Genomic DNA, 144,179 nt, shown 5'->3' with positions numbered 1-144,179 from the left:
ACAAGCGGCGTTGTAGCGGAAACAGCAAACTCCTTGTAAAACAATAGTACAGAAAAATACAGACAATAACTATTGATTGCCTATCCTCGTAATAGCGCAGTGGATAGCGTGTTTGTATGCTAAACTTAGCGGCACGTGCTACTCCAGGCTAGGGCATAAACACACTTCGTGCTACACCGGGGGCCAGCCTTTTGAAGTAACGTTTAACACTTCAGTACCAGACGTAAAACACGAAGAAACAACCGATGACCGATTGTATTCTAGTTCTTAGATTGTACACATTTTTACATAGGTATGTATTCGGAGCTTTAGGCCATTCTTACGAGTTATAGGGAAAGCTTTATTCCTTTAGAGCGCATATGATTATATTCGCTAGAATGATAAATGGATATATTTTAAATAAGCAAGATCGTATGGTGTTGGAAACAATTCGAAGGACTATCAGAAGTGGTATGGTTTCAATCACAATTCCCATGTCAGCATTATCCTTCTCAAAGATGCCCTATCCTATATAGCAAACACCATTAGAAGAAATACTAGTTTAAAGAACGGAATATATAAATTGCAATAATTTTCGGTCTAGTCCATAGTTTGACGTTTAGACTTTATGCTGAAGAGTAGAGGTTTCTTCCACTGGAATATCACTAAATAGATTTATAGATTTGATCTATGACGATTGACAACATTTCACAGCTTTTATATACTTCTGATTCAAACCGCTTGTCTTTAAGTTCAGCTGACTTGAGTCATTTTATATATATATATATATATATAACAAGGCTAAAGGGATTAAAGCTTTCTGTATAGCGCCCTGGCACTTGAAAGCGAACGACAAATCATTTTGCTAGAGCACCAAGCACAACGCTAACAGGAATGATTATAAGTACCTCTTAAAGTACCTCTTAAGCATAGTCAAATGTTAGTTTGTGCCCAGTATGCTTTCCTGTCGGGGGGCCAGTCTCATTTGCCACTAATATTAAACTGTTTTGACAAACCCGGCGACATCCAATGTCGCTTTCTAGCGCCAATACAGCGAATCAGCCGAGTGGTAAAAGCTTAAAACAGACACATCAATCGACCAAGTGGAATAAAACAAGTTCCGTACATAATAATGGAATAACACAAAAAAAATCGGCTAGACGCACATAGGCTCTATCCAGTATCCGGGCGACGCACTCTATCGACCGATGCGTCAGATTGTCAGAGCTGCCAGATTCGTTTGTGGCTACATAAATGTTGCTGCTATGCTCAGACCGATCCGGCATTAACCATCTCTATTCATTTCGTGAGAGAGGGAAGCAATGGTAGCTATGTCGTTGCTCTTTTCGTTGCTATTCATGTTTATTGTCGTTCAGAGTTCTCACTGGGAAGATTGGCAGGCACGATGCTCGCAGACTCGTTTTACTTTTCGGTTTCCATCCGTTCACCCCGACCGGCAATAGTAGGACTTTTCTATATGTTCCGTCTCCTTTTTGTAGTCGTGTTTCGTTGGTCTCGTTCGCGTTCGGAGCTTCCATCATGGCAGTACGTCTCGGCGGCCAAGCAGCCGTATGCTGGTAGCGGCGCCGATGTTATGCCACAACCACGGTTCGTTCTTGGCTGTGTCAAACACAGAAGGGACTAGTAATGGAAGAAAAATCCCTGTTCTAAGACAAGGTAATTTATACTGTTTCGTCACATTCAACTTTAGAGAAGACAACGCCACCAGCTAGTTAAAAAAGAAAAAAAAAAAAAAAGCAGTGAAACTATATTTAGTGAGATCCAGACAGAGCCATTCGTTGTTTATGCTCAGAAGCTCTGGTTCTACTTGCTTTTTATGTGGTAGCATACGTAATTCTGTCTAGAAAAAGACACAAAATCTTCACCATATACGCTGCCAACTTTTTCTCTTCGGAGTCAGATGTTGTGGGACTAAAACAATGCCAAAGTTAGCTGGTTACCAAGAAAAGGAAGTGTGAATTTCAGAGTTGACTTATCTCGTTAGATCTCGTCCTGTTAAAATATATTCTGTACCCTCTTTGTCTACCGATTTTGTCGGAGCCACTCAGTAACAAAATAATCTGCTACTCATTCCTTAAGGCTGAGTTGTTCGTATCTGCAGAATTGGTTTACGTGAATGAACTCCGTAGGGCCAAAAGTATCGTTCGCTTGTATAGCTAAAATCCAACATTTTAAAGTTGCAGGCGTTCATAAAAGAAAACAAGTATGTAATATGGTTTTTGTCCTCATGAAATGAACGTTCTAAGGTTTCGTTCGGAATTTCCTGTTGAGTCTGTTCTTCGATTCGTTTTTAATTGATATTGAGCGTGAAACTTCTGAACGACTTCTGAAGAACAACGCTTTTGTCGTCTACCTCGCTGACAAAGAACACATATACCAAATGTAACATTTTAATATAATATAACAATGTATGCTGCGGTGCAGAATATAGAAATCATTAAATCACTTCTTCACGTGTTGGAAGTATTCTTCTTCTGTCATTAAATTATTCCGGCAAAAGTCATACTAATAAACGTCAGGGTGGCTATAAGCCTTAGCATTAGTTTTAGTAGAGGAGAAAGGCCCGAGCCTATTCCTTGAAATGGAAATCGCTTGTCACTAAGAACATAGGAGACAAGACCAAGCTTTTTTTATAACGCTCTACGTAGAACTCCCGAAGTGCTTTCTAGCACCAGATATCAGTGCACGAGGCAGTGCCGAAGATTAAGCCAGTGGAGTACGGACGTGTAACTCTATCAGCTAGGCTTAGGGAAGACGGATCTTTCGTCAGCTTCCATCCGAACCTTCGTAGACCTCTTTACCAGTTTCTTAGCTCAAGACATAAACGAACCTTTTTGTTAGTACAGGATTTTACAGTATACGGCTTATAATCAACAAAGAGCCAGGAGTCTTTCAGAATTTACCTTACTTCGATTTCAATCATTTATGAACAGATTCTCGTATATGAGAACATGTTCATGATTTCAAGTAATTAACGTTTTTTGTTTATCACGAATAGACGTAAATCCAAACAAATATTTCAACTTTTTGGTTAATCAATAAAGAAGTGATGCGCTTCTTCTAGCAATCCCATCTTGACTAAAACTAAAGGAATACAGTGGAGAGACATGGAATAGTTGAAGTTTAATTACAAAAAACTCATCGTAATAATAGTTCTTTTCCTTGCTCAGGTGCCAACACTGTCCAGTTAGCTTCAGAGATACAAGCATGTTGTCATCGGTGCAGGACCATGCTACACGTGACTTCTTAAATTATGTGACAAGAATATAGCTACGTTATTGTTATTAATCTATCTTATCGTTTACAGGCTTTCAATTATGCAGTGATTAATTTCGCCAACCATCTTGCAGTAAAAATTCTTGTCATGAATAGGTAGCATTTGTATAAACTGCGATAATACCCGTTGATGAACAGAGTATTTTATACAGATGTGCAAAAACGTGAGCGGAATATCGAGTCTATTGGTAGAAATCGACGTGAGGCTTTAAGCGGACATGAAACCCACATCGAACAGCGATACGAATTGTTTCAGACCGTTTGCGGCCAACGACGATCTGACACGAACGGTCAAATGATGCTTCAGTGGTTCCCGAAACGTACGAGGGCGAAGCTATAGCGGACAACTAGTATTCCCAGACTAGAAACGTATTAACGCCCCAATTACCCTCAAACCGGAAAATTAGTGCCCGTCTAATTAAGAGCAAAACAGAACTTTCGCTACCTTGATCAAGAAAAATTGACCCACCTACCTACGTGTCCATATAGGTCCAGCAACGTGTAAGGATTCATGTGTAGCCCAACACGGAGTTGAGATTTAGTCAAGGTAGTTATAATGCAGCGAAGAAGTTGAACTAATCATCTGGGATCTGATCTAATTTGGTATCGTCAATGTAAAAAAACATTGCTTCGAATTTCAATATCCTTACAGCAAGTCATCGCTAGTTCTTGGGAACTGCTGCGGGCTGTTCTCACCAAAAAATTGTTACTGTCACACTGAAGCCTTTGGATCAGAATCGCAGAGGCCATTGTTCTATCAGCACCATATGGAGGAATAGCAGGGTTTTTCGAGTAAACGCATCAAATCTGGGATTAACAATGCACTTGCGTATCGTAAGGCCTGTTGAGGACAGATTTTATAAAGGCAATAGGAAAAAAAACACCATGACTTGAAGTAGATTCGACTTGGCACATTGAATAGATATGGTACTTCTGAATAAGACCGCTGCTTTTATTTCTCTGCTTTACATCTGTTTCAGATGTCACAATGATGAACAGCCAATATTTTCACTATATTAATAATCAGTACTGCGAGACAATAACAATGCGGCATATTTGTACGACATGTCACAGTTATTCATTGATATTTAATTACTATAACTGGCTGATCGATTGCTATATAAAATTTCCCTATAGAGATTTCCTAAAAATTTCCCTCCTATATAAAGGTTGCTATATAAAACAGTATCAATTCAGGTAAGATGTTATGCACAGCTGCGGATAAACAATAACGGGTAGCATAGCGTCGTTTTAAATACGTCAAATAAGCTATAAGGTAATAAAGGGCGGCACTTTTCAACTCGAAAAAAATCCAAAGCAGCGTTGAACCAACCCTAGAAGTATATATATATATATATATATACTTTACACAAGGAAGACGGCTATCTTTAGTCGAATGAATGATCATAACAGACGATCGACCAACGCGTACTCTAAACGAAATATATGTATACGGAGCGTTATGGGAACCTCCTACGTGTCTAACCAACTGATACGCTACCATTGTCGCAATGTGTCCATAGAACCAGAATGTGAGGTTCGCTAACGTGCAAGGGATTATATGTAAAAATAAAAAAAAAAGCTACTAAAAGCATGGCAGCTTTCCGTCCACTTGCAATTGGTGGCCACGCTATGACCGTGTGGTCGCAGACTTGGGTCCACCAGACCCAGCTGTTCCGGAACTATAAAAGCAAACCGATTCCATAATACGATCGTCCATTAACAAGTAAGTCGGGTCCCACGTCGGGTCCCAACCCCACGTAGGGATGACGAAAATTTACCTGCAATTTTTCCATTGCTGTGATGCCTTTATGGAAAAGAATAAAGTCGATCGATTGCGATGCACCGCAGACGACGTACGCCTAATTCCAAGCAAGATAAAGCTCGTATGGTACATCCAAGTACATTACTATGTACATTGCAAACAGTGTCATTCGGCGTCTACCTAATCGATGACTATCATAAGAATGAAAAAGGAGTATCGAGCCACGGGCTGCTTAATGATGGCTTTGGGCTATGTAGCAGACGAGTGAAAAGTAACTTATGTAATACCATCGGTTAGAGAATTTTTATATAGAATTCTTAATAATAATAATATCAAGATTCTGGCTCGCAACGTCGTTTTACTGCACTGATCAAATTATTTAATATAAGAAATTCTTAAAGCATACATTTTCCAGAAAACTAAACCTTCATTTGGATACGTAAGTTTAACCTAACCATTTTACGTTCCAGTCGTTGCCTTCTACCGTCTATTATTGAAAGCATCGACGTCCGATTTAGCGCAGAACGCTTTGTATAGGCCCCGTTTATGCCAGCGTCCGTCAACACCGCCAGTTACTTCCACCGTTTTCGCCCCCGATGACGGCCCCCTCTCTTTGTGCCCCTCCTTCAAAATAATATTCACAGTCATCGAATCTCTCTACCATACACCTTTGGCCAGTGGCTCTGCCGTCTTAATGATCCGCCAACCATCGGATCGAAGTGCAAAACAGTTTATAGATAGAAGTCGCTAATACAAAAAGTGTGTCCGCACAATTTTTACCTGTCACAAGCTTGTCACAACAAAACACAGAACGATCGAAAAGTTGGTGGGATAGCTGCGGAAAGGCAAAAATAAAGGACAAGTATATGTCCTAGCATCGCTGTTGCTTGTCCTCGGCAATGGTTCAAGCTAATATTAGCCACATACCTTAAACGATGGTCAGTCGGAGGCCATTTGTCCAACATGGTCATATACATTGGCCGCCAGCATTATCGCAACGCGTACGGTTTAGGAAACCCCTGCCAAAAAAGTGACAACTTCCAAGTTACTTGGTAAGATTTTATTGTTACTATGAAATTTGGTAAGTCAGAATATAACACAATGTATAAATAAAAGAGAAAGAGAGAGAGAGACATATGTATTGCAGATAGGCTCACACACCCAGAATAGGCAATTCTTCGAGAGACACGCGACATGTGGGGCTCCGTATAAAGCTCTAATGTTTACTGATGCATAGGCCAGCATCTCGCTGGTTCCTCTCCTTTAAGTAAAGAACTATCACAATTTTGTTTCAGTCAGGGCAACATCGTCGAGATGTTTTCCTTTCCACATATACCAGGTCGGTCAATATCGCTGGTCCACCAATTTTCTTGCTAAGCAGTTTTTGTGTTTCCAACTAAGCACGAGACAACCTTTCTCACGCCAGCGGCAGCAGTAAGTGCGCCGGCTTTCGTCTCTCAAGACCAATGAGCTGGGAATCTTCGGGGCGTAGCCTCCCGCGGTCGATGCTGCGTTTAGTGACTCCGAGCGCGCGCGCCCTTAGACTCTTGAGAAACAACATTTGAACCTCTTTGGCCAAAAGGATAGTTCGACAATACTGCCATAAGAAAGGAAGCTTAAATTGCTGTATGTGATTTGCTTGCCAAACGTTCCTCACCGCATTACTGATAAGAATATACTTAGTTTCACGATAGAATTACACAGCCAACGCGCGTTCCTAGAGATTTAGTCGGTGAGCTTTCATAAAACGAGGCGCAAATAGTATAACATAAGGGACCGACGGCCTGACACTCCGGGATTCTAGTATTTTAAACTGATTTACGCTTGAGAAGCACACCGTTCCGGCGATCCGGCAGCAACTGCATCGGATAGATTTTTTCTACTACTAATAGTAGCTTGCTATAAAAAAAAAATAACAAATAGGTACAGAAGCCATAATTAAATATGTAGCTAGTAGAGCAAATAAAGAAGATCATAGATTGTTTATTCATTACAAGTCAAAAAATACTGATGATCAGTATCGACAGAGGTATAGATTTTTCTATAATTGTACTTTCATTAGTCCAGTGCATAGTCACAGAAATAGTCTAGTTCGCTCAGGCAAAGCGAAGACAAGTCAGTGTGTAGAAAATAGGCGTTCTCGGTAAATTGAAGATAGACGCTCATATGTACGGTACGTCGCTATTATTTGTACTAGTCGGATTAACTATATATATATATATATCAAAGGTAACTATAAGTTGGTCTTATTGTCCAGTTTGAAGAATTGTTAACTCGCTTTCTCTGAACATTATTAATGAAACGGGAGCAAGGTAGTTGTTGCGAAAAAAGTCAATGTCTTCGCAGTAATATTATTAGTCAATCGGATCCATGCTGCAATCAGCTGAATCGACTGGCCCTCAAAATCGGCTACCATTGGTAAGTTGAGTGGATTAAGTTGAGTAAATAGAACACCAATATCGAATAGGACAAATCAACCCTGACGAAACATCAATGTATTCTTAAGGCCTGTAAACTCATAATCGTAAATGCAATTGACGTCTTCACTGTAATTCTTCTCTATTGAAGCACATCTGGCAGTCCAAATCAAATCACTGCATGCAGGAATCCTGCTTTCAGTTGTTCTTCGGCTTAGCATCATGGAGAGAAGCAACCATTTTTTTATAGAAGAAATTCTAGGTTCCTGGCCGTGTCCGTTCAGCGTTACGGTTTTCAGGAGTTAGATACAGCGCGGATGGTCATAACGAAGTGCCGGCCGATGCAGAGCGTCTTTAGTCGGATGCGCTCAGATGCTCTGATTCGAATAATTTTTCAGCCCTGAAAAAAGCGCGTTCAAATATAGAGCATCTTTACTAGTGCATGTCGCCCGATTCCTAAGAACTGCCTTTACGGATCCATGTTTTTTTCTACGGAGTGTCTACGCCCCCATTTAGCATTTATTAGTCAATTAGAAGTTACTTGTTTGCCACATTCGAAAGAAGTTAATGCTGCACTGCAGGGAGGAAATCGTTATGGTACGAATACATTGAGACATAAGGATTTGTATTTCATTTCTGTTGTAAAATATCTCACAATAATTTCAGCTGATGGGTAGAGCGATAGAAATAATATTCTCTGTCGTCCTTTTGGGAAACTTTTTCCTAATATACGTGAAATAGTAAAATCATACTAACTTTAAAATTCGGTTATGCAATAGTAAAGTTTCGTCAGATACTTCTACCAAGTTAAAAATGCATGCCATCTTCTCCGGGTAAACAATTGAGTTGAATTTGTTTACTGGTCCGGCAATTCCTAGTATCTGATATTTCTACATAGTTAAGTGTAACATAATAACATGTGTAACATAATAATATTGATCTAATAATTAACATATCTTGAGATTGTAAAACTATTACAATGGTTAAATTTATGTCGGGCTTTGCCCCTGAAGGCTTCTATTTTTTAGCTTAGAGGTAGCCTTCCTTGGCCTGTTTTGAGACATCTGCTGTTTACCCTAAGAACTCATCCAATCATCTGCCGTTCTAGCTAACTGAAATAAAGCGCCAGTTCCTAATGACAGTCTTGACCAAGCCAACTCGATGAACTATGAAAATGTTATATAGCTGATAAGGAGTTTCGGTGGGCGTGTTTGTCTGGGAGATACAAAGCGAATCTTGCCTCCATTCTTCATCATGCTAAAACCACTAGCCGCTAAAGCTGAACGCGCGTCGATGATGGAAGGTTGCGAGATGTACATATTTCTGAGACCCTTTTTAAAATGGGAGCCAGATGAAACGTGGCAGGAACTAGTTGACTTCTTATTGATAGACTAAGTACAACTTCTGAAAAAATCCGGTAAGAAACCCCTGAAATCCTGTAAGACTATCAGTTTAGTGGTCATCGAAGTATCTGTTATAGGCTGATGTACTGTTTTGTTGTATCAAGCATATGTATCTAGCGTAAGTCGAAACATGAGAGATAAAACAGCTTCGGGGAGAAATTATTTAGGCGCCGCTCCGACCGTGCCAGTTTACCTAACTAAAATTAGATAAAATAGACGCAAGCAGTATTCTGAGGCAGCGCCGAAACGAAGAAAATTAAAAAAATTACCTTTTTTTTTTTTTCTGAATTTTAGTGTTTGTCTTTATATATGTAAATTTAGCAAATTTCTCTGAATGAATAGAGAACAACAACTGTTGGGTCGTACAATGCAGGTCGTACGCCAGAACGAGGATTTACTCAATTTAATGACACTTGAAGCAGATAGCGGTAATGGCAATTTTCATCAGTTATATATTACCTTTAAGGGTCTTCTGTGAAAATTTCACTGTATGATTTCATAGGGTTGTTACCACCTACTTAGATGTAATTAGTTGAAAGCCTTCCTTCATTAAGTAGTTGTCTCCTAGAACCTTCCTGATTGGCTTGACTTCATCGGCCTACGCACGGCCCCATATGAGTAGCACGCCGGTACGATGCTCGGGGAGTAATTCAAATGCAAACAATGTATGTGGGTCATTTCCGGGCCAACGTGAGTGTGGCGATGATAATATCTACCGAGTCACGATATGGTTCCCCATTCACCTCAATTTCTCTCCCCTTTCAGCCTGTCAGTCGATGAAAAGCGAAATTTACGTGGTCTGACTGAAGTTTCGGTTACAATTGAACAAGAGATGAGCCATATTAGCTCATCACAGCTGCTACATACATGGTCACTTTTGCGGACGACTGGCTTCTAACAGCGTCATTCAGCAACGAGCATCTAGATACAACAAACTCCACAGAGTTTCCGATAATTGAGTATTGAATCATTTCTCCTAGCCAATTAAATAAGTAACTTAAGAAGAAGTTCTTCGAAATTTCGATTAAATTACGTTACAACGACCCAGACATACGTATGCTTTTAAATAAAATGCGTGTTAAAGTTCATGTATAATACAGTATGTGACAATATGAAACGGGAAAACTACACGATAAAGACGATATACGAAAGGTGTAATTGAGTGTATGTTTTTCTATGGTGTCATACGTTACGGCGTCAAAACAGTCGGGCAGCATTGTGAAGTTAAGAAGAACGTTGGCCCTTGCGGTTCGAACATCCTCTACATAGATTGACTAAAAAATTATACGTCTTCAACTACAATCTCATTAGTCCATACCTACCGTACCTAACTCTGACACGGCTCCGGTGTCTAACTTCCCACCTTATAACTTCTATTCACTGTTTCCTAAAACGTGGTAGCTAATCTAAGTGGTAAGCGATTTCGAGCAAAATTCGTAAATGCATATGACCAAATTGTACTTCATGAAGACCCATGCTTAGCCACTTATCGGCTGACGAATAGCGTCATTACAGCAATACAAAGACAAACAAACAAACAAACCGCTATATTTTAAAGTCTAGCTACATACACACACAGAAGTGCGCGGCGGCACTTTTCAAGCTAAAATTGTCAAAGCCAAAACTCGCTCCGCATTCTCCATTGGGTTTTCGTCATGCTTGCCCTTCTTCAAATTTCTGTCTGCCAATTTATTTTTCTTTGATGCGGTAATATCTTGCGGTTTTTTTCTACTCCAACTCATATTTTGAGTCCAACGTAACGACATCTCCACACACAGACACATACTCATTCAAAAGAAAACAGAAGAAAGCTCAGTTTGAACCATCATCGTCATCCAGCTCATCGAAATTGTTGATGTCGTCGCAGAAAACGCGATCCTGATGACTTTTCTTTTTCTGTATTTTTCCATAACTTCCTTTGATCGCTAATTTTTAGCGACCGCTAAGAAAGAAGAAGTCCAACAGACTATGCACTGACAGACCTTTTTGCGTCGATGGTCGACGACGCGCTTTGTCGATCGCATAGATCGCGTTAGCTCGCGCACACGTACCATGCGTATACCAAGCGAAAACGAAGCGCAGCTCAAAGACGATGGCTCCAACGAAGAGGATCCGCATTGAGTTCAGAAAGCCACGATCTGATCCAATGGCCACGTTGACAACGGGATGCGCATACGGTGTTCACTGGCAATTCAGATGGTTTTTATGGTGACGGTGGTGGTAATTCGCGTGAAGCTTTTGCGTTGCACCGTTTACGTCCTGCTCCCCAGATACTTCCCCCAGGTTGTTTGCTCTCGTTTTCACAACCTGCCCAGTTCCGCGGGTTCGTGACAATAGACTCAGTATATGACGATATCGGTGGATGTGTGCGACAGCCGTGTAGCGACACAGTAAAGGGGGCATAGCCAGCCACCAGCCAGCTGCGCCTTTCTCGGCTACCGCCGCTAGAATAATTTGTCTTTTCCAAAGGCATTAAACTTTAAAATCCGAGCCCCAAGATAAAACTGTACTGGAGTGCAAGCCGATAATGATGATGACAACGACGCGCGGCAACGACCTCTGAGGTCGGGTTAAGAAATCCGCAGACCTGTAGCCATTGGCGCTGCGTTTCGCTACTTGATACTGGCAATATCAGCGATGGCATCCCGAAATATATTGTCATCTCATTTCGAGTAATCATTATGAGTGTTTATTTAAATACTTTGCGGGCCTGGGTCAGATATTTGCCACCTTTAACCCTTGGGAAGGTGCCAATTTCTGGCGCCAGCTGAGCGAAAATTTAAAGGTACATGTTGCAGGAAACGGCTTACTTGACAGCAAGTTCAGAGTGAGGCCTAAAGAAAAACAATGCATCACTTTACGACAGTCGACGAATCAGAGACTATAAGTAAAAAAAAAATCAGTCAAGAACGTTTAAACACTCTACTTAGGTGGTCTTACGCACGGCATCTGACTAATCCGAATTTGTCGACACGTATTGCGCACCTTCCCAAGTTGTGAGCAGGTGCGCTTTCGTCGTACAAACGGTTTTGAATATTTCTCACATCGAATGAAATTCCATATGAAACAAGGTTTTTCGAAATTATTCCCTGAAGCTTTAAGTTATAGCAATGGATCTTACCGGCGATTATCGGGCGACTTGTTTAGGTATAGCACTTGCTCATAACGCTGACTGACTGACTGATTCGAGTTACATTCCGGTTGGTCCTCTCGTCTGTATATCGAAATGAAGTTAGCTGGCCGTGATTTGTACATAGCTAATTCTGAACAAGTCTATTGCCGTTGCTTACAATCATTTGTTGGTATTACATCATAATATACAAATTATTAGACATTTTGAGCAACTTTAGGGCTACAGATTTTTGGTAAGCTGGACAAACCCGGCAATAATGTATTTCAATATTATGGCGTTTAATTTACGCAGCGTCCCAGAAAAATTTGATTTCCAAATGGAAAAGATGCGCAGAGTTTTTTTTCAAAGGATTCGCAGTCAAAATGGACGACCTTCTGTTTGCCATAGCATAGCTAACTAGCTATCTTTGGGTCATGCGAAGATACTCTGGTAACTCACGATTACTTTAACAACAACTCATTAAGATTGGCTATTCATTTCAGTGTTCGTTTTCGTCTGCTATTGTTTTTTTCCGTTAACTTGGGGCCCTTGGACGCGGCCTGAATTAATTGCTTCCATTCTTTGAAATTACCGACTGTCATGGTGAAATGAGACTTCATGTCATAATGATTTAGTCGACGCAATCTGTTGTACAATGCAGCTTCGAAGCCAAACGGCTCTGAAGGAATATTGTGCAAGAAGAATGAAGCATAACGCGGTTTTAAGCTTGCGATACCTAGATAGAAGAAAAGTCAAAACAGCAACATACAAAGTGCAACCGCTGACTACAGATGTTTTATCATAAACTGAGAAGGCCTGTGTAAAATACGTGCAAGGTTATTTTGCGATCGTTGCAAATGCCGACTGCGAAAGAAGTGGCCGAGCGTTTAAGTTCCATTTGCGCCCCTCAAGCCGACCTATAGTATGGTTAAAAACCTGGTCCGGTTTGAGCCCATTTTTTGAAAATCGCTACTGCCGTTGGCAGTTATTACTCGGGCTTCCCTAAAGATTGTCTCGAGCCCCTTGATGACAGATGAATGAACCTCCGTTGTTAACTGTTGAAACATTGATCCCTTTGAAGGACGCTTATCATTGCAATATTAGGCTTAGCAATATGAATACGTCTTCATAGAGTTACCAGCTACAATTCAGCTCCTATTCTTTATAAGGAAAAAAAAAAGAACAAATAATAGCCGCTCAACCTACATCTTGTCAATGTCATAGCTGTAGATTTCTACCCAATTTCAAATGAATTAAACCGTTGATTGATTGATTGATTGATTGATTGAATGATTCAAAGTGAAAGTGCTGGGAATACGGTTAACCCTGCTTGCTTAAGTAACATACACAAGGGGCAAATGGATGGCTTCTCATGACGGTAGATATCGGGATATAGATCTACCATTACTATTAAATGGTAATGAATAACTCTTAGTTTATTATGCGTATACTCTATTGATTTTGATCAACTCATTCGTTCATCAGAGAAGGAGTCACTTCGGATCTAATTTCCCTTTACTCTATCCAAGATATGATTTGTCAATTGAGACGGTGAAGACAATCAATAATATTCATCAATAGAAGATGATCTGTTACATATGGCGAACAGATCAAACGAACTACATTTCAAGAAAACTTGCATCGGCTACTCATGAACAAATATTATAGAACAAATACGTATAGAAAAACGTACGAGGATCACCATCGTTGACATCATATTCAGGTCTGTTTGAAGCACCAAACAGATTCTGTTTGTTCTTACGCCATAGATTTGATTTTTTGGCGCTTAAAATTTGAATGGGCCTAGCCTCTCGGTTGCAATGTAAATGCAACTTTGTAGCGTGGCGAGAAGGCCAAAGCCTGTAACATTCAATACAAACCTGATCGCATTTTCTCACGTTTCTCACATCTGTTCCCTGATAAGGCTAGACGTTTCAATACTCATAGAGAGCTTGGATTGCTTGTCCATATAGCAAAACTTACCTATTTATAATGACCTTGCCCTTACGGGCAGCGATGCGTTTAGGGATTTGAAGACGTTTCGGGAGCACATCCATATTATTGTATTCGCCTTTCGAAACGAAGTACTACCTTATTTTATGTGCGGGGTCCTCGATAAGATTTCTTATGAAACGTTATACAAATTGCTCAAAATACATATGCTTCTAACGACTACTAATTATGAAATTTAGATAATTTTTTGGAATATTTGATTATATACTTGAACATTTGGAGTGTAGCACACTCTGGGGTGAAATTAACCTCGACAGTGGCCTTTTTCTAGTATTTTCTTCGTGCGAAATTTGTACACAAAAGCAAAGGCCTACTATTCAATAGGCTGTACGTGAATTGAGGCCAAAATTTCGATCTAGGCGCGTTTTCCACGAGCTGGCCTAATAATCATCACCCCAGTGTATCGACACATGCGCGATGGTCAAGGCAAGGTTGAATTGTAGCAACATTTCCTGTCACCATATCGATTTTCGCATATAGTGCCGCTGCTGGTGATTTTATCCTTATTGTTTAGGTAACATCTTGCTTTCTGTAAGTTAGCCAGACGATCATCACTACCGCGGTGATCATAATGGTCTGTGCTCATCAGTCAGAAACGCCAGTAAATAGTGGCTAGTTGAACCGCCGCTACGCTCCGTATTGTTTTCATCTGAACTCTAAATCGAGCATGACAGCCGTCGAGGCCTGTTTTCTCCGCGAAAACCTATTAAACAAGAATGCTACTTCGCCTTACAAGCCTTCTGTACAAGCGCCTGTGTATGTAGGCGCTCGTACGAAGCCCCGGTAAAATCACTAGGTGCGAATACATCATATAAGCTGTTCTAAATACTTTCACTTTCTGCGTTGCTATGGGCAATGACATGCCGCATACAAGATTAGAAGCACTGAACATCCGTCTATTTTTTTTTTGTAGTATGTTTTCGCACTTATTATTATTGTTGTTATTACTTGTGTGTGTGTGTGTGTGTGTGTGTGTTTTTTTTCATCGAATTAAATGATTTTGGTGATGGGGCCGCGGGTATCAATATCAGTAACACTTGCGGCTATTAAATAGCTTCGTTGACCATTGTGATATCATCCACTGAGACACACATTGAACTTTTGTTGTGGTAGAGATTTAATGGCTATCGATTTAACGATTTACATATAAACATGCATTGAAACTCCTATGCATTTTGAGGTCGAAAGACATCGCGCAATTGTTCACGATTTCTACCGTCACCTCTTGCGTGCCCCACGTTATTATTCCACGCGTCTAACGACGTTTGCCACAACAAGGAACTTCGTAGGCGTTGACATTCAATTTAACTATATAGAATTAACTTTTAATGTAAATGTGCTGCACTTCCGATTTAGCGCCCGCTAGGGATTCATGACTGAGCGACTAATAAAGACACGATATACCTGAGAAGACTTCAGATTTATGTAACCTCCTGACTTGAAAATCTATCTGCAGGCCAACTAAAACTGCCTTTATCTAGGTTGGCACGTACCTTCTACGCTTTCACCTTAAAAGTTTTAGTCTAATCTATATATAGAAATCGGACAACAACTCCGAAAAAAAAAAAACCCAGAGAGAATCCCAGTCCTTCGAAATACCTGTTTTACAAGCACAGCCACTGCAGTGGACAGATGTGCGCGCATCGCTCCCGTCCCATATAATTCCTACCCAGATGCTCGTTCGTTGATGAGAGTCGCGATAGATGCTTCGATGTCAAGCTGCTTCGGTGATAGTCGAAGCGGACGCTGCAGTCACCCCCTCAGCCGATTCGTTGTTTTGCCACCCTGAGGCTTTCCTATTTTCCCACGAAGCGACTAATATTATCATTATTGGAATAGAGGTGCGCTAAGAGCGGCGTGCCCGCGTTGTATGTGTTGAATCAATCTCCGCTAGAGCAATAGCAGCAGAACCAAATCTGTCGGGCAACAGGGGCCCCACAAGCGGATCGAGACAATTTTTCGATAGCGAAACATAAAGCTACGTCACTTCGAGCGACGCAGAGCAATTGTGAATAGAGAATATTCATTAATTTACGGGTTATAAACTGATAACTCGAAATATACATTTATGGGCGCTCAGTTATCAATGAGAGCGTTCTAACTCGATTGCGGGTGCCACACTAGCACCGGGTTTGAAGACAGGTGAGGCAATAATTACCATTGATGGCTCTGGGATGCCGCTCCTCTGATGCCATCCCATTGTGCTGGGTATAAGCCATAAGTACTTGTAACAGTAGAAAAATACATTCGTTCATATCCTATAGCTGTGGAGTATTAATTTCCCAGTCGAAGGCCTACGTCTCTTTTTTTTTCATACTATATATCGACTGTTGATAATCTTTTGCCTATAACAAAACCGCCTGGGAAACTTAGTAGTGCGCGCGCGATAAATACATTACTTAGGATCTATTAAAGGTAAAGTTCCAAATCACAAGTTTATCTAGGTAGCAAACGTTACAGTCAACATTCAGCATTTTAATAAACCACCTAAAACTGAGAAGCTCCACTGCGTTTATCTGAATATGAACTCTATTATACGCTAATGAGCCTTATAGCGGAAATGTTCTTAACTAAGAAGTTACAATGGACGTAAATACGCTGCATACGACAACGAAAGCACAACAATGATTACTAACAACAGTGCCGCTGCGTATGACTAACTGATCGTGTAATCATAACGTCTGCTAGTGGAAAGTACGTAAATCTACACGTACAGATGTATGGACATACCTGTGCCGTATCGAACGAGAACTCAATAGAGGCGTACACGCATTGTGCAGAATATGTTTTTTTTTTTATCTATGCATATAGCGTTGCCGACTGGTCCCCTAACAACTGATCGCGAAAAGGTACGCTCCGAACACAGCTTCCTTGCAGCATCTGTTACACGTAGCCGGAAACTGACTGCATCTGATGTGGAAAATATTAATAGAAATGAGGAAGCATTCTCTCCTATAACGTGCCTTCAAGACGCGACCGTTAGTGGTTTCGTTGACGGTGTTACTGCGGTCGTGCACCTGCACGACTGGCGTCTTAGCAGAGACACCAATGAATGTTCACTGTGAGAAACAGCTTAAAGCTGCAACAGATCTCAATCTCCCATTCGACCCGATCACCGGTACCAGCCGATGACAGCGTTTCTGATTTGTGTTCCTCAAAGCGGTTCATTTGTATTCGTTCGGCTTGCGGTTAAAAATCGCCTACTTTAACTTGCGCTGCGTGTCCCCCGCCCATCTTGTCGCCTCCTTCTCGTTGTCAGCTACCCGAAACGTATCAATGCCGCTGGCGCCTTTTGTTCGAAGAGACAGGCGGTATGACTCTGGCAGCAGCAGCACTTGGATCTGTCTTCATGGTCTTCATATGTTAGAAATTTAGTTTCATCTAGGCGTTATCAATGTACCCCGTCATCAGGATAGTTGTTACTATTAGCAATATTCTTACTTTCAGCGCTAAAAGTTTTCAACTCATGCGGCAAGCATAAGCTTGCGCAAAGGCAACGTTTTGTAGGAATTGATCGTTGTAACTTCATAGCGACAGCTATAGCTGACTCTATTTTGGGATTTACTTGGCTATACTGGGCGCAAAGTTTCGTGACGTTATATGACGTTTCTGTTCAGAAGGAAAAAATCCAGAGGTGATACATCAAGATTGCATATGATAAGATACCTCGCTACTTGTATACATAAATTACTAAACTGAATAGTAACAATAATAGACGAAAGCTAAATGTAAAGCTTTCCAAAGTTAAGCGGGAGAGACAGAACTGAATATGGCAATGGAAAACATTTGGCTTAGTTTATCCGGCCATCAACGTTTAAGACAATGTTTAGACCCACTGGCACTCGTGAAAAAAGCAACTGTCCTTCTACTGCAAGCACCCCCCGCTGAAAGCAGCCATCGCAATCATAGATAAGCGAAACGAGTAAACTGATATTGGACGCTGTGCCACACCATTTAATCTCTCCGTGACTCGTAAAATGTCGAGCTTCTGACTTTTGTACTCTTTCGTGGCTGTTACCGGTGCTTCTGTTTAGGTAGTTATAGTTGTGATGTAGTCACGAACCAGATAGAAAAAGATATCCCGCAAATATTACCGCGGTCGTTACCGTAGCGGGCGATATTGGCACACAAACGCCCACAACAAGTTTTTTTTTGCATCGCGCAACGATAGCAGTTCGAGAAGGTTTATATCTAGTAGTAAGGATGGCGGGGAATAAACGTAAATTCATCTGTTTCTGGCCCTTGTACAGTGGCTGCTTTAGGTAACTAGCCAATAACAGTGTTCGTATTGGCCGAGACTGTCACTGGCCAATGTTGTTACCGTCGTGGTTATTAACGCTGTTACATGGCAGACATCGTTATTGGTGTCTGGCATCACAGAATGGCTAGAGGCCGTGAACGTAAATAGGAACCCTGAATGAACAGCATAATAACAATCTGACCGACGCGAACGTAATAGCTTCTGACTGAAGCAGAACAGCAGCGACTGCAACGGCGTCGGCAGAAGTGGCAGTAGACACCGAATACGCCATAGGCAGCTATAGTAACATAAAGATCGCTGCGGCTACGGCGAGACGAAAAGGGCGACGAGCGAGAACTGAAGTTAAAGGTGGCTAAAGCACAAAAGACGAAGGGTCGTTGATCCTCCTCATCCATAGTCGGCACAACGAGAATCGCTCAAACTCACAAATCGTCCCTCGCCGCCGGAACTGAATTAAAACAACAGCACAAACAACGCACAATGACAGAAACAAAAGTAGAAATATAGTAAATAGGAGGAAAAAAAAAACCTAAATAATAGGTAACTCATGCTGGGCAGAAACACAGATAGCCAGACCTTATTGTCGGGTCGGATGGGGGCTGCTGAATGAGTTCATTCCACCATAGCAGACGAGGATGGCCGTTACCGTCCTTGCGTAGGTAGATGCATATTTGCAGGGCTTTTGGCTAACTGGAGGATTTCTCCTGACGACACAACGTGAAACTGTTGTGCGTCATAAAAAAGTAAGAATCTCTTCACCTTCAGGGTGGGTGACTAGCAGATCGGAACGTAGCGCTCCGGCATAAATCGGCAGCGTCGGGGCTGTGGTGTTACTTTTGAAAGGACAGTGAATACTCTAGGAAGACCGGTATCGTTCGTTAGTCTGTTAATTACTATTATTTACGTTTAGTTACAGAACTAATCCAGGCAGAAAAATCGTGTCTTGACGACTTTTCATATATCGACACGCCACGTGTATGTCTAGTCAGGTTCAAAAACTACTTTATTCATTTCAGTCTTTTCTATTTCTTTCAGGTGTTCAAATCATATTCGTGGTACTTGGAAGTAATCAAGTATGTTGTTACGAATAAGCTGTAACTTAATTACAGTTAGGAAAAAAACGTAGTCTGATAGAAAACCATTCATAAAACTTACATATACGCCGTTGTTAACTAGATCTATACAGCCTCACCGCTAACGCACCCCACTTTTACCGCTAACCTAATTCAACAATAAAAGGACAGAAAAAGATAATAAGAACCTTTACTTCATATATGAAGTTATTATTATCACTATTGTTTGACTTTTGTGTACATTCGCATTGGTGCATCATGGCAAGCCTGTGGATTTTGGTTACATTTACAGTGATATTTCTCGTTACCTTACAATAGGCCTTTAAAAGACTCACCCCAATGCTGTCGAGTTTCTCAAAGCGCCGGAGCAGACGAAGGGCGAACGGCAACGACAAGGGCAATAGAAGCGATATTCGAATTTCACCTCTAGCGATACCAATCTGACCCATCTAGTTGTTGTGGCTGGTGTGCATACAACTACTAACCCCCGTAAGGCCTGTAAGGACAAAATAGGTATAGTAAGCCTGGGTATAGACACGACAGGCACGGATTCTCCACCGGTTGAACATAGGCCACATCGTTTAAAACGGGAGACATTAATGCGCGAGAGGGTGGATTGAAGAAGAAAAACATCATTACCAAGATGAAGGACAGAAATGAAAAACACAGCATTGATATATAAATAACGTCTTGAATGAACTGGTAATGTTGAACATTCTAAAGAAGGAGAAAGCAAGCTATCAAAATAGCGCCCGAACCATACTTGGAACGCAAATAATTTTTCTAGTGGCGATTTGTCTGTTTTTTTTTTGTATATTTAGAACATAATTACAATGCTATCTGTTTATCCGAGGTATCGTTATTACAAAACCAGGTAGAGAGACGTTGATACATTATTATTAAACGATTTTTGAAAGAGTACTTCGGATTACAGAGACAGGGAGTGCGTCTAGGGAAAAGGAAGCAGATTTTGTCAAAACGAGTTGTGAGTACGACCCGAAAATAATTTGCTATGTTAAAAAATAGCATCTGCCTATTTCTAGCTAGAAATTCGTTACCAAGTACCAAAATTTTAAAGAAAATAGTTAGTAATCATGGCATCTCGATAGTTGCTAAGACAGCGAAGCTGAGGGCGTGATTTACTAGCTAGCTAGGTAATAAGTTCATCTGTATAGAGTAATGCTCTATGCGTTAAGTACTGGAAGTAATTTCCTATGCCTGCCTGGCATACATATACATTGGAGCGCGTAACGTTACCCATGTAGATGCTCTGTGGGAAGGTGGGACTTCCTTTAAGTTTACCGCACTTATAGCAGGCTCTAAAAATAGCGATACTTTCCCAGCGAAAGTGTTACACTCTTCGCATTTATCCTTATGATTTTCACGCTTGACTTAAGAAGCCGACTTGTACGATTTCCGCGGCTAGAAAAACGCTTTTGATTACATAATTTAGTTTTTAATTATGGAAGTTTAGTATGTTGTTTCTAGGAAGGTCCGCTTTATGTGTCTCTCGCTCAAATTAGTGAAATCGCTATAGGATGAATCTATCTGAGGTGAATATTGTGTCTTTATAAGGTCTTCTAACCTATACAAAAGCAAACAAAATAGACGAGAACAAACAGATTCTCTGTCCCCGTTTGTCATTTGTCAGATTTCGCTTGCTCAAATTTTGATTGTTTAAACATATGTTAATATTGTTCATCAAGTTAGGTGACAAGTATCTTAAGTAAATGTCAACTTATAAGGTCCATCGATAAAACCGTTTCCCTTGAGCAAATAAGGCTGGTGGCTTTCACGCTGTTAGTGACAATAAACAGTTTTGCTCTTATTTATTTGAAAATTTTACCTATACTAGTTATTTCGACCAAGTAGGTCTATGAGATGTTCCACGTTACATTCCCCTCCTACGCATTGCTGAGTCGAACTTGTCGACAACATCATTCATTGCAGCCTTCAGACTTTAGATGAAGCTCATAGTGATGGCTTTACTAAAATGCCGGGCATAACCTAATAACAGTGCAGACTATTAACAACTACAAACATGTCATTGACTATCTGCAACAATAACAAAAATAGAAAAACAAGTGAGACAACAAAGCTTTTGGCTGATGTCCTTTAAGCAATGTGATTTAGGACCCAACGATTTGGTGTCACGCACTATAAATTTACTACAGGCAATCTAGCTAGGGCTTTGCCTATAAGGTAATTATAATAGTGACATAATCAAGTACCATTTTGTTTATAGCTATGCTTTGAGGAAAGATGAGAAAAAGCAAATCACTTGTTCACGATGCCATCAATAACGTGACTTTGTTGGCTTTTCGACTTGTGACCAGTCAGATCTGTTCGACTTTTCGCGACCATCGCTTACTTAGTGTTTGTCATCTGTTGACATTTATAGAGAAATAAGCCAAAAATCGGATTAAATTTACTCTCGCCACTGATAAAAACTGCTGCGAATTTTATGTAACATAGGAACGATGTTTAGCCTCAGCGACGCCTTGAGACGCTTAGCAAAATGCTCTGCCGCTACCAGTAGAACATCGCGGTCGCGTCAGAAGATTGCTTATCAAGAAACTTGGCCGTCCTTATGTTGGCATCACCCACCAATTGTCAGATCTGCAGTTCGTATGCAATACGTTAGACATACACGCGTTCGTTTGCTCTAGATACAAAGCATAACTCAGAAACAATAGGTCTAGGTTTTCCGGTGAAATGTACTATATGTGCATTATGGCCATGTTGTAGACTATAGCACCGAAGTGGGTATTGTTGACGCCGACTAGCAACGGCGGTGGTGGCAGGGAACCCACAAACTGCGGCAGAGGCCCAGGAGTTGTCTGGCCTTGATTCGTCTTTAACGTTTCCCGACTTCAGCAGCCGATCTGTATTGTTTCGCGCACTGGTTCTCTTAGTCGCCATATTAGCCGATGTCGGCTTTCTGCTGTTTCCTGTCTCGTGGTGTACATACGTACAACGGGCGACGCCTCTGTAACAAGCAGATTTTCCTTGCTGCTGCTGGCGCTAGCGTCGTTATAATTACTGCAATGTCACTTATGCAACAAAAACGATAACAGAAGCGCCTACTTTTACGCTGTCGCCTGCGATCATCGTACTACATATTTCTGCGTATAATTCGTCCTATACACGGAGATATATAGCACGACACGTACACATACACACACACAAGGACACGCGACAGCAAACAGACAGAAAAACGGACACCGGTATGCCACAGCGATGTGCCGTGCACGCAATGCACGTTCGTGTCAAGTGGCCAAAAATCATTATCATAGTAAAGCATTGCTGGAAGTACTAGATCGTTTCATTTTGCAGATCTCCCTTTTTTTCGCCTGCATTGGACACCAACCGCATCTCAACGACAGTAGCAAAACGAACGGTCAGGGCCAATTTACGTCAGACGCTTTTGGCAGCTTTCGGGAAGTTACGAGAATATGAGACACATCGGATCCTCTTCACTCAGGTTTTTAGTTTGTCCCTTTTGTCGGGCAAAACTTTTTTCGTCATAGTTGCTCGTTTCGAATTTATTTCTCGCGGAAAGGGCTAAGACGCACGCAGGTGGGCTTACGGCGGCTAGCTTTCAGTTGCCCAAAAGAGTGGGGGCCAAAAAAGCTAAATATTTTAAATGATGCACACAGAAAAAAACACGACGTTCCACGTACAAAAAATGTATCCTTGTACGAGCAGAAGAATACGTAACTGAATTTATCTATCGAACGTTTGCTGTTGGAAAATTATCAAAAATTGGCCGGAATCAATTCAGTCAAACCGGACCTCGTTGCTTTGCATTTAAACGTCGCCCACGCTTCAATATACTTCATACGCCAAAGCCAAAACAAACGGGAACAGATCCTAAACAGGGGTAGTTGAAATATTGTTCTTTTTTTTTCTTTTTTTTATCTAATCTTTACGATATAGTAATACGAAGGGCAAATTCTCTATAGATGTCGCAGAAGAGACGTTTTGTACTAATAGGCGGAATGGTCGGCAAGTAGAAACGTACTACACAGCTATTTCGTTGAAGAGATTTGAGACCATGATATAGAAATCAGGTAACAGTCGCCGGGAAAACTGCTCCAACGGATGTTTTGATCGCGCGTAGAGTGGGTATATTAATCTTGCCGGCTAACACGTAGACGAGTGCTCGATACTCTTATTAAATCGAAAATATTGATACAGAGATAACATTATTAAACAAGGGTATCTTTTGAACCGGAGAGTTTTTATCCTTGAGCGTTGATTTTTCACTAAAGTAAATTAATCCTGATGCGAAACGCAATTAATAGATCGATAGGTGCTGCGTTACGAAGACGTTGACACGTTTAGAATATCAGCTACTTTTTTCATTGAGATAAGAAGAATTTTCAATTTTTTGTCAGTGGAAAATTCGACACCTAGCTACGCTCGTTCGCTCGAGAGAATAGAATCTGGCGACACAAGAGAGCGTGACGCCGAGCTCTAGGCGTCTGTTCTGCATAATTTGTAAAGTATACTTATCTAGTCTGAACGTAACAACTGTACATATTGAGCCTAAGGATAACCATCGTTTCCACTCTATCCTTAGTTTACTTCGCATACAGCATCGTTAACAATTGGGTAACTTGCTTAAATACGCAATAGATTTAAAATAACTCCTAGCATCCCTCCTAGCAATCCCTGACTGCCTCAGACGGTTATAAAAGATCTTTTCAGCTACACCGCTACACCTAGTTAACTGAAATTGAACAATATCAACTAGTCCCTTATGATATCCCCTCGCAATTACTATGATCGCCGACCAAGTCTTGCAGGAGAAATCCTGCACCAGATAAAAATACTTGGACGAACCGTAAAAACAGCATGAATGGAATGGTGGGGTGTAACTAAGATCGGCACTTGTCTTCTGCTACTTCACTTTGTTAGCTGCTGCTGCGCCTGGTACTTTCGATGGATTCACAAGTCATCACCTGTAGAGCCGCTCGGTTTTAGTCATTCTATTGCAAACGCAACGGCAAGCTCTAGATAAAAAGATGCCCTTCATGCAGCATATTTAGTTTTTTTTTTAAATATCCATATCACTACGTTTGTTTCCAACTACGTGTCTTTCGAATAGCTAACTATAGTTTATGGCATCTCTACCAGTTGAAAGAAATATATATATATATAGGGCGGGGCAGAAGTGTTTCGACATTTTGAAATAAGCCATTGAACAGTTTGAGAGTCTCTATATTCAATCAGTCAAAATAGTCAGAGCGTTAGGTTTAATGAAAGTAGAAGTAAAAAAAAAAAGCGGCATGGGATACCTTCCGACATCCTGAAAGGTGTATATAGGCGTATATATGCTATTTGTTACTTGTGGTAAATAACGTGCTTCGCGGAGCCAACGAGCGCCTTATTGACTTCGTAAGGGAGTGAGCACTATTGTTTTAAATGGCACGTCTTAGTCGCTAAGATTAACTCTTAGGGTTCTGTGCAATAAACTGAGGTTCCTGAAAAAACCTTTAGTTGTTTTATACTACCTGACTTATATGAGCGATATATGAATTAAAGTAATATAAACGTCTAGAACACGCAGATGAATAATAAAAATGATAATAAATACCGTAATAATGGGGTATGCGTTCATATATTCAATCTGAACATAACTTCAATCAAATACACCTATTAAAATCTCTCAGTTTTGCTCAGAAATGCTATGAACTTATATGTAATTTTCTTAACCTGTCATCTTTTTTAAAAACATAAAAGAATGGGTAGGTTTATGCGATCATCCTGCCATATAACGTTTAATTTAGAAGTTAAAAATAATAGTTCAATATAATTTACTCCTTGCCTAGTCTAAAATGTTGGAAAAAATTGGAATCTAGAAGTATCTCATGGATTCTTTGTTCAATAGAACACTTGATAATTAAAGTTGTGAATGTTAAATTGTAGGGTAGTATACTAGAGAACTAGATAGCGTGCTTTAGACATAGAGGTTCAAGTTTCTTCACGCTATTAGAATTTATCAGTTTCAATCTTCCCTATAACTACCGCACGTCGTGATAGTCGGTGCTCGTATATTATCTCCGTTCTCTTGGCTAGACTGATCCTACAACGATGTAAGTGGCACGACATCCGCTCTCACATTTTCAGGGGTGTAAGACAACTCTGCGACAATGCGGGTTTCTTGGTCGGGTGTCAAGTCGCTACTTAAGAAGCGTCTCTTCTCTAGCAGATCTGCCCCTTCCTTCTTTGCGAGATTTTGGCTTTTGGGTTGACATATCAATGGCTGATTCAGCCTTAATCGTTTCTCGTGTCTGTATGTCTTCCGCAAAGCAACTCGAGGCCGCCGTGTCGCGTGATAACAAGTCTTCCTCATTTCGTAATCTTCATTGGTGACCCGCATATACTTCGCGAAGATCCTCACCCTCACAACAGTTAGGTTCATGAAGGCACATGAAGGGAAAGAAATTCACCAGCTATTACCTTCTGATGTACCGGTCGTTGCACACACAGTGTTATTTCACACCTTAGCTTCTAGTGTAACACAGCCAGCCACGCTGTATCTCATCCGTAGCTCAATCTCCGTAGAAAGCTCTACTAATATTCAATATGGCGAGTAAGGTTCCTTTCATTCCTGTTGCCGCTTACCTCAGTTTCAATATGCCGTATTGCAAGCTGCTCCTGCTGCTGCTTAGGACGTCATACAGAAGATGGAGAAACGGAGAGTTATTGCAAGCAGTTGAGAGTTGACACGGTGCTAGGTCGTGAGGACATATAGTAGAAGGTTGAGTGTGTGTATGCATACGCATTCGTGCTAAAACGAGGCATAATCAATTGAAACCGCTTTGCCTGCTCCTTTCTTGTGTTCGTCTCTTTCTAATAATAATAACAGTAGTAATATCCTTGACTGCTTCCCGCTAGCCTTCCTGACTACTATAACGTGTGCTGTTCCTTCGGTTTCGATAATACTCAGCATATTTCTCTCTTCACTTTTATCGTCTGGTCCGAAGTCTCATTTTTTACATTGGTACAACCGCAGCTTTCTCGCTGACTGCTTCAGTTCTTTTGACTCGTTGTCAAGCTACTAGTAGTAGTAGTAGTAGTAGTAAGGGTTTCAATGAGGGCGGTCTTCGTCGTCGTTGTTGTTGTCTCGCTTCTCTGAGGTCTCTTGCCACGGCACTTCGTTTCTTCATTGTGAAGAGATCCGCGCGCAATTTCCTCTTCACTAGAAAAAGAACTTGCGCTCAAAACCATACGCTGGCTGCCTACGAGGCACAAGTTGGCCTTACACAACCACCTTTCACACTTTCCCTCTACTCATCGGTCGCGTTCCCGGTGGGGCAGCGGTGGCGGCATCAGCTGCACAGCTCAAATCCGTCATGGCATAGTCGTGCCAATCTCGTTGCCCTCAGGTCGTGACAGAGCTCACATGCCCTTGAGTCTCGACTCAATTCTACGTGGCGCTATTTCTAACGCCATGGTGAAATTTGAATTCCTTTGCAGCAAAAGGGCAGTTTAAGTTAAAATCAAGTTGGACTTACATAGAGGGCAAGAATAACTTCGAAATTCGATAGCGAATAAGCAAAAGTAACAAGGGGAACTTAGGTGATAGTTTTGACTGACATATCACAGTGGAAGTCATCGAGATTAACAACGTATTGGCGGTCTATAGCACAAAATCGCAGCATTTAGAACCGTAACCGGTATTGGAAGAAGCTTATAGTGTTTCCTATATCCATGTTTTATATAATTTGAAAATACGGTTAAATAATCTGTATCGTTAGTTGTGTTTTACGATCTGTGGATGCTGTGTTTTTTTGCGAGAACACCCTGTACTGTTAATCATAAATGGAAATATTCCTGTGGTATAGCATGGCAGACTTGAACAGTGAACCTTTATTTTAAAAATGGATCATAACAGATCCTCTTGTATCAGTTAGACCCGATATACAATTGAGGTCGCGAATTCTGGATCCTAAAAGTGTCGTCACACCTTTTTCTATTGCATTGTAATTTTAGGTGTGCCTGATGAAACTGGCCTCGCATCTCTGACGCAACCTTGAATAACGAACAGACTGATCTTGAGTTCGTATGCATACTATGGTACATTTACATCTGAGAGTTCGAGCTCTTGTCGCACGACCCGTGCAGTCTCCTCTAGCTAAGGCCTGAGATCCTCGTCTGCGCTAGGCTGTCCGTTTGGTAAAGCGTCAAAACTCGTTCAAGGAAAGAAGCTTTGGTCTCTTCTAACACGCTGTTTAACGTAATCCGTCTCTAGGCAACACACGAAACAATTAGAGATCATACAGCCCGCATTTACTTTAATTCATAAGCAAATCCGGTAGTTATCGCTTAGATTCAATTCACCAAAGGTTAACAGAACTTGCAATCGATTCCAATCATATACTACGAACAAATCCTGTCTGAGATCATGATTCGTTGCTGCGGTTAGTAATATCTGACATTTCGTTCATTAAAAACATGTTTGCGATGTTACTACCAGCCTAAGAACAAGTCAATTTTCCAACTCACTGCTCAGTAAACTATTGAGCGCTTATAGTATTCGACAGTTCCCGGTATCTAACATGTCCTAGCGACATATAATGGGATTAGCTATAAATTGCTTAGTAGTTGGCCGTTGCGTCACGTTCCCAGAGTACGATTCATACCCCTCTTAAAAATCGTCTGTCATCGACAGACTCCTTCGTTCGCCATTCTAGATGAAAGCTTCATATGCTACTACCGGCCATGCGATTCGATCGCTGGTCTTGCTATGAGTGTGAGGAAATCCCCTCTATTGGGTGGCCGACTGCCTTAGGCCAGAGCGATGTTGGGCTATCTTCCTGACTGGCAAACGATTCCGCTGGTTCCCACGCGGTATGGATCTTATCCACACATGAAAATAACACGATTGTTCCTCCCTGACAGCTAACCGGGCTCGGCCTCTTGATGGGGAGCAACGATTCGTCAAGCCTTGTAGATGGTGGGACCCTAAGAACCTTATTTTGAGCCAGTGGTCCAGCTCTAAATATGAGATAGGTAGAACACTTAATTTCCTAGGACGCTTTATAGCGTAGGTATGATAGAAGTTTTTATAGGTGGACATGCGACTATCGAAGTGTTTATATGGATATGAAATTACGAACAAAATAATTTATCGTAGATTTATAATATGAGTGCTATACTATCTTTTTTGTTCAGTGTGTAAAGGAAAAGGAGTCTAATTTTCACGGGAACGTCTTTTTACCTTAGTTTTTACTAATGTAATAAATTAGATAGGGAAGTCCGATCTGCTTACGGAACAAAGTATGTCGCACAGTGGTTTCTGGGTTCGAATAAATGCCAACACGATAACTTTCTTTAATGGACGAACGACAGAGCGACGTCTCCCTCAACCGTTAAGTATCGAGCAATCCAATAAATGTATCAGAGTGTGAATTGACCTAAAAAATTGCTATTAGTGTGCTATAGTGTATCGGATTTGCATAAATAGATCGTGTATCTGAGTTCTAATCCTTGATGGTATAAGTGCTAACTACTAACTAAATGCAAGATTTGCAAATAACGAACGAAATATAGGGAAGCTATACGTAAAGCCAGAGATTAAACACTAAAATTCAACAGCATATGGTATACCATAACGTAGAAAAACTATTCCATAACGAAGCAAACCTTCATTCTTCACATGGGTTTCCTAAAGGTGCATGTACGTACGTTGATACAGTAACTTTTAATTTATCTAACTTCTCTTCCAAATTACTGTGTCATGTAAGTGCTATTCAAAGATAGCCAGATATCATAGAATTTAGTTGCACTATAGGTATCGTTGATGCTTCCACAGGAAAGTTGTACCGGCCGGTACCTAATGACGCTTGTGTTCATACACCCTCAAACGAATGGCTAAGTGCGTCAACGATGTCCGGCCACGCCCTGGCCTTACTCAATCTAGGCATCGAAAAGTGCGCAGACCAATCAGATCAGACTAGACTAGACCTAAATGCTGCACAAGAGATCAACCATCCAGAGAAAACGTCGCCAATTTTTGACTCAATAAAAGGTAGGTTGTGTTAGAAGACTTGATTCTCTTTCTGACTATTGCCAATATATATACCGCAACATCGCCCTTCAGTACCTCTAATTACTACTGTGTTTGTTTGTTATATATACATGCGTAATTTAGCGTAAAGCTGAATGCACAAATTCACGCAGGACCTTCGTGAGAGTTACATTCTGTGCCATTTCTTCCGCTAAAGTTTGTTTTTGAGCCCTTCCTTCTGCAACAGGCGACCTGGTCAGTTCGCGTAAATATTTGTTGATCCTTTTTTGCCTAGATTACCGATGACGCTAAAGCATTTCCTATCGTTTAGGTTTCTACGCCTCCCGCAGACGGACACACGAATAATCACATAATACATAAAACTCAGTTCGCTGTCTATTTGCTAACGCAGAAGGCCGTCAAGCGGTAATAAATGCAAATGTATTTAGGTAGGTAGTATTAGGTCTCTTATTATCTGTTTATCTACTTATTATCTAGTTATCTGATAAAGTGATTTAGTTACGAATTTAACATGTCGCTCAATGACACACTGCAATTCTGTTCGACACTAACAAATTTTGATTGTTACCTCCTACTGCTTACGCGAGCATACATATAATAAATAATTTCACTGTAGCAGTAATACTTTTTTAATTTTAATGTCTTTATTTAATTACTTTACTCAATTTAATAACTTTTAAATCACCCAACCGATCCATTGTGTCTAAATTACACTCGCTATAGAACCATCCGGAATTGCACTCATTTAAAGTGATAGTAATGATTATACTCATTCATTCCTATTTTGACAAAACAATTATTTCATTTATACTAGATTACAGTGTTAAAACCCAGTTAAAACTTGTAAAAACTTAGCGGCACGCAGTGGAATCATAACTGTAACTAAGGAGCGCGTAAGGCATACAAAGTTGTATGCCATACGCGCTCCTACGATTTTTCGGTAACTACTTAAAATCTGCTCTCCTTTAATTATGTTCAAAATTTAATTCGGCTCTTTCTTTTCCCGCTTACTAAGTTAGCCTCTGTTTCTCATCCGCATTGCTGCTGCTACTACTGACCTCAGCGAGAACGCGTATACTTGCCTTTGTATGTCTATTGCTCGCGTCGCCTATGACACGGCCGGCGAGATTTTGCGCCGGGTTATCTTCTTACGAACCCTATCGCTGCTCTTCTTCCGAGCCCGCCACCTTTTCCTTGTTAGTTTCTGCTAGACGTCTCGGTCCAACCAGAAAGATTCAGCCTACTTACGGTGGCACTTGCGTATATTTGCGCGTTTCTTGTCTTCTTCTATATCGCCGCACAATTTTTTCTCGTCGAGGATGGCGGTGGTGGCGGTAACCGCGGCCATCTTAAAAGGAAAAGCTTTGCGCCCGCCCGTAGCATCTAGTGTTGCGACTGAGAACACCATAATGTTATCTTTTTTCTTTGGAATCGCATCGTTCATTTATCTGCGCCCTGGCCCACGCAAAGCAGATCTTCACAGACGAGGCAGAGCAGATGTCCGCGATATGACCACCTGCCAGCTGCGTTACTCAAACTCCAGATAGAGTGTCTGGCCGTTCAGGCAGCTAGAAAATCGACCAGCGAACTAATATGGCCTTATATTCTAAACTCAGATCTGTCCAGGATCTGCCCTTGAAATGAAAAAGAAAAAAAAAGATCGACCAGAATAAAGTGTTGGTCCTAATTTTTTTGCTGTTCGTTGCAGGAATTATCGAAGTTGCCGCCATCATCGTGTGCGCCGAAAAGCAATAGAGAACGCCTCCGTAATGAGTTTCGATGGAATGAGGCGGAAACTTGCAAGTGGTCCTTAGCACGTAGCTTAAATGGAAAAGGCGAATAAAAAAGATAAGACAACTATTCGTCCTTTCCTTCGCTAAGCCCTGTGCATGAAAATCCTGTGCTGCTTGCTTTTCTTTTGCCTAAAAAAAGCCAGCTAGTTTTCTAGTTCTTTCTAGTCAAGAGTTCAATTCGATTAAAGTGGGATTTGTTTGGTTTTTGCTTTTGGTCCAGCGACTTCAACTTCAGCGTCATTAAGTTGTTGTCGACACAAGTGGCTAAAGGAGAGGCTGGGGCGCTAATGGGCGCTGACAATTGCTTGACTGTCAAAGTAATAAAAATAACAAAAGTGACGGTGGAAGTGCCCGAGATTCGCTATTGAATTGGTTATTAGTGCGTTTATTTATTGATCGTCGCTAAAAAGCGTTTCTTTAAATCGCACATCCTTTTTTTTTGCCCCCAGTGGTTGTTGTGCCTTACTGTTTGGAAGTTTGCCCTTTCGGTTGCGAATACGAATCGCTTCTCCAGAACCACAAAATAACACTAAGCCCTACAGCGCATCGGGCTCTAATACAATGACTCTGGTTTTTGGAGGAACTCTGTCTTGTTACTATTGCAATCGTCGCTGTTATTTGTTTTACTTTTCCCTAATCCAGACACCGTGTACTGTGGCCTCGACCGCGTTTGGGCGAATCTGTCCATACCTCCCGGCAAAGGACGTCCCTCAGCTTGTCGTCATTGAGGCGTCGCCTTTGAATGAAGGTCCTCCTCCTCGATCGAATGAATCGCTCAAGCCTTTTATGATAGGCTAAAAAGAACTTGAGCAACTTATATTGAAGAAGGGACTGTGAAGAGCAGTTAACCGAAACTAATGCCTGGTTTTTTTAATAGGAAGTTCTGCTATTTTTCAAGCCAGTTATTTCATTTATTACAATTAATTTTACCTAAGATATTTAATAGAAGCACTTCGAACGGAAGAGCGCAGATTTATAAGAATAATCACAGGTTATAAGAAGGGAGTCAAGTGCCAGGTATTTGATACGTTATTTCATCGGCACGCACTGCATATATAGTCATAGTATACTATGGCTTACTGGACATAGTTTAAATCAAGCACTGCTACGTTTTGTATGGATTCTAGGTACGCTCACCGTTAAGAAGCTAGGCACATAAACCAATGATACAAATATCTTCTTTCCGATTAGGCTAAAGTTCATCAGTTAGCCTATTCAATAGATCTATTTGATAGTGGAGAGACTCTCTTTACTTATATTATAGAAACAGTAATGCATTGGAGAGTGTATGCAGTCCTGAGCTGCAAAGGCTTTTTGAGCAGAATCGATTATCTGTAACTTTAATCATAAAATGTGCTCCGTGTCCGCCTACCCGTCATGCAATGATCAGTGATGACAAGACAAAGTGACGACACCTTTAAATTGATTCCAATGATAAATATAATATATTGATATTCGTGTTCGTCTTCTGACAAGTGACGTCAATCATTTTTCTAACTTCTAACGAACTTTATAATATTGACTCGAGTGATTACTGGTAAGTTCGTTGGGGTTAGCGTATTTGAGGCAAAGATGCGGCGATCCACATCGATGCTTCATCTTATTGCTTCTTCAATAGGTTGTGTCACCTAATTGTCATCTTAGTAAAGGAACCTAGAAAATCTAAAAGAAATAGTAACCAGCGACTTGGTCTAGGTCAATCACCTTCGGCGGTGTCCTTGGTTGCATCTTGCTTCTCCCTTCAGCGACGTCTCATGTGAGCTCCGAAGTCTAGAGGAAACTCTATAGTGATAACTCTTCTTTGCTGTGTCTAATTAATTGCCTACATGTTTATCGTTGTTAGTACTGTTACCATTGTTCGCCGTTATCGTCGTGATTTTGTGCCGCGTTTTTAGCTTGCGGTCGACATCCAAACAAAAACTGAACCAAACGAACTTCAGCTGCTGCTGCTGCTGCTGCTGCTGCTGCTGTTTGATCGTATCGAGGTCCAAGCTGCTTCTCCGTCGCTACCTTCGCTGTTCGCGGCTGCTGTCGATCGAATGGCTGCTGTTCGGCCCTCTCCCATCTGAGTGGTGAAGTGGCGAGGGCTGTGTTCGTCATCGTCGTACGACAGCAGCAACGTTGTCTGTAGGAGGAGCGCAGAAGCAGCCGACAGCGCACAGCCACGGCACTCTCTGGACTCTCCGGGTGCTGCTGCTGCTGCTGTTGCTGTTGCTGCTGCTGCAACGGCAAAATACTACATCTACATCTATTACAAGTACGGTTGTTCACCGCAATAGATAAGAGAAATGCTAGTACAACAGCACGGCCGCATCGTCAGCGGTGCTACATGACTGTTAGTCGACGGAGCATAAGCCTTCGTCTCTTCAACGCGGCTGCAAAGCGACAATCAACAAGCCACCATTGGCCGGTCCAGAATCACTGTTTTAAACAGCAGCCACCGTGTTCCACAGCCACTGGCTGATAACAACGACTGTCGCCACCATCGCAGCAGTTTAATGCGGCCGACACGAATTGGAGACCAGTAGCCGTAATAGCCGTACTAATAACAGCGAACAGCATCGAGTGCAGCAACGGCTGCGATACGAGGATGCTGCTGCGGCAGCAGCAGCAGCAGTACAGTTCTAACCGCTAAATGCTTTTTCGTGTCACTTATTGAGCGAGTGAATCACGTCAGTGGCGCCACGGTGCCGGTGAGAGTGACGCTGCTCGTTCGTTCCCTTCGCAGTGCTCGCGTTGTCATCAGCTGGGTGGTGGCCATTAGTTACCGCGACGCGGCAGCGATAGCAATCCACATTCGATCGCAGAAGTTTATGAGAGGAGATTTGTTCAAACGCTCGGCCCGCTCGGTCGTTTCAACAGGAAGACTTGATAAATTTCGCTAGATGTGAAACAATGCAGGCATTCGAATGCAGTCCGGGTCCACGACAGTAGAGTCGTGTGGCTTGGTTGTAACAGTGTGAGTGCAAAAGGCAACGACGCGCGGGGCGTTATACGGATCAACGTGAGAGTGACAGCAAGCTAGTCAAAAGTCAACTTTCAAGTTAGCTTGGATTAACCTAGAATCATCGTTGAGCACACGCCAGTTCTTTCTACAAGTGCAAATTGAGGTCGAATTTCTCTCCGTGGTGCGTACGTGCCTGTGTGTGTGTGTGTGTGTGTGTGTGTGTGTGTGTGTGTGTGCGTGTGTATATGTGCCTGCGTGCGTGCGTGCGTGCGTACGTGCGCGCGCGCGCGCCCACGCGTCTATGCTTAACGTGTATGTACAGCAAACGAAACATATAAAATACGATAGAGGCCAACAACGCGAGTCGATGGAAACGACCGAATAGACTGGGTCTGACCCAGTGAGATTCAGCGCTATTTTTTAGCTTACGAAGAAGGAACCGGCACAGACAGACAAACAAATCGTCTGCCAGTGCCATTTCACCTATAAATTCTTTCGCTTCGAGTCGATTGCCTATTGGTTGCCGTAAGACGTCTACCACAAGCAATCATCAATCGTACAAATGGTCCGGAGATGTACTCTTTGCGCGAACGAATGCATCTGAACTTCGAAGAGGTGACCATCGTCAAGGTGCTAGTAGTGATTTTTCTACGGGCGCAAGTCTTAACGGTGTTTACTTATTAATGAAGTCTAGAAATGTGTTTGTTCAAAGGCAGTTCGGATTAATGTTACATTGAAAACTAAGCGAGTCACCGAAGATTCCATGAATTGTAAAACAGATATTTTTATGTTCGTTCTCTGACTGGCCACCGTAATCACCGACGACCAGTGCGTACACACAAGTTACACCTTAAGGTGTAGCAAGTTATCCTAAGTTGAGCAAGTCGGATACAGTCGAATAGCTGATGTTGTGTTACGTTTTGCTAGTTGGTTCGGTAGCTGTATTTAAAATGGATTTAGTCGGGTAGCTACTACAGCTTTGAGATATCAAGGATACAACTAAGGTAGGTGTATATGTAGTGCCGCTCCTCGATGTTGTTGTAACAAAAGTTCTAGCACGAATACCCTTTACGCAATTTCGTGGTAAGCGATAATGTTTACCGGTTTGTAAAGTGTGACAGGAAACGTAACGGTTCCTTACTGCCATCACATATATACAGAAGTAATACAGTTTAATTAGAGTCTATATTGATATTTATGCAAATATAGGCAATAGCTGGAATAAGCAACAATTGAAGTTTCTATGAGGAAATGCCCAACCCTTCATTATTTTTGCTATAAACTTCGTCGTAATTTTCGTATGTAAAGCAGGGTAGGAGGTTGAACGTTTCGGCTAGTTCCACACGTACATGCGTAGCAGGGAAAAACCTGACTGGGAATTCTCGAGCACAAAAATAATACTCGATAGCGTGAAGTATTTTCTCTGTCTCATTTCTAATTTAGCGCTCTATGTAATTCTTGCTTACAACGTTTGTAACGCTCTCGGCTGCTCTGGCCAGCCTCGTCCTCTGTTCGGTCGCAGACGACCGTCATCGCCCTCATAGGTGGCTGTTGTTATACTCTGTCTATGCTTGCGTTTCGAACGAAGACCTATTTCTGTTTTCGCGTCGACCTTCTATCACGCAGAAACGCCAGCCGCTTCATGGCGATGGCGCACATGGATTCAAATTTTGTCCTCGTTCGTGTTCGAAGTGGACCGACTAGTAGTGCTCGATTCTTTTGGCTCTGGTCACAATGATGTGTTGTCTCACCGCCTGGCTATGCCTGTGTGTTGTATACATACATATATCTATTTGTGTGTGCGTGCGTGTGTGTATGTATGTATAAGTATTTTGTACACACCCGTTCAGTTCATACAGGAGCCACGTCATCACTCATTGAAGTTAGTCGGTAGTCGACGACTAGCGGCAGCTCTGAACATCTGCTTGGCCAAAGGACCGAAGAAGAGTCGGACACGATGAAGTATGGCTGGGTCGCAGCAGGCCCCGAACACAAGGGTAGGAACCAAAACTGGTTCGACATGATCCTCTGTAGGACAATAGTCAGTAGCATAGTACTTGCCTCTGCAGCAGCATTTATGAACACTACGAGACGACAGAGGATAGATCGCAGTTGGGAAACGAGACAGAGCCGTAGCTACCATAACATCATTATACGCTCGCCGAACATGCTACGCTAATCCATGATTTTACGTGCACGTATGTCCTTCTTTTTTCGTACGTAGCTTGAACTACACTGGCCTACCTCATATTCCTTCTATCTACTAGTCCACTTCCTCTGCGCGCGTGCTCTTTTTCCTGTTGTGCAGCGACTTTTGTCCCGTTGAAGCTAAGTCTGTAGACTGTTTTTGCTAGAGTTCGACTACGGAAATGAAAGACTACGGGAACATGCGATGGACAATGGGTAATCGATGTAATCATGTAAGTTTTGTGAGGAAGACGGGATTAAAATACAGGCAAAGTATGCTCGTCCAGCTGTGTATTCTCTTTCTCCATTCCCCTGTTACGCGCGTTCGCCCATTAGTTTTAAGTAAAAGACGAATTGGAAAACGATCTTCTCACCTGTACGTGCAACACGTGATGTATGGCGTCGATTACCTATTTCGGCCCTGAAGTATCTGTCCAAGTGGTCGCTTCATGAATGACGGGTAGAGTTCGATAGAAAAGTAGTAACAACGACAGCTCACACCGCCGTTGAATAAATAGACCACACGGTTTCAGTAAATATAATTTATTTCCATTCGTGAGTTTCGTAACGATGATCCCTAAATACCAAAACTGCGGACTCCAGTATGCGTAGGGAAATTTTATAGACACTATGATTGACGTCTCTTTTCAGGCAACGTATTTATGAGTACACAGGATTGTTCGTCGGGGATCCAATTGTATGGGAATGAATTCAGACTTGGCCTATTAAACCCTTAAAAGTACTGGACGTGATGTTGTAACTAAAATTACCAGGGATGATCTGATAAGTTTATTGGATATCGCTGCTAGGTCAAATTCGGCCCTGTCCTATTTGACAGAAGCTGAAGACGTGATTGTGACAAACGACTTTTTTTTTTGCTGCCATTTTTGCACCACTGGGAATCTTCTATGATCCAGCAATGCAAGGGAAATCCCGTCGGTACTACGAATCACTGACGTGTTCATTCAATTCATCGAAACCAATACGACAGGCAGCGTAATAATGATGATACCAAACAATATTTTTTTGTAATAAGAAAACGTTAGAGGATACGTGATTTTTATATACTTCTTTATAAGATAGGATGTGATAAGCAATTCGAGTTGATGAAAGTGATTAGGTCAGTTTTGTGCAAGTTGATTAAAATCTTATTTTTTTTAAACCGCTTCCCTTTATTCCCACCTCATGGCGCTTCACTTGTCAGCTAATAACCGATATTAACAACGGGCCTTGTTTTTCTCGCCCCTTTCGCTCTCCTTTCGCGCCGCGGTATGACCCCTCGCTGAATGGTCTCCGATATAACATGTATACAAAGTTACCTATAATATACCTCGAACAATAAGACATATAATCGGAAACTGGGCTTTAAAACCAGCAGGCCTGTCCTTCTCCAGGCCACAACGTGGAAATCAAAAACAACCTGTTCGACTAGAGCCACATTTTCTATCTTTCTATGTTGTGGTGGTATTCTACAGGGAGACATTACTGCGTCTGCACTAAGGGGCCTCTTAACGGTTCCGCGGCTGGGTTTGACTTAGCCTTGGCTGTTAGCGGCGGCAGGCAACTTGGCAGCAGTCGTCGAGCTGTCGGTGGTTGGTTATTACCGGTAGTTTTATCACCTTCACTCAACACCGCAAAAAGCCAAAAGAGCGACGTATGTGCGTCTACTAGCTACAGTGTCGATGCCTCTCCGTGCATCGTTCGTTTGTCTGTTGGAGTGTATGTACTTGGACTTGCCGGTCTGTGTAGGTCTAAGTGAGTCAATCACCAGCCGGTGGTATTCTAGCCATATCAGTGGCTTAACTATCAACATCATCAGAAATAGCAAAAAACAAGCGAACGCACGACACAAGCAAAATAGAGTCAAGCAGATGGCCAGACCGGCAGGTAACTCAGTACGAGCTGGGTGGCGTCGGCAGTGATGCCAGGTGTCATCGCGTAACGTTTCATCGTCAAAAAGAAATCCAACCGTGCTTATTGCATTCAAGGCAAAGTATTGTTGTTTCACATCCTGGAGCTAATAATAAATCGAGGGAGTTTCTCCTAGTGTTTTTCCTGTACGCAGCTTTCCGTTCAGGTTATCTTGCGAACGGGAAAAAATGGAAAGTCTAACCGACGTTAACCACTGATTGTTCGAACGCCCCTAACGAGATATTGAACTTAGCGAGTTATCAAGGAATAAATATCGCTCTTCAGTCTAACGTTAAGTCCTACTCCATGTAGTACATGTAGCTTCGTTGACCATACGGAATGTGTAAACGTTTCAGTTTTTGCTTAGATATGGGAACAAAGCTGTAGAGGAAAAGGGACCTGCCCGGCAGCAATGTCACCAAATCATACATCTTTAATACTGCTTTCTATGGTAATCCACACCCACATTGCTGAATGGCGTGATGAGATGCTGGTGATTATTATGCGATAGGTTAGTATCTCTAAACCGGGAATGCATTGATAAATTGCAATGTTTATATAACAATAATCGTTTCAAAGAAAAGCTCTCGTTAGTTATTACTAGCCCCAGCTGAACTTTGTTTAGGTTTCCTGACGGGAGAGACCTATGCTAGCAGGAGATCACCTAACTGTATAAGCAAGCAGTGTAAACAATCGTAGTATTAATTCAGTAAAATGTAATAATCATAAAAATAATAGTCGAAGTGATCCAAGAACCTTTATTTGGGTGTCTGTCAATGGCCTTATTATTCTTATTTTCTTTTGCACCATACAAATGCAATATTCAACCATCGCGCTATGTGAAGACCTAGCTGTAAAAGAAGTAAAAGTAATTGAGGATCTTACTACACCTATAGAACGTGTTATGAGCTTTTTAGACGTGCTTGATCACGCTTTGTCAAGGAATACGCTATTGTGCGCTTGCATCACGCGTGTCGAAGTCTCCCAGAGGCAAGAATCATTATGGTATATATGCTCTGTATTTTGCGTGCACCACGTGTGATGATAACGTCCGCTTCACTATTTCTGGCAGTCGCTCTTAAACTGATAGGGGCAATCAGTTGCCCGTTCGTTAACCCGGGCCTACTGGTTGCTTTGCTAAACCGTTATGAAGCGAGGACGGGCGAAAGACACACGCAGGAGTATGACGACGTTAAAAACGGCCAAAGTATACAATATTTTGTATCGTTGGAACATCTCTGATGGTATGATGTATATGAACTTTAGACCATTATTGTTATCAGCATTATTATCAGAGGAGGTTGCCTTGCTCTGTGGACTTTTTAGGACAAATAGTAGCTCCGGCCAGCGGCCGACAGGGCTGAACCACTCTTCTAGCTTCGGTCTACTGAAGAAGCAACCATAACGCTTACTGACGGCACTGCCATTCAGACCGATCACCTACCACCCGTGCAGCTCGCTGATCGACGCTACCCTCTGGGGCAATCGATGGAAAAAACCGCACTGTTTGAGGTCCGCCGGAGAGGAACTCAAATAGGAACTGAGAGAGTGAGTGACAGGGAGAGGAGGCGTGCGAAAGGAAGAACAACTCTTCGAGTCTAGCAAGGCTCTAGCATAAGTGATTTTCCTGGGTAATATTTAGGAGTTTGAAAATAGGCATTGCGCTGCTGGCTCGAATGTACCAACAGTCGGTAAAGAAAGAGGGTAGGTTAGTAATTCGCTGTCGGTATATACAGTAGAAAAGCTCCGTCACAATCTGTTTAGTCAAAAATTGATGTAGTATGTGTGTATATCAATGTTAACTAACAAATAATATTTATTAACGAGACAGCGCAATTTTATGTCAAATACATTAACGCAAGACGTATATCGTCGAATTTTACTGGGCTTTAACAGATTAATGCTTTGGGTCCCACTTCCGATACTGCTGTTAAGCATTGCATCAAATGATGGGCTTTTAGAATGAAACGGAATATGGCTACGCTCAGTCTCGAACCCGGTTCGTGTTCCTAAGTTCAGTAAGAAAACACGTTACCATTAAGCAATCACAGAGACATGCATTGTCTAGGTACGGTGCTGCGTATCACACCAGCACGCAACGGACGTAATCCTTTCTTGTTCGACCGCGATAAGGGCTCTTAATAACGAACATGTTGTCAAGTGTTTTTATTTATCACTCAATCCAATAATAACAGTATGTCCGGCATAAATCCATACTTACATGTAGCCTTTTATTCAGTTCAGCTGACCTTTGAATGTTGGGAAATATCAACAATGCCGCTGTTACACTGAATGGCTGCATGTACTCTATTTGCATTATTATTTTTGCTTCGTATAGCTGAGTTATTACACCATATAGTCATTAACTTACGTGTTGGTTTATACGTGGTATGTATCCATATACACACATTTAACCTAGTTGAAGACGATGACTACTACCAGCTTTCCTACTTTCCAGTAATGTATGCCATATGTTGTTTGCGTTATGAGCGCTTCGTGCTGCAGTATTCACTTTGCATTTCCTCAAACATCTAATTTTTCTCTTTCTTTCGCATACGTATTTACCTTGATAAAGCTACACGCCTTTGCCAGTTCTACAGAACCCGCGAAAGATCTTTGATGTATAGAACTTGGCCCGATAAAATAGTAGGACAAAACCCTTTATGGGAACGATCGCATGTGCTTGAAGCAACAAGCCATGCCTGATCAGCAGGCTTTATGGTTCTTTCTTGTCGAGGCTAGGAAACCAGTCTTATGATCGAACCTTCTGCAAGGCTCCACAACGCCACTACAGACACCGACGTGACACTGTGCTTCCTATATGAAATTGATGGAGTGCACAGTGCAACACCCCTTGCTTGTCTGTTGACCCCTCTGTTCTGGCTGTGCGTGAGTGTTCTGACCTACTATCTTTACTTAGTAGCAGCGGCAGGTTTGACACTCCTTTTAACTTCGTTCTCTTGCTTTCGTCGAGGAAAAAACAGTTCACACTGCTGCTGCCGCTAGTGTCACAGTATCTGTTGATAGACACTGTTACCACTTGAAAGCAGCAACAGGAAATTTCACTAACGTAAAAGAAGACCAAAATGTTAAACAAGTTCTGGCCTTCTTTGTGCCGTCGCCTCATGTTGTCGTCGACGTTGAACGGCCACGGGACTCCGCCATTCGTTGGTTTGCTTAATTCTTCCGACGATGTGAAGCAGCATCACCAGCCATTATACAAGCATCAGCACCTTTTCCTTTTTCGTTTGGCAGGAAAATGTCAGTTGCTGCGATTTTCGCCGCCACTGTCGCCTCTGTCGCCGCCACTGCTGCACAAAGTGCTTTAAGCGAATCGTTCCACGGTCGCTAGTAACTGTTACGAGACCGCTGGCGACGTAGTACCGTCGCGTCGCCTCTTAGAAAAAAAGGAAAACGAATAAGGGAGCTGCTAGTAAGTCATCGCCATCGTCGGCGATTGATGTCTGCTACCGCTGGTCCTGTTGTGGTGTCAGCTCTGCAGATGTACTTTTGTCATGGCTGTCGCTATCGTCGATGTAAGCAGCGCGCTGGGTTTCTGTTCGACACGCCGGTTGAACTTGTTCTGACATTTCACGTCGTAGGGAATAGCGTTGTTTGCTGTTTAACCAACAAGTGGGTACCAAGGGGCTCTTCTGTTTGATAGATGCGCCACTCCTTCTTTCTCTCTACATATTCCTTTACGACAGAATAACTGTAGCTGAACTATATATATATATATATATATATATATATATATATATCGTTCTGCTACGACTCGTGTTCATGCCATAGCCGCCGGCTTTTAGATCACACTAGGCTCCACCCTGCTTTAGAAGCAGGTTAGGTATTTTAAATATTATCCTAAAATGATCTGGCAAGGATTAATTCTCGTACTTAGCTACGGCAGGCAAGCAAAGTATATATACATATATATATATATATATATATATATATATATATATATACAACGTACATACACATAAGAGCTTCATCATCTGTTTCCTTTTTTCTCTTTATGCGAACGTGTTCTACAGTTTGGGTCTTTCAAAGCGTGTTTGTGGGCCTTTCCGAACCGCTAAAATAACTAGCCCAAGCTTGTAGAAACGGCCAGTCCCTTGTGGCGTCGTTGCGCGGTAGGACACTATTCCTAGATAATGGAGACAAGAGGAAAATACAGGCAGGAAAATTATTAACTGCGGCTAGCCGCAATCGTATTGCCGCCAACTGATCCACTTGGAGTTCGTGTTTCTACATGTGTGTGTAAGTTTCAGATATATGAGGATATACTACTTGAAAGCTTTCCAACTTGATCTTGACATCAGTCCGCCGAATAACAGTGTTAATTTCGTTGTCCGTATTATGTATGGTAAAGAATGAAAATCATCTTAACAAGGGCACCTTTTCGTGCACTAGAAATAAGAAAACACTTTTTTCATTGATTACGAAACAGAACGGTGCACTAGTTAACTTAATTTAGTTACGGCTGTCGGATCACGATATGACGATCCTTACTCGCAGAATGTGCTACCATACAAACTACGTGTACCATTGCACCACAGTCCGTATCCACTCAGACTTAAGATCGAACATTTATTATATTCACGAGCAATTGGCTGAAATACCATTTTCGTATTAACGTGAAAAGTGTTTACCAGCAGCCCATGTATCCAGATTCGCCGCCAGACATTTGTTCCAGTCGATGAGCTTGAATGTTATTAGAAGTCGCTTTTAGCGGATCTCAATGTAAGCGCGTCTGCTACGCTCATAAATACAAATGGACGTAATTGATGCGCCCAGGGTGTTGGATCGTTCCATAGGACTAGTACATATAATAACGCAATCCGTGTAGCATGTACATTGGAGTATCTGGTCCCGACGTGTCGAACTCGCTAAAAGACGTCACCGGCACTTTTTTCGATTCATTGCTCTATATATTCGGGAGAGTGGGAGGGGAGGAGATAGCTGCATAACAAATTGATCAGAGAACTCAATGAAGATAACGAACGCAGTTACTACTACCTTCCCCATCAACTTCGTTCTAAGTGGTCGGCTTGGAATTGGCAGACCGTGTTTATTTCTCACTAAGGCTATTATGCGTAAAATGCGGACACACACTATTTTTTGTATGAGGAAATACACCTTACTATTAATCGTTACTTGGTGGTAGTTTTGTCTTAAGTGAGCACTTCTTTTTTGAACTGTGAAGGCAATTGATTTCGCCTGGAAGTTTCCTCACTTTGTTGTTTGACTTCCCGAGCTCTCGTTCAGCATTAGTCGATAAGGTGCATTCAAATTTGTATGGGTTGATAGGATTCGGAAGACAGATTGCTGTTGGCTGGTGCTTAAAAAATAAGTTTAGTAAGTAGCAGGTGTAAAACGCGTTACTTCGAGACTGTTTTCAGTGAACTTCTGATAGAAAACAAAACGCAGGGATTAGGATATAGGGAGAAACAATAATTGCGATCTAAAACAATGAAAATCCTGCATATATATGTGTATAAATGTCCCGCGATCCGATTGAAACACAAAACAGGTTAGTGCTAGTTGTCTATTGAGCTAAAGAGAAACTATCTCTGGTAAACAGAATCACGCACGTAGATTGCAGTATTGCAGCAATCTAAATGAGTGCGAGCCTCTACCGCTGCTATAACTAACGAAACCTGTGGATTTACCGGGACGGCGTCCAAGGAAGTCAACATTTGGCCTTTCTCTAACCGACCTTATGGTTTTGTATTTATAACCTATAGTGAATTATCTTGGAAACGTGCGTGCAAAAACCTTTGGTCAGCCATTTTTAGATGAACTTAATAGTCATTTTCAAATCTCGTCGTAGTTTTTTTTCCCCATTCGTTGTAACACAGTAATCCCAGCTAGAGTGTTTTCTAGTGATGACACAGAGCTTTCTAGTGATTTCGCTGCAGTGGTTACTTAAGGGCTGACCGCGCGATGTCCATCGTTTGTAGAAATTTCTCGATGCTGCGCATGATGTGGCGGCATTTCGGGGGATTCTTAGCCATTTTTGCTTCCTCCAACCTCTACAAACGACGAACGAATCTGTCTTTCAGTAGCTTCGCTTCCCCTAGAGACCGGAAGCTTTCTCGGCGTCAGTTCTTTATCCAGCTGACAGATTCAACGCCAGCTGTTAGCTTTCATGCTAGTAGTAGAGGTTTGGTCTACGGGTGGGGCACCTTGGGTGTAGCTGCTCGACCGTTGTTTGTCAATGTCTGGCCTAACATTACCCGTAAATAGTTTTGACGGAATTGTACCATTGAGCCTTCGCGCCTACAATCGCTTTCGGAGACGAAGTGACCCAGACAAAGTGATCCGAACAAAGTCCAGTCAGCGAAACTCTCCCCGCATGTACCTCCTCGCATACAAACCAGTAGTCTCTAGGCAAACACTAGTAGGCTAACAGGTGTATAATACAAGCAATAGTGTAACAGCATGGCGAACGGCAAAAGAAAGCTTACGCATTTATTCATAGCTTGACTCTTTCTTTTCACCTAAACTAGTGCATCAGTAGTTAGACATAGAAAAAAAGCGTACATGTTCGTAGCTATGCGACGAAGGTACATCTTCGTTCTTCTTTGGTGCTCCAGAGAAGAATAAAGACTACTTAAGGATGAAACCGACCGCCGTGTGTCCTATCTCCTTGAAGGAAGGAGGCAAACAAATACGAAGGCTTGAAGGGGGAAGGAGGGGGGTGAGATTCTGTAGCATGCGGCTGTGTTTATGGCCTCTACGGTACCCGCATATGGAGACTGAACGAGAGAATGAGTAAAAGGAAGTGAATGATGGGTCATCTGCTCGACAAGCTGATTTGGCAGAGTGTTCTCAGGTGGTTTGTGGTTATACTAACAAGCAGGGCGAAGCGAATCTAGAAAGATTTCTGCGTGTACGTTTGGATGCGTGATCCTCTGTGCTGAGGTAGAGGAAACAGCCTGATGGCTGGCGTGTAGTATGAATTGAGCCTGTCTAGCGGAAACAGTCAATGATCTAGCTGCGGGGAATCCACACAGCTGGTATGGGCTAGACTCGTCCCGTCGGGTTTCTCATTCTGCACCACACCGACCGAGTCCAAAGTGGCTGATAGCAAAGGCCAATGGCAACGAACCAGGTTAACAAATGGACAGAGTGGGAGCAGGGTTCAGATATGAAGGCAATCCTTCACCCGTGCACTGCATGCTTACGTGCTGTACCACACGTATTTAATGCTTAATCATAATGTTTTAGGCATATTGTAGTTAAATATATTTTTATCAGCTGAGCTAGTTGTGGATGATACATAGCAATGGCGGGCAGTAAGCGGGATTATTGCAGTCGATTTTTCAAGTTATTACAAAAAACTGACTTGAAAATTGCTTTTTAGTTTGAGCATGCTGCTGTTTTTGTTGCTATTGGTTCTAGAGAGTCATTGTAGCTATATTTCAGTTATACCTCGTTCGACAGGCTCTGAAAAGAGAAGAGGGTAACATTTAAGACGCTAGCGAATAGGGACCTTAAGGGCACAGCTAGTTTACCTGTTCAAAAGAAGTAACAGGCTTTATGCTGTCAAAGTGCAGTGGGACCCAATGTTTAGTATGGGCTACTACGATACTGAAATCACGTAAGGCATTCAGAACCAATTAATACAGCGAGGCCATAAATTTACAAAATAATTTTCCTATCACTGTCCTTTAATAAAGCTACCTTAAAGTAGGATCTTAAAGGTCTTATATACCTACTCGTATCATCTCCGCAAAAAGAGCTGCACAATCGATGCTGGCATAAGGTCCCGTCCTTGTTTTCCAGTCACAAAAAGAGCTGCGGGGTGCTATAAATGCAAAGTAGTACCCGTCGTGGCAGTTTCTCGTTAAAGCCGCTCAGAAGCTATCGTGGGCAGTGCTTTCGCATACATTTTACTTACGGGACACATACGCAACCATGCGCCTACATTTACCTATCCTTTCCCGTAACAGTGAGAGCGTTAAACAGTTTAGCCATTCATTTGTGGTAGTGGGGCTCAGAAAGGAGGCTTCTAAATCGCTTCAGTCGCTCGTCCTGGGTCCGCCCTATTTATTCGATGCTTGTCGGTTTTTTTTGGCAGTTTTGAGGCAAACTAAATACTATACTTGTTTACAATGTTTTGTCACTATTAGCTGCGTATTATTAACTAGTGTTCCGCGTAGTCGTATATGAATTTTATGTTAAAATCTGTGTGTATGACAGCTAATCCATCCTGCTAGCATTCTTTCTATACCAGTTACTCAGCTGCGTACGCTTTCTTACGGCAGACCGTCGATGTTACGCTCTAAATTAAATTTGATATTTCCTTCAGTAACCGTTCATGCGGAACCTTGCCGATACAAGAGCAGCTCTATTACATTTTGTATTTCCCACTGCTGTTAAATGCTCTGAAGGCGTTCGTTAGTTCTCTGGACTGAAGTATTTTTAACGCCTGACAGACTGCAACTCAACCTGGAAAGAAGGAATCGTCTCGCCGTTTTCACAGAGTTGGTCTGTGCTGTGCAAGCGTCCGCTGTTAAATACTCCCCAATCGGACGACTGCAAGACACTGCCTGATCAACAAGCATGGATGAATACATTCTGTATATTAGTCCCGCAAGTACTTGATTTAAAGGCCCACCCTTCATTCCGTTGTTCTGACAACTCCACCTGCGCTATCGTTTCGCTGATTCTACACAGTTATCTAAAATAACTAGGTTTGATGGGTTGTAGGTGAACACCAGTTGTTTGCTTTCGGCATGTCATGTTTGTATCTATTGTTTACTTATTGTTTAAAAATATTTTCTGATTTCTGTTTACTAACCACCGCCCTTCTTTGAAAGAAGCGCAGATCTTTTATTCCTGGCTACGTCTATATAACTATGCTATACTATTTTTTTTTATCTTTCTGGTTCGATTTAAAGTTAACATTAATTATTCTCGGTGCTTCGTTTTTCTAGTGAGCGTTACGCGTTGTTGCATTGATTGCACTATCTTTCTACTTCGTAGCGAAAACTTTCAAGCTGCCTAGAATAGAGCATCAGCCTTCCTATAACTAATTAGACTAAGAAGTGTAATTAGCCCCAGTTTTGATGGTGCAAATTTTTGCCTACAATGTTTAGAGGTACATGAAGTCGTCTGGGCTCGAAAGTATAGTTCCAACTAGTGGCCCAAATTACCAAGACCTAACGTCCTAACAGCTGTAGGCCCCAGAAAGTACCTTGAACGTGAGGCTTGGTCTACAACTACATATTTACTACTCGACCTTTGAAAAGGTTCCAGACTAGGTGTAGACGCACTTCTAATGCTGGAAGCTAGCCCGACCGTAGTAGTGGATGTAAAATTTGAAACGTTTGGACTTGCTTTGGAAAAGCGGTTTTTCCCAGTTCCGCGAAGATATCGGAAGATTCACTCGTTTTATCAAGTGGCAAAAGACACTCAGCAATTGTTTAACAGAACATTCGTCAATGGTTATGCTATCGTTTTTACAAAGTTTACGGTACACTTGCAATATGTCTTGACAACTATCGAACATCTCAGTCTTTTCGGGACTTTCTTGCTAGTGTATATTCCTTCTTCTATGTGAAGATTCGATGAACAGACTTTGGATTTATTAAGGTCAAACATTAACCAAGGAGTGTCTTCAAATAAAATTGCGATTCCTACTGCCAGAATCATCAGTTCGATATTCTACTGTTTTGTCGTGTATTTGCCGATTGTAGACATAGTAAAGTTTATATAGTGAATACATTAAAGATAGTTATGATTAAACCTTAAATGTAGGAAAAATATGAGAACATGAATCAGGAGATCCAAGCGAGTTTCATTTTCCCTTTCTTTAAAGACCAAAGAGAGGTTTGTGGCGCTACATAAAAGACAGTATTATTTAGGTCACGTCCAATTATGTGAAGCGACGTGTCTCGCATTTGCCTGTACATTTTTTCATCCCGTAGTTACCGTTCGGTCGCCTTTTATCCATGTTGATGTGGCTGCCGGATACGAAATAGGACATCGGAATCTGACGTGTGAGTATCTTCTGATCGATTTCCAAAAAAAAGTGAGCGTCATTCGAATTTCTGCCGGTGTTTCGCTAGATGTAATTCGTGGCCTTGCTTTTTCCGCGAGTACGGATGCTGCCGTCTCGTTTCCGTGTTGTAGCTGCCCTAACGGCCAAAGTTGAAGCAAATGCGTTACACAGCACGTGAGCTGTCTTCATTAGAATTGATCCAACACGAAATACGTGTATTGTCCATGGGATGCATCTAGATTAGGTTGTCGATGCAACTCTTCAATGTGGTGTAGGTGGTTTCAATGGTGGCTTGTAGGTGGTGTACCTTTGGTGTTCGTTGTACTATCTTCAGTATACAGGTGGTACATACATGACCGTCGTTAAACTAAAGCGAAAGGGGGGTGACTGACCTGACGGCCGCATTACAACTGCCATGATTGTTTTGGGTCCATCGACGACGCCTACCACTGCGATACCCGCTGCCAGGACAGCTGGGCGGTCGCGCTGCGTGTTACGGTCCCGCGCATTGAAGAACGAACAAGGCGATGCGTATAATACCGACATAGATAAAATGACTAGATACTGGCTAGCAATATCGGATTGGCGAAACTAATATATGACGTGAAATATTAATTTTCGAAGAACCGCACAGTTCTCTCTGACCTAGGATCTTGACATAATAAGGGGACTTGTCCAAAAGTGAGTTTAGAAATGTAATTAGTAGTTGTACGTGGGCTTATTTCTTCTCAGATATATTGCACAATAAAATGGCTGACCGCTTTGGCCAAAAAGAATGAATTTCAGTAAGTTAGGTCACGTGTGATAAGACGCATGTAGAGCAACGTTCATGATAGGTAATGCAAGGAAAGCAACAATCGGTTGAGAATTTCCATGCATAGGTCAGCATGTAGACGAAGGGTACCTAATGCTCGTAAATATATTGAATGAGGTTTTAAACAATTATTGATAAATTACTATGAAATGTTGTGAAAATCTGCTTCTAACAAGGTCTCGAGAAGCTCATTCGTTGGGCGTTCTCTCGTACTAATTAATCTACCAAGCAAAAAAGCTTTTTGGCCAAGCTTCTTTGAAGTAGGTATCTCATTATTCTAAGCGTTCTGTAGCTAGTTACGCGTTTAAATATTCAACTAATAGAACGGTGTTTATTAATACTGAAAGAGTATATATACATATAATTTAATGTTATGTTACCCTGACCCACTCTATTTTCAGCAACAAATGGCTGAACTGCCCCGAACGCATGTTTATGCCAGAACGAAACATCACTTTTATTTAGAACTAAATCGGGGCTTACTAGCCTTAACCCCATCGTTCGTCTTGTGAAAAAGGACTTGTTTTAATAAGGACTGGCTGTCGGCGTACGATATTTAAATCTTGGTAGTTTTTTTTTCTTTTATTTCACACAGATTGTGTAGAATCTATCTAAGCTGTAATCTGTTAGGGATCAAGGACTTCGCCAATGAGACAGCCATTTGTCACTTTTTTTGTTATTATTGTATAATCTGTTTACGAAACTCGCAATGTTTACTGCGCAGTTCTTTCTAAATATTACTAACTACTTTCACCTGAACTATTTCATCTTTTTAAGAAAGTTAACTAAACGAATCGGAGTACGACGAGTATGATTCCTATGGCTGCCGATCAAGTGGAAGGTCTGGACTTTTAGAGATCAGTTCACTGATCCAATGTTAAAAGAAATGCACAGTAGTTATTGTTCCAGCATATTTACGTGATTAACTCAACTATTCGCTAAACATTGGCTTTCAAACAGTGCCATAGGCGGCCAAAAGCGCCTTCTCACATGTCAAACCTGAACTAAATAACAGACCAGTCTTGTTATTTCTGCTAAGAAAATAGCTATGGCCTGTAATAGGTAGGAAAAAAAAAAAAAGAAAAAAACCAATGAATTGAAGTCACCGGCTGTTGTTATCGTTGATCTTAGAAGGCCGCTTTTGGCTTGGTGGCGCTACTGGAGCTTTTTCTGAATATTCGATCGGTGATTACGCTCGAGGATAAACAGAAAAATAGTACAATGTTTTTGTAAGATAGGCGCCAAAGGAAACATTAAACCGGTCCTACTATTTTAAATTGGAACCAAAACTAGTTGCTGGTGAAATTCCCAAAGCTGCACGTGCGCAGTCGATCATTAAGGTACTAGGCCTAATGAAAAGTTGAGCCTTATCAGCAAACTGCATTATCGCCAGCTACGATTCTGCCCTTTCGTTCCGCTTACCGATGGCTGTGCAGATGATGCCCTGTTTTATTCGTTCAGCTGTATCCCGTTTTGAGTGCAATATGGCTTCTAAATTCGGACTATTTACAGAAATAAAGCAACTTCACCTACTGGTGCATGCTTTTAGGTTGTCCTACTCCTCAAAAATCGAGTTCCGTAAAGCAGTCTGCACTGAAAAGCTTTCCCTGTCCTATTCCTGCCTGATGGTGGAGTCACCGTTCCAAATGTGTTGGGACCAGCTATATTTCTGTACATCGACCAGCCTAATGTCACATCTGCACAAAGCTTTCCTGTCGATTCATGGAGAGATACTTTCGAATAGAATGGAGCCACGTGAGTGCGACCACCTCGTGCGCTCTCCTCGAAAATCAAGGCAATGAGCGTTCCGGTGCCGATTACTAGATACACAATCGTCGCACTAATAACTCAGACAGACAAATTGAGCTCCTCAGTAGTTCCGTGTCTTTCTTCTTTTTTTTAACTATTCCTATCCACCCATTTTAGTGTGTTTTAGTAGCGTTCCCCTTCTTCTACAGCTGGCAGGCTCTGGTCGGACGGCCTCTCTTGAAGTCGGCTCCTGACTGGTATGGCGTGAGGTCTGACAATAAGGATCACCTAGTGAATTTATTCTGGGAGAATATAATCGGGCATATCTCCGTCAAACGACTCACACTGAAGCAGAGAGAGCCAGAAGGGGGAAGCTAGACCATCACTGGTCTGATTCAGTCCGACTCCGTCGAGCACAGCGGTGGGGTTGGGCCCCACCGCTATGGCCCGACCCATAGCCGTTAAGCCACCTGCGGTGCACTCCCAGGGAAGTAACTCTGAACAGTAGATGCCCTTTTCGATGTTCATTTTTCTCCCACGCCGGAATTGGCTTTGCTGCTGCGGCCCCCTCAACTGCTGGCGTGGTGAACTCCACGACTTCCTAGAGTGTTCAAATCCTGCGGCAGAACTTATTTTCATCTCAATGTCTTTTCAATCCTTCGAATTCTTCTGGTTCCTTGATTTCCATCCGTTCTTTCAGTCTAAACGCGAGATCCTTGGGGTACATATGTGATCCTGTCAAAAACAGGAACGTTAGTTTGTGCGCACGGTACCGAATTGAGTAAAAACGGATTTCTGAACAGTAGATCCCTTAGGTGTCTCAGTTGTTATATAGGTACCAACGAGCCCCGCTTGAGTAAGCTTAATATCTGTTACTGTGCTATGATTATCCGGTGAGAAAAGCTAGCAGATCAAGTTCTTTTTTTGATTATATACGCGGCGACAATCAAAAGCCTTGGTTAGATAGTACCAATAGTAGTACCAACAACTGGATGTACAGTTAGGTGATTACCTTTCATATATGATTATGCGAGCCATATCGCCGCCATCTTATCCCTGATTGTAGACTATGATGTAAATGGCACGAGTTATATCTTGCAAAAGAGGCTTAAAGGTATTATGGAAGGGGCCACTTAAAACATCACAGTCATTATAAGATGGTGCCTACATTACTGATAGACGAAATACGTATTTTAAAACAACACTACTTTATCAATGATTATACAAATATTATCTATAGACAACAGTATAAAAAATAATTTATAAACAAGTATTTTCTTATTCTTAACATGTTGACTAACGTCTTAATTGAAGGGTGCAATAATAACATTATATTATCATCTCTTCTAATAGGGTCCATTCAATTTGCTACCAATCAAATCAGGTTTCATACGTCATCCGTTATTATTTTGTTTCAATAATCTGTTTACTCTAGATACACACACTAGATCGCTATGTTATACGCGTAGTCGGGTCCTCATGTCAAAGACTGCAATGTCGCGACCGTTTTTTTTCTCGATAAACTATTATTAAATCGTCATTGTTGATATGAGCGAATGATTCTTTAGCCTTCTGCGTCGATCCAGGCAAACGGACGGATCAATCCGCCGATTTAACCGCTGCAATCGGTACGATGACGTCAACGAATCGTCGGCTCAAGTTTTTGCCCAATCAAAATTTCTCGACATGGATTTCTGTCTACTCTGATACCACATCAGATCAAAGTCAATAGCGGCAGCGGCGCCTGATCAGCGCTAAGAGCAGGAGAAATCTCCAAAATTGACGATCGTCCATTATTTGAGCAGCAGCACTTTTCCGCCCTCGGCATCTCTTCACCCGATGCCGTTCGCCTATCAATGAACAGACATTCACGAAAATTAACGTTGCGTTTTTGAGTATTTTTTTTTTCTCTATCTCAGAGAAAAATTACAACGACGACGAAATGCAGTTCCGTTGTTTAATGAGCGACATTTCTTCTCGAAATAGGTGACGAAAGCTCCAAGTAAATTGACGGTTTTCGATGTCTTGACTTAGTAAAGTGTACAAAAAAGCACAATCAGCACAAGTAGACTCACGTACGCATTTAAGTACTCAAATTGCCCCCCCTCCATTTTGCAGCCCCCTCGATTTCTAATGTAGCTAATTTGAAATCGTCAAACGTGCATACATCCGCGTACCAATATACAAAGTGAGGTACAAGAAAGGTACAAAAGTCTGTACCCCTCCACGCAATCAGATCCCATCGCGGTGGTAACCTAGTTTAAGATCATTATTATGGTAGTCTCACACAGTGTTCTTCCCTGTGATATATATTTATATTCATAGTGTCTATGGTTAACAACACGATGTCAGCCGATATGGTATACTCAGACGTTTCGGATCGTGCGCTAAACTCATACGCAGTGTCAGACTGTCTCTAACTCCCCCCTCTTTAACTTTACCCATTATGAAAGGCTATGATCGACACAGCCCGTCTATCGATGTGAATGCTCAGCATGATCCGTCATCAAGCATGTCCACTCGCTGGCTGTAGCCAGTTGGCCTGCTCTCTGGTAGGCCACAAGCACGCACCTGCGCCTCCTGATCTACGATAAAATACTAGAACAAGCTGACGAATACGGCTAATGTAAAAGCGAGATGATCACAGCAATCGGGTGTTGGAGGTTACTTTCAGATTAGGCGATGTAGAGGAATTTTTTGACTCATTCAGACGGATAAACAGCCGGACAAAGGAATCATTCAGAAAGATGGAGTGCAATTAAGCGGTCGTTGATGCTCCTCACTAACAGCCATGATAAGATATCTCCAGCATCGCAGAAAGTGCATTAGCGGCAGGAGCATTGTTATCATCTCTCGATTGCAGAATAAACTAATCTAAAATAGGTAACCACAGTCATTTTATCATGCTTCTAAATCCAGTATTTAACTAAAACAAGTTAGTTTATTTTCGTATTATTACTTTGAGCGAAAGACAGAAGATGAATAGTAATAATAAAAACACTTGCATATTGAAACTAATTACCAGTCTGTACTTGGCTCGTTGTTGATCTGTAGGACGAAAAATCAATGGAAGCCTGAACGTAGGGATTGGTAGGGAACTATTTAGCGGACCGAGTTACGACAACACGTTTAAACAGTAGACTTTCAGCCTGTCCGTCAAAGGCCGTCTTGACGGCCCTTCCCTTGGTGTTTTTCCCTTGGTGTTTGATGGATACCTTTTCTAAACTACTATAACGGTACATCAACATATGAGCCTATATGTCGTAAACATCACGAAGAAAATAAACTAACGAGACAACATTGTACAAGGCTTGATGGCAAATCTACAGTAACAGAAACAAGAATGAGCTTCTTTCCAATCGTATATGGCGACTTTAGAATTGTTTATAATGCCAGCCATCGATACGGCTCCGGTGTTCCAAGACCAAGTGACAGTTGTACCTTCCTCTAAAGAACCAGCTTATGTTGTATGATGTTTACATACATTTGTTCTCATTAATACGAACTGCACCTTCGAAAATGGGCCTAGAGTGAGCGAACCGCGGTTTAAGCCTCTCTTATATATAATGTAAGGCAATCGTTCCTCACTGTATTCGTATGTATATCTCTGGTGACCATTTGTCAATAGGTGACACACAGTTATTAGCATTTATCACTTACAACATAATCATATAGGCCGTATATCAACGCTAGCCAACGAGCCGACACAGTAGGAAGACAAACATGGACCTTTTATGGTGAGCGGACGTAAGTGCGTACTATACTTTTTTTCGAGACTCTCCCGCGAGCATAAGCCCTACATTCAGCATTAAAACTGAAATCGGCGAATTGGACGGAGCGAGACTTTTGCGCCCCGGTGGGCTAGTTCGCTAGTACTTTGTTCAGCTGTCTATCACAATGAGTAGTTGGGGGCATTTGCTGACCGACCGGCATCCGTTTCGATGGCAGTCCATCCGTCTGCCGGTCGGTCTGTGATTGAGGTAGCAGACCTTTGACAAGGACCATTGCGACTGGCGGCAGTTACAGCGCAGACGGACGCCACGTCCTCGATTAGCAATGCAACTACGATCGACGCGTTTATTCACGCGTCTCATGATTTGCTGTGGTGACATGATCTGGGCATGGCAAACCGTTTTCAGGTCTTATAATTGAAGAGAGCTGCGTCGCTTTTGACGGCTGACGGCAGAAACTCTAAAGACAGTGCAGCCTGTTCAATTGACGTCCACTCGCTCGGCTGTGCAGTAGCAACAGCACCGCTGAACCTGCCATAATAATCACAGGACAGTGGAGGCCATCCGAATGCTCAGTCAGCCGGACGTGCTACCGGCCATCGATATTTTCTCCCTTTCTACCGTTCTTCGAGTGCTATTATAAGCGTGACGGCTTCTCCTAATTTTATTGGTGCCTATCGATCGAAGCGTATGGTAAAGTAGTGGCTTTTCACTCGTCTAATGATTTGCGTACAACTGTATGTAAAGTTCATACGCCATTCGATGCCGCTCGTATGAGCACGATAGATGTACATTTAGTAAATTGTGATCGGGGCAATTTCCGGTATTCGCTGCAGCCTTTTCAACCTTTTATGATCTGATTTTGAAAAGAGCCAAGAGGTATCATCATCCGTCTTGGTAAAGCCTACGATGTGTATAGGCTGCTATAAATGCCATTAGCACTTTGTGGGTCGATATTCTCCCTTAAATCGAAGATGAGGAGCAAACCGACAGATAGCGCGTGCTCGCAGCTGTACCTCTATTCGATAGCGGTGCTTTTATTTTACTATTGGTTGTGTTGAATGTCGTCGTTTCGGTCGAACGTGAGCCTCGTTGGCCATTACGGAGCCGTTGGTAGATGGACGAGAAGAACTGAGCCTAACGACTACGGCGGTAGTCATCGCTGCCCCCGTCAAACTATTCGATCGTTCTCCATCGGAGGAAATTTCCCAGTGCACAAAAGCACCGATTCTCTAACGACGTTCTTGTTTGGGGCTACCAATATTAAGTTCAGTATTAGCGACCAGCGACCGCCTAGACGACCCCCTATCGCTCCAGAGAAAAGCTAGTTCTTGATGGACAGGACCAATCCTGGCGATCAGTTGTTGAGCCGGATTAACCTGAGCTGAGCAGTAAATGGTAGCACCTAGCAACGGTAACCTGCGCTTCGGGCGCCGTTAAGGTGTTCCTCTCTTTCTGTCCTGCTGGATCTAGCGCTCAACGATGACGCTATCAACAAGGAGACGACAAAGGTTTGTCCGCCTATTCAATTTTGGCTTATCGCCGCCTTTGCCGCGTTATCGTTCGCACGACGGTTTGGGCCGTTGAGAAATATAGGAGCGGTAACAGGTGAGAGGCAACCATGTGATTCAGATCGAAGCGAAACTAGACTGGGACGCCTTTGCAGGATGGGCTTTCTGTGTTCAATAAAGTGTTTAAGCATTGTTCAATATTGTACAAATGCACTGGACACGATAACTGCTGTTGTCCTCCTCAAGTGTTGCTTAGGTGCGGATTCCCATTACGGTTTGGAATCGTCAGTTTTATGTCCATCTGTCCATAAGAAACAACCCCATGAACGTCGACCAAAATGATAAAATTATCAGGTATCATTCGTAGATAGGCAGCAGGCGAACAGTGTTTTTCTTTGTGTGTTTGCGTTCAATGTCCGATAGATGTGGATATGATTACAAGAGACGATGGGCAGCTTCACGGCCGCTTAGTGCTCCTGTTACGTTGACGGCTGAGGCTTACGACCATAGCGACCTACGACAGTTTGTGATAAGTTACCCGCCGACGTTTTTGTTTACATTTACTTTTAGATTGAACGTTGTTATTAACATTGTTGTTGTACTATGGCAATGTCTGAAACGTGTTAGTACATAGCCTATTCTATGCGCCAATGGATGCCTAGTTTTTCGTTCAGTATATCGATAGCTCTAGTTTATAGTGGTCGAAAATAGGCTGAATCGGTCCCCAACTGACTTATATACATACTACAGAATACACTCTTTTGATTTTCGAGTAATTGTAACTGTTGTGATGGCTATGATCACCATCAGCCACAATGAGTAGCGTCTGTTCATTTGTAGGAGTCTAGATAGGTAAAATGTCGGAGGGTCGCTGCCCACTGTTATAATTTCTGCTAGCGCAAGCACTCTGGAACGTCATGTCTAGACCCTTGTGGTTGTTTTACGGCAGGCATCTACAACTAGCGATATTTATGCTGTTCTTATATAACTTATTAAGTTTCGAACGCGGTTAACCCGGCCAACGGTACCTATCCATTCGTTTCGGTTTGCCTGGACACTTGTCCGTAACGTGTTCCTAAAAAAAAAAGTTAAGTGCGTCTAACGGCGGCGGATTCCACCACTTTTTTTCTCTTTCATAGAGTATCATCTCTCTCAGGTCAGTTGACGCCTTTGCGTCCGAACTTCTCTCGTTCGGTCAACGAACTAACTATTGGTCATTGAGACAACAACAAAACCGGTATCAAAAAAACGCGAGGTAATATTCATCGTTTTTGAGATCTTCATTTTTGCCATTGTTTTCTTATTTAGCAGCTTTAAACATTCTAGCTGCAGCGCTGGTGACGGAAACGCCGCCCGGCATCCGCGGTCGTGGCCGGTGCGCGTTCTGCTGCGCTGTTTCTGTTGCGCAGATTTCCTGGGCAGATATATTTAGACTACTTGACCCAAACGATGCCCGCCATCGCTATCGTTTGCGATTATGACTTCTCAATGGCAAAAGCCATTCTGTGCCCTCCTCTTTCAATGTTGCTTGTCGGAAGGCTTACCAAAAATTTTCAACTTCCGCTTTCCAACGCACCTCCTAACCCTAGCTATTGACTCCGGAACTGTTCCCTTTACTGTTACGACCATGACTGCGATGCGTGCAGATGGTTATAATTACACAACAATGGCAACGCCTAAGATCATGATTGGAATTGCTAGTAACAATGACGATACCTAGCAAAGCGTTTGTACAAAATCAGCGAACCCCTAATAATAATGTAAACCCATCAAAATAACCATTAATAATCTATTGTTCATCTTCTACAGGCTAGTTGACGACATTGATTGATCAATGAATGAACCTTTAACATCATTCAATGTGTGCATACATCCCTTCCGATCAGCGACGACAAACTCTTCTAGACGCAGAGTTGAATGACAACGCGCACATTGCTCGGGTCTTCTTGAGCACTCATTCTTTTCTGGGAAGCGCTAGGACCAATAGACAGCTGGTCCTGCGGTCGTTACTGCTCCTTACGATGTGGTGCGATCCATTCTATTTCATGGTAAAATATTATACACGTCTCACTGTAACAACCGATAGCGACAAAGAGTTCACGGGTCGGTAATTAAGGATGCTATATATAACGCGCATATAGTCACTAATATATATAAAGAGAAGAGGGTCGCATATTTTGAGACAATTTATCGGTAACAGATATATATATTTGTCCATCCGTTGTTTGGTAACGTGAGTGGCACGGGTTGTTTTTTGACGTGTCATAGCATGGCTTCTGGTAACCGGAAATCTCAAACACCTGGCTACATGCTGGGTACAAGGGATCAATCTCGTTCATCGGCCGCTGTAAAGTTTAGATTCATATAACTACTAATCACTCTATTGGACTGAGGAATAATGTAATCATTTTGAACTTTTTAAATAGCGCGTAGGCAATTACTTTCACCTACCGCGAGCTGTGCGCGACGGTTTGCGCCTACGTCAAAAGTGACGTCTCATGATAGTATCTCAACTAGAAGTACCCAGTCGGCTTGGACGTCGACCATCGGTATCAACATTGACGAATTGATTTTGCTTACCTCTGGCGTGCTTTTACCATCACTAAATCAATGAAACCGTGTGGGACAAAAGTTGCCGCCTTTCAAAGTTTGTGAGGTAACTTCATTTAGTCACTCGCCGCACGAACTTAATTAGAAACTTATTGTAGCTAGACAGCTATTCATGTTGAAATGTACCCAGCTAAACAATTGCAACATACTTCTACTATTGCATGGGACCTTAAGTTATTTCGGCTGTGACGTTTGTATTATTTAGGGAAGCAAGTGTGTAATATTACGAAATTGCTAAACACATGCCCATGTGTCGTCAACGTGATTATTATGATTCTTGTTGTTAGTATCATGAAAATTTAAGCGTCAGAGACTGCAGAGTCCATTTGAGTCGATTTATGACGAGCGAAAAGTTGTGTCGTTCTATGAATCGTCTATTAGTAAAACGGAAGTGTCTTTCCGGAACGGTGGGTTCAGCGAGAACGAAGTGGTGCACACGAGACACCGAAGCTACTTCACTTCAAGGCCTTCGCACATTGAGTCGTTATTGTTGATTGCGCTTTTTGTCTCCCAGACAAGATTTCACTTCGCGAAGCAAATGTCATCGTTATCGTTCGTCTGTCGAGCTGAAGCGTCCAATCAGGAACCCACACCATTGCGCTAATGACAATGATTGTCAAACTCTATGTATTCTAAACGCGTTCTTTTCCTGATGTCTTCTTTTTTGTTCAGGCCATTTTCGCTTTTATAAGTTACTACTAGCAAGTCCCTTCCGAATGATGCCTCTTATCCGATTTGGCGATGTTGAGCCGTAATAAAACTGCTACGTCCAACTGACTCTATCAATCAACATTTGCTCTGCACTGCGCAAAAAGCCGCTGATGGCAGAGAGAAAGAAAGGTGCTGGTCACAGTTGAGATAGTAATGACGCCTGGGCAGTTGAGCGTATTGTTATGACTGAGCGCCAGTGTGTAGAATGCTGGACGCTGGCGCCAGCGTCACGGTCGGCATTCTCCTCAGCGGGGAGACGTCTAATAAAACGTCCGTCGCCCAAACAACTGCCAGTGACTGGCGGCGATCAGACGAAAATCGCTCCCGTTTGCGAGTTAGTCGTATCATTTACATTTATTTATACGTCCAAGTAGCTAGTGAACTTATGTTGGCTACTAATCTGGACAAGGAAGCTGAACCGCATTGGCTGTAAACTACTGATTTCTTGCTATTGCTGCTTCGTCCATTGACGTTCGGTCGTCTCCTCTACTAACACTGAAATGACGTGAAACGTATTACGCTCTAGTCAGATTGACTCACATCGTACAAGGCAAAGGCAGGTCGGAGTGCACGGCTGGACATCTTGGTAAGGATGGCTGAATGAATGATGCTAATGGCTCTTCAGTTCAGACTAACTGATGTGCGGACAAACAAACAGATACACGCGTACACGACAAAACACCAGGATATAGTGACTAGTTCCGGAGCAGATAACAGAGATACTAGTTATAACAACCTATGTATTAGATATAAATAGATAATGCGCTTTCATAATTATATGTTATGGCTAACCGGTTTGCGAATACGGATAGACCCAGATGACCTTACAATTCGGAAAATTTGATATCGTGCTCGATGGATAAGTACCTAGCGTAGACAAAGAGAAAAAAAAGGATACGGAAGATGCTTGTTTCAGAACCCAGGTGATGACTGCTTACGTCACCACAATAATAATCAACCGCTAGCTGGTTTGCGAAGCAAGTGGTTAGGTGGTGAATCGACCTATTAACACCTACAACCTAGAAGAATGCGACGCAATAAGCAGCCTTTTGTTTGCTGACGTACGCAGAGCTCTAACTGAGGTTTATCTACCATGTTGTATAGTACCATTTACCATTATAACTGCAAGGAAAATGAGGCCAGTATATAGAACGTATGTTTGTTCCTTCCATTGGATTTTTCATCGCTACGAACAAGACGTCCTCCTTGTCAATGGCTGGCTGTTGCAGCTGTTTCGGAAGCACTCTAACGTGATCGCTTTATAGGAGAAGACTTATAAATGACGATTCTACGATCTATGCAATGATGAGAGGTTTCACTAGAAACTTTGTGCCAGACGTATCTGTCTGATCAAGAAGCATCTTTCTTTAATTGGGTCAGTCTGCTAAGGCCATCATGGCGACATTGCAACGCTATTGTATATGTAGCGTGTTAATACAAAAGCAAAAATTGCCTAGTGTTGATAGATGGCCTTGTCAGGAAGAATTGTCACAAAATGAATCTAATTAGCTTTGGTCCTGGCCATTAATTAAAGTTACATCGCAACAGCAAAAACTAAAAAAGCCTTGTTGCACCTGTACGCACACAGCTTAAAAGAGCAAGCAATTACTGGAACATTACATTAAATGCTTTCTAGATGGCCTGTTCACATATAGGTAATATGAAAGCGCCAATCGCTTCAATCAGTACTGAATAAACACGGATACGGCAACAGTCACCCTGTCCACTTTAAAGGTACGCCCTCAGTATAATAACAACAACGTAATGCATGTTTATACGAGTGGAATACAACATAATCGTTAGCTAATCATACTTTTCAGTGTTCAACGAGAGGCGTTACATTGTCAGGCACCGTTGAGTTGAAACACAGTCCAATCAGTAATATCAGCCTGCCATCTGCGATGCGTTTTTGTACGCGTACAAAGGCCGTAATGTTCTAATTTACCTCGTGGACGTATATTTCTCTATACACTGAAGAATAACAATCATGATGGGTAACGTATATGATAGCTCGATATCGTTAGCGTTCAAATTTATATGTTCTTACGTCAGGCTTTTCATTATGGCTAGCAGGCTATAGCGTGTTCTGGTCCTCTGTTATTGGTGATTCTCTGTTGTCCATCAAGGCACTGTTGTTTGAGCTGTACTGAAAAATGAGAAATGGCTTATGAACGTAAATCACCGATATTGAAGGAGAACTTATTCTTTTCAACAGCCTATGTATCTTAGCAGTATACCTATGTAATGCCAGGAAGCAATTTAAAGAACAAGCGATTAATGAAATCTTTGTCTTCTATTTTCAGGTTAGGCCGTGCTGCTGAAGAATCATCGCCATTTAATTCGTATCGAAATAAGATAGTTGTATATTTGAAACGGTATATAGCACCAGCCGACTGAATGTGTCAATGTCCATAAAAGATTCAACACGCGGTTTGTGTGTGCGCAAATAAAGCGCTAGCTATATTTGGGCAAAAATGCCCTCATATGCTACTGTTTAGCAGATGCCCAATAATCGATCCTCGTTATCTAGAATAAAGTGATTCACAAATCCATGGAAAAGATCCGATTCTTAATATAAGCACTGATTAGCACCTCGACCTGTGTGCATCGTCAGTATTCGCGCATAAAAGTACGATGGTCATCTTGTAGGTGTGCATAGATGCGATATGACTGCAGGCCTCTGGCTAATCCCGTTCAATGCAGCAGTTACCGTCGCGTATATGAGTCTTTTTCGAAGCAAATTATGATGACTTGGTAGGGCTTTTGTGCATTGTCGTCAATGAGGAACCTGGATCTGCACACACATTCATATACATATTTAAGAAATAAGCGGCGACGAGTAGACCTATGCTGACCCAGAATCACGTCATGCTCGGCGACCTCAAGTCAACATGCGAAATTGAAGTATACGCTAACAGACGAGAAACATCTGCAGGCCTGTTAAGACAATTGCTCCTTTTCTAGTAACGCCCACGATTTTTTACGTTATCTTAGCGACGAGATTAGCCGACCAGCTACATGAACGCTGTGGCGTCGGCCGGTCAGTTTCGTCAGTAGGTTGAACAAGCATACAAGTTTCATAGCGTCGACACATGGCTATGATCTGTGGGTAAAGAACATACGTTTCAAAAAGCGCGGTATAAGGAACAAACGAAAAGCTGACAGGTATAGTTACGATGATTCGAAGTTGACGACTTTCTTCGTTCTCGGTGGGGAGTTTTCGTTGAAGTGAACGAAGCAGTATAGTATTAAACTCATTGTGACACTCCCCAGGCTTACCTACCATCGAACGTTGACGCTTTTGGAAGTGCTTGCTCAGCTCAGTGCAGAGCGGACTGCTCTAGCTCTCGACATTTTTTTATGTATTTTGTTATTAAAGAATAACTATGGTGCCAGATATCACATAGTATATTGCGCTTAGGTAGTTTGAGTGGAGCGCAAGTAAAAGACGAGTGTTTTTTGCATAAGCTGTAGAAACGTGTCTACGGTGATATGTTTTTCCCTATTTGTAGTTAATTTATTATCCTTAGTCAAGAAACGACAGTAGTTTTTCTATGCGCAGAAGGCCTTCTGAATGAATTTCGAGAGAAGCTGGCCATATAGGCTATTGAATAGACGAAAAAAAAATATGCACCGAGCCAAAGAAGAAAAAGAACATTCTTTTAATAATATAGAAATATTGATAAAACAAGTTTGAGATATTAGAAATAATGAAATTAATCATTAGTTGCTTTGCTCGTATGGAGATTGTATTGGTAATTGCCGTATCACTGTTATTATTACGGTGATTATTGAAACGGACCCACGAGGCGTTACAGCGACGTTATCACTGTTCGCATCAGGTGTCTGCTGTTACTCGTATCAGTGACTGTAACTTAACTTATGCTCATGTCGAACACGGCCTGGCTTAAGCTTTTCATCCATCAGACTCTCCCCGCTGAGCCTCATTTCGCTCCAAGACAACAGCTGTGCAGCGGCGCCTATACCGCCAACGACGTTCGTAAATTGTTTCCCTCTACTGTCTCAACGCAAACATCTCTGGGGATTCAACCTGTCAGTGTCAAAAAGGCTGAATCCCAAAGGCGCTCAGAGAATCATCGATATTTCCTAATAGGGAGATGCCACTTGATGCATCTACTGCGGACGCTCAAAACGTCTATTCGAGTTCACCTAGCAGTCGTTTGCTATTTAACGGCGATTTCAATATTTCGGCCCACGACACGACTGAAGTGGCCGTAACGACGTTCATCCAACATCCATCGCATCGATAATGCGGCCTGCGTCCGTCCTTTACCGCAGCCAGTCGTCGTCGCCTCTGCCGCGCGTCTGCTGCGACCCGCTTGTCGGAACGGAAGGAACTGCGGGAAATACGAATTTAAGGTTTGATATATTCTTGTGATGAGTGTCGCTCATCGTAGCCACTTCTAGCCAAGCCGCATTTGGGTCCGACGAGCTATTGCTGAGTCTTCCTAGTTACTGCGTGTAGCTACAATCGCAGAGTGGTTGTAGCTCTCTTCTTTGGTTGGCGGCAGATTAGGGGTAAAGCAGTGAGTCGAGACGCCACCGGGAAGCCTAGAGCTGGCACGAAAACGTGCCGATATAGTAACAGAGCGGCGGATCCACTTTTTTCAGTGGCGACGCAAACTGACAGAGAAGTACGGTACGAAAGACAGGTCTACACATTTCGACGCGCTTACACATCCCTCGATTTCTATTTTGCACATGTTTACTTTTAGAACTTGGAACGTTCGTTGAGGCGGTACAAGCAGATAGAGGCGTGTTTACCCTCTTTTCCGGTTCAAGCAAAAACTGCATGACATTTTGTGCGGATCGATCCGGTCTTTTGTTTTTCTTCGCTCAACTTTTGTAGCGTCGCGATAAGTTGTTTATCACAAGTATTGCTAATCGGTAGCGTATAGATCTTACGGTTTGATCCGTTGTAGAAGCAAGACATTGGGTGGGATTTTTTTGTGTACAATATCAATGTGGAACGGTCTATTAGCATTCACGATGAGAAGATGGGTTGTCACCCGTCGACTTTTTCCCTTTACCGTAAAGAATACTTTTCATCCTGGTTCTTCATTTGCATTATTCGATCTTACTGCCGCAGTGACACCAAATAGAAGCAGTCGAAACCCTTCTGTTTGTCGACATGTCGTCACGTGAGCTAGATTAGGAAATTTTCTTTCAGCAATAAAACTTATTTTCTGCTGGCATGACACGCTTGCGTACATCCACAAAGGTTTCGCGAACTGTTTTGGTAACTGCACCGAAAATCGAAAGCATATATTCTATTTGCTTCTCTAATCGAGCGCAGGGTGGGGCAAAGAACTAGCGTGAGTAAAAAAAAAGCGTTCAAACGATTTAAGTCGGCGAGGTTTTGGTGCTCGGCGTGTTAGCCGAAGGGATTTCTTTTCCCAGCTACCGCCAGGTTCCTTGCTTTGGATGGCTATGTGAAAGACTGGGTTCATGTTTGGGTGTATATGTATCAACGTTCAGCTTTAAACTCGTTAGAAGCTTTGACAAGTTACGTTGAATTTACGTAAAACACGATGAATTCAGAGTTTATCTGGCATCGCTTCGAGTTGATATCATGACGTGTTGGCTTATTACTACAGCAAGGAACTTCTCGTCGGTTTTACAATGGCTTGTGTACCTTTGATGTTTGTAGTTTCCATTTTCATTTACGATAGCGGATGTCGGCTTTCGTACGTGAAGACTGTCTGCCATAAATGGTTCAGCCATTAACAAAAGTCGCTGGCCTCTATGCTATTTAGAAGAGTGCTCAATGGCGGCAGAAGATACCGCCAATAGGTGCTGATTTGAGGCACTGAATAATAATGAGCGTTTCTGTATATATTAGCTTCCTCTGATAGGGCTGTGCGCGCTGCTCAGTGGCTTGGAAATTTCACAGACTTTGTCCGCTTTGCAAAATCATACAGACGCAAACAGAGCTTTCGTTATAATTGCAAAAACTGCTTTCGCTATGACACATTGAGGCACGTTGTTTCCTGTGCAAACTTTTTTCCCGCTTACTGGATCAGTAGCTGTGGCTGTATTTCTTAGTTTTATTACATACTGTAATAGTTCATCATTATTTATTTTCATCACTATGACGAGCCAACTAGATCCGGTCTTCGATCGCGCACGGTGACGAACAGGAGAGAGTCGCAATAACTGACCTCCGTAAATTTTTCTGAGCCATGAATCAGAACACGACAACACGTAAAAGTGATAAAAATCAGCTGACATTCGTTCTATAGAACCGGGAATGATTCATTTCCACTGCGTCACTGACATTGGACAATATTGTCTCTCCGTACTAAACGAGAGCCAGGCGCGTTGTTTGTCAACTACGAAGTTTGCCAGTTTTCACTGAACAGTTGAAATAAGCAACGTGACAGTAAGCGGTGCGAAACGTTAAGTAAGTTGAAATACCTTCAAATGAGGAGAACGAACTTATCTATGAAGGAATTCGATTGAAGGAACGGCGATTTGGTAGTGGATAGGACAGAACGTTAGTCTTGGCTCACATACAGTGTTTTCTTTACCGCTAATTTTTACACAAGGGAAGCATTTACTTGTTTGTTGTTACTAGACGCCGATGTTATCGCTTGATAGAAAAACGACTGGAGACAAATTGACGCCCGATCAGACACGAGCCCGATGAGCGCGAAAGTTTCATCCGGACGCGTTCTGAAATAGTTAGTTAGAAACTATCTGCCTACGGTGTTGCATCTTCCGTCTTGCCACTACAAAAATCAGGCCCTTTTATGGTTAGCATCGCGGTGCCTTGGAACGCTCGTTTACCTGTGGGATTTGCTCACGTGATGATGACGCAAATATCATGGATACGTAATATGATTTCATCTTCATATACGTATGACACTGCAGATTCAATTATTTTCCTGAAAGATATTGTCCGCAACGTGGTCTGAACATTGGAAATTGCTATATAGTTCAGCTATTAAATGGAGAGAGATAATATATTTCGCTACAGATAAAAGTACTAGATTAAGCCAACAATAGGCCGTGACTGATAGTTTTTGACATGAAGTAAAAGGAAATGTTTAATTTATCGGCACTTATTTGCTGATCTGCCGTACGATGTAGCTTATTAATTCACTGAGGCCAGAGTAAACGCCTTTGTTGGAAGCTGCACCTTCAACCACCAGCATGGGATCAACCTACTTGCAGATCCCTTTCGAATTAAACTTGCCTTGACATTCGAACACGGGTCAAAAAGTACAGTTCGAATGCTATTACCCATGGAATAGTTATCCCTACACCGAATGTAGGCGTTGATTGCTCAGAACATCGGAAACGTGGTAAGTTGCCACTTTGATGACAGGACAAACGAGCGTTCGTCGGTTCCTTTTAAGTGAAGTCTATATATATATATATATGTGTAAAGTGATATAGTTAGATCGATGCATGCATCCGTATCAATGGATGCGATAATAGTGAATTACCTGACAACATGTCCTATAGCCCCAGGGTGATATTGATAATAGGATGAACACTAACTCGAAAGTCCAGGAAAAAAGAGCTATGCCAGAATACAAGAGAGCAGAATGACAGAGACGCACGATTCACTCGAGGATAAATTCTCATGGAGAATGGTTTTTACAAATGGTTTCACCTACAGCAGAAATGCAAAAGTGCTGATTCTGCCGACTCCACCCACGCCCAGATCCAGCCCTACAGTTGGTTCTGCTTTTTCGCATTGGCTACGCTCTTCGGTGCGGGTTTATGAGTGTAAATATTGTTTTTTAGTTGCTACGTGGAAGACCAGATGAAATCAAAGCTAAACACGTACCACACAGATATTGGTAGAAATGGTAGTCACATGTAGTCCATGTTTTTTTTTGTCTGGAAAGCATCTCCCTTTTATTCTATAATGGGTAGGATAAATCGGACGACATTCGAAACGCGTCCCGCTTCCCGTGACTATTTTGATAAGGCGGACAGGAGAACGAGCATAACGATCGTTTCTCGTTGCTGCTGCCGGTATTTATTGCCCGTTTGTAGCCATAGCATTTGTGGATGTGTAACGGTAGCACCGTTACCAACTGTTGGTGGTGTGCCGCAAAAAGTGGCATCCTACCAACGTAGCCCCTGTACTCGTCTTGCCTCTTATTGACGGTTACTGTTTCGACCATAGACCCACACGAACGCACATACGAAATTTCGATGGCGGCAAGACGTCAACTGTAGTCAGTCAGCCACTGCCATGTGAAGTATCAGCATGTAAATATAATTGACTGTTACAAACGAGTCCGACGGATTTTGAAATGGAACAGCTTTTGCATTACCCACCATTAGCAGACACAAACTTTAGTAGTTGTGTACGCTACTTTAGTTGGCAAACTTACGGATGGAAACCGGTTGGGTTAACTATGACATTGGGTAGAGAAGCTGCAACCGAATGCGCGGTACGCAAATAATGCAAGCGTTTCAAGAACGAAGATTGGAGGGTTGAAGAGGAGCAATGAGCAATGAGGTGACCGGATATCGGGGTCCAAAGGGTAAGAACGCGATGCCGCGATCTAAGAGACACTTCACGAAAGCCCAGCTCGAAGCCTGATGGTGTTGTCGGCCGAAACTAACGTTTCATATGTGAAGTGTTACAGAATTATAATCCAAACACTGAAAATGTGGGAAGTAAGTAAAAAATGGGTCCGCCGCGAGTGCAAAATTTTCTACATGTGATTAACGGTACTTTAATTAAAAAAAGAAAGACCTCCCCGGAGGACACGGTCGCCGTATATTAGGAATTTCCTGATCCGTACGTCAGTCAGAGAGGGTCTGGGCGAGGGAACGGCATTGCCCTGGAACGAAGTCGAATTCGGTGACAGCGTCGAGTAGATCCGAAGGTAAGGTGATGGTAATATTTGCAAATATTAAAAGCATCCGCTACGACAGGATAGTCGCCAAAAATGAAACAATGAATGCAGACCACTATCTCGGGTTCTTCAAGAAATTCACGGACCGTTGGCAATCGAAAGCTCGCAGTCTAGTTACTTGATGACAACCTCAGGCCTCATCATTATGCTTCAGTTACTTCCTGGACTGAGTGAACGAAGATCCAACGTTAGTTTCAATCCGCTTATTTTCTCGACGGAAGTCCATGTGATTACGGGGCGTTCCATGCACTAGAAAGGCGACTTGCAGACCAGCATGCTCTATTGTCGAGAGGTCATAGATAGAGAATTAAATATGCGTAGACGATCGTCCAGAAACCGCTCGAGCGTCACGACCATCAAGAAGAGTACCTTAAAAACTTCAAAATCATCGTTCTAGCCTAAAAGTTACCCTTCTCGAAAGCGTACTGGATTTGCTTGTAACAGGCATATACGTCCGAAGAGTATTAACTGTTAAGCCAACATGAAAGTAAATATTTTTATATATTTAAATATAATACTTTTAAACTCAAATGCGTGATTTTGATCGATAACCTTCTACCATTTTTCTGGTAACACCATAAGTCCATCACTGTAGAACGTTTACTATTGTAATAGGCGATATCTCCACTGCGACTATTAAGATCATTAGAAAGTTCCACAAAGGCCAAAACAGATGGTCTGATGACACACAGCTGGGCCGCACGGCAGATGCATTAATTAAATTTCCCATCCAGATTCTTTCTATTTTTTTGTAAAGGTATCTGTGGTCTGCTGGCATTATCGTGGTAAAAGACGGCACAACAGCTCGAAGCAATTAGTTGTTGTTAGGCGGCAGAGACTTACACGCGCGATTCCATTTGAATATTATTAAACACATAGGAATATGTTCTTTGGACCTTACTATAGATCGTCGTCCACTTTTTTCCTTGTGTGTCAGATGTGATTCACTCTTCATCACCTGTGTGATCAATCGCTTTAGGGATGGCTTGATTTCGCGGCGTTCCCATAGAGTTTTGTGGATAAATTTACGATTGAATCTATCGTTGCGCGGCAATTCGTGTAACAGCCAATCACCAAGCTTTTTTTTCCACCCATCTTGCTTCCAGTGAATGTAAAAGTTCAATGATAAATGTTTAATTTCTCAGTAATACTCACGAATCGATCTGGGTTCACTTACGCGATACTTTCGTCAAATTTCTACCTATGTGGTCCGCCACTGTGAAGAGAGCCTTGCACATTGAAATGACCAGAACGAAAACGCCAAGAGTATCGTTAAACGGTGAAGTCTTTAGTGGATCTGAATAGCACTTCTGTCTATTTTGTAATAAAATTGTGAAATAATGAACTTGATAAAGAACTTCATTCATTTTCAAGCTGCTCTATCTCAAGTGTCAACATGTTAGCATGTGTCATGATGGTTAAGAAATCTCAGTTCTCGATCCAACCCGATTCATGTTGCCTTAGATACCTGACTTTAAAGCCACCGAGCTAGAAAAACAGGCAACACTTTTAACTAATATATATTCGGTACCTCGTCATAATGTACAGCCATAGACAGAGGCAGAAGTTCATAGGCGAACTGGGGGGTTGCCGTTGCTTCTGTGATTGCTCTTATTATTGCTATAACCGTCTCGTAGTTTAACAGTCGAAGGAGGAGAAAATGAAAACGTGCGAACGAAGGACCGGGACAAAATACGTACGTTTATGCCCACCGCTGCTCGGGCCTAGCTGTCAGCCAACCGTCGCTGTTAAAAATGATACCCTTTGCCGCCTTCACCGTGTGATGAGCATCAGCACGCAGCTGTCGGCGTTCGTTTCGATCTTACCACCGTCTATCGGTTTATCACTTGATATACGATAGCTCGGGTTTAGCTACCGCTGTTGATTCCAGGTAGAGTACCAGGATCCCAATATCGCGCACTACAACAAACAAGTGACGGGTACCACAGCCCCCGTCAGTTTTTCATTGTTGTACTAAATCAACTACATGTGTTATGTTACGTTCGATTAACATGGAAGTGGTTGTCTCGCGGATCTGTACTTGACAGCCAGAACATGTTAATAGCGCGTCAGTCCTCCATCTATTGAGGAAAATGCTGCTTACAATTTAGTTATTGAAATTGGTGCTGGGTCGCGGAATCAACAAGTTTGATTTGTATTAAACGTTACCGCGGTGGTTTGAAACCGGTAATGATCGAACAACGTTTGGGCTTCTGATCGTCGAATAGTTCTGTTTTATGATTTAGGTTGTGCGTCGTGCCCACACAACAGACGTCGCGCGGAACGCTTCAATTTCCTGTAATAATCCAAAATAAAAGGTTCAATGTTCACCACATCGAAAAATGGTTACGACATCACTACAATGTCGGGGTCGATAAATAAGGATCGAACAATCTACAGCAGCGTTTTGACAGCTCAGAATTCTACTTTTTGTTTCTTCCCAACCGAACTTTCTGAGCCATTTATATGTTCATATTATCACACGTATAGAGGAATCTAGTCAAAGGCCATTGCAAAACTCTGGACTGGGGTACTGATAGTCCTTCCTTCGAGAGTTGGGGGGTCATTTAGTTTAGCGGTCGGCTACAACGTGGGGAGAGATAACTATCATACAATACAAAGTTTCCTTTATGCAAATGATTTACAAAATTGTTACAATACAGTGACATAGGACGGACCCTTTGTAAACTTGTTTAGTAACTTGCCATGAAAACAAATCTTTAACAGTGTCAGGGGGCGACTTGCTCCGATTTACCAATGGATACACCATTAGGTAGATTATTTCGCTCAACTGATTTCAGATCTCCTTTTCCTTGTGGAAAGAAGCAATTTCCTTGTAGCATAGAGACTCACCACATTTCCATTGTACTCGTTTTAACAAATGGTCCTAAACATTTTATAAGATATTCATGTTTTTTTTGCAGGTTTATATGAAAGTCGGGATTTCATAAAGTAGAAGTTTGTTACATAAGATCACATACTTTTAATAAGGATTACTGCTTTTGAACATTCAGCAACGTCGATTTTTAGATCTGCTTCGAAAGAGACAATCAAATTAATTTATATTGCACTTGGAAGGTAAGCGGTATCATTCGGCAGTTTCAATAGCAGCGCCTTTTCGGTTAGAAGGTACCATTTTAGTCTAGGATATAGTTGGGGCTGGCAAATGCATCTGTCGCCATATTTACCTCGGTGCAGATTTTTAAATTGCAGCCACGCAATTGACGTATAATAGGGACACCTTTGAATAAGAGCTTGACATCCTGAAACAATGTAGTGTATGCAAGAGAACCTAGAAGAGAGTCCTGTGAGACTCTGGACGAAACTATTGCACAAGATTTCACTTGGAGAAAAAGCCGGTCAGTTTCTCCGGGAGCTATACCGAGGGTGGGCATTTTTGAGAAAATAGGCCATGACTCATTCTATTTATTGTACGTGAATAATAAAGATAAAAGCTATAAAGTGCATTGTTTTAATATTAACTCATGTACTCTACTGCATGTGCAGACAAGCTAAGGAAAAACTGCAAAGCCAAAACTACGGAAGAATCTTGCCTCCATTTCTATTATTGCTAATGGTTTGTTTAACAGCTGTATTGTGATCAAGAGTACGATCATTTCCATTGATTCCTATACTTAGCTGCATCGCCGACTGATATATCGACAGAACACCTCGACTCGCACTTAATCAATTAACGTTCATATATACAAACGGTTAGGCGTATGGTTAGAAGTTCAAATATGGTGTGTATGTCTTGAAGGAAGAAAGCCACTTGTGCTCATAGCGGGTCACATGTTGTGGTTTCTGATCAGATTTCAGACCCGCCGAGAGATCAACTGAAAGGTTCAACAGCGAAATAGAAAATGTTCGAAGGAGAAGCCTGCTCCCGGACTCAGTCGGACAACCTCCTCCTTCTACTTTCCTAAAATCGAAGGATGCCTCACAGGCCCAAGCCAGTTCTTAAATCCTAGAGGCGCCGAACTGTGTACTTCTGCGTTCACGTACGAATAGAGCTTAATCAATGTGTCAGATTTCTTCTGAGCAGATGGACCATCATGGGAGCTGCGACCGGTTCGCGGTAGCTCAGAAACAGACAGCAGACGGCGTCGAACCTTGGCGGAAAGTAAACGTGGGCAACTGAGAAACCTCCCTATGAGTGAGGCACTTTGCCCATCAATCGGCTATCAATAAAGAAACGGCCAAAGAAAGACAACAGCATACAATCTATGGCGGTGTTTTTTCTGAGAGGACGGTCCCGGTGATAGAGACAGCAGCAGAAGGGAATCTCGACCGATATGAGAGAACTTTAAACACTGAATCAAGCTGCAAGCCTGTTGTTGTCGGAGGACCACGCGTACACTGAGTCACCTGGTCCAAGCGGGGAGTGGGCATGGGACGATGTCAAAGAGGGTTTCTATTGAAACATCATTTCGCAACGGCTGATCGTAGGCGAACGGCATAGAGCGAGTTGGAAAGATCCCTTCGTTCGAAAGGCCGAGGAATACATCCAACAAATACATTACATTATAAAGCCGACAAGGACAAATCGATAGGACACTGAGAACAGGTGTTTGAATATTTATTATATCGCATAGAAAGCATAAAATGCAGCATGGAGGGGGAAAGTTCAGTTTCTCAAAGTCAATTCGGTTCGCATGACTGTTGTCCCAAATAAGCAAAAAATCTTGGCTTTCCGTCGGAAAGCATCGCAGCAATTTCGAAAAGTGATACTTGATTCTACGAAAACAAATAAGCAAACGTGGTAGGGTCGACTGTTATTTCTGTGGTTTCGTATTAGGTTTAGCTGGAAAAATGACCCGAGAAGGCTTTCAGACGCTCATAGAATCAATAAATTTATGGGTTTTGTTGTAAAAGTAGTCATTGTTTCGGTATTCGCTTTCATGGTTGGGGTACGCAATTCGATCCAAAGCTTTGATACAAGCTATTGTTACAGGCACAAGCTGGTTAAAATGGCGAATATCGCACATTCTCTTGTATCTGCCATGATGCTTCGGCTAAAAACGAACGACAGATGTAGCCTTTCCGAGCCTTTAGAAATACCATAGCGTGCCGTTGCTTGTTTGCGAGTGTCTGTTAGCGGTAGACAGAAACAATCACTTTCAATCCTGATGAAACTAAGGTACACACACACATACATGTGTGTATTTATAGGTATAAATCGCGCAAAGCGATTTTGTTTACATCGTTTAGTCAGGTTAGAAGAGAAGATCGCGCTCGCGTTCTTTAGTCGTTCTTCGAGAAGTGTTGCTTTTGAAGCGAACACCATCTCCAAATGTATCACTCCGCGCTGAAGCTCTTGCTTTGCCGGGAAGATGAGCGCACTGAAGAGTGCTTACAGCCGAACGAACGGGAAATCAAACAAGAACACTCAATTACTATAGTAAAAGTGAAAGAGGGGCCGTGTGTGGTACATGAGGTCGCTACTTTTCGCTGTTGTCAACCGATCCAAAACGCACCATAGCTGCCAATGTTACTGCTGGTGCCGCCCCAGAGCGATGGACCACGGCAGCTCGATACTGATGAACACGTTGGTCATTGTAACAACGACGACGATGACAACAAAACCTGACGTAACGATTTACTGCTAGCAACAATACGATTTATCCACTCAAGTGGACACTGAACGAATCACTGAACAGGTAGGTCAAGTACCATAGGTATAATGACTTTCGCGATGAACGCGGCCATTATACTTTATGGATCTGTTCTTGCGTGCGCAAGAATCGTTGGAGGACAATGGTGTAAGGAGAGCTAACGTGTTGGTTATGTGCTATTGACTAAGCCACAACATATGAACATATAGCTTCTTTTTGTGCCGAGAGGCTTCACATTGGAGGAAGAAGGACGTGGAAAATCGTGTAAGTTGAGTTGACATGGTGTTTCTTTCCGAATGGGGTACTTCTAAACGCGGTACTCTGCGGTAACATCCATTAGGTTGTATATTTTTAAATATCGGCTCCCCGTACGACTCTATAGCCACCTATCCATTTAAAGCTAGAAACTAGAAAATGCACACGGCTGCAAATGAACTTATCCAGCTAGGCCACAAACTCTGTCACGTGACAAAAAAATGATATCTGGTCAGAGTGTAGGCCGTAATTCTACTTCCGTTAGCATATGATTCTCATTTCATTTTCTATTAACTAGCGTCTCCAATGAGTAGACCTAGAAACTCTCCTCATTAAGCGTGCCATATATAATATCATACGAATAAGGATACGCGTTCGTACGACAGCTGCTTTCCTCGCTGGTGACAATCGTAAACGGTGTACGCTATTTTGTTTATTGTCGTTGTTGTTGTTTTTGGGGTAGATCCAAATGCCCGATTATTCCAAGCACGGGTTTAACTGCATCCGTCGCCCCTCTGTCGTTGGACAGGAAGACAGACGCGACGTCCTGTTTATGGCACGGTAGCGGTAGCCATTTTACGAAAGACCGTTATTTTATTAAAGGAAATAGTGACTAGTCAACGTGATGTACAGTGGCGTTTATACAGACATGTTTATATAATCTACTATATTCCGGTGTTGCTCCAGAGGCGCTGAGCGTTTGGGCTGGTTCTGCTACAGCAGAGGAAAACAATCAGCCATCTCATGTGAGATGATGCCATTTCTTTCTCGGATTCGTTGTTGCTGTCGTCGGTTTTCTCTACTGGCAACCCCAGATTTTCGTAGTCAGCAGCACCGTGCAAACGAGCACGCGTATCCATATAGACAGAGACCCACAGATATGCAAGCTTGTTGTTTCTCTACTGGTTTTTCGCCAGCGTGATGCACCGCGAGACAAGGATTTCGAACGTATACATAGCCAGACGTGCGTAGACACGCAGCTTTCGCCCGGTAAAACAGCGAGGCGCTTCCGACGACGATGATAATCACCGCTTGTAACGACATCAGAATGCCGCCCAGCAGAAGATCGAGAAGCGCCGCCGCTTCCACTGCGTTCGCTGTTCCTGTCGCTGCCGCCATCGCTCGTGGGCAAAAGACCCATTGAAGACGTTGATGGCGCTTGTCTGAAGCAACGGCAGTCAGGCGACGAAATTACTTACGTCTACTGCTGCCGTCGCAATGCCCGGTTCCACCATGGCATTATGGATAGAAAAGCTGTCTAGGAGGCTCGCGTAGAGGCGACCTCACGGCAACGGGTGCCGCTTGACACAAAGCGCGTACCACCGTTCGTTGGCTGGCCACTGCCTATGAACGTGATTGTGTGTCTCTATGGCCGTGTCGATGCCTGTCTTAATGCTGCCTGTAAGTGCTACGACTACTGCGGAATCATCGCGAGCGCTGATGGCAATGGTGCCAACGCCGCCAAAAAAGCAACAAGCAATCAGGGTCGGTCGGTCGGTCGGTCGGGTGGAAAATGCTCCAACTGGTGCACGAAGCGCTATACGAAGCCGCGTTGCTATATAAATTAAAATGTAAACAGTGTCTGCTAGCGTAGAAAGCCATCTGCAATATTTGTTGCTGTTACCGTTAGTGTTTTCAACGTCGTCGACTTACTCCAGCTATCTTGGTTAATTGGGGGAAAAATAGAACGAATACACTGCCCGGATTTCCGCCATGTTTCATGTAGGGTTAAGAAGGCGGCAAAAAAGAACGCTTTCGGCCAACGATTCCTACATATCCTCTACTACGGCGAACCCCGATGACGGTAACGAGAAAAACAGACAGAAGATCGCAGGAAAAAGAAGAACACTATCGTTGCGAAGAAAAACTCAAGTGGGAATCGCTAAAACGACTATGTCGAAACGTTTGGTAACAACATGTAATCCGCGTTGGCACGAGCGACTTCAGCGCAATGGGGCGATGTGCTAGCTAGTTCAGTATATGCAATCAAGCAAAGATCTTCATGGCAATAAAGGCTTAAATCAATCAACTAGACAATCTAGACAGAGATTAGTCGCTGAAGATGAAACATGTGCGTACTTACAACCAGTCTGGTCGAATAGGCGTCTCTAGTTTAATAATACTCTATGAATGAGGTGTTGTCAAAAGTAAGCGGTGTTAATCATTTCCAGAGAGGAACATAATGCCAATCAGTAATAATCGTATATGTTTTTGACCGTATTCGTTGGGTGACCGTTAGAAACAATAGAGGTCCAATTAATTGTGCGTATTGTTTCTGTTCCGCGTCCCTCTATGTGTGTTTAAAGTGGCTGGCGATACGTTGCGTACCGTCCGCCGTCTACGATACGACTAAAAATAGATAAGCAGGCAGATGAAAGGGCAAGAAGCTAGTGACACAATATTGCTCCGTTTGTGTTTGTTATTGCTACCGTAGGAACCAGTAGCAAGAAGTGGTATTGCCAAGCAAGTAAGCGGCTAGTGTAAGGCGTATCGTACGCGCAGGCGTGATCGAGCAATAGTAATAGTCGGGCGTGCGACGAACGGCTGTACGGAGGAAGGAAGAAGGTGTGGTTTGGTGTCTCCCTGCTGTTACTAATTGTTTGTGTGTGTTAATATGCAGGTACATGTGTCGCTAATGTCGTGTTTGTACGCTTGTGTTTGTGTTGCTATGTGTGTAACAATAACCCTGTCACTAATAGAATAAAACAATAATGACCGCAATCATACGCTATAGACAATGGTAACTCGTAACAACTCGGATGATGCTCAGCCGATGTCTTCATTTACTCGTTGCGATGATAGATTCTGCCCGTTCGTCCATTTCGGCTGCTGCTGTTGTCGACGAAAACGTGTGCCATAGCAGGACGGAACTAATCATAGACCGATCTGTGCTAAAGAAACGATTGGCAGAGGACAAAGAAAGAGGAAGAGAACGAGGCGGGAAGGGATCAGATTATTGATATTGTGATCGTACACCTAATGGTGCAGCAGATTTAAACGGGGGTTTCTGTCTGAACCTAAAGGCTAAATCGATCCAAGTAATCGTTTTGAGTAGTTGAAAAATGACCTACTAAAAGGCTGTTCAGCTGCTGATATCGGCTTGATGATAAACAGTCATATGATTTTTTTTGTCGCCGTAGTTAGTGTGCAGTACCTCCGCATTCGTCAGGATGTCGTCTATTACCCTTGAAGCGTTCGATCAACACGTGAATTGTTCGAACAGGTAACAGGGATCTGCTACATTTAATATTTCTAATCTAGAAAGGGGTACTGACTCATTACAGATCACTGTATAATAAAGAAGACCAGTTGAACAAGCGAGATTTATCGTTGCAACACAATATGTAGCCGAATGATGACGATGAATTTGATATTTCTCGTAAGTTAAGGACCTTTCGTTACCTTCTAACAAAGCAAACACAGATAGAAAAGTTGAATACAAGAAGAGAATTAGCTGAGTTCCTGTCGTGACCAAGCGCGTTCTGATTAATGATTTTTTTAATCATCGTTGTTGAACCATCTCTGTACGGCCCATAAATGCATGCAGGTCATCCCCAGAGGTGAGCTACAGCTGAGTGGAATTGTTGCCGCTGCTGTTTTATTTGCCCCGTCCAGGTTGGCCCCTTTACTGTAAACTAGTCGTATGTCTATATGTAGTTCTCGTAATCCCTAAGCCTTACTTGTTTTGTAGTTTTTCAATATTGAAGTGTCCTAAGTAATGGATATGCTAATATTAATGCGACACGACACGCTCGGGCACCGCAGCGCACGAAGGGACCGCCTTAGCGTCGTCGGCACAGTCACACATCGCTTGCTGCCCCAAGCTCTATTTGTCGCAGCACCAAAAAGCTGTGCTGTCTTCCATGCACACTTTTTAATTATGAAGTTTCTGGATAAAGCCGCATTAACGGAAGCAGTGCATCTACCAATATCGTTGACATTGTCATCGATATACTCGCCCAGCGTATCGGCATGGGGCTCATTGTCCATTCTAATATGACGAATTTCGCTGTTTTCTTCGAAGTTCCGTGGCACTCGTAAGAAGAAAACTTGAGTGTGCGTATCTAAATCTCGTTCGGCGTTAACGAAACAACTGCTCTACGGAAAAACTTACTTCATCTGATAATGATAAGATGCGCATGCATACAATCACAATATATTAAACTACTAACGTTGTAAGCGTTGAATTTCAGTAGCAAGAAAATGCCCGTGTATGATCCTTATCTTAATCTATTGAGCATAGTCCCGGTGCTGCTGGCAGCATGGTAATGCTAGTGGTGAGCGCGTGCGTGAACGCTAGTAGCGATGTAGACTATGTCAACGATCCCTTTCTATCTTCTCAAATCGATCACGTGATGAGGATACGGTGACCAAGCAGAAACGACATACGTACTTTTGCCCGTTTTTTACTATTTGTCGCTGAGCAAGTAAATATATGGTAGGTCAGCAGGCAGGCTGTGCTGCTCAATCCTATACCTGTAGATGGTCACGATTGTTATTTTATTATGCATTGATTAATGCGAAATTGATTGATCCCAATCATTATAATTTTTTACATCAGTTTTTAGCTACATTAGGAGATAATTTCGAATGTAGCCCTATTCAGGTCGGTTGTTCTTACCAGAGACATGTGGCAGACCTGCTACCTTTTCGTATCGTATCATAACGGGACACCCGTGAGACCCAGCGCTTTGCTATGATAAACAACTGGCGAAAATAAAAGCGCTATTAACCGCCGAACATGATTCTTATATACCCTATCTCAAACAACTATCTGGACTGTGGACGTTTACCGTACCAGCCGCGTGGGAGGAAGAGTAACAAAGGAAGAGCACGAAGACATGGAACGATGACCATTTTACTACATGGCTAGGCCGATCGTATTAAGGCAAAAAGATAGATAGCCTCTTGAACATCGACTATTCATTTTTCTGCCGTAACAAACGGATGATGTTTTTCTTTTGTTCTCGTAATTGTTTGTTCTCTTTCCTCTTGTTACACCCCTTGATAGTGTCGGTCACCTTTCGATGTTGTATGTCCTTAGCTTCGTTTGTTGTTATATCTAACCTGTAAGATTTTTCTTTACTTATTTAGAGAGAAAATTGTACAGCTTTACGCATTTTGCTTGCATGACATATTAATCAAATCGTATCTATTGGCTGGAGATCATGGACCTTACGGATCCTTTGAAAGTTGGAAAGAAAGGTTGAAGTCATTCTCTGCGATTCCATCTGCTATTGCTCAGTGTCGATTAATGCTAACAGCCGTCCACGTTTGGATTTTTCCATGTTTCTCAGAAATATGTTCTGCATCACAGCTGAAGCGAGAGTTTTCCATATTATCGGTAACAGAAAATAGCGAATCGCAGCGATATATATATATATATATATATATATATATATATATATATCAGCAATAGCAGACTAATGCTTGTTAATATAAGTAAAATTTTGTCACAAAAGTCAAAAAGAAAAAAATCGTCGTTTTCCCGAATGTCGCAGGAGAAAACCTATGATAATGTGCTAGTCAAAGCTTTTACGCATGGCACTTCCAACAGCCAGCCGCATCGGAGTCCGGCCTCGGTAACACGCGCTCACTCACTCAACCAAGCAAGAGCTTTTCGAGCGCACGTAGACATACTAAATGCCAGCTTCGTCCTGTCCTAAATTTACCACACTCCTGCGGTCATAACATAGCTACAGCCGCTGTGATGTAGTCTCCAACTATAGTTCAGCGGCTCCCTTTTTCGCCATTTTCCCCGACCAAGAAAGTGAACAAGCAACCCTGACCCAACCCTGCTGTGGTCGGGTTGGGCGATAAACGGAATCCTTCGTATCTAAGAAGTCGTCCTTACACTCTTGTTTACCGCCTCCTGAAATCCAGCCACATGCATCGCCTCGCGTAGAAAAGGACGAGGAGACATAGTGTTCTATACATGCATTGTGCGAGTATATACGATAGTTGGACTATAGACGGCTGCTTTGTAGAACCCCGCTAATCGAGCCACAACGAAGCTGACACGAACTAATACCGTAGCCTGCGGATTTTTTGCGCTGGCTTTCGACTTTGGCCCACGTTCAGTATGGACCGCTTCATTGATGCTGAGTCATTTCACAATGATACCGTATATGCATCAATGTACCATATTTGTGTCTACGAGAAGAGTTCTAGGACTTTCACTACTGACAGTACCTAAACCCTAGAGCGCATTGCTCTATTGCAAATGCACTGTAAATGGGCGGGCACCTAGATACGAGATACGCTCCCCGGGCATTCACCCATATTCTGAGGCAGCGGCAGTATCACAACTGCTATGCACGGAGATGCTGACATGGTCACCGCCATCGCCGCCAGCTTGATCGAGATTGAGGCCTGGCTCACTGGCAATGGAGCAACGACGGCAGCTGCTGCTTCTCTGGCTCCGTCGCCTTTCATTTGTGTTACGAGGTGCCTTCAAGCAGTATTCCCCAGAGTTTTACTCGCTGTAGTCGTGGACGCTATGAATTTGGCTTTAATGTTTGACAATGACCATTCTGGTGGTGGTAATGGAGCTGATGAGCGTGATGCTAACGGTGACGCTGATGGCGGCAACGACGACAACGGCCGGTCTTTCAATGGCTGTGACTCATAGCAACTACAGCAGCTCGTGGAGATTGAGCTGATCAAAACGAGTGAGGTTTAAAGGTGGAACGGGGTAGCAGGGTTGGCAGCGATATAACAGGAGCTGAGACAGTAGGAGCGTCATTCTGATAGGAACAGCACTACTAGTCTACTGCAGGGGAAGTGATGCTTACGAGAAGCGGCCTGTCGCACAGGACAAAAACTGGGAAACAGGTCGCTCCCTTCTTTGTCATCCCCAATTCATTCTACTCACGCACACGCTCGCATGATTCGTATTTGCAGCACTCACTATCTTTCTCCGCGTCTTCGGTTTGTGCTTGAAGCCACGACTCGTCCGCGAAGTCAGGCGGGGGGGGGGGGGGGGAAATCAGCTCGTTATGACAATAGCTAATTATGAGAGCAGCAGCAGCAGACGAGGGGATCTGTTGGGAGCTAATAAACGCATTACTCCGGTTCCAGCTGTTACCGTTCAGGATAGACACGAGCACTTTCTCTAAGATCACAAAAAAAGCCCATCTGCCTACCACGAAAAGGAACCGTACAAAGCAGATGGTTTCACTTCCGCCAGGTTGGGCTCGGCCTATATCAACAACGGCTTGAGCTTTCGTAAAGCACTACACGTCTATTGCAAAGCAATAAATTGTATGGCTTTTATACTTGAAACGTGGTTTTCTTTACAGTTTTCTTCAATTACATGTCCGATCCCAATGAGTCGAGAGTTTGTTGTGGTGCTGGCCGCTTGGCTACTTGTACGGTTGCTGCTGATACCGACGAAACTGTGGCTTGTCCATCTGCCCTTGCTTAGGCAATAACCACGCCTATTGTGATCAGGCCGAGATCGATCAAATAAGTGGTCAAAATGAGTGCGATAACATATTATTACTATCTTGCATCGCGTATTACGCATTAGGATTGTTATGCTGAAACAGTTGTATGTGTTGGCGTTGTAACTGGACGCTACGAGCTGAAATAGGCCTTGGGAAACAAATTTGAATCAAGGCTGGTAATCACGTGGTAAGGCTATTTTACACAAAGTGGACCTGGTTTGTTGGCTAGGAACGCGACTCTGTAGATAGCGAAACGAATACATTATACATGCACTGCTCTGACACTAATCTTCCAGCCAAGTTTTTTTTAACCACAGTTACGGTAATAAGGGCGATGGCCCACTATAACTTGCGTTTGGGAGATGTATCGGTGTTTTCGTAAGGTGAGCATAGGACAGCAAACGTTATAGTAATAAACTGTAATAATGTAGGACAACGGCTGGCGTCTTTCGCCAAAGATATTCGCAAAGTCAAAATGGTGCAAAGGTAACGCGAACACGGTGCCGAATAAATCACTGAAAAAATCAATGCGGTTAGCTGCTGCGTATTTACTTTGGTGCATACGCAAGCAATAGGACAAATCAATGAAGGGCCTGGTACAGTAACTAGAACTTCATAGAATTAAAACTCATCTTACGTAACTTTATTGCTTGAACCCATGTCACAACGAGTTTATTTGTGAGACAGGCGTACTGCAGCGTACAGAGCAAACTGGCGGTCTAACGTCGAGGACTTACAGAATTACTCGGATCCGACCTTTCAATTATTCTTATATACTATATTATATATCCTTATATATATCTTATCCTATATATATTCGTATACGTATGATACGATGAAGCGAGACATACTTCTATATTATCTAGGTTGAATTGAGGGCGAGGTGAGTTAGATGCACAAGTTAACAATCGGCGGGTCTTCTCGTTAGCACGAATTTTCCCTTGAGACGTCGGTAATTTCGTTGCAAGCCTCTACAGACATGGCATGTAAATAACACTGAGGTTTTTCTGTTCCTATTTACGGGAAAACCTCATCCTTCTCGCCCAATTAGACGTTTTACTCTTTCATTACATAATTGAAACGGGTGAGCAATGCCATCCTTAGTAAAGCACGAATAAAATCGACGAGTGCAGGCCAGTCGTCACTTTGCTTTGACCTAATGGAATAGGAATTCAGTGTCTGCGCATGTAAATCACTATGTCGGCGTTAGTCTGTATACTTCGTAGTAGGTATTATCATTTAATAAATGAAGTCGGATTGACGTTTCGTGGTGTCATTCAGACTTTTTAACCCACCACATATATACTAGCCATACTCTCTCTCACTGTCCTTTCTTTTTCGGCTTGGTCCTACGGCCATAATCGCCTGTCTGATGTCTGCCTTGATGCCTAAGTGGCATTTGCCTCTTGGTGGAACAATGACAGTTTTCCATTTTGTAATCTGCTTGCTGCATACATAAGGAACCTGTCTAACAATTGTCTTGTCCAAGTGGAACTGAGCTTCCGGGTGCGAAAGTGGTGACATATAGGTATCAGTCATTGTCGCTGGCGGCAAAAGCTGACCTGCAACATGCAACTGGCAATACAATATTAGGTCTGTCTCTACCATCCCTGTTGGATCATATCAGGTATGTCAGGTTTCCGCCCCAGTAAAAAGTGACGCCAACAGCAGTCGCCACCGCTGCACATATCTCGGCAAATGAAAAGCCAACATGTGACGAAACGGACGCTGTCGTCAAATAAAGATTTACACGGCGACAACGATAACATACTAGTACCCTGACGGTGTGCGATTTCATTAAAGATCGATGTTGGCGTGGGGTCATGGAGTTACGCCCGTGCTTGCTTCGTGATCAGGCGCGCGCACAGGGTGAAGCAAAGTCATAAACAGGAACGAAGTAGCTGCGGCTGTTAATGCCTTCAGGTGCTCAAAAAGCCATCTTGCGTCGGACCCACAGTCTACTTACTAATTTACTATAGAAATACCACGAAGTATCTACGACTGAATCCTAACAGAAGGTGCAAGCAAAAACGTTCTCCTAAGGAAGGTAAAGCCAAAAATGAGATTATTACGAGTATATCAAGCGTCACCATCAAGAAAAAGAAATCAGAAACAGAAGCTGTATTGAGTCATAGATTTCTCAATTACACAACAAATGAAGCATATTCATGCTAGAAGCTCGTCCTTGCTCAACGCAACAATAATGGCAAAATTGTTTATCTTGCGTTTTTGAAATCTATCACGTTACAGCAACGGCTGTTATTTATAGAAACGCATTAGGCATGCGCACGATACAGGGTAGAATCGTTTCGGGGGACATCGATCATCAAAGAACGATAGTCAACAAAGCACTGACTGGTGATGAGGTTCGTTAACATATAATTTATCGGCCATATTCTCAATTGTCGTTGCGTTCTGTGTGAGAATAGGTGTTTTGCAATAGTTCATTAGAGAGAAGCGGAAAGACGAAATGTCGACATCAATGGTGACGCTCGTAGGCGTCACTCTTCAGCCGAACACGGCTGCCAGCTCGCTTCACATGGCGAGAAACGACAGAGCATGAATTGGCATGTGAGCGCACGTTATCGTATCCGAACACAATGATGTATGTATCGCTTACGTCTGGTCTTCGTTCTTATCTATGGCTTGCAGGTACGCACAGCTCTTAGTACTGCTCTTACTGGACAGCGGGGTCTTTAGGGATTGTTACGTGCCCGAAGATTCTCACAGCCCCTAAAAGGACACCGAGAGATGACGGCCGCATACGTTGGCTGATGTACAGGTAGTAAACGAATGAAAAACACTACTGTGCATATATTGTTAATTTCTCTGCGTGAAATTGTAATGTAATTTAGCCCAACTGACAGTCATGCAGTGAGCTGTGGCTGTCGGCATTGGGTTTGTAGGATTTCGAGTTGTTCCACCTGTGAAACAAACGGTATTCGTATATTTAGACTTTGTGGTAGAAAAAGAAAAGACAACGCCCACTAAAGAGTGTTCCTGGAAAATGAAAAATCGTCAGAGAATCGTTAGATGTGCATTCAGGCAATCGAGGTGGACGGGCGAGCAATTCACTACGTCACCATTACCACTCTGAATACAAACTGAAATTAATAAGTTAAAAAATCTTATTCCGCATTGTTTTAGGTGGTCGTATTTTGAAGAAAGGACAAAACGAAAAATAGGATAGAAGAGTGAACGAATGTCTGGCAGTTCGTCAAGTAAAAGTCGAAGGCCATCGGCCCTGCCGCGCTATCTTGAATTCGTCTCACTGCCATGTCAAACACAAGACACTGCGCAATAATTCCCACATGCTCATTGACTGTACACGTGCTTGCCGCTGGGGATGGTCATTATACTAACAATGCTATTATTATAGTGGGTATCCGTGACTTGTCGGTGGAGGTCACACACTTCTAGAACTATACGGGTTCGTTGGCTGTGGGACAATCGTTAACACTGTAAATATAAGGTGATATGAGGGCCTGAAGCACTTCGTAGGTGGAGCAGTTTTTTGTTGTCGGCCTGATGGCGAGGGCCATGCAACTGGAAAGGCAGCGTACTGCGTCTGTTTGAAGCTGTTACAGTAGCACCCCCTTGAAAATGGCGGCGGCAGCACCGATAGCGTATATACCATAGTAGACTATAGAGTAGCACGTTGTTGTTGCCTTGCTCCACCTTTACGTTCTTCACTGGGCACGTCCTATCCCGCACCTGTGGCCCTCAAAAGTTTATATTACAACTCGTAGCAGTAGTAATAGCAAAAAGGCGCCGGAGTAACTGCTCAAGGCGAAGGCTATTCAGGGTATCTGCCACAAAAATCGATCGGTACGCTTCAAGCCTCCAGTGATAATGCTGCCGGTCCCAGACGGAAGAAGGCCAACAGGCAATTGTTGCCTTGTTAATAAGTCTTGCTCCCATTAGTCTTGTTCCCATTAGCAGCTCTAAGTCCGAGTAGTGGAACCCTGGACGCTACCATCGACATCGGCAGCAGCGACAACACCAGCGGTAATGTGGTTCGTGCTTGAGAATGGCAATCATGAATAAATAGTACCAGCTTTTCTGTTAAATTTTGCTATGGATGCTCGTCTACTGCTGAGGCTGTCTGCTATGCATAACAACATATTGTAGCCCGGCTAGATAAATAACTTGACAAACAAAGTGGTTGAGTAAATAGAAGGCAGAGTGTTAAAGAAGGAAGGGGAAAACAATAGCGATTTGTGGTGGCGTTGTCAACGGCTGGTTTACACTTCAAAGTTCTACCAGCAAATGGGTGAAACACTGAGCTGTTATATGTTAACTGAGTGACTGAATCGGTCACAGATTGGCGGAGTCGCATAGTAATCACCTACTGTCGTCTTAGCCCAGTTATAAACAAGTACCTTAAAAAGTATTTTAACTTGAGTGAAGGTGCTCAGAGGTGGATGACCACGGGTAGGCTGATGTAGGATAGACGCAAATTGGGTGTGGAAACTATGTTTGGATTTGGTTACTGAAAAACTTTATAATACACCTTCGGTGGTACCCACATGTATGGGTTTCCGCTCTCGGAATACCTGATTTTCTATTGAATTGTTCATTGACCAAATCGAAATGAAAGGCAGAATTTGCCGCCGGAACCGAACAGCAATTAAGCGAGCAACTTCTTTCTTAAAACTTTAATCCATTATTGAGCATCTATAAACTACCCAACTCATAATGTCTGCTGCTTTTTTGCTTTCCTGCCAAAAAGCGTAAATGATTGTTGCAGACACAGCATGCAGATTGCAGATGCCTGTCATCCTAGGTGTGTATGCCTACTTGTCTATGTGCCTAGCCACTCGAGTTACGTCACCAGGCTAACCCCACAGAGAAAAGGGGACGGCCAAATGTAACCGATCCCATCTGCCAGGCGTGTTCCCTATTAAGGCCTCACGTCGTCTGGTGTGACTCCTATGAAAGGAAATGACAACCACTGCAAACAGATAGAAATTTCGAGCAAATAAAGCATATACGGCTATAACACTGCGCCAGCATCAAAGATACGTTCCACAGCGCCGAAATAAGCTTTGGGATTATTCATTCATTCAACTTCGTTGTTACAATATCGTGCTTCTTCGTCGATGACGACGACAGTTACAGCGTAGAAATAACGATTTTTTGCTTCGATAGTATCGTATGGACCAGTGCCAATCTCTGTTCGGGCAGTGCCTCACCGTCGAATAGTGGAAATAAAGCTCCAAAGGTGTTCCGCTTACTTTTGGGTTTGGACTTACGATCAGAGTCACAAACACAGCAGGCAGCATGAAATTAAGTAGGAACCGTCACAGAGTTTTAGACACCCAACGAACTGGCCCACAGCCTCGGATATTCAATTGCAGGTGCTGATTGCGCTGTCACTGCCGCCACTTGGAGTCAATCGGATGGCCTCTGGGTCGACAGTTGCCAATGAAAAGTTGGTCAGATGGGCGAACACTCGTCCCTTGGGCGTAATCGTTGCTCTGTGTCGCTTAATTTTTTTACACCTACGAGACGTGTATGAGATGGAGATTGGCTGAGTGCCCAGAACCGCAGCTGCAAACTGTCTGTATCCCAGGCAATTCGTAAACTTCTTGTGGAGATCAGCAGAACCGAGATAACACAGCAGAGGCGGGAGTCCTTAGAGGGACGTCGAGTAAGAACGTGATAGCGAAAGCGTGAGAGCAACGTAGGGGAAAACAGATGCTAGCAGTTAATCTTCATCGTTCCCATTTGTGTCCATCTTTCTTGATCTCGGACGCCATGGTCATAGTACTTCTCCGTAAGACCTCGGTCAAAGGCAGAATGACGAGCACTAATTGGGGAAAGTCCAACAACGATAAAGTCAATACACTCACGAATTGAGAAACAATCTGTATTTGGTAGTTAAATGTTACGCCCCGTGAGGAAGTAGGTTACTTTGACTCTAAGTTAAGATACTCGTTCATCTTGGAGACGATACCAGCATTTTTGAAAGTTTTGCGCACCCAAAAATTGACCCGTATAGGGCAAAGCGAGTCAGTCTTGGAATGTTTCGGGGAGATTGAAATAGTTCCAAGTGCTACTCCCAGGCATAGTGAAAAAATGCTTCAATGTGACGGCTTTAGAAGGCTTTTAGAACCGATGATTCGACACCTGGAAGTGCCATTAACAATTGCGGTATCAGGATCACCTCGGGCTGATAATGCTAAAAATCCAATTGTTCCTTCAGAGGGCGCTATTATAGCTTAGGAAAGATGAACACGTACCGCCATAAGGTGACTCATTGGTTCTTAAGAGTTAGGTTTTCCAGGATGTTTAATTGCCCCGGTTTCAGGTGAGCGTTCCAGTAGGGCACGTGTCAACACTGAAACATATATCGTACTGGCGTCCTAACAATGTCGCGTAATCTGTCATTTTTCTTCACAATTGCAGGCATTGAACGCGACGACAAGAACCCTCCAATCAGTCCTCGCGGGCGCCAGGCTGGCCTAAAAGGCGCCGGCGGGCCCTTGGCGGGCTACACCGCTGGGTCGGCCACTAACATGGCGACGGCGGTCAGCACGGAGCAATGGCCCCGTCACACGGACCACTTTTTGGACGAGGCGCGCGACTACAACGTATCATCGGGAGCACTGCCCGATTGCGAGAGCATCCCCCTTGATTATGATCCATACCCTGCTTCGGTTTTTTCCTGCCTCGCCCTGTTTGGACTTGTGTTTGTGCTGTATGGATATCGAGCTTTCAAACTTACCATGTTTCTAACTGGCTTTATGTTTGCTACCCTAATCGTGTACAAGGTAAAGATCAGCAACCTTAGACATCAACATCGCTTGTAAACACTTTAAAAACAATATGCACGCTTCCTTGGGCCAGATTTTCTCTTGTAGCTATCATGTGGCAAAAAAAGGTTTTATATTGTTCCATTTATTTTTTGCGTTTCAAGATAGTGTTTGAGCTTAACGAGTTGCTCATTGTATAGACATGATGAACTACGAAAAAGTAGGTGCCTTTCCTACCATCCACATAGTGCCTACTTCAATAAAAGCAAACACTACGGTGTGGACATCGGTGAGCTCAAAGCAAAAGACTCTTCACTACTGCTATATTAGGTGCAGTACAAACTGATACGGCATAGCGAGTCGGGTGCTAACATTTATGGTTACTATGCGCGATAAACTATCTATCCCTTTCAGTGTATCAACATCGACTGATACGTTTGCCCTTCAGTTGCAAAGTTTACAACTTACTTTTCTAAAGTATGTAAAGTTTCACTGATAGTCACAGTGAATTGTGGAGCTTACGCTTTCTAACGGAAATGTAATACAGTTGCACTAATCACCATTTAGATTGTCTCATCAATTGGCGGATCCAGGCTGAACCCGCTTCGAACCCGGCTTGCCTAGCCGTTCTCAGAACGCTATCCACAAGCTGCGTCGCGTTCGAACGAAAGTCTTCTCGTGCAGGACAAATTATCAATAACAACATCGAACAATGTGCCTAGACCAAGCGCCAATCCTATCCATATACAACCGATATCAAGCTGACAATCCTCCAAATATAGTCTTATTTGTTTATATCTATCTGAGAAAAATGTCTCTTGACTTGTTTAGGAAACAATCCCAAGCTAGTCCAATGAACTCGGCTTCAATTACGCTTTGTAGCCCCCTTAGCAGAATCAAAAAGAGAAATTTGTGACCGGAAATCAATCCGCATTTTCATGTTACTCACTGTTACTGAACATGTTTCATGCTACTGAATAACAGTATAGAATTTGTCTCTTGCATTTAGATACTGAAACAATTTGTCACCCTTGAACAAGGTGTGCTAACAGTATGATCCCTACAACTCGGAAACGTTCCCGCGCCACTTTGCGTCACCTATGGTAGCTTATAATAAACGAATAAATATTAGCTAGGTAGGTTTGTCAACCGTAAATCTTACCCGGACTAAAAAGAAGAGCACGTTAACCTTGTTTTGTTCTTCGAAGACTAGCCTTTCATTGGAAATTTCCGCCCGTCAAGGCAGAGAAAAGTGGCTCATAAAGAGAGCATAGGTTCCGAATAGAATTATACAGGTCCGTGTGGTAAAGGTGGTTGACATGTTATACTAGTTGTTGTTCCAGCTACAGAACTACAACTTCTTGTTGCTGGTAGATAGGGCATCATGTAAAATATTACAAAGTCAAATAGGGAAGCAATATGTAGGACACACTGATCTGTGATTTTTTAGCTAACGGAAAGGTTGAAATTCGAGTGCGAAAAACCTTCACTGTTTTTTCTAAAAATATATCTTACTTCATATTAGAACGATCTTCTCGTCGGTAGTTAATTTGCTCAAATCTAGCTAAACTAATTCTAGCTTATATAAATTGAGAGCTGGGCACTTTAATAGGGATACGCCGTATGGCTCAGCCGATGAAATGTACAGATAAATTTAGAATGTCTATTCTTAACCAAATGGCCCATAGTTGCCGAATGGAACGTAAATTACTATACCAAGAATCAGCTACATATACACATATATATATATTCTTACACCTGCCTAACCTTCGAATTGTGCAGAATAAACACTGGAATGTAAATCGAGTTGTTTCGTATGATATAATTATATGAGCGTCTTGTAATTATAATAGGTAATATGAGCGTTTCCAAAATTTATATTAGGCCCAGCTTGCCTGGTGAAGTTAAAGGCTGTAACATTATATAGATTGCCGAATCTTTCTGTTTGTCCGGTGGGGTACAACCATTTTAAGATTGCTATCGGACTACATTAGTTGCCTGTGTGTTGTTTTCATTTTCAGATCTGCACTGTAGAGGACCTTTTACCTATGTCCGGTAATGTTGGGGTATCAGTGGGCGCAGGAGTGTTGTTTGGTCTAATCACGACACTTGTTCAGCATGCGGGCCTGTTTGTTTTGGGCTTCCACTCGGGTCTCTTTGGGGGTATCAGTGGGATCGTGATCAGTCGTCTTCTTGGATCAACACCCGTAACAATGTGGATTTGCGTTGGGATTTTTATGGTTTCTGGCATCATCGGATCGATGGCTAACCTATACTTCCAAAAGGGTAAGGAAATCTCTATGGAATACACGGTATTTCTACAAATCTTGCTTGATAAAGGTAACAGTTTTTTGATAGAAATATAGCCGATCTGTTTTTGAACTTAGCTATCCTACATCACATATGATACATAGCTTGGAAAATACCCCAACGGTGTCATCAGAATTAATAAATAAATAATAAGTACATAGCACGGGTAGTTTAGTGCGAACGAAAAGAATATCACAGTATCCTTGTAACGCCCTAGTTCCTCCACATAATCAATTATCTTTCTTCTCCTACAACATACGGTTCTCTCCGTCTCACTCTACCGCTTTAATTTCCTTTTGCGAAGGCTATTCACTGACTTTTTCTGATGCAAATTGTTGAACAGGTCTGACGGTAATCGGATCATCGGTATACGGCGGAGCGCTGTTATCGCTCTCAGCTGACTATTTCATGTCGCGCGCCAAGATGGGCCATTGGGTTCTATCCATGATCTCTTTGAAAACTCCTCAGCCGGTATGCTGGTTTTCCTGGGCTACATTAGCTCTCTGGCCAGGCCTCATTCTCCTCGGCCTAGTCACTCAATTCTGCGTCACAGGAAGAGGCCTACATCATGAAAGAAGTGAGTCCGAGCTAGTATTATGATCATCATTAATAATATTACCATTTGAACACGCTGTATAGGAGATAAATCCATTATTCCTAAGATGTGTACGCTGCGCTCCATACGACACCCACTCACCCTTAGTCCTTATACCCGTATAGGCGCCATTAACGCCTTGCGATAGGTATTGAGCAATCATTAGCATTGTAAATCAACACAGCCCGGCTTATTACCGAACGCTCACCGTAATGGTTTGAAAGAAATTAAGTGCAAGTGCATCTATAGTATAGACTTTACGAGAATTAAGAAGCGCACTAACTCGCACGAAAAACGTCGTGTTTTTCGTGGGGCTGTCACGCAATAGGGCAGCATGTTCGCCAGCACACATAGTTGGATATCCAGTCAGCCCTACATTGTATTGTATTATTATTATAAATTTGGCAACCGCACCGGATTCGTATTGGCTTATGAACAGCAGCGTCGCTTTTGCCTCAGAGGCAAGCCATGACCAGCACTGAGCAAGAGGAGAAAAGTCACCTTTAAAAATATAGTTACCCAAATGTGGAGAATGCATGATTGGAATAACATGCAACACATGATTTACCTCATTACCATTAGCGTGTTGCCATTGCGTCATTCGTTCTTGGTCTACGTAGCAACACATGAAAAAAGATCATTCTAGTTTAGATAGAATACTATGCAATAGATTGGTGCAAGCTGTTCTTTCGTTGACAAATATTAGCGACTCCGATACGTAGAGGTAGGTTATGTACAGCCGCGTCGCACCTGCTCTAACAAATCTTATTATACTTGCGTTGGATGCGTCCAAAGGTGCCCTACCACATAAATCTTAACAACTGTGCTTCAAACCGGACTAACTAGCGTTGTCTGACGATAACTGCTGCCCTACACGTACTTTCCTACTTTTCCTACTTTTTCCGAAAGTACTTTTCCTAAAGAGATGTTGTGATATTGTCTGGTACTAAAAAAGCATGAGGCACATTTCTTCATTGACTTTCTTGCACCGCTCGTTTTCTAAGGTTCCCGATCCTCAGTCCTAAGGAATCCTCTCCTGTCAGTAAATACTGCACCTCCTTCAGCCCACTGTTCACATGCGATAACGTTTCGTTAAATCTCTCTCTATACGTCAAACACAGAAAGCCCAAATACTCTCAGTTGTATGGCTTCGGAATCAGTAAGGCCATAGCGTCGGTAGTACGTTATGCTAGTCTGAAGCTATGCTTAATGCTAGTACTCGACGTAGAACTCCAAACAGACAGAGGCACCATTCAATGCGAGTTGCAGATGAACAAGAGTACATTTAAGAAGAAAACAGCTTTACTTCGAACGCTGTATAGTACACAAAAAAGCTATCAGTATGCCACTTAGATTATATATAAAGCAGAAAATATGGCCCCGCTGAACTTACAGCTCATTGACCTGATTTTAACAAATACAACAATTACGTTTTTCTTTTTTATAAGGCACATTTCCATTTAGAAGCTACAATGTCAAATGATTTACTATCATTGTTCCAGTGACGCCGGCTCGCCAATCACGTAACTTTAATCTGCAGCGCGTTCGACAAGAAGAAACGAGAGCCCAGCAGCAGCAGAGAAAATACCGATATCTTTACCAGATTCGAACTTCTCATGGGGACGTAATATCTCAGGTAAGGAAAATTAACCAGAACGGTGTATCCTCAATACGGCCTCCATTCAGATCTTTTCTGCTGCTGTCAGAGTATTTAACTAGTTTGTATTTTTGTGCATATAACCGGTAAGGCATGCCTATAGATGGACTCGCGCGTTACCCATTTTCTATTTCTGTTCCGAGGCACTACACAGGTAGAAATATTGTTGCATCGTTATTTATCGGACCCTTCACGCAAAATAATGCCTATATATATATATATATATATATATATATATATATATATATATGGACGGTTTGAAGTATTTTTGACAACTTATTTTTGTGATCTTCTTGTTTTTTGCCGCAGCTTGTCAGACGATCTCTATCTGACAAGTCGCTCAGTCTTTATCATCAATCGGTGAAGTACATTTCGCTTAGGTTCTCATATCTGATTCACACTTACCGACAAACCGAGATGACTATCTTGTCACCATTATTATTTATAAATTATTTAGAATTGAACTCAAATACAAAGTTCTCAAAAAATTCACACGATAGATAGAAGGCTACCAATTTATCGTATACACCAAACAACAGCGCTGAAGAGTAATGAGGTTTTACTGTTTGCTGACACGCTAACAAGACCTATATCACCGATGATCTAATTTTAAACCACGACACACGTTGGTCCAGTAGCTTTAGAGACCTTTCTGAACAACAAGATAAACATACCACATCTAAAAACCACAACAAAAGCTACAAATCATTGGTTGGCTGCCATAATGAACTTGTGTACAAACTCGCATAAAGAAAATGATTAGAGAAACCGTTTATTTGTATCTGGCATGACCCAACCGAACACATTGGCAGTATCAAGACATGCATGCAACGAATGGCCATTAAGCCAAAGCAAGGATAGTCTACGAGCTGAATGCTATGTACGAACCTACAAGGATATTTGAGAGCTGCGAACCCAGAGAATTAAGTTCTACTCTTAAGGAGAGGTTTAGTTCCCTATTCCTTGAGCAATTCTTGTGAGCTAAAGGTCTAATATTAGCACGGCATCATCAATGAAATCGGCCTGCACGCATGCGTTGGTCACTGTGGACATGTCTTGACTCGATAGTAACCATTGCAGGACTATGGCACTCATTATGGCCTTATGGAATTCGGAGCTGGCTCGAACTGTTAATGATGGGCCAATTGATTTTAGTTGTCATTTAAAAAACGTCAACAAAGTCACTTATGCAATAAGTATGGCCTAACATATAGGCTCTGGCATGCTAGTCTACCGCGCGTCTTTGGTTAACTCTGGGAACCCCGTTTAAATAATTTTAATAAATATGCTTACTGCTACTTCGTCTTAATACAACTGTTAGTTCTTACGTGTTATATGTCGTCTGAATTTAATTAATCTTTATCCCATCTGGTCAGGGTGCGTGCTTTTGTGCAATAGGTTATTACTATTATTATTACCATTGGAACTCCTCTATCTAATTCTGAATTGGCTTCAATGTAATAATTATATATCATGACGGACCCTGGTCTGATCTAAATTCGTACTGCGGTGAAAGTGAGTTTGTTTTTTGTTGTCGCTATCGATGCTTTTTCAGAACTACTTACAATCACTGCAGTCGAAAAAGGTTCCCCCAGCATCGCTCAATGGGGACGACTCGGTGTCGATGCTCCACGGATCCGATCAACTCACGCATCTGACCGTGCTCAACAATGCGCCGGAATCGGCTCACACCACGCTCAGCCACGTGCCCTGAACAAATAGTAGCAGTGGTAATAGCTGTTTGTGTTATGTAAGTAAGGTTAATCCATACAATTCGTTAAGATCACGCCTGTCCTTCTGCTTTGCGGCCTTTACCTACTCTCATGCGGCTTGGAAGGACGCCGAAGGAGAGGAACTAGCGCCTCATATTTTCTCCATCAACTATGCACTATGAGGATCACTGTCTCCCAACTCAGCTCGTCGTGCTAACAAGCTTGTTTTGCTCCATCTGATATGCTTGTTTGAATGTATAATAGATTAGTAAATTAGCGTATGCACTGAATCAAACAGCTTTGCCAGATAGTTCTCTTACGTCACTGATGCGGACGCCAGTTTAGTGTTAGGGTAATATGATTTCAAAAGCCTTTGCAAGGTCAAAAACAAAACACACATAACATATTGTTTGCTAGTTTTATAACACGACGACTAGGTATTGATAGGAATGGTTGTATCATGAAGCGATAAATGTTGTTTCAAGCCTGAATTTCCAATCCGAGCGGTTCGATAGATTTTGCCAATAACTTTTAACAAAGATAACAAGAAATTACTTATAGTGCACTAGTACTTCCACATATCGCGGAAAAACAACTTGCAAGCGTTCTGGTAGAATCTAACGCCGAACGATGCTCAAAACGAGTCACAGCTACGAGAAAAATCATCACACTGTCTATTGTGACGTACGTGAAGTGACAGTATGCCGAACGGGTACCGATTAGCCAATCGTGACGGATTAACGTGACCGTCATAGAGCGTATCCCATTCCAACGATCTCTTTCTTTGATCCGCCATTCTCGTCGTGTCGATCTGCGAAGAGAAGCTTCGCCCTATTCTAAACGACGAGTCAGTGTAGTCATACAAACGTTTACTTTTTTGTATGAGCGAAGAATCTGGACAAGATGTGCCACTTACCCTGTGTCTTCTATCCAAGTCTGGTCTATTAGCCCGTTCAGTGTTCACTGCCACAAAGCCAGCCTGAGTCCAAGACGATTCACTCTGTAAAGTATATATATATATAGTATTATAGTATTTAAGTTGTGTCTATCACGAACAAAGGGCAGTTTAAAGCACAACTGCTGTGCGTTAAGCGTCAGTAAAGTGCACGTATTCCTCTATTTATGAAGAACGTGTGCACTTAACTTCTATTCTGATTGGTATTCCTCTATTATCTTCCGAGATCAGTATAAGTGGAGAATACTTAAAATGTTAAGTGACTGATTCATTGGTAAAGGGTGCGTACAAAAATACCCAGCTGTTTTGCTCGCTCGTTTAAATTATACCATATGGTTTGGCATTTTTTCTATGATTACGGAATTAGCAAATAACTATATTTTCGTTATGAATTTTAAAAATGATTTGCGCTTACCAGCTTCAGTGAGTGAAGGAACGCTAAACTTAAGAACTTGGCAGCAACCTAACGCTCCGTTGTTGATGTCTAAGCGTAATGGCTTCGTAATAAAGCCCTTGGCTTTATGACTTATTTGCTTGATCAGTAACTGTAGCAATCTATGGTAAAAGCGGCGTAGATACCTTCATAGCGGCAGTGCATTCGTGTATGGGTGTGTGTGTGTGTGTGCGTGTGTGTGTGGTGTTGGAGTCTGTGTGTGTGTGTGTGTGTGAGTGAGTGTGAAAGTGAAGTTTGCTCTATGATCATCAACTTTCAGAGAATCTTTGAAGAATGACATTAAGAGCCAGGACGCGGTGGAGGGAGGCAGAGAGAGAGAGAGAGAGAGAGAGAGAGAGAGAGAGAGAGAGAGCGAGAAATTACGGCCCTTGGAGTTATTCCAAGCGAGAGCCTGCGAGAGTGAAAATGAAGACAAGTATTATATTTGACGACTGTGACTAATGAGGAGGTTCGACAAAGGTTTGGATGTTGGCATTTTGTCTGTGTATGAACCCATAAACGATACAGCTGATATCATCTCTAGGTTAAAAAAGACCCATCCAAGTAAAACGTTACGCTAAGTGATGCTTGTCCTCACAAGGCAGCCAGATAACAAATTCTAGGGAGAATGAATTGATGAATGATGTAAAAGGTACTGCAATGTTTCAAATGTAGATCACAACAAGTATTTAGCTAGGCCTGATTAGTGGTATAAGTTTTCAAAAAAATTATTTACAATGTTACGTAACGGAAGTGTTGTCGATTACACACGGGTTTTAGAAAAAGTTTGGTGTCGTCTGTTTTCCACGCCAATCGAAAACGGAGAACGAGGAACACAGCGAAAAAGAAAGGAAAAGCACATATATATATATATATATATATATTGCGCATACGTTCAATGTTTTAGACGGTAGAAATTAATGTCGAAGAGCACGTGCGAAAGATGTTCACTAGATGTGATATGACGAATGCGTCTCCTTAGTGTTGAAGAGATGTCATTTATCATGGTGTCCTGCTTTTCCTTATATATATATACATATATATATATATATAAGAGCAAGTTATCAACGCAAGAAATGTTCCAGTGCTATGTCTGTACAGCTTTTTTCGAACGAGAGATCAGCAGAGACTCATTATCGGGTAGAACAATTCGTAGAACGTTTAAAATCATTGTTAACCGTAAACCAGTAAATGGAAAGAGGGTCAAGTGGAGCAGCAAAAGATCAACTGAGTAAAATCGCCTGCAGGAAAACTGACGGCAGAAATACGTAACATGCAAATTACAGTGACGAATTACGTAAACGTAAAAATACTCTATCTGGCCATGTAAATCCGGTGGTGGTAAGTGACCAGTTAGCTACCTTCGGATCAAAGGTGGCTGCTGTTGGTTTTAGTTCATGTCCGAAAGCCCACATGGAAATATAAAGACATCGCTCAACTCTTCAGCACCACGTCCAACGCAATCAACACTCGAGTTCAAACAAAGGCAAATAAAGCTGGAGGTTATAATGAAACGCGTAAGAGGGTAATAACACAACTGGGCGCAAGCCGTACAGATGAACGAGATAGAGGTCATGCATCTAATATTGAAATATCCTATAGTACACACAGTATTAACTAACGCCGGGGATGCTGATCGTGGCCATGACATTAGGATACTGTAGACAGTTTTTAGTATTTGAGACGAGATGGCATGTAGGTGCTTCTTGTAAGGCTGTTATTATGGGTCGTTCGGTGGCGACTCACGATTCACTATAGTCCTCTCGACAGCAGCATGCCCAATGAACAGTAATAAAGATTTGCGACATCTTCGAGAGAAAATCGATGACCATCGGCCTAAGAGCTACGAGATTGATAGCGGTTGCTATGGGTTTATGGCGAACTAGGGGGGATGATGATGAACGCAGCGGTTGAACCAGAATACCAACAACACTAAACGATGGAATATGCATTCGTGTGTGCAACTGTATGTGATATTACCCTACGTACATCAGCTAGTAGGTTATGGTATCAGCTATTCTGCGTCTTCCTTTAGGCGATATATTGCTTGTTCTGTTTCCCTACACGTACTTATAATTGAGCAATTGTCACCATTCGCTAAAATAGAGACTGTGAGAAAAAGTGACTTCGAAACTTACTCTCTAAGCTGTACCTAAGTAGTTACGCCCTTTTGCCCCAACAAAAAAGAACATAGTCAAAAATAGATCGGTGTTTACTTCGGCGCATTTGTGGTCGATAATAATGGCTGCAACAGACTTGAGCTGTAACAAGGGCATGCGAAAATATAGTGGGGAGAAAAGAGGGGAGGCTGAAGGCGGGACGCTACCCGTGACAAGAACATGAAAGCTGTTTCGATTAGTCAGATCAATGGGTCGCACCCCTGGCTGACACAACGTTAGATCGTTTTTCCGCCGGACGCTAGTGCTAGTAATGATATTAATAATAAAATTAATATGAAACGGATAGAAACAAAATTAATACACCTACTTGTACATAGACCTTTCTTCTAAATACGGAAGGGGTTGGCTGGCCACAGAGTGTTACTGTATATATCTATATGCATACATTATATATTATATAGAAATAAAAGAAAACACTGAAGCTGTTGGTTAGTGTAAAGCTAAGCTGTGTTTATCCAATAAACGAATAAATAGCAACAACTATTAGAGAAAAAAATATACGAAAGATACACATACACACACACACACACACACACACGCGCGCATAGGAAAAAGAATTGTATTCACAGTGAAGGACGTGGCATACCCATATGCAGTACACTCACATAAAATAGACACCTGAAGATCTAATAGACGAGGCGTAATGAGAAAAGAAAACAATGATGATGATGATGGAAGAGATGATAGAAGTAAACAATGTTATGGAACAATATGTTATACCTTTGCCGGCAACCAACGCCGCTCTGATAACATTTTAATAAATTTATCAAATCATAAAATGATTACTAAGCGTTTTGTATTTTACATTGCTAAATAACTAATATATAATAGATAATAATAAATAATTGGTCTGTTAGTTAAGCTACAAAGAACTGGCGTAAAAATGGCTTACACAACCTTTCTGATTGGCTCGGGCCGAAGCTCCAAGATAATACAAAAGTATGATACGATCACTTGCTAAATACAATTGTATTATGAATTTATTGTGGGCCGTTAGCTAACTACATTGAATTAAACTTACTTTCTCTTCTAAGCAACAGTAAAAAAAGTCAGACTTCATGTTAGCGCCTTTTCTTTGCTACTATAATTACGTGTGTCTTATTATTAACAGAGGCATAAGTTAGTATATTCGATGATGCGACTTCAAAATAAGGTCATCCATACGTATATCTATCTATATTGTCGGGTATTGGTCTACTACTTATGGATCAATGTTACATTTTCGTGCCATAGACCAAATATTTTTTAATCACATCCCCTCGATTAAATCACACTTCATTGCGCACAATACCGTCATCGTATAAAATATTTGAACTAGGTCACGTCAATAGGCCGTTTTCATTTTACCACTCTCCCTAAGAGCAGCCATGCTAACTTTTGCCTTTCCTTTTCTAGCGACACATAACGTCTTTGGCTATATTATTCGATCATCGTTCAGGAAACAGATAGTTATTCTGATACAAAAAAAAAGACAAACAAAAAGAAGATGTCCATAGGGTGAAATTGGTTTATTAACGCATTTTTGAATTTCGGTTTCTGTCCTGACTCGCTTTCCTTCCAGCTTAGATATATTTGACACGTTAATGATACCACCGAGTCGGGTAAAAGTTGTAGACTAAACCTAGGCAATTCGTGTTTGGTCAAGGGACTATTCTGAAATCAATTAAAAACGCCGTTTGGTATTGTCATGCGACGCGATCACTTTGTGTGTTTTGCCTGTTCAGAGTTTTTTTTTTGTTTCAATTTGTAGACTAGATTAGAAAATCTTCGAATAATTTTCTGCATTTATTGTTTGAGCAGTTTATAGTACAGGTAGGTCTTCGACAATTCTCTGTCTCCATAATTCAAAACCTAGACAGGTACCAAATGCGAAATAATCCAAGGAGGCAGTTTGCTAAGTTTCCACGTAAACATGTAAGAGCAAACGACGTCCTGCTAGCGTGTTTTTTTCAAGTCGCAGGCATCCTTTGCTGATGAATTCATATGATATCAACTAAGCTCCTCTCATACTTCGCGCAGCAAAAATAACGTCATTTAATTAGATGCAGACGCAAAACACAGCACGTGTAACTATGTAGCAGAAGTTTAAAGTCGGTCGTCTCTATAAACTGGAAATTGATATACAATTTTAACTGTTTCTTATAATGGGAACAACGTCCCTGATGTTCATGCTAAGACCCCCGCTCCCTGCGATTCAACCATAGAAGAATTTTTTTTCCACCGAAAGCGTACTGATGTTCATCGCCCGAGTAAGTAATCGCAAGCAAGCAAAGGTAATGTAATGGATTTTGATCGCATCGTCGGCGTACATATATACTCTCTGTACAGTATTGAATTAGCTTAGTGTTGTCATTGGCATGGTATCTCTATACCCTTCTTTTAAGTCCTTTCCTAAAACACTCATCTGAACTGCAGTTTTGACGCAGATTCCACTAGATAACAGTTTGTTTTATATGTCAGCTTAATAAAGAAATACGATTCCGATTTGTCTGCGACAGGGTTAAAAACGCTGATCAAAGCCCACCGTTCTTTCCGTAGTAAGCCTGTATGATCAAACGATACATAATCGACGTTACCGTTTCGTATATCTCACTCCAGTTTCTGCTAATGTTCCGTCGTGAACGCAACTATAGGCAAGTCGAAGTCGTTTGAGAGAGTCTTCCTGATTTGAGATTCTTTGATTGAGAGATGTGTGTGGCGGAGCAGCTAACACAGTGAACGTGGATACTCTATATTTATGCACCAGTGCAGAAACGCTCTTTAAACGTCACCACGATTCTTTAAAGGGTGAACTTCCCGAATGCATCGCATTCAGTGACAAAACGGACCGCGTGACCCAATGGTCTCTATTGTAGCATATCATTAAGGAGCATCTACAAAAAAAAAAGACGAAATAGTGTTTTTTACTTTAATATCCATATGTAAGAATCCCCTCAGCAAAGTCGAAAACCCTTGTAGCGGGTAGATCTGAATTATACTCTTGTTAAGAAATTCTCTCGGCGTCAAGAAAGATTAGAGCCGCTGGCTTGATTTTTGTCATCGTCGGGTGTTTGCTACTACTAATTATGGGTAGTAAACTAAAAAAAAGATATGTTGACTCTATTATTGATTTGATTCTATCTACCGTAGAAATTACTGAAGAAGTTTTTCACACACAATATCGTGACTGCTAAATCGCTGTGACGTGCTATGCTACATAAGCTGGATATTAGAACAGACATTAAAAGGCCTATTTTGTTTCGAAGTGAATTGCGCATCAGACGCTCGTGTATCTAAATTATTTACCGAGTCCGACGAGCGATCTAACTGGAGAGGTTCTTACTTGAAACCCCACAGAACGTTTGTTTAAGTAGCCATTTCCAACCAACTTGCCGCCATGTGTAGCGTATTCTTGGCGAACTGCTATTTTTAACATTAGCAAACCGTGAAAAAGTAAATCGATCATATTCATTCCATACTTTGAATTGCGAGAGTTTACCTTATTCACACCTCCCATAACCAGTTCGCACGGGTCTCAGTAAGTTTCACGTCGTTTGTTCGTAAGTCAAGTAGAGAGAAATTCTAGCATGACGTTTAAGCGGCCTTCGTAATGGACATACCATCGCAAGCTCTTTTCTTCGCTCGCGGCTTCAACTACATACTCTTATGGCTAACAAAGTAATTACGATAAGCAAATCCTTTTTTTACAAAAAAAATTTACATTTTTCAAAGGTACTCCTATCGCAGATCTAATTAGTTAACCGTTTAAAAGTTCCGAGGGAGACCCGTAACGTTGATCTATTATGTCCGTGTATTATCGCAGTAGGCGCTATACGAATATTATTCTAACAGTACTCAAGCCTTATTTAGACATGAGCTTTATTCAGACGACATTGAAACTCTGCTAGAAAGGCGTTTCGAAGAAACTTTGAAGCAAGTGTTTCTTTTTCGGATTCAGCAAAATATTCTTTTGGCCGATCCTGCCTTTGGTCATCGTGAAACAGTAGCCTGATGGTTGTTTGGAGAATTGGATATTTTGTCCAAAACGCCAAAGTTATAACACTGCACAGTGTTCCTTTTTGTTGTTACGGTAAAAGAAATAAACCTCGTATAAATGTACTTATTATACTCTCATTCAAGAGGCGGCGCCTGTTCAGAGACATGTTACAGGTCAATCGATAGTGACCAATATATTTCTGTAACTGATATTAAATTCAAGTTTGTCGTCACAGCTTCATAGACCATTCAGAAACATGGACGTATCGTCAAAATTTGGCTACACATGAACTAAAAAACACACTGATACACAAAACTTGTCGATTAAAGTTTGACCATTTTCGAAAATCACTAAATCGCTTTTTTTTTTTAGTAGCGTGAGTAAAATTAGGCTCCGTATCAGTATTATGTTGAGAACTGAACCGCTAGTCCATTGGGATTCGTTTTTCCCATTCACATTCTCATTTATCCGTTCGTTTTATATTAATCACATATAAAAAGGACTTAATAGACTACTGTGCCTGAATTTACCCATATTGATCGCCTATTACCACTGCCGACTTGATTTCGCGAGCTACTCCACCATTGGTTTTCTAAGCAGCCTGCAACACTCGCTTTTAAATATGGCCCTCGTTTTACTAAAGATGCTTCCAAATTTGACTTGGGCTAAGCCAACCGAGTTTACGTCGACTGTCAACCGAATCCGCCTTGAGATGTTTCGAAACAGCAGTATAGCAACTGCACAAAAATTATTCATAGTGTGAATCCACAAATAACACCTAACGGGGCTGGAAGAGCTCATTCGCTAAGGGTATACAGACTAGCCATCTTTGAAATGACATTGTTCTTGAAATCTGCATAAAAAACATTAGTTCACTTACTTCATGGTTTATAATCTCATATCCGACCAATGCCGGTAGAATGCTTTCTTGTAATCAATATTTGCTGAAGGGAAAAAAATTATTTTGCGCCAGCTACCAGGGGTTTCCTGTAGGAGTTTAAGATAAATCTTCCAATTGTACATACATATCATACAAGTATACATTCGGTGTCTAGAAAGATGCGCTTATGCCGAAACAGTCATTCGAATAAACATTTATTACAGGATAACATCTAAATTGAGAATTTCTCGTGTGCCTTGCTTCTAGGGTTGTATCTAGACAACATCAGATATTGCAATGCAAGTTTTCGCATATCCTAGAAATATCATTCCTGGCAGCCATGTTTATTAATCAAATTACAGCTTCAGTTCAGAATCTACGCTACTCACTGATCATCTACAATAGATTCCCTCTTTAATACACAAATAACTTTTTTAATAGTAACCGTGAGTCAGGGCATATCAGTAGATGTAGGCTCGTTAAAGTTTCGCTCAAATACGCTGCGTACAGGAATATTTAACAGACTTGTTACGTTAAGCTGATAGCACGTCAAAGGTCCTGAAAATGAAATGTCCCAAATGGGCCAAGAATTTTAGAACCTACAAAAAGTCTTAAAAGGACTGAACGTTGGAGCTTATGTGGACGGCCCAATTGATAACTGAAGATCTTTCCTCTCTAAAGCTGTTTTCAGTTTCCTTAGAAAAAAAACATAGGTTTATAAAAAAATGGAGCTCCGAGCCTTTTTGATCCAATCTCTATTAAAAATCTTCCGACTTACTTCATAAAAATATTCCTCGAATTTTTCTAAAGCCACATAAAAACTAGCAATAACGCAGGTCGCCAATTTAAGGTCAGAAAGAAATTTTTAACCCTGATGGAAGTTCGTCCTAAACGAAAAGATCATAGTTGACGCTTTGTCGCTTGCCATGATTAGTTCATTATTTTGTTTTAGAAAGAGATAGCTGTCATTTGCTGCTCAGAGCAGCGGATGAGTGCATGCCCCTTACAATAAATAGCCCGTCAAAGTTACCCCAATTTGAGCTCTCTGTATAAAATAGAAGGTATATGCGCTGGACTGAAGTATCCTTACCGAGTTTCTAAAGCCGAATTCTTCCAATTTTCCTTTTAACTTTGGAGATTTCGTTTCAAATATACTAAATACTTGGCGAGTTGTAACTTCGAACATGGAATAGCTGCGGCTTTCTAAATATATTAGCACATTGAAAAATAGGGTATTTGGCCACGATTTCGTTTATTAATGAAGATGCCACTATATAACCTTTAGTACAACACTGAGACCTGATAACATTTGATAAATATACATTTTGACAGAGTATTATCGTTCATATATAAGCCTTCTTCGAATGCCTAAACTCTGTTGTTTTTCCGCAGTCCAGCTAAGTCTTGTTCTCCTTATCGCCGCTAAGAACCCACAATGCTAGAACCATATGGCCATCAATAAAGATCAGAAGAATAACTACACCATTATGGATAAAGAAAAACGGTGGTCGCGACTACAGTTATGTGTTCAAAGATAAACGCACATTAACTGTTCCTTCAGATAAACCACAAACGTTCTACAAAGATGCATTTGTGTACGTTTACGTGGGAGGTCATTGGTACCGCAATAAGATCTACCTTTCCATTACAAACAGATTGGTTAGCTCGAGTACTGAGAAGAGATAGACCTTCAGCAGCAGGCAGTAATTCGGAAGGGTAACTATTCACCAACTAACTTCACGAAGTGCGCACATCCCAAAAACTACATTTGATTAATAACACGAAATGGTGAAGGTTTACTTGCACCGATTATTTATTTCTAACAAAAAGACAGTTTAAATTGAGAATTTTTTGGAACATACAGAATATATTGTATTTTTGGAGTGCACAAAGATTCTGTAGAAGGTGCATTCGGGATAAGTCCCGCTCCTACCCTGTCCCATGTATTCTTCATACTAAGGACAAGCACCCAATCGAGACAATACATATGAGATACATTATTGAGATAATGCAATATTATAAGCTGTAAATCCTCTCCAAAACACTATATGTTGAAACTTCTAGTGGAAATTCTATACCGCCTTACCAGTTCCAATAGACTTTGGATCCGTTTATTAGAAAAATGAATAAACGAAGAAATTTCAGGGAATATATTGTCTTTAACAATGCGGCGCAATTATTTGCCGCAATACTATATTATTTTATACCTATCATTGGCTGAGCAAATTCACAATTAACTCTTTCGTACTTCGTGTAATCATGGTAATCTATTATACCTTTTCTTTAGATGTTTGGTTAGTGTGAAAAATGGCTGTGTTTAACGTTACCGATTAAATAATTGGATCGGTGATACATCGTATATATATATATATATATATATATATATATATATATATATTTATATGTATACATGTATGTACAACACATCGTGCTACTTCCAAAAACAAACTCTACAAAAATATCTATTAAGATATTTAGGTAAATGGATTACTAACCTTCCTAACATTAGCGTGACAGGGTCGGAACAACTTATTTGTGCGGAATATTAATTTTATAGTCGTACGATAAAGATCTGAGATGTTAGAAACATATGGAATTGATATGCTTTCCTAGAATACCGGTATGGGTTAGATATTGTAGTTATAACTCTCAAATGCTATTTTTACAGTTTCCCCCATTTTTGTTCTAGCAACTACAAGTTAGTGCATCTATTATGTTTCATTTTTGCAAATCTGCCTTCAGGCGACGTTTTGTTCCGAATTCGCTATTTAACGTGGGGCTCACTTTACCACCCTCTCTAGCTGTTCGGATTCACCCTTCTCTGTAAAAAACTAATTATTCAAAGTGAAGTATTATTAAGACCACAAGGTTGCAAGTCGGTCAACCTGGTCTGGCGATAAATACATTCCTATTTGTGCCAAATAGTGAAGAAATCTGCTTCGTCCCTTTCTGTTAGGTCCACTTCGACGCTCTTTTTCAGCTTGACATATACGTGATAAGTAAAAAAGGTAATGTTTAGCTAAGGATCGACTAATTGACAGCTGGCTTAGAATGTCGTCCAAGGCTCGCTCGTTCGTGCGTACCTGAAAACGCGTTTTTCTTTATGAAATCTAATGTCGGCAACTTCTAATTTTTATTTCATTACCTAAGGCGTAGGCTTTTGATATGTCCACACCTGAGAATAATTTGTTTATCCTAGCATAACTTCTAGCTGTTTTAGCTTTCGAATCAAAGTACTTTCACAGCCGCATAGAAAATAATATCCATCATCTTCTATATCTTTTGACTAAAGACGAGTGAAAGATTATGTGATGCATCTTGCTACCAACCTTTTTAAGAATCTTATGAATGTCGCGGAATCCTAGGGAGCTAGCTACGCGTGGCAGATACAACTCCTGTTGCTCAACCTCGGTAAGATCTGCGCACCTACATGAATGTTCGCAGCAAAGCCATTAGTATTTTTCTAACTAGCAGAAAACCACGCCTATTTCTCATAGAGCTCTACCCTTTTCCATCTTATCACATCGACAGTCACTATTGTACTAACCTGATTAAGGTATTTTACAGCAGATTAGAGCATCCGTAGCTAAAGCAGCCATATATAACCAAGCTTTCATTACCCTTTAGCCTGATCAGTAATTACACCTAATAGTAAAGATCAGTTTCTGAAATAATGATGCCTACCTCCTCGAAATCCTATCAAGGGACTTTGCTGCTTCTCCAATGAGAACCGTGGATCCGATCTCAAGCAATTCCTCTACCAATCTGGGGTTTGTGTCCTGCGTCTCAACTGGACGCTGCTCCATCCAGCGTTTTACTCTACAGATGCAGATTAGGTATAGTAGATAATGTTTCCTTAACGATCAACTTCAATGTCCGTATATGATTACTAAATACAAAGACAATATTCCACGAATATCGCCATTGTTATAATGCTAGTATAGCTGGCATTAGAGTTGTCCTTTTACATATCTTCGGTCTGAATAAGTCTCATTATACTATTACCTCTCATAGCTCGGCAAACATTCTTCTCCCATAGTGTCAAGACTTGCAGCAAAAAGATCAAACTGTGATACTTGATCGAAAATTTCAGCAAGACTACACAACACGGATGAATTAAACGCAGCTTTTGATTTTTTTCTCTTATCATCGTGACGCTTTCGTCTAGATTGGGCTAATGATTCGCCGATTTCGGTTGACGAGAAAGATGGCTTGCGCATGACGATATCCTCAAATTCGAATGGTAGACACTCTTCAAGCGAAGCATAAAACGCGTTGAAACCAGATTTTTTAAATATCATTTGAATTGAAGCTGCGTCATCGAGACACCTGCAACCATGAGTGATTTAGCTATTTTACTTAAATAGATGAAATCGTATTTTTACGTGGTCAATAAATAAAAACTATAAAGTGCAGCATTTTTCGAAACTGGTTTATTTACTTGAAATTTTAACGTGGCAGTGTTTACACTAGGGGAATCAGGTCGAGAGGCAGGAGGTTAAATTGCAATCGCGTCATCACACAGAAAAATGAAAGCATCAACAAATATAAGAGTGTGGTTTATAATCTTTCTTAATGCTTTAATAATGTAGAAAGGTCGGTTGAAAGGACAGGCAATTTCTATCGATAATTATAGTAGACTTACCCCGAGGAAAGGAGCGCACCAAAAGTTTTGTTAACTGGATAGATTGTCTGCGGTAATCTAGATGACACTGTTTCAAACTCTATTTGGAGAAGCGCACGGCGAACGTCAGACGAAAGATGCTGACAGGTGAATTCTACATTGTAACCTGTAAGGTCACGTTTTTCAGCTTCCCCAATTTTTCTCAAAAACCCTGCTACCTGAACACAAGGAAAAAGTAATTATTTGAATTCGGATTTATAGGTCTATTTCTATCTAGTTAGCGTTAACATGCCCATGAGGATGCTCAATATTAAAGGGGAGATGCAAACTTTGCCTGACTGCTTAACAGATTGTTGTCCCTGAAAATCTGCTTATTCGGTTCTGTGCCTAAATAATAGAATAATGTAATAATATCTTCAAAAGACACAAAGACATTTTTTTTCATGGTCATTGAATTACAGGCACCCCATCAAAGCAATGTTATATGAATACTGACTAAATGTGATCTAGGTAATGCTTCTGCAAACATTTTTACCGTGCAAAAAAAAATACAGCGACAGTTAACTAAAACATACATTTTAAATAGAGATTACTCAGGTACCTGAGTTGGGCTTGGCCGATGTAGCTCGATCACGGGCGTGTCCTGTAGTATTCGACAGCGTTTAATAATCGTACCATAGTCACGGGTCGCTGTCAGTATACAGGGCTTTTTCGAACTCTTCAAAACAGTTTCAAGTGCCATCCAAAATCCCTCATCTCCATCGTTATCGAAGATCACATCGACGTCGTCGAATAAAATAATTGTCGATTTCGAACATTTAATCCTCTGATCATCTTGCTCAGGCGATCCTGATCTCGACCGTTTCTCCATTATTTGCTTGTCGGTTATTACAGTTCGTTCTTTTTCGAAACCTTTGAGATCATCATTTTTATCAACAGGCTCGAAAAATGATTTTATCGATGACTTCGACAATTCTTTTGCTTCGCACTCGAATTTGTCGTTGCAACTATCATCTAGTATTTCTAAAATTTCAGTAGAGTCTTCTGAGGTATTACCTTTCTTAGTTTTTGAAGCAAAGAAGAACGAAATTGTACCCTTACAATTACGAGATGTAAACTCTTTTGAGATTTGCTTTTCCTTTCCCTTCTGTTTTTTCTTGTCCTGTGCTTGCTCGGACAGATCGGATGTCAACAAAGCAGTCGGTACCGATGTAAAAACAGGTTTAAAAAAGCTGCTGATTCGTCCCTTTGAGGAAGACACCTTTGTTCCCTCAACGTGAAGACTTTGCGTTGCTTCTTTTAGGTCGGCTAAAACACGGCGTCCGGAACGCTCACTAGAAGAATTGACCTCAAGAACCTGAAGTTGCAAAGGTTTCAGCTGAATTCGCTGCGAATATCCAATTTAACTATAAATTATTAATATCTAGGGATATACCAGAGTGCTTCACGCTTATTCTGCACGCATGAGTGTCTCGTTTTCAAAGTAAATTTTGTCCCTGTACGACTATAAAAAATGACCGCAACTGAATCTCTATGGGCATCGACTTTCACGCAGCATAAGGGGACTGATTACTGTAAAATTAGTTTTGGATAACACTGCACATACCGTGTACCCTAGCCGCTGTGCAATATAATAAACTAGAGCCGTTTTACCAACGCCTGGGGGACCTTTGATAAACATCGCATTGGAAAAGCCGTCGGCCGGATGTCCACTCGACGAGGAAGAATCCTGATAGAAAAGACGAGCATAGTTAGTGTAAAATATAGAGATTATTAGGCGATAATTTTACCTAAAATTCCAAAAGTATCTATAGCAATTTGGGAGGGTTAAAACGTACCTTCACATTCAGCTTATTTAACAATGCTTATGTATGCTAGACTTCGTTATTTTAAACTTACTGTAAAAAAGTAAATGTGCTTTCTGCGCGCTCGGAATTGCAAATGACATGTTTATCGCTTATCCACTTTATCAACTACACATATTGACCAAAACAACACGGCCGCATAATTTTATGAACTTCAAATCGCATAAAGTAACCTGTATTTTAATAGACATATAAACTCCATAGGATAATCTTAGGTTAGCTTCGATTTCAGTAAGTGACGGAAGTGTCAGTCACTCACATGGTAGGCTGATGCAGATCTTCTCGGAAGATCTTTCCATTGTTGGAGCCAATTCTCGAGAGTGGCCACCGCCGCCATATTGCCCACGAACGTGCCGAACGAACTCGGCCTGCGGAACACCAATCATATCTATTTAATCGTATAGTCTCTCAAACAAACAACGTATCGTTCTTCATCGCTATGTTTGTGTGCGTTTAAACCAATTGGGTGATTAAAAAGTCGTAATTGTTCTAAGAATATCGTTGCACATTTATCGTCAAAAGTAAAACATAATATTCACAGATATGTCTAGTTGAAACAGTTGAATGTAATTTGTTGAGCATGATAAATAAATAAAAAAATAATGCTACAAAAATCAATGCAGCTTACGCATATTTAGATGTCCACATATCTGACTCTGAAAACATGGTGTCAAAGGAGTCGCTTTCTTTAACGTTCAACGTTTTATTATTCTTCTGGTCCCTGCTGCTCCTTGCCGCTTGGCTAACTTTTGTAGTAAGTTTTGTTGTCATAATGTCGACCAATGTAGCCGTCTTCGACGCATTATTAATGTGTCCTGTTGAAGCAGTTTTGAGGTTGAACACGTTTTACCTTAGTTAGTGATTTCTATGACATTGTAAGCTTTTTAGTGAATAGATTGAAGTGGTGAGCTGCTGTTATACAATAAACACAAAAGTTCATCAATACAATTATAGCAGTAGTAACTTCCTGAAGTTTAAATTACAGTTATATACACGTTAACGGTCACTCAAGTGCAAATCCTTGAAAATACTTTCAAATAATCCAGTTATTTGCGCACCATTTTGTGTTTTTCTGCAGTCCTTTATCGTTGACTGTTTGGACTCGCCTGTGCCGATTTCACGATCCAATTGACTACCAACAACCATCGCATCTGTAAAATTTTTACGCAGTGGCTTATCCGGTATAAAATCTAGTTTTTTATTTATACGTTTTGAGGATTGCACAGAACAATCCGAAGCAGAGTCCCTTTGTAGAATTGTGCTCTTTTCCTTTGTGGCGGAGCTTGTCGTTCTTTTTCTTTTGAGGTTCGGAGAAGTCACATGGATTTCTGAAGGAAGATTCGACCTTTTTTTACAGGATCGGGATCGAACCAATCGTCGCTCTGGTAGGACACTCGCGATCATCATCTGATTTAAGCTGTGAAAGCACGAAGATGTGGACTGTAGTAACACTATAACCTGACGAAGCTATTTTTCCTGTTGTATAGTTACGCAATTTTCTGCAACAATCTCTTTCAATATGTTTGGTTTCTAATCACATCTGTCGTGTCGTTATGCGAATATGAATAAACTAAACAGGATAAACGGGTGTTGACAGCCATGCGTACGAAGGGAGAACGACATTTTGTTAGCAAGCCCTTCAAACTCAAAGTTTTTAATGTGCCCATAACACAATACTACAGTAATTCACTTTCTTTTTTCAGTAGTGAAAATTAAATTGGGACATCCTATTATTAGAAAACGGATTGTTAAAAATTCAGAATTTATAATTGTTGCATTCTTTTAACGAGTCTTATCATTCCAATTTAATCTAATTATAATTTACTGACATAAATACGAATGAAAAATTTCAAATGTTTCAAATTAGAAACTGTCCTAAAAACAAAAAATTACCGACTTGTTATCTATAGATAGCTAAGCTTCCTTAAATGCGATTCCTAGGTATGCAGTTTATCTCTTTAATGTCGAAAATAACTAGTTAATTTTAGAGTCATTCGTTTCAGCTTAGCGTAAAGAGATACTTATGACTATGTTAGAAACTTAGTAGTTTACTTACTCCTTAGGTTGAAGCATAAGTGAGTGAGGTGTAGGTAATTTGCATCACAAATATTGCACAATTCCTTTATCACAGCGCTTCAAACTATTGTATGTACGATGATTAATAAAACGCATATTTGTAGTCCATAATTATTATTCAACATTTACCATGTTGAGACAGAAAGGCCAATCAGCTGTTACAAAATCCCGCCAGAACCTACAGCAGGGTGGAAAGCAGACCAACTGGTGTTGATGTGTAACCATAGAAGCTTCACTCACGGGTAACCCTAAACTAGGTACCAGGACAGATTATTTACGGTTAATTTTTAATAGCTCTTGACGTCTATAAGGTAAAGTGATAAAAGGAACGCTTTAGAATGGACACAGAATACACTACTCTGTATTTCAGACACAAGATACGCCATTGCGTAGTAAACTGTTCGTTCGTTAAATTCGAAAAATGTTACAGCTACAATGAAAAGGTTTTTAATCCCCAGCTGGCTCTCAGCCTCAATTTGTCTAGATTGAATCACCCCATCTCTTATTCGTTAAGTATTATTACAAGGGTCATCCAGGGTGGAGTCTAAAACATGACTACGCCCCCATGGAAATCGGAAAAGGCCAGACTTACATTACCTCTGATTGTTGCTTATTAAGAAAACACGAGTTGACTTCTACAGCACCGCTAGTACAGTGTGACGTCTAAACTATTATTGTTTATATCGTATATATCCGTTTTTTTTTAAAGCTTTTAATAAGATCAAGTTATTGGCATTATTATGTTTATTGTTATTGGGTCTGTGTAAACAATTTTCGATCGCATGTCAAGGCGCTGCATTGGGTAACAATAACTACAGTACGGATTGCAACAGATTTGTTCTTGAAATGTAGAATCACTGAGAAAGAGAACCCTAAAGTATTTAAAAGCTCTAAACTCTAGAATAGTCCAGTGGTCCAAAGTACATATAGCCATTTGATTATGGACCTCGTGTTTGCCCATTTTTTATATGCGCACACATGAACGTACAAATTTTAAAAAAAAATCAATCAACATTATTGCACCTTTTTTTGTTTCTATAAAAAGCTACATCGACCTTGCCAGGATTAGGATTAGCTTTGTTGTTGTCCAGACATCCTACTGTCGTTAATATGGTCCTTGCTTTAGATTTTCCTTTGAGACTAGCAATTATTCCTCTAAATTATCACAATAGAAATCGTAACAAAGAGCCCCCAAAAGAGCTATACCTACGTTAAAGCCTCTTAATAGGTAATAACAATGATAAGTTTATTACTGAAAAGAGGAAATACTCAGATTCATTTTGACAATTAATCTTGGTGTTTGTTTATTTGTATACGCATTTTATTGTTATTTATTTATACAAGGTTTGGTAAAGCGAACCAACCCACGCTTTCCTAGCTAGAATAGTTGTTGCTGCTGCTGCTGCTGCTGTTATTGTTTAATTGTTGATGCTCCTTGTCATCCTCGATATCATTGTTGAAATCGCTCCCAGCAGCTTACTATAATCTCGCCCACTCTTCTCAACCACTGCGTCGTGACACTTTCCCCCGGAATACGCCCCATCTTTCATCGATCCGTTCCAAATTTATGCCCCACTCTTCTATAACTTACGACGACACATCGGCCTTACAATATAGTTACACTCTCATCGAATAACTAACCACAGCCGCCTATATTTTATTAACTCGAAGTAAGTAACGCCACGCATAGATTTCATATAATTTGCGCATTCCAACGAATGTTAGCTTACTATATGTAGCCACCAATTACATTATCTTCGAATCGAAGCAGTGCATTGTTTCTCTTTCCTTCAACTCTGCATTATCTTGAATACGCGACGTAAGTGAAGAGTTGATACAAATGATGAACAGACAGGTAGATGTTTCAGCACCGTTCAGTAACGTTATCCAACTGCCTAGGCAAGCTTTTGAATTGTTTGTTACGATCCCGCCAGTTATGTTTACTTGTGTTCGATTGCGAATGCAGACTAGTACGCGCATGAATATCGCACGGTAATTGATCTCAACAGAGCGCACTGAAAAGAAGACGTTCTTCACATTGTATGGTCGTTCGAAACTCGCGTCCGTGGGATTGCCCATAAGCATGCTGTGCGTTGTCTAATTTCCGTTTGTAATAACTTTCATGTATGAGAAAAGTATTTTCACTTTTCTCTTGCAATTAAATGTTGTTAAAGTTCACAGGATAACTATATGGGATGGAACCAGCAGCTAACGGCTGATCGATAAAATTTTAGCGATTTTAAATTTTCTTCGCTGCTGGTTGTGTGTATATACAACTCGATTGTAGAACAACTAGTTCGTCGTTCGAGAGCCGGGCAAACAGAGAGTCTAAGTAGTACAGTTCATCTGTGTCAGGATTGTGTCTTTATCCATCTGTGTTTTGTTTCATACGTAGTCGCCCCATATCAATATATATATATATATATTTGGTCAATTATTTATATAGTTCCACCTTCAATACACTCCGTTACGTTCATCCGTATCGTCGTCATCCTCACGATGGTGTTCGTCTTTCCTATGCTATGTACCCTGTCTCTATCCTGCGCTCTACTGCTGTTGCTACTGCTATTTGTGTATCCTAACGAGGCCCAACTTTTTTCGACTCTGTCATGTTTCGAACAGGCTCCACTAATTTTTTTTCCGCCATAGTTTTAATGAAAAAACTCAGCAGTAAAAACGACAATAAATGAGTCAACTTAAAAGGGCTCTTAGAATATTCCATGAAGTGTCCATTCTCATTGTTCGGCGACTCTCGGGTCTCCCGTTAACCACTCAGTGATAGTCCTTTATATTTAACTGCACTGCGTTCGTTTTTACGATCCATATCGAGGTTATTATAGGCCCGGATTCTTTGCCATGCTTTCCTCGTTAAATCGCTGTTTGTTTGTTTGGAAATTAAACGTTATGCTGTCTTGGCACGATTTGCTTACTTCCTGAACAGTCATACATCACTGGGCCGCATATCGCTCTTTTCACCATTTTCATTCCTCTTTCTGATCGTTTTGTTTTTTTCTGAATTTCTCTAGAATAGTTTCCCTTTAGCTTCGTACAAAATAAAAAAAAAAAGAAACACATGAGGCTAAGAGTAACAAGATCAATTTAGAAATACGAAAAAACCACTGCGCACCATCCTATTCGTTGTATCTAAGCTTCCTGCTTCGACTATCCCATACGCGTCCCTACTGGTTCCCACTTTCCCTTCCCATTTTCCATCTAACTGTCCTCGCTCTGTTCTTACCTGACGATTTAGAAAAATAATAGTAGTAAACTGTAGTAACAATTACAGCAGTTTTTAATCGTGATGCCATATAAGTAGCAATACTCATGTTAATCATCATGGATGTCAATTTTTTTCATCTTCGTTTTGATCATGTCCATAATCTGTGTGTAAATCGCCTTGCTTCGTGTGTTGGTGTGCATCCATTCATAATCAGCCATTATCTATCTTCTGCATCAAAGCAGTAAAGTTCGTTAGCAGAAATGATGCAACTGGCGGGCATCGCGTTGCAGTTTATTCTGTAGTAGAAGGAATTCTAGTTACTTTACACAATACGTCGAATAAGCTTCAAGCGGGCTCTAATTTTTTTAGTTTGAATTACTGATGGATGATAATAGTAGTAGTAGTAGTAGTAGCGACAGTCATCCCTTACATTCGCTACGGAGACAAATCTATATGGTTACATACAATATATAATATCTGTCGGTAATCCAGAGTGTGATAGTGTCCATATGCCTTTAAAGAGCATCAACAATCGAATGATGCGACGTTGGGCTGGGAAACTGCATTCTGTCTCAGCGTTACACTTGGCAACAACAAGCCACCACACATTACATCAACACACGTGAATGAATCAATATTAAGCACATACTAATCAAGGATCGTTCTTAACCGGCCTAAGAACTATCACAAACGGCAAATGCTTGGATACCGTAGGATTCAATTTTATGGGAGATGCACAGACAGGTCTTCGCAGATCTATATTTTGTCCTGTACATTTTTTTCTGTCGTTGTTAGCTCGGTTTGCTTAATTTATTTTTAATGCAATTTTCCATCAACACAAACATCCGATAGCTTGAACGTCCTCATTAACAGAGCATAGCCGAGATATTGATATGAGCTTTTTATTCGTACATAAACATATAGAAGATACTACCTAAAACTTGGAAGAAACCCGCCTTCCCCTCTACCTCGATCAACAAATATAGCCAAAAAAAATCTCAAAAAATTTAATTTTTGCTTTAAATGCGTTTGAATAGCCTACATAACATTTCGGTACAACAAAACCTCTTTAGCTTATTCCAGTAATACTCAAATCTATTTTATAAATTCTGTTCATTTAAATTGACGGTAAGCGAGCAACTTCTTATATTTGATATTTTCTGCTAAATCGTTCTATGCTTTTTTACCCAACAGTTCTTTTTACGACAGCATGTTCAATCAAACAAGTGAAGACCTTTGCTATGTCTGTTCGTCTGACGCCTTCACGTTTATCTTCTTCATTACCATATACAGTCGTTACAGCAACAGTTATTGAGCTGTACTATTTAATATTACGTTCATTTTTTCTGAGTTTTTTTATATATGCCGCGGTGAAAATAAAGCCAAGCGAAGCGACATCAAAAATTGATAGGAGCGTGCGAATGATCATTAACTAACTAACGACAGTAACCATATATATGCTTATAATATAATTATTTTTATTCTTAATATTGTTATTTCACGATCTGTCACTTGAAGTGTGATTCCTTCTTCCTTCACAGCGGTCTGATAGACACTCCTAGTTAACCCTTCGAATGATTCCCCCACAAATGCCTTTTGCATTACCTCAATTACTACGACAATTAATACATTTACTACGAAAAAGAGTATTGTCTATGTTTAACAAAGTTATCGCTATCATCATTTATTCTTGGTCCTATTTAGGTTCGTAAACTCTCTCTTTCGCTCTCGCTCTCTCTCTCTCTCTCTCTCTCTCTGTCTGTCTCTCTCGCTTTCTCTCTCTCTCGCTCGCTCGCTCGCTCCATCTTCTTAATTGATGATAATTTTAAACTCGAAAAAACATTAAAAAGGTTCTAACAAATCTTCTTGCCGTGCCTGTGCTGGTTAATGTTATTGTTGTTATTCTTGACGTAGTTAATATTTCGTGAAGTTCCTTTTTGTATTCAAAGATTATTCAATATTCATTACCATTATGTTTTTCTATTGCAATTAGATAGTATTTCAGTGAATTGTTGTCCTCATCCTTACAAGATGCGAGAGACCAAAACTTCGCACCTGCTGTTTACCAATCTTTCCTAGATAATGACACGAGTCAAGCAGTATGCGGGTGCACTAAATTTTTCAAATGTACATTCTCAGTGCTTCCCGTCGCCTTCTGTGAGCCTTTTCTTCTAGCTCATCCGTTCATCAGTAATGTTGTAAATGTCAATTATCGGCGGACATGACAATAACGGTACCGTATCTCCCAGCACTTCTGGCACTCGCAGACATGGGCAGGGTGTAGGGGCTCGCACACATTGCATCATTTCAAACACCCACTCCAACGGGACTGGAAACGTCAATAAAATGTTTGTTGCTAATGTTGTTGTCTTACTATTTATCATATTGTTACTACTATTGTTATTATTACTATTATTGGTCACCGCCGCTACTCCTCCTGCTGCTGCACTAACTGCGCCCGATTCCGAATTGATCCGTTTTCCCCTTTGATCCTTTTGCTATTCTGCTTTCCCAGTTCTAATTATATAACTGTTCTATCAAAGAAATTGCATGAGTCTCCAATTGCAGACGTTGACTGCTGTTCAAGCCCCAGTTGCTGCTGCTACTGTTGTTGTTGATGTTCGGGTTCCTAGTTGCCTCAGTTGTTGTTTGTTGTTGTTTGTTGCTACCGCTGCTCCTGTTATTGTGGTTGTTGGTGTCATTGGTGTTGTCGTTGTTGGTGATGGTGATGTCATTGTGATTGTTGTTGGCGGTAGTGTCATTGTTGTTAATGTTGATGTTTATATTGTTGGTGTCGTTGTTGTTGTTGCCGTCGCTATTGTTGTTGTTGTTGCGGTGAATAATATGACAGAATGATTATGCCGGTTATTATTTTCATGCTTTTGTTGTTTGTTTATTTCGGCTATGGGTACTGCTATGTGTTCTCCGCGTACTCATATCGTTTAATTAGTGTTATAATTATAGTTGCATCTCTGTTGTCGCTTTGTTTCAGTAATAATGTGTGTTTGCTCGTCTGTCCCTTGCTCGCTTTCTCTTTCGCTCTAATCGACAATTCACATTATATTTTTCCCTTTGCTGCCAACGTCGTCGTTGTCCTAGGAGTTGCTAGTTCCTGAACCGTGTGCGGTCGCAGCTGTAGGCGGCTCTTTCTTTGCGTTCGCCGGATCCTCTTCATCCGTAAAGTTGTGCCATGACTGTTCAACAATAGCTTCTACCCGCTTTTCATATTCTCGTCGATTCTCCTGATAAAGCTGGGCCGCGAGTGAATTCGCTGGGCTGTTGGGGTTAGGCTCATCCAGAAGAGACTGAAAAAGCAAGACGATCAATGGATCGACAATATCATTAACATAGAATACAGGGCGACCAATACAATTAGAAAGAAAGAAAGGCTCTCATAAGAGCACGCGATCCTTATGTATTGACGCCTGAAGCAGCGTTAATGTGAGATCTATAATACGCGGTCACTACCAATAGAAATTTTAAATCAAAAATGTCTAACTTTAATTTGTATTGATAAATGGATTATGAAAATATGAATGTATGGTTACTTTGTTCAAATATAGTAAACTCTTAAAATGAAACCGCTTGTAGAGAAACTGAACCTGCTGTCACTTCTATAAAGATTGCCTAATAGTTTGAGCAGCTTGTCGTAAGCACAAAATCACTGTATTTGTATGTCAATTTAGTTAGTAAATTCTGTGAAAGTTATTGATATGTTAATCTTAATCTAAATGTATTCCTTCATGTGCGAATTGTTTTTCTGGCGGGCATTTCGCGTTAATTAAACCATAGCTAAAACAGAGACAAATAGGGAGATGTTGTCTTAAAATAACTCTATTTGGCCCAGGCTTTGTTAGATGATGAAACGAATGTGAGGTCAGAGTCAATTTGAGTTCGCATCTCATATAGGCTCCCTATATACAAAAAAAAGCTACTCCAAAACAGGCTATGACGTACAGCATGTTGCTACCAAATATTAACAACAATTTTCACTCAAATACATACAAAGTCTTCTTTTGTATAGGGTCGGCTAAAGGTTAGCGGCTTTCATTGGTAACTGCACGAAAGTTGCGAACGAAAGTTTTGTGAATTCGCCAGACCTATTTTAATTAAAATGAAAGTACTCGCTAGTTCCATAAAACGAAGAGTTAGGCGTAAAATGCAACAATTTGTAAACGTCCGTGATAAATCAAATAGTTAGAAATTAGGCCAAAGAATAATCATCCATACCAGACCAAGAAATTAATAAATTAATCCAGAATAAATACTACCAAGCAAACTAACGAATAATAAATCGAGAAAACATCAGAACCTCCTCCCTGGTGCGTTAAATATTAGGAGAGGATGGCGTTTTTTTTCACGTTGTTCTTCTCTCCTACCTGTATAGATGTAAGAATGGCGGAGACATCGTATGTTGGACTCCATCTGTTCTGTAGAATATCAAGGCAAATGCTCCCATCCGCATAAACATTGGGATGGAACATTTTCGAAACGAATCGCACCGTAGGTGGTTTGTTTGGGTATTCCTCAGTAAACTCAAGTGTTAGCTTGAAGGTACCATCTTCAAACGGCGTATCATGAGGTCCGAAGATCACAGCATGCCAGATCATAATATTGTTGTCTGTCGGCGCGCCCGACACACCTGAAGGCGGATCATCCTGCAGCCTGTATGATGAATAACAGGAAAGAAAATATAAAATAGTTCCAGTGAAACTGGCTCAAGAGTATTCATTAAGTGGAGAAAATAAGAAATGACTGTTTAAAACTCGGTTCAGACAATATACTATGTATTTGCAGGACATCGCCACCTCCAGCATATTTTTGAGTAAAATATAAGATGAGCAATTCAAACGTTGTCCAAGTTAAGATTAGGCAACGTTTAGAGATCAACGCTTTCGAATTAAAATCTTGTTCCTATTGTCGACCTAGGTCTTATGGCACGTTTCCTATAACTCAGGTTTGCCACCATAACGTACAATTCAAAAACAATAGATCAAACAATAATTTATCGATCGAGAGAAACGAGAGGAAGTACCTTAAATTTTTTGCCTAGGACACTCATGTCGAGTAGTTAGGTTCGAATTCTGTTTCTATCCTACCACGTGATTTTAGCTAATTTTTTCTCTACAACGCATCTATACTAGCGTTTGATCAAAATGAAGAGCAAATTCCTCTTAATAAAAAAAAATGTTTTTTACAGCCTATTCGTATCGTAAGGCGCTTTCTTAGGGCCATAATCTTTCCCGTCACCCATAATCTTTGACTGACCCACCAGCAAGTACTAGAAAGCATGGTCTTCTTTGGTACGTTCAATCTGTTCTACACACGTAAGTATTGCTGTAAGAAATGCAAACGCTATTTGTGTCTTCTGTCTCGGTAATTCTGCTTTGAATCCTCGAACATTACCTGGCTTGTCGTCCAAATGCCACTTCCTACTCATACCTAAAGACGGCAGATCTCAGAGCAGATCCAACGGAGGGATGAGGGAGGGCGGATTTGATACCGCGAGCCTCTGCTAATGCTATACAGCTGCAAACGAGGAACAAGTCGAGCGCTCGAACTAACTAGCACTATTGCCACCACCGCGGTGGCCGCTACTATCGCTGTTCTGGCTGTAGCAATGACGCTTCCGTTGGGTACGCTCGTTTCACTTAGACTCGGTGTCGTATGAAGAGCGAAACAGCTTCCAGCCTACCATCCGAAATAGTCTCTACCAGAAAGTGCGTCGCTTTGTTTATGGTGAAGGGTGAGGTCCAGCCTCCTGGCCAGGTACACAACAATCAAGCACGCACATCATTTGGCCGCATCACAGCCGCTGTTTAAAACCAGTTTTGCCCTATTTTATACAAGAACTATCCTGGCGTGCTCCTATAAGCAAAACTGAGCTGACTGCTTTTGTAACCGTAACGACACGACCCGGGCAGCTGCAGCATCGGGAGATGTCTCACTTGTAAGGTTTCTATCATTTCGGAGGTTCTTCTTCTGGGTGCATAAGAACAAAAGAACAGCAAAAATGGCATCCTGCGTGCTGTCCTCTAATAGCAGAAACAGTGGCGCGGTAGCTTGGACACGCCTGATACAAATGCCGCGCTGGCGGCAGAATGGAGAGAACTCAAAGGACAGTACTTGAAGGAACAACGCAACATGGGCATTAATCACGCGCTGATCGGTTACAGGTGTGTACCAATGGTTTCGTCGACATTAACAACAACTGGTGACGACAGGCGATCTCCCTTACGTCGAGTTCGAAGATAAAGCGAAAAGCTAGGGAGAAGAACGAAAGCTTGAAATTGAAGGTTACCAACATCGCGCAACGGGAATCTCGTATTATTTTATCTTTCACTTAGTAATACCTTTCATCCCACTTTTTTGAGGCGATAAGAACAAGTTTAGACGATCGTTGACTCGACGCAACTGACCGGTAAGAAGCGCGATGAGTGGACACGATGTTGCCCAGTAGAGAAAAAAGATGGATTCTGATATGACAGAATGTGATTACGATTTTGCTTACAATATGCTGCCAGAATGTAAAATAACAAGCAGGTAACCGCAACACAAACCCTATCATTTGGAAAAAACGAGTAGCCATTAGCGACATTGAAAAAAAAAAACACGCTGTAAACTACCTTCCTCTTCGCTTTTATAAATCCTCACGATATCGGTGTTTACTTTACAGTACGCTCCCATACGATGACTCAATGACAAATTGTATATGAAGTGGTCTAGATTATCGGATGTAAACAGAATTCATTCACGCCGGGGATCAACCTTCTAAACCAGTATCTAATGCTTGTACCATACGTTAAACTAAATGCTTATTTATTTCACAAAAAAAAAGCGGGACAAAGGACTTGATGCATCTACCGGTTGAAGCACATCGGAACTCGTGTCCTTTTCCTGGTGAAGCAGATACCTCGTATATCAGTGATCATACACATTTTCATGCCTAAACGCGATTGGGAGCTGTGGACTATGTCGGTACAAAATCAAATCAAAGAATGCGATTACCACACATGGAATTATACCGACACATGGTTAAGAGGTTCGAAATGATCGTATGGTTATAAATATCTGTCGTCCTATTTCGTTTTCTAATACGACCAATATATAATAAATATTGCGTTTATTCAATGGCGATCCGCTTCGAAATCTTAGATAAGACTGTAAACCTAAACACATATTCTATATGTGACACAGACATCCTTTTCGTCTGGTATAACAAATATATAATCGTAAAAGTGTATTACGCTGATTCATATACATTTCGACACTCGATGACCTTCAGACCGTAATAAACAAAACCGATACATGATTCCGAGAACGATTTAGAGAAACATCAGCAAATATTCTTTTTTCTCCTCCGTTAGTTTGTATGTATGCAACTATCCCGCTCCATGGTTAGAGCTCAATGCTGGCGCCATCAACAGGCACCATCGCTACCAGAATCAGTTTTGGGACTCCCCAAACCGCAGCATCACGTTCGCAATAGTCGTCGAGCTAAAAGTATCATACGCCGTTAACGTGGCGTCCGACGTCATGACCATGTTAGAGCTGTGGGACCATCATGAACCTGTTGCCCTGGGTCGAATTGTGGGAAGATAGGGTCTCAATTCTGACGAGTATCCCACGACGAACGGAACAAACAGAAAAACTGTGATACGTGTCAACGACTACTATTGCTGCGACAAACGAGCAGCGTCCAGTCGCTGTACAGTGTTATCTGCGTGTGGACGCTTATGCATCTCAACTTATTCAGTGCCTCAACGGTGTGTAGCACAGGATAATAACGTTAGCAGTATCGTCCTACGCCCCTCCCTATCCCTTCCCAGGCCAAACGGAGCTGTCAAAAAGGAAAAGTCCATCCATTGGACTCAGTTGCCAGGAGGTTTGTACCGCCAGCTGCTACAGCGGTTCCCTTAGAACCAGTCCATTCATTTAGGAAAACTTCGGTTTAATATATAACGTGTGCATTCAAGCGTTTATATATACATATATATATATATATATATATATATATATATATATATATATATATATATATATATATATATATATTTTCGGCCAGCAAACAAAAAAAATAAAAGAGTTTAATTTAGAGCATTGTATATCGGCAACTTAGCGTTGTTATTTTGATAATTATTATTAGTAGTCGCCGGTAACCATTTCAGAATAGCTATTCGTAAAGCAAGACATGCATCTACGAACTATTTCAATTAAGTCTGACCTCGAACAGGCACTTAATCGACCGTCTGTACAACATTAAATATTAGCCAGGCAAATAAAATAAAAATTCGATACGATACTGTGATATGATAACGTCACCCTCTCCGCTTAGCTGCGCATGATTAGCAATTCGCGTTGACAGTGACTCATAATAAACACAAGTTGTTGGTACCTCGCAATCACAAAAGTTACGTGCAATACGCCCTGCATAAGACGATGATTTGTCGCTATGGGCTTTGGCGTTAGCAGATTTATCGTCGTCGTGAACACGTTGTAGCCTCGAAAAGTTTACAAACTACTACCCCACGAGCTCAAATTTTCAGTTTCATTATGGCTCGCTTTAAAAAAAAATTGAAGAAACGAATGAGCTGTCGTCGAAATGCTGCGAAAACACGTTAGCATACACTACAAAAGCGGAATTACTTATAACATCTTGATAAACCTGGCGAAAAAGATGCTCGGAACGTGACTAAGCCGCAAGCCTTGTTTCAAGCTGCAGTGAACTCTCGTTGGTTGCCCACCGCTTCCCCTTACATAGACGTTTTTCTCGATAAAACTTCATTTGAACTCATCAGAATGAACTCGAACTAAATAGAGATCCGAAAAACGAGCATGACACAGCTATTAGTGCCTCACTAATATCTTCTTTTATTCCATGTCACCAAATTCTTAACTTTAATCAAGATTACCATGAGGTATAGAGACGTATCAATGAAACAACCTAACTTAACACTTCAAAATACCTTAAAACCTAAAAAAACACTTCTAAATTACTTAAAATACAATTAAGCTTACGCTAAAAACGCAGCAAATGCAAACGCAGAAATCATATACCGCTATATGCAAGTCAAATAAATTCGATGACTATCTACAATTAGTAAATACAATGACTCAAGTAACATGAAACAACTCGTGCATGAAAATATATCCCCAAAAACATATTAGAAGTCAGATCAAAAAGTAAGTTAAATCCACAATCAGAAGTTCAGATTTCAGCAAATTTAGCTCAGACTACCAAGTCAACCAAGAATACAAGACTACCAAGTCGTACCGTGACAAGAATGCCCCCAACAATAATTTGAAACCAAGCCATACCTTTAATCCCGTAGTTTTTTTCTTATAGATAATACTTAGTAGCATATCTTATTTCCAGTAAATACCCTTATCTAAATATGGTATAGCCCTACCCAAATAAAACTACTATGAAAAAAATATGCGTCACTTCTCATATCGTTCCCTCATAACAGAAGTACACAAAAATATCCAAACGTTTCGTAGGTAACTACCAACAAATCGGATACGCTGTGATCCGCAGAATGCTCAAACTATGTTCCAATGACAATGTGTAGGACTCTCTCGGACAATTACATGAGAGGCGATATTCATTTCGTGCGATTCCGAAAACGTAGACATTAGGTTTAAGACTAAAAGACATACAACGGTCTTAAGGATGTTTAAATGTCTTGGACGCTAAACTATGTCATCAGAGAATGGCGGCACATAATGGAATACTGGCAACAATATTCTTTTAAAGATTGCGGACAGTTTGACTATGTGTGTTTTGTTCGAAAACTTTCAAGTGGGAACACGACAATGTCAGCAAGAAAAATAGCCGTTAGTATGTTTTACCTAAGACGGACCCGTCGCGCACGTTTATTCTACCTGCTTATCGTTCACTGTACATTTGAATAATGTTTATGGGAATTTTATTATTAGAGTGCCCAAAAATAATCTGAGCAAGACTGGGCATATATCGAATATGAAACCTTTATTTCTTACATATCTTGCCACCGAACTATAAAAATTGGACTGTCGTTGTTACTGTCGGTTGGAACACAACTATGGTAAGCTTGCCTCGCATTTGAAGCTATGCAGCGGTAAATGATTACCAAAAGTAGGATCAGTATGCTCGACCACCTCGAACATCTTTGACCTTCTCAGGGTCACCGTTGCGCCTAGCACTAACGTACCGCTACTGTGAGATGTTCGAGTCGCATCGCAATGTGTTTTTGTGCTATTTTGCAACTAATAATAATAACTTGATGCTTCAGGCAAATGCACGGTATTCGATCAGTATGAGGGCGCATCTAAGCATGGCGACATACTTACTCGAAACTAATCTAACGTTCGATTCGTTCCGGCACGAAGTTCTTCCACAAGGCTGTTTACGAGCATGCATACTGGCCCATCGTTCTATGGTTGCTTTAATTTTACACAAACATCATTGTCGCCGATACGTCAGGGTCAGTGATGAAAGATTCTTTAGCCAAAACGATTGGATACAAAAAACAGCAGCATTTTAAAGAAGTTCAACAACGTTGACAGCCTATCCGGCAGATTTCTGTTAACATACATCACTTTCGAAAAATAATTTAACAACAATAATAATAATAAACACATCTGTATCTAATTATTTCCGACTCTCCTAGTTGCGTGTACTTTTATGTTAAGTGAGTAAACTAGAGATGAATACACCTGCTCAATAATTAAAATGAACTCTGACAAAGTTTTTTGAATATATCACATTAAAAAAAAAAGAGATATTGTTTGATTAATCAGTCCATAAGGAGATGACTAGATAGAGTTAACTCAAAAGTTGAATGTCTTTCATTGTTTATTCATGATCATGTTCGCTTATATTTCTACGAAGCAGAAGATCATTCGATTGCCACTTAAATATCAGCGCAGAAACAATTGCGTAGCCATAGGAGCTTCGAATAGACCTGATAACGAAGACAGAACTAACGGTTCGCAAATCAATTCTGCTTTTATGTCAATTTTATGTAACATCATGTGAACGAATTATAGCATGAAATAATTTCGAGAAATAGTGGCCTTAAAATAGGAAGGCGTAGGCAGGGTAACCATTAGACTATTAATACAATTTAGCTTTCTCCGTGAGGATAAGAATTTCATTTTTGCGAAAAAATCCACGATCGTTTACCACATATGATTTCGGTTATGTCAATCCTACATGAGACCGTTTTTAACTGCAAATGGGTAAATATTTCGATTACATTTAGTGCCGTCATTATCACTAGCTAAATCGCAGGGACAAGTCGATTTATGTCAACGAAAACGCCAACTGTAAAAGCTACCTATCAACCTAACAAGTTGGTGTGAGCCAATATAATCGCCTTGTACATTCAATTTCTTCAAGCATATTTTCACCCACTCTTGCTCCAAGTTTTATCGCTATCAGCGCACAGTCTGAGCCGCACAGACACAAAGCCAGCAAAGGCAACAACGAACAAACCAATTCCTAACAAGAACGATCTTAAAATTCTAGCATATAAATGTGAACAATCAAATTTTACAGCAGTCGAACACTAAATGATAGGTCTTTGAGAAAACTGAGATGCTGCATTCGCTGTTACTTGCGGAAGGCAGTAACTACCGGCATCGGCGCACACTCGCAACTGCCGCACTGTCTCTGTCGCAACGCGGCGCAAACGAGCACCCTCCTGTGGGACTCCGTGGCTTTCGCCTGTTCGTTTCCACTGCACGTTTAATTACTTCTGTACAGTATTGCTGTTCTATGCCGCACACATATGCTACAGTAACAAATCACACGTAGATATCAAAACATCGACAAAGTACCTTTGACTTAAAAAAAAAACACTAACCTGTCTGCAACTCATTATTAGAAAGTAACTCTGTTTATTGTCATAGGTACAATATTATCATCTTAGCCACGTCGACTGCAGCTCCTCATCAAGTTTGTTCGTGGAAGATATCGAATGAAACAGTTTTTAAAATAGTTACTGTAATAAAAGCAAAAAAAAATAGATATGCTCGACCGATGTCTTGCGACGATACACACGCTCAACATAGCGCGAGGCTTAGAATGCGATTTTCGAGTACAACTATTGCACGCTTACCAAAGACATAGCACCCTATCCAAACTGCACCATTTATGGTTAAGACGGCGTAGTTACGTAGCGTGCAGAAAAACAGTACAGCAGTTTGTGTGTCTCTGTGTAGGTCATTTCGAGAGAAACAATATAAGCGAAACGCTGTTCACACACCTGGCACAACCCGCAACACCTATTAACATATGAAAGCTTTCTTCAAAATAGCTCAAAACATCAATAAAGTAGAAAAAATAGTCTTATATAAAAAATAGATAACATAATTGATTGCTACTTCCTATAGTGGTACTCATGGATCATTTCCGTAGAGAGTTTTGCATACCTTGACATTGCAGTTTTTGAACTAACAGTATGCATAGAAATTGACATTTTTAAACAAAAAGTTCTAAACTAGCTTACGTTTGCTATGTTTTGAATCAACTTTAAAAGAGCTTATGCTGCGAATCTCCTCGAGACACTTTATCAGGATCCCGGAAACACCAACACATCCCGAAATTCCGGAAAAAATGTTCATAACATTTATAAAGAGGGATTCAAAATTCTTGGGATGGAAACTATATATACATATATATATATATAATTTAGTCTTATATAAAACTGAACCCCTTTCTACACATGTTGTCAACATTTTTGATATCTCTAGAATTCTGATAAAATATAAATACATACATATAATGTATGCAGCTGACCGACATCTCTGCTGGAGACGATTACAGTTTGTCGTGAAGACAACAGAATGACAAGATAAACAGAAACGGGCACGATTTCAATGAACACCTTCTTTCCACCCTTATTGCTCAAACTAAAATTATTGAATCCAACAGTCAATCGATATAAACATAAATGTATACGAGCTGTCATCATTAATATCTGTTATATTAATATATTGATTACTACCGCATTAAATCTTCAAAGAATTCTTCATTATGAAATTCGAGTACAAACACACCGTTTTCTAAACAGCCAAAGGTAAATATGACGAAATTTACAAATAGTTCAGAATATGATATCAATGTAGAGTTGCCATAGATCAATTCCAGCCGAGGCCAATAAATAAGCATGTAACAAGCAAAAAGCTATTCGTTGTTCCGTGTCGAAGTCGCCGTAAACCGAAATTCTACTTATTACAACCTCTACTATTATCAGCACGTGATAGCCACTTGGATCGATGTTCAAATTGGACAATGAGTCTGGCACACTTACCCATAAATGCATTAGGAGCAAACATGAGCGTGCAAGTTATTCTCGTTTAACGATACCCTGCCGGTAATTGCAGAGGAACGAAATCTCGCCGATACACGGTGATGTTATTGTCAGCAGGTTCCCGCCTTTCCTTCCACACCGTTACCGCAGTTTTCGAATAATATTATTAGAAAAATGTTTTTAAATAAAAATAAAATTTTAATATCTGTATCGGCAAGTGACAGTAGGAATGACAGTAGGACAGTAGTTCGATTATAACACACATGTTCATCTAGCTTTCTAGGTAGAGTTTAGTGTAGTAATCGATTCATATTCAAATACGCCAAATATAGAGGCGCTGTGGTTGACATTAAAGAGATTTCTTATAAATATCGTACAGCTTTTAATAGCTAGCGTGGCGCATCGCACATCGTTAGCGTCCAGTAAATCGAATGAAGAAAGAGTTGAGATATTTGGTTAATTTCCGCTGTTTTGGCGGACTGGCCTCGTGTCAAACACAGTCCGTAGATACTTCTGCTGTTCAGTAAATCTTCTGTAAGCAAATTAAAGCAAAAAGCAACAGATAAAGATGACATTCACAATCCGATAGAAGAGTGGTTACTGAGTAGCTCGGGACGTTACCATCGCGTATATTGTACAGTGCCCTCACGCAATCATACGCCACTAGATGCGGCCGTGAGACTAGACCCTACCGCCGGTAAAACAGAAGTAAGGAATCTGCCTATAACACACCGTGAGGCTGATAGCAGTTGAGACATCGGACTAGCTCTGTAGATCAGCGGCTAACAAAGCGTGCAACAGTTTCTACTGCAGAAAATATCGCTAGAAATTCACTTTTATTCATGATATCCCTCCAGAGTTAATTTGATGCTATCACGTTCTATGGAATGTCAAACATATTGAAATGACCGTTGAGGATAAATAATAAAAAATATTTCTTGGATGTGTTCCATGGGAACGAAAAGAGTTCGATAAGTGTATATGGCAATTAAGCAGTAAGCCATTCGTACAAAAAAGAAACGAGAGAGAAAGAGGGAGGAACTGAGCCGTTGGCGTCTCTTAACCATTTCGGGATTTACTTTGCCGTTAACGACATTGTCACGTTCGCATTAGTCGCTATTTCCAACTGGCAGTCGTCATTCCACGCTGGAGTGTAACAGGAAGCAGCATATTGGCCTCGAAGAAGTTGGCAAGGTATAACTGGCCTACACAGCCAGTTGAGATAGCTTCAATTGTATGCTCCAAATGCATTTCCGCAGCGGTCAGTCAGCCATTCAACTGACTAACGGGCCGTCCGCTCCCGAAATAGTAGCAGCGTCCACAGGACGGCCAACAAGTAAGCCCTATTTACTACTGGCAGCCGAACAGGCAACAGCGCTGGCGGACAATCGACGTAGCAAATCAGGCCGCACGGTACCGGTGAACATTAAAACGAGGTACAACTGGATAATGCGGGTCATGTGCTCAAAAAAGATCACTTCGCGGTCAGGCCCTACGAGACAAGGACAAAATATTTTATCCCTAACTATTTCAAAGGAAGGAGCTCGATTTAAAATATGTGAGCGCTTGCACTAGTAAGTGGAAAATTCTACTGAAGGTCAGAAAATAAAAAACTGTTTCCCTATATTGCATTTTTCCTAGTACTACAGCTCTTATTAGCAAAGCTGACACGCTGTCGAACCGAAAAATGAGAATCGCAAGCGAGAAAAAACTAGTTAAAGATTTCGATTTACAATTACGTACGGAGCGGCTAGTGGTTCCACTCCAGCATGCCGTTTTCTATCTAGGGTATCTGTTTCAGCAAACTAACATATCAGTCAAAACGATAACGGCCACAAATGGCAGTCGGATTTACGGGGTCGCTATGCATTGTTCCGAAATAGGATACTCTTTCAAACGGGAACGATTAGACTATAAACGATCAAATTCGCAGTTGCTATGGCCGGTATTTGCAAAAAAATTCAAACACTGATTTTAAAAATCCGTGATAATAAAAGTACAAAAATCTTCATTATTATCTAAAATAATAATAGAAATACGAGTCCACCCTGCGTTTTGAAGTGCAATGTACAAAAGGTTTGTCACCATATAACAGCCAACCTAGTAGTCAGACGCCTACTGCGTTATATAAGCCACACAGGTAAAGCATCGAAAGCCGAAAATCAAGGGACTGACGGTCTAAAACTGACCACATCGCATGTCATCCATGTCCTTATTATATCTCTGTTCTACATCGACCACAACGATGCTACTGCCAACCGCTAGGTGTCGTTCCAGAACTCGATATAGCGGGTAGCTGTAAAGAGAGAGAACGGCAACGGACCAATAGACGAACTAGCCAAACGACAAGACGCTGGTAAAAACGCGCGTAAAAACAAGCAAACACGGAAGCAAGCACGCAGACAGGTAGGTAGACAAATGCGAGATCGAAATGTTGAGACGGTGGCGGTGGCAGCGGTAGCATCGTACAATTTAAAAAATGCGAAAAGGGTATACAAAAAAATGTGACCTCTTGCAAATGCCATTACTGCTATTACCGCCTGGTCGAACGCGATGAGGATAGGATCGCACTCAGCCGTGCAATACACTATGGAAAGGTTACCAGCCACATCGTTTTTGCGACGAGGCGAGCAAAAGCAACACAAAGATGCACGCTTTCATAAACAGTAACAAAGAATGACAAAAAAAAAATTAAAACGTGTTAATGGCCACCTATGTACATACAAACACATGCTCATACCGATATATATATATATATCGGTATACATACATAGAAGCTACATAATACAAAAAGCATACACATAAATCCAGTCCGCTTTTTTCGCTTAACGTCGCGTTTGAAATAAGATGCTAGTCGGTTAATTAATTATATAACAATGACCCAACCAACCTGTGCGGCCAAGCGATTGAGCGCTTGAGATGCCTGTTTCCTTATGCCTGTTTGACAGCTAGCCAAAGTGAAAAAAGGAATAACAACACAGAACTCTCTGTTAGGCATCTGAGGTGAACAGAGGACTAGCAACGGCTGACTGAGGTTCACAGTTGCTCTTCAGTTATCTCGTTTCTAACACCAGTCCGACCGACCTAACCCTAGGTCGAACTGTGATTTGACTACATTTGTTAGGTGCTATTTTGCTGCGATAATAGCCAATATAGGGCCAATGCAACACTGATTCTTTATAATAGTGAAACAGCTATCTATGATGAAATATCGTCATTTAAACCGTTTTGTACAACACTACCAAAGCTTGTTATCGATAATAATATTACCCCAAATATAGTCGTTCGCACATATACTGCTTTCAACTGGTCGATTCTTTGTATGCGTGTTTTTATTGTGATTACACTGAGCTGATCTGATTAAATCGCCTAATTAAATATAAATAAATTCATCTCAGGATAGAAAAAGACAATCCACTCACGTAACATTGAGTACCATTCAAGTTCACATACGGGTATATGGTTTAAAACCTGGTGATTCATAATTATAATCCCAAGATATCAATGTGAATCGATTGCGTGTATGAGTGGGTAGTGTTCTGGCAGCTGCTAGTTCTTTGTTGTTATCGCTGTGCACGCGCAAAAGATTCGAATGCGTTTGACGAAACGACGCGAATTTGTGTAACTGCGTCTCGGTTCTTGCCGAAGCCTTCCGTCTGCGGCCCGATGGGCGGACAAGAGCAGCAGCAACAGCAATGATATGAGCTGTTTTTTTGCTGATAGTAAATATTTCGCTAACGGTGGTTATAGTAATCACAGCTGCAGTCTCAACCTCAACAGTAGCAGCAAAAACACGCTTGAAGCCAACTGCTGCTGCTGCATCAAAAGCAGCGAGATGATGGCGATAGGACCAGCTGTGCTAGTGTAGCCGTCGTTTCTTTTGGAAACCCACCAATAACACACACATGCGAACAAACTATTAGGATCTAAATCGACTTCACTATTGCAGTAGAGAACAGATAAGTTGGCGCTGACACAGCTCGATATCAACTACTGCCAACGATGCTGCCACTTGAAAGGCCGTGGCCCGCAGCATTTTAAATCTTAGACTTCTCATTTGGACGAACAGCGCGTTGTTACTTCGTCAAAGGCCCGTCTCTTTCACGGCATACACAGTTTGGACTGTTCATTCTCAATCCTGTTGTTATAATAATTATAATACTCGAGTATACGGAAGATAGTAAATGAATTACAACATAACCGACAGAATCATTCGCAGCAGTAGCAGCTTTGCGCGAGATGCAATAGCCATTCAATTGTTAGCGTGTCGGTTAGAAAATTCCCTGCTGCTGCTGCTGCTGCCGCCGCCGCCGCCGCCGCTGCCGCCGCCGCCGCCACCGCCGCGCCGCAGTAGCTGGGATTACAGTTCAACGACGATCAAATTGTTTACTATCCCTGCAAAGCTGACATTTAATTCAATCATCAATGCAGCATCTGGCTGATATTTTGGGTCAGTCGCTTTTAAACGACACGTAAAATAGTCACATTATATTATTATCATTCTTAAATCAATATCATATCATTTGAGCTTTGTACCGTTTACACCTGGCATAGACTGAGGTTGACCTCCTCTTCGGATTACTAAGATCCGAGCTCAGCGGCCTCGTATGGCAATTGTCTAACAGCAGCACCATCACTAAAGGCAGTGGCACCAGGCCTTGTTGTGTTGTTGGCTGATTGGCCCGTTCCGTTTGTGCCTTCTGGCCAGATGGTGGGGTCTGCCAAGGTAGAGAGCGATGACGCATTCACCAGTGCTAGCGCTGCCAGCAGTAGTAGTTAATAGCAATAACAAGCAACTACCCTAGGCCCCTGTGTGTACGTCGGGCCTAAATAAAGGCTGTCTTCCGTTAGGCTATAGCACCAGCAGTAGCAGGGTAACCTTAATCGTCGTCGGGAACCTGGCCTAGATCACACGACAGTAGAGGGACGCAGGCATCGACCTTATACACGCGAAATGATTTACCTCTGACTTCCTGCTCCTCTCATATACAGTTTTCTCATAGTTCACCAGTGACAATTTACTGTCTATGCAAACGACTAACACAAGAATGAGAAATATTGGTAAATATATAGGAAAAATAAGCGACGTTTTAGCACCGGCCATGTCTAAAACACTAAACGCTGCCAGCACTGCCGCTGCCTATGGTCTTCTGGAATCGAAAATCAAACTGCATCTATTGTGTTATTCATCCTAAAACATGGATATCACCACATCATAACACGATTTTATTAAAGGCTCTGTCCTAATCATATCGTAGGTACATAGCATTCGCTCGATGCTCCAGGCACTGTTCGTTGCTAACAGCTCTGGAAGACGATGATGCCCGTAGTCCGACCTGCTGCACGACCAGCAGCTATTTGGGACCTCATTAACCATGTGATTGCCTATGCGGGCGTCTGTATAAGCTTATGTAGTTATGCTGCAGTGGGTTGGTCACGGGCAGCCTTCGTTTAGACAGGGCAATCCAGTTCAGCCATTTCCTTTTACCCTACGCACCGATCGTTCATTTTAGTTTTTATAAATATACGTACGTTCTCAAAGTTAATCAGACCTAAGTGCCGATGGTACTCACCGCTTGAAGTCACGCATTAGGCGCCGTCTCGCTGGGGTAGACATCCTTGCACACTAGTACTCTGTTGTAATATATTTATTTCCCACTGTTTATCTATAAGTACGTATAAGTAACAGATAAGCTATATGTCTATTAAGACAGACCCTCCTTGATTGCCTGCTTGGCTAAGATATATAAGCACTGGCACAATTTTTTACCACGACGAAGACTGACTACTTTGTAGCGTTTCTGCGTACCGTAAGTCTATCGTCGGGGCCCGACGTACCGACAAAACACCTCGTCGCGCACACAGAACTTGGAACAACCTTTCGCAGCAGTGCTAAAAGGGCTACGCAACACTATGTAAGAGCACTCGCACACACAGATTCGGCTGAAAAAACAAACTCCTTGTTCGTCGTGTTTCGTCGCACAAAATCAGAGGGCCCCCGCGCCCGTACAGCAGCACCAATCAGCGACTCGTCGCACCACTGTCTGTGTCTAGCTGTCGGTACGTCTGCCACACTGCTGCTAGGCTGTTACAGCAGTCGCACAGATCTGTTAGCCCGCTGTTGCTACGGCTTTTCCGTACGGCTCGTTGTCAGCCGCCCGTCCGCTGTTCGTGCTGTTTCTGCCACAGCACCACCACGTCCAAGACACACACCACCGCTTGATGAACGCACCTCCACTCGCTATATCGTAGTATCACATTGGCACGACAGCAGCTTCCTCTTGCTGCTACTACCAGCACAGCATTTGTTTAAAGGTTAATATAGCAGTCAATACACATCGGTGCTGCTGGCCTCGTCCCGGAGGGCTAGGAATAGTGGTGGTAATGGTGCTGCCGCTGCTGCTGCTGCCACTACCTGAAGCTGTTGTTAGTTGCGCACTCACGACTGTCACAGCACAGCATGAGTGAATGGATGAATTTGTTAAAGGTGAGCCACGCAATTTGAGTGGAGAGGGGTAAACGCATAAATGATTCGTTTCAGAACAACCAAAGCGCAGCAAAGCACCGGCAAATAGCAGCAGCGGCGGCAGCAGCAGCAGAAGAAGAAGATCAATGATGGAATGCCACAGCGGGCGCTTGGATTGAATGTGGAAAGGGGACTGACGGTGTTGGCGTACGGTATTCGCATTCGCACGATTCGAACTTGCGACATGGGCAGCCAGATATATTATTGACAGAGGACGGAAAACGAAAGGACCGTGCGCAAACTGATGAACGGCAGAGTAGAACAACGGAGAAATGTAGGGAAGCTGTTATATGTCGGTGACCATGATGATAAAATCTTCTAGTCAAACAATAACTCTCTCACTCGGAGTTCAGACTCACATCGGAGCTGCAGTCATCATCACCGCTGTATACCATTCGTGAAAGTTCGAGATGGTTCGCGAAGGTACTCAAAAAGGGGTGGAGAGGGTGTGTGAGAAGTAGATCTCAAGCATAAAAAACAGAGAGAGAGAGAGAATCGGGTGGATGTTACGATGTTTGTAATTGGAATTATACGCATTAATGAATGTGATTTTTCTTCATAGTTGTCTTTGTAAAATTGAATTAGACCAGTTTTCTAGTCGCTACTTTCGGCCGTTTTCTAATTAAACCTATTTTTATTTTATCATTCGAAAAAATGGAAGGACGTTCTAATTGAACCGGAAGAGGACTTTGTTGCAAACGTTTATCAATAGTAGTTACGTAAGTTATTCTCAAACGACGATGATATATTATACTATTTCTTCTCTAAGCATGATTCGTAGATGTATTGTGAAATAACTGTAGATAAAACAAGTCAGAGAATCAGCATTTTTGTCACACATGGTATGAACATATATGCTCGTCTTTCGATTGATCGACTCAGATGTTTTATGTGTGAAGTAAGTTTGTCACAAGCTCTTTACCGTTTACAGTCGTTTCGGATAACGCAACGGAATGAATAAGCTTGACACTTGGGACATATTCAGAAAAACTGATTTATTGGTATCTGTAGCAGGGCTGTTTCTGGCTAAGATTGTGCGCCGGACGGAGAAAAAACACTGCATGTGAACAGTAGTTTGGCCTAATTTTCTACGCTCCATAGTATATCCAACATAGCTCTTACTGCTACGCAGATCTAGTCAGACCGTACATTTCCTTCCTTTTTTTCTCAGATGTGCTGTAGATCTGGCATGGGCATTCTGATGAACGCTAACAGAATCAAAATTACCTCAGAGAAAATATATCACAGATGGGAGAGTCTACCGATGACCCACCGCGCAAGGTACGCCTGATACGAACAAACGCAGTTCTGTCTTACAGTGGGCTGCAGACCACTACCAGCGATCTATTCAACTGAGTGCAAAAACACGAGATAGTTGGTGCGCGCTCAGACAGAGACGTTATATCGTAAAATTGAACTGCGCAGCAGAGGCCGATAGACGTTCTTGTATATTAAATACTGCCGCGATTAGTTGGCAGTGATATATATGATACTATAGAACTGCCTAGTGCGTTTCGCGTAATGTGCGGGTTTTGGAACTTACAGCGATTTACATGGGATTAGTACATCAAGCAACAGGACCTTGTAAGACTTTGTGATATTCTTTTGTATCAACTAGAACTGTACGCATATTGTTTGTGGGGCTGAAACCCTTCGACGCCAACCTACTACGACTATAGTCCGAAGTAAACTAAATTACAAAACTTTACATCTATGTTAGTTTCACAAGTATTCACTTAGACTAAGTCTTGTCAAGAATATTTGACAGTTGCTGTCAGCCATTACCGTACTGCAGGTACTGTTTGACGATATAATAAGTTGCTTTGGCACAGGGCTGCTCCTCTTGGATACATAAAACTGACATAATTGAAATTCTAATAAAAGCTCGCGTCTTTTGAAGAACAGCCGGTTGGTAAATTCTCAGCTGGCAAGGTTAGGAAAGCCTCTAGTAGAATCTCGCTAAGGACGAAACGAAAGACGTCAACAAAACGCAGTACGATCATTCTAGAAAGCCTTTTAAAGCTATAAAAACAAGTAATTATCCAAAAGGGAACAATACCTTCGGGAATAAATTCGAAAATAAATGAGACATGACGACTTTACAAAGAGGGAGGCTGTAACGCTGAATCTCATACCGACTCACAGCATAATAGGTCAGTGTTTGGCCTTTAGTTGGAACATAAACTGTCCCGAATCTTTAGCCTAAAAAAACGCTGCATTTTGTCGCATTATAGCATCTAATTAAATTTTTTACAATTTGCTCTCATTTCTCAGTCAATTTATTTATTCTGTTTTGCGGGAAATAGTCCGACGTTAAAGAAAACGTTCAACCAGTGTTCAAGATACTCCTGCTTGTCAAACGTAGTGTTATGAATTTAATCTGCCAGTAAATCGGGAGAAGTGTTGATTCGTCAGCACGAGATCTAGCAAATATAATGGTTGTAGAAGAATCTTTCATCCAAGCAGGTTACTGTAGGCCGGCTTTCAGGATTTTTCTGTATATGGCCTTCCATTGACGTAGAGGGAGATGATCTGGCTTGTCTTTCAGCCCCTTTCTGTGGGATAGTATCCTTTCGCCCGATAGGACTGGGTCTGGTAATTAAAATAACTACCAAACTCAGTCCCATTTCTAGCTTTTTTTAAGTATTCCTCAGTGTAGAAGGCTCTTGTAGACCTACTAAACACAATTCATGCTTTTTACTAGAATGAAGACACTAGTCTTCGTCACTCATAACAACTCTGCGTAAAAACGACCCTTGTGGCTGCGTGTTGGCCAGCGCTAGGAGAAATGTTGATAATGCATTTTTTACTCAGTTTAGAGGGCACCCAGACTCCGCATTATTAAATAAATCTTTTTATTGCAAGATCCTTGCTGATGGTCATACGGAAGCAGTTCATTCTTTCGGCCCACTCGCGAGTTGTTCGCAACCATTTTTAAGCAGTTCTTTTACGCATCGAGTCCGTACCACACACGGCATAAATAGCCTAGACTGCCTCTTGACCTTGAGAGAAGGTGAAACAGAGAAGCTGTCAAAAATACCTTTTTGTTTGATCAGGATGAACATCCATTCTTGGAATCTGATGAAATAAAGTTCTGTTCCATGCATATCAAGCTTATACACTCTTGAATAATATAGAGAACTAAATGAACAAGAGAACCGGTAAACAAAAAGCAAACGATAATTTAAGGAAAGCGTGGCTGTTTATGTTCTAGCGTCGTATTGATTAGTATAAATCAATAATTTTTTTATATCGTTGAGATTAATTTAGAGTGTAGTTGCATGTAATTTTTATAGTAATATGGAATTTCGAGATACATCAAGTTCAATATTTTTGTCCCTCTTGCATAGAGCCTTCTGCATAAAAAAAACTACCTTTGTACAGAAAATTGTTGTGCAACGATGAAATTAACAAGTTAACTTGTGTGGCAATCACTTTTGATGTATTGGTCGACAATATAAGTAACGGTAACAACAAGGGTCGTAAACTCCCGATTGCGCAAATTTGAAGTAATCGAACAAAGGCAAGATGTGCGTTTCATAAGGACGATCTGAGCTAATAAATAGAAGAGATGTCCCTTGACCGTTTTTGTATGAATGCGTTTAGCTCTAGCAAACTAGCGACGTAGGAATTAAAGTTGGCATCGCCTCTATCAGGTCAAGGCTCCTGAAACTACGTAATTTGAACATAATGATTTCTTCTAACATGTATAGCCTTGTTCTATTGTATCGCGTACCGTGAATTTTCATAATTATTTCCGTTCTTCCGTGTGCTGCAAAAAGTTTTCGGCTCGCCCATGAGAAGCGCGTCGGTACTAAATGGAAAAAGGGTACTTGGAACCACACAATTTACTTGCTTATAAGAATGTTTTTACATTAGATCCAGAATTCGCCACTTGCTTTATCATGTGTCTTCACCGTCACGTTCATCTTCATCATCACCTCCATCTTCATCGTCACGTTCATCTTTATCGTGACATCTGTTTTGAGGATTAATAGTCGTGTTAAATTTCACCCTTATATCCATCCACCTTAATCTTCCCGGCGTATTTACCGTCACGTCACACCATCTTCATCGTCAAATCCGTCATCGTCCGTCCGCCAACGGCACTTCAACCAAAAGATAACTAATCTAAAACTTGGCTAAAAGCAAATATAGATAAAAGGAAAGCTTTTCCCTGGCCAACTCTGTACCTGGAGTGATTTATAGCTTTCTAGCTCTGGAATCTTTCATTTTCTTTTTTTAATTTTAGACTTATTCTTTTTTATCGATGTTTAGTTATATGTATTTTCTGAATTTTCTTTGTATTTTAGACAACTGGATAACATGGCTCGAGGAACCCGTAATAGAATCGCACCAAAGGCTGACTAAAGGACAGTAAATAAATGCAAGCTTAAAGGTTCTCATGCGAAAAGCCTTAGTCAACTTCTACACATAAATTTAAAGGTGATATCGCCAAAAATTCAAGCCATTTATAGCTGCTATAGAAATGAAACAAGGTAACTCTATTCTTACATCATTATATATAAAAACTATATAGATATTATATAGATAAAAAATATATATAGATTTTTGTTACGCACGACAAAAAAGATAACAACCTTACATACATGACATGCGTACATTACTGACAATATTATCTGTACAAAATTATTTAGCTAATAGATCTCAAAATGTATAAATTAGGCGAATAGTATTAAAATTAAGTAGGGCTGAAAAAGCAAAGTAAATTCAACCTAAAAGAGAGTGCCGTCCTTACAAATCTACTCTGAGCTTCTATTACTTGTGTTTGGACGGGGAGCATTACCTGTACATTTAGAACTGTATTTTAATATGCCCTTCTTAAAGTTACGCCATCATTTTTCCTTTTGGTTTTCGTGAATGGGCCAGTCTATGAATAGGGATTACGCACCGTACATCGTCACCAGAAAATTCGAAATTCAACCGGCTGGAAGTCAACTGCCCGGCGAAAAGCGAATGTGTTCATTAACACTGATAGCGCATTCTACAACAGGAACGTCTACTGTAAACAAAAACATATTTTTATTAATGCTAATGTATTTAGAGTTATTATTTATTATTATTATATATGTTATTATTATATAATTATAATGTAATGTAGAGTACGTATAATCATAATATAGTAGAAACGCAATCATTGCATTAAAATATCTGGTCAATATATGAGGACCTACGCCACACAAAATGTATCAACTGTGCTATTGCCTTAGTAAAAGTAGCTGTAAAAATAGTTGCTAGTTGGTTAACAGTAGTGCACTACCTAAATCTAACTTAATGCATCAGAATAAATATGGAAAAGCTCTTCCAAGTAAGACTTATTCATTACTTAGCTTTTCCGCGGGATTCGCAATAGCCAACGCTTACAAAATGAGCGTGGAAGAGCATGCAGTACCTAAGAGTGTCTGATACGTTAGATGTCTACAAACGCTGTCTTTGTTGACAAATTGACTTTTCTGTACCCAGTTTATTAAAAACAGTTGACATTTGTAGTACCAGTCGTTGCCAATCACGTGCACTGTATTGTGCAGGGCCTTTCAATGGAGTAAGGTGTCAAACCAAAATAAAAATAATGCGTTTGGGAAAAGTAAGCTCTAAGTAAAAAAAAAAACATGTGTTCAAACTAAAAAAATTTTTTTACCAAGCAAACGCATTTTTTTAACTGTGGTATTACGTTTCGTTATATTGTAAGCCTGTTGATTCTCCATTCTGGTCTTATCAGACGATTATTTCATTGCGGTGTTTTGACCTTAACAACTGAGTGCATTCTCATAATTTCTTCTGAGAAAAAAAGGTTATTTTTTACTTTTTACATTTTTATTTTTTGCAATTAGCACTTTGATAGACCTATCAATGCCTTTGTTAATTGCGAACATTAGCGAGACTTTCGTGACCGTGAACTGTGCCGTTCTATAATTCAACACAATACGATATTTGATTTCAACAACTAACGCAAGAAAGAAATGTACAGATACTGTGCTTATGCACCCATTAGTCTCGTAGATTATAAGAAAGAGCACAGCCTGTAGGGAGCTGCGTTAAGCTCAGATAATTTGTTATTGATTTAGGTCGATGAAGTAGACTCAAAAAGTTCGGGCAGGGCCATTACATGCTCGCTCAGACGTACTTCCAAAAGTGTCTTTTTTTTATCAAGTTGTTTATAATCAATTCGCTGCAAAACCAGGATTATGGAACACATTTTTTAGATTCTACTCTGTCTGCGGCTAATCGACAGATCCCTCATCTGATCTCGAGGGAAACGCAGTTGCTTTCGCAGCTAAAATCTGTATGCGTTATGTCAGAGCCGTCAACATCTTTTACCATGTTTGAACGAGGAAGGGTTGCTAAACACAAACGGAAAAAAAGACAAAAAAAGAGGATTCGATCAATCGTGATACATGGCGCCGGTTCTGACTCTGGAGACAGTCCAAACGCAGAGTGCAGGGTATCCGGTCACTCGGAGCTTAATTCTGAAGAAATTAAACGATCATATAAAATCTACATGGAAGCTGTACGGTTAGGCCTTGTGCCCACACAACAAGATCTCGAGGAGCGCGTAACTCTGGCTAACAGGTGCGTACTTCTTTAGTATGATCTTTCGATTTCGAAATGAATGAAACGAATAGTCCAATAGTTGAAGCTTATTTATTTGATGACCACATTACTTGTTTTTATTTTGGTTTGTTCTTTTCCAGAGCTTAGTAATCGAAGTTAACACTCCTTTTTATTAGGCTAAAGCGTGTGATTATCGGTTTCTACGTCTGTACGATGGTCCTGTCGTACTTAGTGATATGGCTTCTCATATTTGCCCTAATTCTTCCGTTCGCGAGTATTCTGCTGCAGAGATTTGCTCGAGAAGCTCACCGCTCCGTGAGTTCAACTTCTGAAAGACCCGTTTTCGAGAATGACTACGAATCGAATTATCCGGAATATTCGAATATGTGATTGGCCGATATTAGTCATAGGACGCCGATGCAGGTGTTACCATACCGTCGCTGTTATTTACAATGCTCTCAACAAAAGCTAGAAATCGGTAGGCGCCTAAGGTCTCGCATTTTTTCCATACGTTCATTGAATGGTTATTACGTATAATTGATGGTAGACTCTGCAATCATTAGAGACTCGAGGCCATTTAGTGTGAAAAATTTTCTGTAAAAATGTAGTGCTACGCTTAAGAGGAGATATGATTTATGAATACGACTGTTTGAAAAATGGCTTCATAACAAAGATATTTGTTTAAAGCATGAGCACTTTAGGTATTTTTTTAGGAGTCGTGAATGGGCTCGAAAAAATTATAAGTTGGCTTCCCAAGGGAATCTAAATATGATAGTCGCGCGGTGATTTTTCACCACCTTGGCTCGTTGATTCGGCTGCCGTGTAAATTGTCTAATTATAGTTACATCTAATGGTCGCTCTGCTCATTGAAAATGCTTTCTGTTGTAACAGAAATAGAAGATGAATGTCCGCGTTCTACCTGGCAAAAGGTCGATCTAGAATCTCCTAAAACACTGCAAATTCTAGCAATATTTTATGATACATACAGTGATAGGGTAATAATCGAAGTAAATCTAACACAAATTAACTTTCTAGCTATACATAGCTGCAACACAAATGTTCTTGAATTCAGGTGTTTTATTTCAAAATAAAAATTTGTTTACTCTCTTTGCTCGACTCGTGTTTGTCACGCACTACAAGACTATCACTGATTCTTTTTCAAGCTTGGCGCGAATGCTCCAGGAAAGCCACGAAACGCTGGTGAGGAATGGACAAAAAAGAGTGATCCAGCGCAGTCTAATGTCATTGCTGAACATCACGTAGAGCAATCTGCCGAGGTATCGTGCAGCGTAAACTTGTAGTAGTGGTAATTGAAGCACGCGGGGTAGAGTAGTTCAGAAGGCGAATATCTACTCATAAGTTTCCTTTACCAAGAAGCTTTGTACTATTTATTGATATATGCTAACGTAAACTGTGGGTTTCTATGATAATTATAATGAAAAAAAAACATTTAGCTCATTTTATACTGCAAATATACTATGTTTTACAAACTGTTTCATAAGTCTGCGCAAATGACCCTCTATTATAAATTATTGGTGAATTTGGTTGTTGCTGATAAACTATCTTAATGTAACATCAAAACTTGTGCATTAGTGGCGGAAAGCTTCGTAGTTGACTGAACATCATGTATTTTGGTAAACAGTAAGTACAAACAGTAAACACAAAGTAAGTGTAAGTCGCTTACCAAGTTTTCTATCGTGTCCAGCGATTCTAGCATGCTTTATATATCAGTCCTCCGTTTAGGGCTGATATATAAGAAAAAAAAGCCCTAGACACTTGTTTAGCATTTCCTAATTCTTCAGCTTCTTTTTGAATGGTCTATTTGCCGAAGTGGAGGGACAATCTCAATAAGGAAATACAGCCCCTCTCTGTATCTGAACCAACTTATAACGCAGCGGTAATTTCAACGTTTGTTTAAACACTTAAAATAAAAAAAAGGGCTGTGTCTAATACATTTCCTGCGAGGTGTTCATCTCAAACAGTAGTGTCTACATAGAACCGTGTAAGAGACTTAGTCCTCTATTTTTAAAAGACACTTGCAATCTACTTTAATACCTATTTGTCGCAATCTACTTTAATACCTATTTGTCATAATCAGAACTGTAGCATTAAGAACAAATAAAGCTTGAACATCTCTTTGCGTGCACTGATAATGTTTTTTTGAGAGTATAAAAGAGTGTAACAGTATGAGACTTTTTATCGGTGAAATTGAGAAGACAGCTGCATTTGACTTGTAGAACAAGTACATGCTATTTATAATTTTTATTTAATATATAAAGTAGGTATGTTACAACGGTAAATCGTTTTTTGCATTTTTTTTATTAATAAGCAATGCCAGAAGGTAGTATCAATGTATAAGACCCAGTACGGCTAGAGCCGTAATCAGTGGCTTCTTCGCTCTTAAGTTGCGGTGTGTAGTAGTCAAATATTAAATGAGGTTAACACGCATAATCAATAATAAGGCCCTCAGTACTGGAAGCACATAGATTCCTATCACATTTATGTATATGACACGAACTCTTAGACTTCGCTTTCAATTAGATAAATACGGTACGTACCTGACATGTACGTACGTGTTTTAATTACTTACTAATGAAGAACTATGAGGGAATATACGAACAAAAACAGTTTACTGGGATATGAGATAGGATGCCCTGTATATTCTTTCCGATCTTTGCGACACTAGGCAATATAATCAAGGCGTAACTGAGTTAAGTATCCTAACAGATTTTTCATAAAATCCAAATACTGTTTTAACTCTACATAAGTTTAGATTTTATTGGCGGATAACAATAAAGGTGGATCAATAAGTAATTGTCGACTTTGCACCAGGCGAAGCTCCATAAAAGCTGCGGAAGACAGATCGGGTCGATGTGCTGAAACGTTCGCGAATATTATTATTAGTAGTAGTATTAGTAATTGTAGTCTCTTTCTCGGAAGTCATGTAAAATACTATTGCAATTATAATTAGGCGCAATT

At 41.3% G+C, this 144,179-nt stretch overlaps 5 protein-coding genes and 1 long non-coding RNA gene across 31 annotated transcripts in view; 3 read left to right on the top strand and 3 right to left on the bottom strand.

Annotated features, from left to right (window-relative positions):
* Nucleotides 1-16,749: 16,749 nt before the first annotated feature.
* LOC147757000 (uncharacterized) lies at nt 16,750-20,301 on the top strand. Its single transcript, XR_015323660.1, has 3 exons — nt 16,750-16,835; nt 19,283-19,320; nt 19,639-20,301. It is a non-coding gene; the product is annotated as an uncharacterized LOC147757000 (long non-coding RNA).
* A 13,008-nt stretch (nt 20,302-33,309) lies between these two features.
* On the top strand, nt 33,310-98,944 carry LOC111246508 (transmembrane protein 198). 2 transcript variants are annotated; one of them, XM_022796222.2, is made up of 6 exons: nt 33,310-35,106; nt 87,974-88,338; nt 90,342-90,606; nt 90,974-91,207; nt 92,728-92,861; nt 94,438-98,944. In XM_022796222.2, exons 2-6 carry the CDS (start codon nt 88,084-88,086, stop codon nt 94,594-94,596), a joined length of 1,047 nt encoding a protein of 348 aa, XP_022651957.1. In that variant the 5' UTR covers nt 33,310-35,106; nt 87,974-88,083; the 3' UTR covers nt 94,597-98,944. The 2 variants fall into 2 exon arrangements, with proteins under 2 accessions (XP_022651957.1, XP_022651959.1); XM_022796224.2 differs by lacking the exon at nt 33,310-35,106 and adding an exon at nt 84,209-84,344.
* Nucleotides 98,945-104,807: 5,863 nt separating this feature from the next.
* Nucleotides 104,808-111,778, bottom strand: LOC111248157 (uncharacterized). Of its 2 annotated transcripts, none has more exons than XM_022800002.2 (11): nt 111,564-111,778; nt 110,566-110,924; nt 110,136-110,322; nt 109,767-109,875; nt 109,249-109,371; nt 108,244-108,999; nt 107,664-107,860; nt 107,024-107,347; nt 106,703-106,837; nt 106,348-106,444; nt 104,808-106,101 (listed from the first exon to the last, which is right to left on the bottom strand). In XM_022800002.2, the coding sequence occupies exons 1-11, from the start codon at nt 111,578-111,580 to the stop codon at nt 105,874-105,876; spliced, it is 2,532 nt and encodes an 843-aa protein (XP_022655737.1). In that variant the 5' UTR covers nt 111,581-111,778; the 3' UTR covers nt 104,808-105,873. The 2 variants fall into 2 exon arrangements, with proteins under 2 accessions (XP_022655737.1, XP_086840879.1); XM_086984753.1 differs by having other exon boundaries at nt 110,566-110,658; nt 111,564-111,777.
* A 4,479-nt stretch (nt 111,779-116,257) lies between these two features.
* Nucleotides 116,258-134,493, bottom strand: Ubc6 (ubiquitin conjugating enzyme 6). Of its 4 annotated transcripts, XM_086984761.1 has the most exons (4): nt 132,638-132,872; nt 119,183-119,468; nt 117,861-118,108; nt 116,258-117,132 (listed from the first exon to the last, which is right to left on the bottom strand). In XM_086984761.1, the coding sequence occupies exons 1-3, from the start codon at nt 132,844-132,846 to the stop codon at nt 117,899-117,901; spliced, it is 705 nt and encodes a 234-aa protein (XP_086840887.1). In that variant the 5' UTR covers nt 132,847-132,872; the 3' UTR covers nt 116,258-117,132; nt 117,861-117,898. The 4 variants fall into 4 exon arrangements, with proteins under 4 accessions (XP_086840887.1, XP_022652102.1, XP_086840886.1 ...); XM_022796367.2 differs by lacking the exon at nt 132,638-132,872 and adding an exon at nt 133,675-134,493 and having other exon boundaries at nt 116,258-118,108; XM_086984760.1 differs by having other exon boundaries at nt 116,258-118,108; nt 132,638-132,861.
* Nucleotides 134,494-134,823: 330 nt separating this feature from the next.
* On the top strand, nt 134,824-143,346 carry LOC111246562 (uncharacterized). Of its 11 annotated transcripts, none has more exons than XR_015324599.1 (6): nt 134,824-135,050; nt 135,799-135,908; nt 138,941-139,126; nt 139,518-141,218; nt 141,341-141,678; nt 142,364-143,346. XR_015324599.1 is itself a non-coding variant. In XM_086984763.1 (5 exons), exons 3-5 carry the CDS (start codon nt 139,521-139,523, stop codon nt 141,345-141,347), a joined length of 477 nt encoding a protein of 158 aa, XP_086840889.1. In that variant the 5' UTR covers nt 135,915-136,211; nt 138,941-139,126; nt 139,518-139,520; the 3' UTR covers nt 141,348-142,307. The 11 variants fall into 11 exon arrangements, 1 of the variants encoding a protein (XP_086840889.1); XR_015324597.1 differs by lacking the exon at nt 134,824-135,050 and adding an exon at nt 135,110-135,346; XR_002671711.2 differs by lacking the exons at nt 134,824-135,050; nt 135,799-135,908 and adding an exon at nt 135,915-136,211 and having other exon boundaries at nt 139,518-139,652; nt 140,881-141,218.
* A 79-nt stretch (nt 143,347-143,425) lies between these two features.
* Pdxk (pyridoxal kinase) overlaps nt 143,426-144,179 on the bottom strand; it is an 8,221-nt gene continuing 7,467 nt past the window's right edge. For all 11 annotated transcript variants that reach the window (XM_022797183.2, XM_086984754.1, XM_022797179.2 and 8 more), the window contains one exon: nt 143,426-144,076. In XM_022797183.2, coding sequence (XP_022652918.1) covers nt 143,970-144,076 — 107 coding nt within the window. In that variant the 3' untranslated portion in view covers nt 143,426-143,969. The remainder of the gene's footprint in view (nt 144,077-144,179) is intronic.

The sequence above is a fragment of the Varroa destructor genome, unplaced genomic scaffold (genome assembly GCF_002443255.2).
Source record: "Varroa destructor unplaced genomic scaffold, Vdes_3.0 BEIS01000003.1, whole genome shotgun sequence".
Classification (NCBI taxonomy): domain Eukaryota; kingdom Metazoa; phylum Arthropoda; class Arachnida; order Mesostigmata; family Varroidae; genus Varroa; species Varroa destructor.
Note: the sequence above shows the minus strand (reverse complement) of the source record. Positions and strands in the feature narration are given on the sequence as shown.

Bases quoted from the DNA above. Each gene is read 5' to 3' on its own strand.
- LOC111246508 (XM_022796222.2), top strand. From the start codon at position 88,084: ATGGCGACGGCGGTCAGCACGGAGCAATGGCCCCGTCACACGGACCAC. The intron at 88,339-90,341 runs GTAAAGATCAGC...TTTCATTTTCAG, and splicing joins CTACCCTAATCGTGTACAAG to ATCTGCACTGTAGAGGACCT. The intron at 91,208-92,727 runs GTGAGTCCGAGC...TCATTGTTCCAG, and splicing joins AGGCCTACATCATGAAAGAA to TGACGCCGGCTCGCCAATCA.
- LOC111248157 (XM_022800002.2), bottom strand. The intron at 109,000-109,248 runs GTATGTGCAGTG...TTGCAACTTCAG, and splicing joins CACAGCGGCTAGGGTACACG to GTTCTTGAGGTCAATTCTTC. The intron at 107,348-107,663 runs GTAAGTCTACTA...TCATGGTTGCAG, and splicing joins GGTGCGCTCCTTTCCTCGGG to GTGTCTCGATGACGCAGCTT.
- Ubc6 (XM_086984761.1), bottom strand. From the start codon at position 132,846: ATGCGTCATCGCTCTCTACCTTGGCAGACCCCACCATCTGGCCAGAAG. The intron at 119,469-132,637 runs GTACAAAGCTCA...TTCATCATACAG, and splicing joins GTCTATGCCAGGTGTAAACG to GCTGCAGGATGATCCGCCTT. The intron at 118,109-119,182 runs GTAGGAGAGAAG...TTGCTTTTTCAG, and splicing joins CCATTCTTACATCTATACAG to TCTCTTCTGGATGAGCCTAA.
- LOC111246562 (XM_086984763.1), top strand. From the start codon at position 139,521: ATGAATAGGGATTACGCACCGTACATCGTCACCAGAAAATTCGAAATT. The intron at 139,653-140,880 runs GTAAACAAAAAC...GCTAATCGACAG, and splicing joins CTACAACAGGAACGTCTACT to ATCCCTCATCTGATCTCGAG.